The 144,179-nt window shown below is 41.4% G+C and overlaps 4 protein-coding genes and 1 non-coding gene across 8 annotated transcripts; 3 read left to right on the top strand and 2 right to left on the bottom strand.

Annotated features, from left to right (window-relative positions):
* Nucleotides 1–27,010: 27,010 nt before the first annotated feature.
* LOC118579523 (guanine nucleotide-binding protein G(s) subunit alpha isoforms XLas-like) lies at nt 27,011–38,409 on the bottom strand. The gene is made up of 4 exons (XM_036180830.1): nt 38,374–38,409; nt 37,849–37,905; nt 35,612–36,436; nt 27,011–27,152 (listed from the first exon to the last, which is right to left on the bottom strand). Exons 1-4 carry the CDS (start codon nt 38,407–38,409, stop codon nt 27,141–27,143), a joined length of 930 nt encoding a protein of 309 aa, XP_036036723.1. The 3' UTR covers nt 27,011–27,140.
* Kbtbd2 (kelch repeat and BTB domain containing 2) lies at nt 35,824–60,122 on the top strand. Of its 2 annotated transcripts, none has more exons than XM_036181023.1 (4): nt 35,824–36,133; nt 47,343–47,821; nt 55,754–55,919; nt 57,447–60,122. In XM_036181023.1, the coding sequence occupies exons 2-4, from the start codon at nt 47,652–47,654 to the stop codon at nt 58,980–58,982; spliced, it is 1,872 nt and encodes a 623-aa protein (XP_036036916.1). In that variant the 5' UTR covers nt 35,824–36,133; nt 47,343–47,651; the 3' UTR covers nt 58,983–60,122. The 2 variants fall into 2 exon arrangements, with proteins under 2 accessions (XP_036036916.1, XP_036036917.1); XM_036181024.1 differs by lacking the exon at nt 35,824–36,133 and adding an exon at nt 36,461–36,522.
* Nucleotides 60,123–85,290: 25,168 nt separating this feature from the next.
* On the bottom strand, nt 85,291–130,704 carry Avl9 (AVL9 cell migration associated). 2 transcript variants are annotated; one of them, XM_036182313.1, is made up of 16 exons: nt 130,348–130,703; nt 123,130–123,250; nt 121,869–121,954; nt 120,525–120,596; nt 116,488–116,577; nt 115,323–115,389; nt 114,154–114,194; nt 113,214–113,252; nt 108,622–108,691; nt 107,082–107,620; nt 98,049–98,183; nt 96,292–96,511; nt 93,655–93,772; nt 90,471–90,524; nt 89,950–90,038; nt 85,291–86,247 (listed from the first exon to the last, which is right to left on the bottom strand). In XM_036182313.1, exons 1-16 carry the CDS (start codon nt 130,621–130,623, stop codon nt 86,132–86,134), a joined length of 2,133 nt encoding a protein of 710 aa, XP_036038206.1. In that variant the 5' UTR covers nt 130,624–130,703; the 3' UTR covers nt 85,291–86,131. The 2 variants fall into 2 exon arrangements, with proteins under 2 accessions (XP_036038206.1, XP_036038207.1); XM_036182314.1 differs by lacking the exon at nt 120,525–120,596 and having other exon boundaries at nt 130,348–130,704.
* On the top strand, nt 109,480–109,582 carry LOC118580922. Its single transcript, XR_004944583.1, has one exon. It is a non-coding gene; the product is annotated as a U6 spliceosomal RNA (small nuclear RNA).
* A 6,959-nt stretch (nt 130,705–137,663) lies between the features above and the next one.
* On the top strand, nt 137,664–140,695 carry Lsm5 (LSM5 homolog, U6 small nuclear RNA and mRNA degradation associated). Of its 2 annotated transcripts, none has more exons than XM_036181815.1 (5): nt 137,664–137,746; nt 138,661–138,756; nt 139,035–139,062; nt 139,919–139,991; nt 140,398–140,695. In XM_036181815.1, the coding sequence occupies exons 1-5, from the start codon at nt 137,701–137,703 to the stop codon at nt 140,428–140,430; spliced, it is 276 nt and encodes a 91-aa protein (XP_036037708.1). In that variant the 5' UTR covers nt 137,664–137,700; the 3' UTR covers nt 140,431–140,695. The 2 variants fall into 2 exon arrangements, with proteins under 2 accessions (XP_036037708.1, XP_036037710.1); XM_036181817.1 differs by lacking the exon at nt 137,664–137,746 and adding an exon at nt 137,754–138,000 and having other exon boundaries at nt 140,398–140,608.
* The last annotated feature ends 3,484 nt before the right edge of the window (nt 140,696–144,179 follow it).

Raw genomic sequence — 144,179 nt, 5'->3', positions numbered from 1 at the left:
ATGAGACAGTTCACTTCTTGTTGCCTTTGGATCAAGATGTAAGGATGCTCAGCTCCAGCAACATGCCTGACTGCATGCTTGTCTTGCTTCCCATCATGATGATAATGGATTAAACCTCTGAACTGTAAGTGAGCCACCACAATTAAATGTTTTCCTTTATAAGAGCTGCCATGGTCATGGTGTCTCTTCACAGAAATAGAAACCCCGACTAAGACAACATCCCTCCCCACGACAAGCTCCCCCTTTCCCACTTTCCTGATTAGGTTATTTGCGCCCTGCTATTCCCCTCTCTATTCGCCTCCCCCCTCCCTCCAGCCCCAATCCTGGCAATGATCCCGTTTTACCTTCCTGGATTCTGATGTCAACTGCACACTGTGTACTCACCTCTTAAGATGTGGAGCAACCTTGCCTAATTTTGATCTTTGTCATTATTAGCGTGCAGTGAGCTGTTAACATGAAGAGAGGGTGACAGACGCTGCAGAAGAGCCACACTGGCGGCAAAGAGCAAGAGCAGCGGCGGCAGAGGCAAAGGCACGATATTGACAAGAAAGCAGCAGAACGGTTCCAGGAACGGGCGGGTCTGGTTATCTGAAAACGCGTCTCCATTCTAAGAGACTGCAATCTTTGCTGTACCCACAGGGACAAGTGAATAATACATCTAGAAGTCACTTAAGACTTAATACTGCCAGCCTTTGCTTTGGGTCCTCGATCTGTTTTCTCACTCTATCTTTAGGAGAACAATGTAACAACCAACCTTATTTGCCTTGGATTTTTGGTGTAATCAGCTTTTACAATCTATGTTAGGGCATAGCTGCAATCTGAAATTGTATGCTTTGCATGCCTCTGACCCACACAACGCGTGTGCATCATTTGCTGAAAGCAGCAAATCCAGAAGTTGAAAGCAATTTCCTAAAATCTAGTATAAAGTTTGAAAGCAACCATTTGTGGATATTGGTTGATAGACAATGGATGTTTGTTGTCTGGGTCAGTTGGGGTCTGTTGGAGCCAGCAACTTAATCCCTTGTAAGGCTCTGTTAAGGGTTTCTGTAAAGAATCCCATCCCTTCCTCACGTGCTGTGCAATAAATACAGAGTGAAGCCCTTTGTCAGGGGAAGAGATACACACAGAAGGATACACAGAGACACAGAAGACTTGGAGGAACGTGAAGTAGAGAATTCAAATCTGGACCCACTCCTAGTTAAAGGACTCTGAGGGGAAGTGCTTTATTTCTCTCCTTTATGCAAGGCTGGCTGACACATTCTTGGTAACTTTGAGTTAATCGCTAATGTATTATGGTCTGGGCAAGGGACCCAAAGTGTAGAAACCAGAGACAGTTACAGTACAAAGAAAAGGCAAGAGACACTGGAGAGCTGAAGGTGAACAAAAGCAGCAGGCTCTGGAGAGCTGGAGAAGAGAATCTACAGGCCCTAGTTGCTGGGTGAAGTCCAGGGAGCTGGCCGCCAAGCCTTATGGTTCAGGGGTTTCAGATAGCCCAAGCCTGAGAGCTATATATAATAGGTGTTACCCTAGGTCTGAGGGAAAGCTTCAACATTAAAAGGTACCATTCATTCCTATCTCCTGTTGCCAAGCAATGCTGTCCAGTACACTAAATACAGGATAGCTATGAATAGGGCTACTTGCCAGTGGTCAGCCTGAGCAACAAGCCTTCAACCTGAGTGCCTAGAGCCTGAAGTCTCTAGATTTTGAAGCATAGAATTACCCCTGACCCTTAAAGTTTGGAGCTGTAAGTCCCTGAGTCTGCCAGTCCAGCCCTTAGGTCTTCAGCACTCAAGGGCCCTTGGTTGCCATCTTTGGAAAAGCCATTGCCTACTCATAACTTTTATCTGGGTACAGCATAAAGACTCAGCAAACTCACCAGTAACACTTAAAAAGACATAAATAGAAATGTGTTCATGGATTGAAAAATACTGATATGGTTAAAATTTCAATACTGTGAGGGTTTTTTTTTTTTTGTTATGTTTTTTTGGGTTTTTTCCTATAAAAAGCATCTTGCAAGCCAGGCAGTGGTAGTGCATGCCTTTAATCCCAGAACTCAGGAGGCAGAGGCAAGCCAATCTCTATGAGTTCAAGGCCAGCCTGGTCTACAGAGTGAGTTCCAGGACAGCCATACAATAGACAAACAGGCTGAGAAGGAAATCAGAGATACATCACCCTTACAATAGCCACAAATGATATAAAATACCTTGGGGTTACTCTAACTAAGCATGTGAAGGACCTATATGACAAGAACTTTAAGTCCCTGAAAAAAGAAATTGAAGAAGATGTCAGAAAGTGGAAAGATCTCCCATGCTCATGGATAGGCAGGATTAACATAGTAAAAATGGCGATCTTACCAAAAGCAATCTACAGATTCAACGCAATTCCCATCAAATTACCAATACAATTCTTCACAGATCTGGAAAGAATAATACTCAACTTCATATGGAAAAACAAAAAACCCAGGATAGCCAAAAGAATCCTCCTGTACAATAAAACAACCTCTGGAGGCATCACAATCCCCGACCTCAAGCTCTACTATAGAGCTACTGTAATAAAAACAGCTTGGTACTGGCATAAAAACAGACATGTGGACCAATGGAATCAAATTGAAGACCCTGACATTAACCTGCACACCTATGAACATAAAATTTTGACAAAGAAGCCAAAAATGTACAATGGAAAAAAGAAAGCATCTTCAACAAATGATGCTGGCATAACTGGATGTCAAGGTGTAGAAGGCTGCAAATAGATCCATATCTGTCACCTTGCACAAAACTTAAATCCAAGTGGATCAAAGACCTCAACATAAATCCAGCTACTCTGAACCCGATAGTAGAGAAAGTAGGAAGTACTCTTGAATGCATTGACACTGGAGATCACTTTCTAAATATAATACCAGTAGCACAGACACTGAGAGAAACAATCAATCAATGGGACCTGCTGAAACTGAGAAGCTTTTGTAGAGCAAAGGACATGGTCAACAAGACAAAGCGACAGCCTACAGAATGGGAAAAGGTCTTCACCAACCCCACATCTGACAGAGGGCTGATATCCAGAATATATAAAGAACTCAAGAAATTAGACATCAAAATGCCCAACAGTCCAATTAAGAAATGGACTATAGAACTAAACAGAGAATTCTCCACAGAGGAAGTTCAAATGGCTGAAAGACATTTAAGAAATTGCTCAACATCCCTAATTATCTGGGAAATGCAAATCAAAATGACTCTGAGATACCACCTTACACCTGTCAGAATGGCTAAAATCAAAAACACTGAAGACAGCTTATGCTGGAGAGGATGTGGAGCAAGGGGAACTCTCCTCCACTGCTGGTGGGAATGCAAGCTTGTACAGCCACTTTGGAAATCAATATGGCACTTCCTTAGAAATTTGGGAATCCATCTCCCCCAAGACCCAGCTATAACACTCTTGGGCATATACCCAAGGAATGCTCAATCATACCACAAGGGCATTTGCTCAGCTATGTTCGTGTCAGCTTTGTTTGTAATAGCCAGAAACTGGAAACAACCTAGATGCCCTTCAACTGAAGAATGGATAAAGAAAATATGGTACATATACACAATGGAGTACTACTCATCAGAGAAAAACAATGACATCCTGAGGTTTGCAGCCAAATGGATGGATCTAGAAAAAATCATCCTGAGTGAGGTAACCCAGACTCAGAAGGACAAACATGGTATGTACTCACTCATAGGAGGATACTAGATGTAAAACAAAGATGGCTAGACTGCTACACAACTCCAGGGAGGCTACCTAGAAAACGGGACCCTAGGAAAGACCCAAGGATCACCCAATGACAGAGAAATGAATGAGATCTACATGAACAACCTGGACGACAGTGGGAGTAATGAAGGGCAAGATTTGAGGGAAAGAAAGCTTAGGGGAGCAGGAGATCCCTGCTGGATCAAGACAGAAAGGGAGAATGAGGAATAACAGACCATGATAAATGAAGACCACATGAGAACAGGAATAGGCAGAGTGCTGAAGAGGTCCCCAAAAATCCACAATGATATATCCTCTGTAGACTGCTGGCAATGGTCGAGAGAAAGCCTGATCTGACCTAGTCTGGTGATCAGATGGCTAAACACCCTAACTGTCGTGCTGGAACTCTCGTCCAATAACTAATGGAAGTGGATGCAGAGATCCTCAGCCAGTCCCCAGGTGGAGCTCCAGGTGTCCAACTGTCGAGAAAGAGGAAGGTCTGCAAGAGGGTGAATTGTTGAATCCAAGATTGCAAAAAGCACAGGGACAAATAGCCAAATGAATGGAAGCACATGAATTATGAACCAAAGGCCGTGGAGCCCCCAGCTGGATCAGGTCCTCTGGATAAGTGAGACAATTGAATAGCTTGATCTGCTTGGGAGGCACCCAGTCTGTGGGACCAGGACCTGTCCTTAGTGCGTGAGCTGGCTGTTTGGAACCTTGGGCTTACACAGGGACACTTTGCTCAGTCTGGAAGGAGGTGACTGGACCTGCCTGTACTGAATCCATCAGGTTTAAATGAATCCCTATGGGTGCCTTGATCCTGGAGGACATGGGAATGAAGGGGAGGGGCTGGGGGAGGGTGGGGCTGGGGGTGGGAGGGGGGAGGACAGGGGAACCCATGGCTGATGTATAAAATTTAAAACACATAATAATAAAGCAAAAAAAAAAAAAAAAAGCATCTTGCAAGCCAGGCATTGGTAGTGCATGCCAATCTCTATGAGTTCAAGGCCAGCCTGGTCTACAGAGTGAGTTCCAGGACAGCCATGACTGCACAGAGAAGTCCTGTCTTGAGAAAAAAAAAAAAAGCAGCTTGCATGCCAACAGCCAGTATTCCATAAATCTTCCCCACCTTTAATCTCTATCACTTGGTAAAACTTTCGTGTACACAAAGGCCCCACTACATTCCTGGAACTTGGTGGCCTGGAACACCTACCCTTTACCACTCTTCCTTTATTTTCTCTGCACCGATTCTTTTTAAAATTTATTACTCATGAAAGACTGTGAGGTCAGACCCCAGCTAATGGAGGAAGAAACACAATAACCACCTGCTTTAAGATAAAAATCAAGTGAGCTTCCTGCCCTAGCATGCTTGGTACCCAGTTTGGGTTTTAGTACACCCATTTTGCAAAAGAAATTGCTCTGATGTCCTAGTTTGCTTTCATTCCTATGACAAAACACTTGCCAAGTCCTGCTTTTGAATGAATGAGTCTATTTCAGCCTTCAGTTGAGGCCCATCCCTGGGGAAAGCTAGGGAAGGAACTCAAGGCAGGAACTCAAGAAGATTTTATAGAGAATGGTGCTTACCGCCGTACTTTGCATTGCTTGCTCAGCCTGTTTCTTATACAATTCAGGACCTGCCCAAGGGTGGTGAGCACAGCCCACAGTGGGCTGGGGCCTCCCACACCAATCATTAATCAAGAAAATGCCCTACAGATTTGCAAACAGGTAATCTGATGGAGGCATTTTCTCAGTTGAGGTCTCTCTTTCCAGATAATTCTAGCTGACATCAAGTTGACCAAAAAACCAACTGGAACAACAGATCCCTTGTCCAATTGACATACCAACACAAAATTATTAAACTATAACCTTGCCTTTCTTGTTTATCGCCAATATCTTATAATACCAATATTACAGTATAGAATATAAATAACTTTTTAAATCCCAGTCATTCAAACACTTTAAAATATACAATGTCTCTTTACAAGTCCAATGTCTCTCAACTGTTTCCTCCTATAAAATTAAAAATAATTTAAATACTTTATCACTCCAAGAGGAAAGAACTAGGGCACAGTCACAATCAAATTAAGGCAAAATCAAAATTCAACAGTGTAAAACGTTCAGTTCTTGACTTCTGGGACCCGTCATCATCCTCCAGGCTCCAAAGGTCCTGGGCAGCTCCACTTTCCTGCTCTGTCACCTGCAGAACGCACAGTGTGTTTCACAGTCTCAGGCCAGCTCTGTTCCACAGCTTCCGCTGCCCTTGGCAGTCATCCCATAGTCCTGGTACCTCCAATATTCTGGGGTCTCCACTGCAACTGAGGCTGCATCTTCACCAATGGCCTCTCCTGCTCCCCATGACACCCCTCATACCTTCCAAATCAGTACATCATGGGAGATACCCACAGATGACCAGCTTGGCTACCAGCGTGAGATGCAGCCTTGGCCAGCTCTAGACCACAGCTTCTGTATGCTGAGAGGAAATACCCTCAGAAGATTTCACATCAATGTGGTGATCTCTCTTTGATCACCACTAATCTCTCAGCTCTAACTAACCAGCATCAACTTCCCAGAAAAGCAAAGGTTTCAACTTCAGTTGCACTGGTCTCTTGTTAATCACAGTTGATTAACAGTCCCAACTGACCTTACCCACAGATCCTAATGCACAAATAATATACATATAACCCAAAGAGAGTCTTTGCTTCTGAAACTTCACAAGCCAGGCCTCCATTATCTGCATTATCTTCCAAGTTCCCATAACAGCTCAATAAGCTCTGAGCAGGCAAGGCTTTTCCAGTCTAAAGTTCCAAACACTTTCAGAGTCTTCACAAACAATGTAGGCATGGCTGTCGTAACATCACCCCCACAAACCTGGTCCCATTTTTTTGTTTTAGTTTCTTTACGTTGCTGAGATAAAACAACTTGTCCAAAAGCAGCTTTCAGGGAAGGGTTTATTTGGCTTGAAGGTTACAATTGATCATCAGTGGAAGCCAAGGAAAGAACTCCGGGCAGGAACCTGGATGCAGGAACTAGAGCAGAGGCCATGGAGGAGTGCTGCTCACTGGCTTGCTCCCCATAGCTTGCTCAGTCTGATTTGCTAATACTATTCAGGAACACCTGTCCAGGGGTACTACCCATTGGACTTAGCTCTCCCACATCAATCATAAATCAAGGAAATGCTGTTACAGACTTGCCTACCGACCAATAAGATGAAGGCATTTTCCCAGGTGAGGTTCCTTTTCCCAGTGACTCCAGTTTGTGTCACATTGACATAAATAAATAACAAAACAACCAGGGACGCTGCAGAGCTATTTTCACTTTGCATCTACCTTTGTTTCTAACAATTTGGAGGCTCATCCAGGATTTCAAGCCCAACTATGAGAGTGCCTCCATCACTCCTTGTGGTGGTCTGAATGAAAATGGCCCCCATAGGCCCACAGGGAACAGCATTATTAGGAGGTGTGGTCTTATTGGAGGGAGTACATTAATTGGGGTGGCCTTTGAGGTTTCAGAGGCTCAAGCCAGGTCCAGTGGTTCACTCTCTTCCTGCTGCCTGCCAATCTGCATGTGGAAGTCTCAGCTCCTCTCCAGCACTACATCTACCTGCATGCTGGCATGCTTCCAGCCATGATGATAGTGGACTAAATCTCTGAACCTATAAACCAATCCCAATTAAATGTTTTTCTTTATGAGAGTTGCGTGTGTCGTGGTGTCTCTTCACAGCAATAGAAACCCTATTGAAGATACCCTTTTGTGGAGACAGGTTCCATAGTCCCATTACATTGCTTCCATGGCCTTAGACAAATAACACTCTTTTGAATTTGCCAATTACAGGAAAGAATGTTTCTTTATAATTCAGGAGAGAATGGTGGCCGGGAAACTGTGCACAAAGCAAGGTAAGAAGCCTAGGTATTGGGACATTCGTGAGATATATCATCCCTAAGGGACTCTAAGTGACTATCAATTTACATGTAAGAAATCTCCTCCTTAGAGATTGGGCATTGAACACTAAGGATCAGAATGGGAACTAACAAGGCCAAACTGAGTTCCAAGGGAAAGACACAGATTCCCCCAGACAGGGATTCCTCTGGCTGGCCCAGAGACTGCCCAGCCCCATTCAATATACGCCCCTTCTTGATCAGACTAAGGGGAGATTGGACAATGCGAACTACCTTCTAAACCCAAGTCTAACTCCCTATACCCCCCTCTCTCTCTCCCTTCTTTGCTCCTCCCTCTCTCTTGCATGGTATTCTCCCTTCCTTTCTCTCTCCACCCAGTTCTCTCAAAGAACCTAGGAGACCTTGGATCGGGTTTAGAAATGGGAAGGAAACAGAAAACCACTTGGTGTGGTTAGGTCTGATTATTGAAACCACATAGTAACATCCTTATTTGTAGCTTCACCAAAATCAAGATTAGCATTATTTCTAACATTTAGAAATATAGCAAAGAAAACTGCAAATATCTCTAATAATTTTTAAAACATCTATTAAAAGATTTGAAAGTATATCTTACTTTATTTTTAACTAAATGTGTGTGGGGGCAGTACATTCATGAAAGCCGTGGTGTGTCAGTGAAGGTCAAAGAACAGCTTCATGGAATAGATTCTCTCCTTACACCTTTATATGATTCCAGAGATGGAACGCAGGTTGTCAGTCTGCATGGCAAGACCTTTCCTGTTGTTTGTTTTTCACTCTTTTGGGGGGCCCGCCACCCGGCTCCCAAGTAAACACACATGGAGGCTTATTACTACGTATGAATGCCTGGCCTTAACTTGGCTTCTTTCCTGCCAGCTTTCCTTAACTTGAATCATCCCATCTACCTGTCACCTCTGGGCTTTTCCTGTTCTCTTCCTTCTGTAAATCTTACTCTTACTCCATGGCTTGCTTTGTAGCTGAATGGCTGGCCCCCAAAAGAGTAGATCTTAAATTTACAACTAATGGGAATGTCTTTGGCTAAGTAAGAAGCCAAAGCTCTAGTCAATTTTCAGTTACTGTCTTTGTTTATTTGGCCACCAATCTAGAGGGTTGAAGACCATAGGCTAAAGGGAAATCTCGGACAATAGACAATTTTACAAATGGGTTTAAATATCTATCCACTAAAAAAGTTTCTTAGTTACTGTAAAATTTAGCAAAAATGCCATCAAGTAAGAATAATTCTTTCTAATGGAGTGTTTCTACTGCTAAGGCCGTATGTGTCTAGCGGGTGAAGATATTAGCCCAGAGTGAAAATATAAACTTAGCATTTGTACAAAATCTAACCAGAGTTTTGAATGGTTCATTCAGTAAAAGGATAAAACATAGAATCCTTGTTCTCTGATCATACAGTGTTGTCAAATGAAATTTTATTAATAGCATTCCATCCAAGGTGGACTTCCAGAGTTGGATATCGCCAGAGAGCAATTCATATGTATTCTACACTGAAGAACCCCATAAACTTTCACAAACCTATAACTAGCTGTGCTGGAAATACATGACTCGGAAGTCTTGGAACTTGGATGTACAAATTGCCTGAAAGCTGGTATTGAAGCTGATGTCTCATGGAGGCCATCTCAGACCATGTGATTTGTCTGGCCTCTTCTCATTAACGAAGGTACTCCATGTACAAAGGACAACATGAACTATGAAGCAGACTCCAAACACAATTGTCCTAAAGGGGGCTGCTTGCAACCTGGTTGTCACTCACTGTCTCAAATTTCAAGTCATGGGACTCAACTACTAGTAATTACACTCTATGTATTTTTGCTGCTGTTGTTCTTGTTACTTAATCACTACTTTTTCCGGGGCTTAAGAAATAAAAATTAAATTCCTCCAACACTTGCAAAAAATAAACTTCTTGTTCTCTAAACTGGTTTTCTTGGAAGTGTTGCTAATGTAACTACCTGGCAGAAGCAAAGATTGTCTGAGCAAAGGCACTCCCTTCAGCTCTCAGAGGATTGACAGACAGACCCTAAGGAATTGGACTTCCCCCAGGAGTGTCATGCTGGGAGAAAGAAAAGGTTGGTCCAGCCCAGGGAGGAACCTGAGATATCACACAGTTCTGAGAGCCCATCAACTCCTTTGTAAAAGAGACTAGAGCCCAGACAATGATGGGTCAGTGATGGGTGAGACCCCTTATTTATCTCCTATTTTATGTCTAAACCTAGACTTCATATCATACCTGAAGATGGGTGTGGGTGGGTCGCTGGACATCATTATTTGTTCTTCCCACTGCTTTAAGGAAATCTCATTGTAAACAGAGACTCTACATTAGAATTAGGGTGTTGACTTTTGAACTTGGGAATTTTAATACATTTAATTATAGACAACTTTGTCACACCTGTACCATCTTCCCTTACATTTTAACTTTTACCTTTTTACAACCTTTAAGATATTTTAAATATTAGTTTTTCATTTCATGTTTTAGCAGTTACAGGAAGGCATTTATTGGGACTGAGGAAACATATAAAGAACAGACATGGGGGAAATGCCTTCTGCAAATGGGGGGAGGCTCAGAAAGCTGAAAATGCAGTCTCATCTGGAGGCCTTGGGGGGGGGGGTCTTAAAGCCTCTGAAGAGTCTCCCTCCCCTACTTTAGGGCTGGTCAGAAAGATAGGATGGTAGATTGGTCTGCAACTATTGTATCACTCACGTGTCCTGATCTGGCTGGCCCTGAACTTGGTGAGCCAATCCATCAGCTGAGGGCCTCCTGGTGAGAGACAAAAGTTGCCAGGCTTTTGTCTCAAGTCAGGAGGTTGAGGAAGAAACTGGCTAGCTTGAAAATTTACCACCTTTATTACCTAGCCATGGCCCCTCTCCCTAGATATCTGCCCACCAGGGAGTCTATCTAACTCCTAGCCTCTCATTGGCTTCTCATTCCTCCCTCTCAGAGGTCACTCTAACTGCTATTAGGGGGTCTGAAGACAATGGCAAGCTACTATTAGATGCTTCGAGCAAGCAAAAAGTGGTTAATGGGGGTCAGCAGTCAGAGTGCCTCAGAGGGGCCCTCTAAGGAGCCATGATACAACTTAATGGGTGGTGATGATCCAGAGCATAAGACAGCCATTTGGTGATGTGAGTGTATCTTTGGAACTTGTCATACAAGGGTGGTAACATCTATAAACACAAAAAGTGAGACTGTTAGTGCTGTAATTACTATTGAGAGTGCAATTAGAAAAATAGTTGGAGCAGTTTTGCCCTTATTGGAGCAAGAGACAGGCAAGAAAAACATCCAAAGAATCCTGGGCAGGCTTTGTTGTGGCTATCAATGAGACTGATGATCTCTCTGCCACCATTGTCTGCTGTAAGATATACACCATGCAGGACACCATTTGTCTGATCCAAGAGTTCACAGAGCTGTGGTTTAAGTAGTTTAACAGTGTTTGTCTCGTGATGAAAGGGCCAAGAATATGGTAGTTGTGTAGTCTACACAACTATGGTTGTTTCAGCAGTCCCAACATGGTGTTAGAGATCTGGAGGATTCCTAGAAAGCTGCTGGTCGTGACTCTGTGTTGGAATTTCAAAATATGTTCTAAGAGCAGTGAAGGAATTCCTCAGCAACAGTATAGAAGAACTTGCCATGAAGTGAGCGTAGTAAGCAAGCAAAAAACAAAAGCTTCCTTCTTCCACATCCTTCTATGTGGGCTGCCACCAAAAGGTATGGCCCTGATTTAGGTGGGTCATCCCAGTGCAAATAATCCAATAAAGAAACTCCCTCACAGGGTTGGCCAGCTGCATTGGTTTAGTTGCTTCTGGATGTAGTTAAGTTGACAACCAAGATATCCCAATGTGTACGGGTGTCTTGCCGGCCTGTAAATCCATGCACCACGTGCATGCAGTGCTCTCAGAGGCCAGAAGAGGGAGTCAGATTCTGTGGCACTAGTGCTTCAGGGACTTGCTGGCCAACAAGGGGGTTTTCGGAATTGTATTTGGGTCCTCTGGAAGGGCAGCCAGCGCTTTTAACCACTGAGCCATCTCTCCAGCCCCTAACTTTAAGTATTTCCTCATATTTCATTTTCCATTTGGGAACGATTCTTTACCTTGACAGAGGTAATCTAAAATCCTTTCTCATTTAAAAGCATTTCTGGTGTTTGAGAGATGGTTCTTGCAGAGGGCCTGGGTTTGGTTCCTAGAACCTACAGAATGGCTCCTGACAGCCTGTAACTCCAGTTACAAGAGGTCTGTCCTAGTTAAGTGTCTGACGCTGGGATGAATCCATGACCAAGAAGGAACCTGGGAAGAAAGGGGATTTGTAAATTATTTATTATTGTCATTATTATTATTATTATTATTATTATTATCATCATCATTATTATTATTATTATTATTATTATTATTATTATTTAGCTTATTGGCCCCAAATTACAGTCAATTACTGAAGAAATCCACCTCGGGATTCTCAAAGCAAAGACTATGACAGAATGCTGCTTACTGTCTTGCTTAGCTCTCTTTTTTATACAACCCAAGCCCCTTGCCCAGAGTGGCCCACAGACGATCTGCCAGCATCAGTCAATAACCAAGAAAATGTGCAGCAGATACACCAACAGGCCAGTCCTGAGGAGCTGTTCCTCACCTGAGATTCTTTCTTCCCAGATGCCCCTAGTTTGTGTCAAGTTGATAAAAACTACCAACACAGGAACAGACACCCTCTGGCCTTTTCAAGAACCAGGCATGTATGAAGTGCACACAAACACACATGCAGAGAAAACACTCAGGCACATTAAGATCTCCTCACCTGAAGGGGGTGGTTCCTGTGGCCTGGACTGACCAACTCAGCTACCACCCAGGCACACGTCCAAGGCTTTGAGATGGCCCTTCTGGACATCTACCCCATCTATGTCCCACAGCAGCATATGAAGGAACTATGTAGTTGGAGATCTTCTCTCCAGGTGTAACCAAGCCCCCACGGTCCTACAACCCACGTATAAAATAATCACTCAGATGCTTATATTACTTATAAACTGTATGGCCATGGCAGGATTCTTGTTATCTACTTCTTCTAGGATATCTTCTTTAATATTGTAACTGTAATTCTTGCTTGAAAATTGTTTTGTTATATGTAATTTTACTATGTAAAAGTTAAAATCTTCCTTAAAAAAAAAAAGAAAGAAAGAAAAGGGGAAATGCTGTAGATATTGCTCTGTGTAAATAAAATACTGATTGGCCAGTAGCCAGGCAGAAAGTATAGGTGGGACAAGCAGAGAGGAGAATTCAGGGAACAAGAAGGGGAGGGGAGACACTGTGAGCCGCCGCCATGACAAGAAAGATGTAAGGTACTGGTAAGCCATGAGCCATGTGGCAAAGTATAGATTAATAGAAATGGGCTAAATATAAGAGTAAGAGCTAGACAATGGTAGGCCTGAGCTAATGGCCAAGCAGTCTAAACAATATAAGTGTCTGTGTGTTTATTTTATAAGTGGGTTGTTGGACTAACAGGACTTGGCGGGGACTGGAGAGAAGGTCTCCAGCTACAGAACTGGTCCTGCAGAACCATAGCTGCAGGATCTCCATGACTCAGGGCAACAGCAGGATGTTTGAGAGGAGTTTCAGTGAGGGTCCAGTGTTGGTGGTGTATCAGAAGCCAGAGGCCTTGAGCCAGACCAACAACATATTACACCATGAACATTTGCAAGTAAAGCTGTTTGGATAAAAGGATATACTGCATGATACAGAGCAGCTCCCAGTTCCCCTAAGAAGTAATGGAGAGGCCGGAAAGATGGAAGAGCAAAGTGGGGTTTTTGTGTTTGTTCTGTTTTGCTTTTGTTGTTGTTGTTTTGTTTTAATATTTTTATTTGTTTTTTATTTTTATTTTATTTGTATTTCTTTTTAAATTTCCTTTTGAGGGGATACTACAAGGATGAAGGGTGGATATGGAAGGACTGGGAAATGAGTGGGTTTGGGGTGCTTGATGTGAAATTCCCAAAGAATCAACAACAACAACAAAAAATTAAGTTAAAAAGAAAAACGAATAAAGACTGGAGTTTGGATCTCCAGAATCCAAAATGATGCCAGCTCATGTGGCAGCCTGTTCTGTCTCCCCAGGCCTGGTTCTTCTCCCCCGCTCCCTCCTAATAAAGCTCTCTGCTACCAGGTAGTGTGGCCATGGCTCGTGACCTTTTCTCACGGTAACCAGCACCGCTTACCATTTATTTCAATAACAATAATAATAACTACATGAAAACAGTTATCATGAACATACATGACACAATTACATTAGTTAAGAGTGTGCTTTTTAATTAAAAACAAAGTAGAAAACGTATATCTCTCTGAGATGTAAGAAAGAGCCAACCAGCAGAGTTGAAACTGAAAATCTTTTTACAAGTCTGAGATCTCTTCTCTGTGCAGGCTTTACCCCAAACCAGGCTGTAACAATATTGCCCTTTGTTCTGCTTGGAGATAAAGGGGCAAGGCCAGAGAACTACATAACAGTGGGACATGGGGCTGGCAAGGGTAGTCACAGTCCCCAGAAGCTGGGTTTAGTTCTGACGCAACCTCTCAATTTTCCAATTTCATTTCCTTTCACACTTAGATGTAGTTTCTAAAACATAATTTTTTGCTAAATTATTAGTTTCATCATTCCTTGAAACATTTTTGTAAGCAAGACTCATTGAATCTACTGAACTAGACCACTCCATCGCTAGAAAGAACAGTTTACTAGAAACACAAACTGCTGGGCTGCCCCAGAGAATGGAGAACATCACCTGGTGGGAAGGGCAAACCTGGCCAGTTTTACTGGAAGGTGGTGCCCAGGCCTGAACAGTCTGGGAATTAGCATGGGGACTTTGATCTGTTGCAGAATGTTTGGGCTAATCAGGAGCTAGATGCTGTTTGCCCAAGGTAGTTGACCTCTGGGAGTGAATAAGGGAAGTAATGTCTTTCCTGACAGCCACTCCTCCTGAGATTCCTGCAGAATGTGGAGCTTAAGTTTCTGTTTCCTGGATAGCAGTCCTTCTGTTTATCCCATCACCGTCCAGCTAGGGTTGGACCCAGGCTGTCATTCAGGATGCTGTCAGCAGCAGTGCCATTTTGGGAGCCTGCTTTGAACCTAACAATCTTAAATTTCAACTAAAGAAGGATGCCCATTCCCAGTCTTTTTTTATCAGGGTGACCCTGGACCAATTTTATACTTTATCCCTGAACCTCAATTGCCACATCTATAAGATGGACATGAGACCAGCATTCATTTCAAAATTAGGTTTAAATACATTACTACACAGACAAATGCTTTAGCATGGGCCCTGTACATGCTAAACCTCATCAACGGCTAGCAACTAGCACTGAAAATACTGTCATCCAAGGGACTAGATGGTTTAACATGGAAAATAAGAGGTTTTCACCATTCATACCAATTGGCTCCCAACACATAAGCAACCTCTACCCCCTTGTCCAAAACTCATCATGAGTGGTCCTCAATATCTGTAGGTGTTTGCTTCAAGCCAACTGGCCAGATAGAAAACTGATGAAGAAACAACATTAAAACAAGATGATGAAGTTTAGTCTTGCAACTTGATAACCTTGGGGGTCTGTCTTAGTCAGGGTTTCTATTGCTAGAATAAAACACTATGACCAAAAATCAAGTTGGAGCAGAACGGGTTTATTTGGTTTATACTTCTGTATTGTAGTTCATCACTGATGGACGCCAGAGACAGGAATTCAAACAGGGCAGGATCCTGGAGGCAGGAGCTGATGCAGAGGCCATGGATTAGTGCTGCCAACTGGGTTGCTTCTGGTGGCTTGCTCTCTTATAGAACCCAGGACCACCAGCCCAATGGTGGCACCACCCTCCATGGGCTGGGCTGTTCCCCATTATCACTAATTAAGAAAATGCCCTACAGGCTTGTGTACAGCTTTCTCTCTCTCTCTCTCTCTCTCTCTCTCTCTCTCTCTCTCTCTCTCCCTCCCTCCCTCCCTCTCTCTCTCTCTCTCTCTTTTTTGAGACAGGGTTTCTCTGTAGCTTTGGAGGCTGTCCTGGAACTCGCTTGGTAGACCAGGCTGGCCTCGAACTCACAGAGATCCACCTGCCTCTGCCTGCCGAGTGCTGGGAGCCCAGCTCAGCCCTATATTATGGGGCATTTTTTTCTGTTGAGGCTTCTTCCCCCGTGGCTCTAGCTTGTGTCAAGTTGACATAAAACTAGGCAGCAATGTAGAAGGCTCACTGGCTTCAGAGGAGAGTTCGAGGTGGCCCCACAGCTGTACTTCCAGTACATGGCTGGGTCATATTCCTGCTGCAGGCTCTGTTGTAATGTGTCTGATGACTTCTCGTCCTGGGCCATCTTGGGCCTTCCAGTCATGGGGGGGGGGGGGTGGAGCTTAGAATGATGGGGACAGATACTTAAAGCCACCCATAAGCTTTAAGACATTTAGCTTCTGTTCTTCATTTTTGAAACCAACAGTGTTCCACTGGCCAAACTGTGTTCCCATTCCACTTCTTGAGTTCTGAAGCCTCCATCTTGCCTGCCTTCCAAATGATCTCTTCTGCAAGGCCTCCCACCTCACCTGATCCATGCAGACCTCCCACCTCACCTCACCCATGTAGACCTCTCACCTCACCTCACCCATGCAGACCTCTCACCTCACCTCACCCATGCAGACCTCCCACCTCATCTCACCCCATGCAGGCTTTGTCCATGTTGTCTTCCCTTTCCGATACCACCTCCAGGTCTGTGTCTACTCTGACTGCTCCCAGGAGTCTTCCTTTACTTAGTTCTCTTTCCTCTTTTTCTTCCTTTTCACGGCCAGCCCTTCACCAAGTAGCTGTTCTGCCTTTTGAATCTCGCTTTCTTTTTTCCTAGGGGCCTTTAGGCTCTCTCCTATGGGGATGTACTCCATAGCTTCACTTTTTTTTTTTCTTTGTTGGTTTTGTTGTTTTGTTGTTGTTCTTTTCTTTTCTTTTATTTTATTTGAGACAGGGTCACTCTACATAGCTTTGGCTTTCCTGCAACTCATTATGTAGACCAGACTGGCCTCAAATTCCCAGAGGCCATCCCGTCTCAGCCTCCTTAGTGCTGGGATTAAAGGCATGCTCCACCACCCCACCCTACCCCAAGTCTTCACTTTTGACTTTAAAGAGTTCATCATTAGGTCACAGTGCTGCAGAATGGAAGTATTTATGTTGGTCGGCATGAGAGCCACAGTTTTCTTTGGAATAGTCACAAGTTGATCTACATGATACAGATACAAAGCCCGTTTTCCAGTGATGGTTGATATTGTCAACTTTGCAGGACTAGAATCACCTAGGAAAGGAGCCTCTGGAGCATGGATTATCTAGATTAGGTCAGTTGAGGTGGGAAGACTTGCCCACTGTGGGTTGTACCATTCCCTGGGCTGTATGAAAAGGAGAAAGTGAGCTCAGCATGAATATTCATCACTTCCTGCTTCTTGACTGTGGAGGCATGTTACCAGCTCTACTGTGATAGGCCCTGGGACTATGAGACAAAAGTTGCTTCTGCCAGGGAAATTTATCATAGCAACATTAAGGAAACTAAGACATATATATACCTCAGCATTCCCATTGCAATATGTCACATTTCCATTTCTATGACAAAACACCATGACCAAAACAGCTTATACAAGAAAGTATTTAATTGGATTTACAATTTCAGAAAGTTAAAGTTCAAGATGGCAGAGCAAAAGTTCTGTAGCAGGAACCATTGATAACATACATCCTGATCTGCTAATAAGAGGCAATGAGGGGGTTGGGGATTTAGCTCAGTAGTAGAGCGCTTGCCTAGCAAGCACAAGGCCCTGGGTTTGGTCCTCAGCTCAAAAAAAAAAAAAAAAAAGGAGGCAATGAGCACACTGGGAATGATGGAAGGCTTTTGAAGCCTCAAAGCCCATTCTCAGTGACATGCCTTGCATTAGTCAGGCTTCTCTAGAATAACAGAACTTACAGAATGAATCTATTTGTGTATATATGGGATTTATTAGAATGATTTACAGGCTGTGATCCAGCTAGTTCAACAATGACTGGCTGTGAACAAAAAGTCCCAGAATCCAGTAGTTGCTCAGTCCACAAGACTGGGATGTCTCAGCTGGCCTTCAGTATATGCTGGGATCTTGAAGAAGCAGACTCTAATGCCAGTGAAGGAATGGGCTTGCTAGCAATGGAAGAGCAAGCAGACAAAGAACAAAAGCTTCCTTTCTTTCTACTTCAAATTAAACAAAAACCCCTTACAGGTGTGCCCTCCATTTTTGGATTTTAGTTCATTCCATATGTGTTCAAGTTGACAGCCAACAATAGCCATCTCTAACAAGACCATGTAGCATGAATTGTTAGAAGGTCTTATCAATAAAAACAAACCCAGGAGCCAGAAATTGGGGTGAACGCTGAAAGATCAAAGAAACAGAACCAGCCACAGCTAATCTCACCTCACCAACTCCTCAGCTGATCCTGTATCCTCGAACTGGAAGCCTCTGAGTCCTCACTGGAATGAATCTCAGCTGCACTGTTGCTAAAAGCTTAAAAGCTTAACCACGCTATAGTTCTTGGTCCTCACGCCTTATATACCTTTCTGCTTCCTACCATCACTTCCTGGGATTAAAGGTGTGTGTCACCATACCTGGCTGTTACCAGTGTGGCTTTGAACTCACAGACATCCAGACAGATCTCTGCCTTTGGAATGCTATGATTAAAGGCTTGTGTGCCACCATTTTTTTTTGGGGGGGGGCCTCTATATCTAATGGCTGTTCTGTTCTGTTCTGTAACGCTAGATAAGTTTATTAGGGTGCACAATATATTGGGGAACGCAATGTCACCACAAGACCATACCTCTAATCCTTCCCAAACAGTTCCACCAACTGGGGACCAAGTATTCAAATGTATGAGCCTATTGGAGCCATTTCTATTCAAACCACCACATTGGAATGTGGTCTCCATGGGCTCCTGGCCGTATCATAATGCAAAATGCATTCAGTCCAACAAGTTCCCATAGTCTTTCAGTCTAAACATTGTTTAAAAGTCCAAAGTTCAAAATCTTATCTGAACTTCAAAGAAATCTCTTAATTATAACCCCCTGTAAAATAAAAAATCAAATCACATTCTTCCAACATACAATGGCACAGGATATACATTACCATTGTGATAAGCATAATAAAAATGCCTTTTAGTAGCTTATTTAGGAACCCCAATACACCCAAGGCTGGCACTCAGCCTGTGCCCCAGGTGTTGTGCTGTTGAGTGTATTTAAGCACTGTTGAGTCCTACCACACTTTTCCTCACCACGACCATCTTTGCTCAGAAATGGCAGCCTGAAGCAGCTCACTTTTCCTACCTCCTGAACATTTTTTCATCAAGGTGCCCTGGCTTCCTTCCACCCTTCCAAATAACAGCATGTTCTCCTCATCTTGACTGTGTGGAGGTAGGCAAAGTTATCATAGTTCTCTGAAGTCAGGGCCTCCGTTTCTTGAACCTGAAGCTGCTGACACATGGGAAGAATAGCTGGTTGAACCATGTAAAGAGAACAGAGGCACATGAATCTGGGTCAGACGAGGGGTCTGAAGAGGAGTAAGATTCACATAGCAGTTATCTCAGCTTCCATAATGCTGAAGGTAAAGTGGGGTGTGGTGGGGACCGTGGTGATTCTGTGGCTACTGGTTAGGAAAAATGGTGTGGCAGAAGGCCACAGAAACTATGAGGTGATGAAAGGAAAGGGGGCTGGGCGGTGGTGGCATAGGCCTTTAATCCCAGCACTCGGGAGGCAGAGCCAGGCGGATCTCTGTGAGTTCGAGGCCAGCCTGGGCTGCAGAGTGAGTTCCATGAAAGGCACAAAGCTGCACAGAGAAACCCTGTCTCAAAAAATAACAACAACAACAACAACAACAACAAAAATAAATAAATAAATAAAAAGGAAAGGGGGTCAAGATTATTGTTCCCTTGTATAGGGTAAAAGGACATAGGATGTCAGTTCATGGCAATCATGGGTGTGTGTGTGTGTGTACCAGTGTAAGTCATATATATGTCTTGCATCTGCCTTTTATTATAGAAAAAGTTATATAAGTTCTTAGCGCGATTCATGCAAGGAAACTGAAAACTTTTCTGTGCCACAAAATTAAGGATTTCAAAAAAAAAAAAGTTTTGGAAATGGAATGGCTCGTTTTCTGAATAATTAATTAGTTGCTGTCGAAATTTCTCAGTGGTGGATGGTGTTTTCAAGTATGAGTATATGCTAATTTAAAAGTTAAATTAATTAACTAAATTAATTAAGCTAATTAAAACTAAATTTAGATTTAATAATATCACTTGAGGGCTTATTTGACAACACAGTATTTTTTTTTTTTCTTTCTGGAATCAAAGAAAGACACATCACCCCAGGCTACCAGACTTGCATTCCAGCCAGCATCCTTTATAGTTGGTTGTAGCAATCTTATTTCAGTCCTAATTCAGCATGGGCATCAGGCAGCCTATGGCATTATTGATCTTGGTCTTAGTCCAGCACTGTGCTGCTTATGGATCAGGGTGGTACCCATGTGCATTGGTGGCCACAGGCGTGTCACTGGTCCTGGAATTGGTTCATCCATGGTGATTCTGCCCAGCTCTGATTACTGAGTGGGTGTAAGGCAGTCTATCCTTTCCCATTATTCCTCTGGATCATTCTGAATAGTACACCTGGTGTACCATCATGACAAACTTGGGCTCGGATCTCCCTCTAGTGTTGAAACAGTGTCAACCCATCAACTGCAAGCATCATAGATCAGGATGGAGACACCATCTCACACTGACATCTCACAGGAAGTAAGCAGCCTGTTTATAATTTCTGGAAAGATGAGTACAAAGCCAGATTGGAAAGATTCGAACAAACACCAAATCCCTCAATACTCAAATGACACAATAAACCAACAAGCATCCTGAAATTACCTAATGGCCAAAACAAAGAGCCAGAAAACGGCCAGATAGTAATTAGTATGGGACTGCCTACAACCTAGGCCCTAGGTGGAGAATTTCAAACACCTGTTTTAAGATAGCCTAATAAGCTTCAAGAAAACAGAGAAAACTAAGTCAGTAGCCTAACAGAGAAACTTAGATGTGAAAAATGCTTTGTCACAGTTTTCTTTATTTTTTTAGATTTATTTATTTTATTATTTTACATGTGAGTGTTTTGCCTGCATGTATGTCTGTGTACCATGTGCATACCTGGTGTCTGTGGAGGCCATAAAAGGGCATCAGATGCCAGAGACTTGAGTCAGTTACAGATGGCTGTCAGCTGACATGTGGGTGCTGGGAATCAAACCTGAGTCCTCTGTTAGAGCAACAAATGCTCTTAACCACCAAGTCAACTCTCCAGCCCCCCAAACTTTGTTTATTCTTGAGAATTTCATAAACGTTAACAATGAAATGTAAGATTTACACCCCCCCCCATTCTCCACTTCTCCCAATATTTTCAACACATTCCCCCTCTCAAGTTCATATTATGTAAATAGGAGGCAACTCCCTGTAGCATGGGAAACCTACCGGTGGCTGGATCCTCAAAGAAGAGTGATAAGCCCTCCCCAAGCAACCGTCAGTTGCCGATAGCTCTTCAGTCAGGATGGAGTCTGGCGATCCTCTGCTTCATCATTGCTAGAATTTTGGCCGGCTTGATCTTGTACAGGTCTTGTGTAGGTAACAACAGCTGCTCTGGTCACATTATCTTGATAGCCATGTCATACCCAGAACACAACCTATCACAACCCTCTTCCCCATCCTCTGGCTCTTACATTCTTTCTATCAGCTGTTGCAGAATATAATTTTAAAAGCGTGTTACTTTTGTTTATGCTCTGGAACATTTGTCTAATGATGCAAAGATGTGTTTGATTCAATAAAATTCACCTGCGGTCAGGAGGCTGCGTCAGCAACTAGCTGACAGGAAGTGGTAGGGCGGAGCCAGATGAGAAAGGGTTTTTTAAGGAGGGGTGAGGAGATGCAGAGGACTTTTTGGAGGATGAGAGCAGGGAGAGGAGGTGAGCTACTTGCTATTCAGCCTCTCTGAAGAGCAGAATTCCACCTCAACCTTTGAATCTTGAGTTGAGGGACAGAGGGTTTAGTTAAGTTCTCTTTATTGCTTTGACAGAGGCAGGGCCTGAGGAAACAGAATTCCCTCAGGCTGTGGGCCCTTCAGCCTAACGGCTGCTGGTAGTGGTGGAGATGCAATTGATGATTCAGACAGCTGTGGCTTAAAAGGCAGCAGCAATTGAAGGACAGCAGCCATCCTCTTCTACAATGTTCCCTGATGTGTGATCACATAGATGTCTCTTATTTAGGGCTGAGCATTCAGTCTTTTATTCTCAACACTTTGACCGGTAACAGGTCTTCCCATTGACTGGTGTCCAGTGAAAAAAGAAGCTTCTTTGACCCAGGTGACAGCAGCCCAAGTCTGAGAATACAAGCATAAATATGAAGAAGGCACCTTGACAGCATGACCATTTAGTGAAATACCAATGGCAGATTCTACTCTTGTGTGCTGGTCAGTGTTTGTCAACTTGGTAAAAAGTAGAGTCACCTGGGATGTATAAGAAAGGTATGTGACCAAGCCAGTGGGTTGAGGGGGGTGGGGTAAGCCAATAAGGCAGCATTAATCCATGGTCTGTGCTTCAGTTACAACCTCCAGAGTCTTAAGACCTTCAGCTCATGCCCTGATTACCCTCAGTGATGGATTATGATCTGGAAGTTATAAGATGAAATAAACCCTTTCCTAACCAAGTTGCTTTTGGCCATTTTGTTTATCACCATGATCGTGGAAAGACAGCAACAGAAAAGCAAACTGGATACCTAGGGCCTCTGACCTGCTTAGCCATGGGTTTGTGATCAATATTACAGTACCAGGCACAAAATTTCCTCCTGTGGAGCAGGCCTCTAATCCCGTCAGAAAGAGGTTGATTACCCAATTAATAGCCACGCCACTATTGTACCAGTAGGCACATCATGCCTGGCAGGTTGGTATTGCAACAGGCAGAGTCCAGTGTTAGACAAGACCAGTGACAGTTTTTCTCCACCAGTAGCTTGCATAGCACCTTCCAGGACCATGAAAGCTAGCCAGCAGAGGGGGACTTTCTGGTCATCGGTTTCTGTATATCCTGAAACCTAAGTGTGTATAGTCTTCAGCATGGGTTTGTACTATATAGTTATTGTCTTGGTTAGGGTTTTATTGCTGTGATGAGACACCATGACTGTGGTAACTCTTATAAAGGAAAGCATTTCATTAGAGCTTGCTTACAGCTCAGAGGTTCAGTCCATTATCATCACGGTGGGAAGCATGGTGGTGTGCAGACAGACATGGTACTGGAGCGGTAGCTGGAAGTTCTACATCTGGATCAGCAGAGAGCAGGAAAAGGGAGAGAGACTGGGCCTGGCTTGAGCATCTGAAACCTCAAAGCTCACCCGCAGTGCACACTCCCTCCAACAAGGCTACGCCTAGTAGTGCCGCTCCCTGGGAGGCCGTGGGGGCCAGTTTCATTCAACCCACACAGTTACAGTGGGTAGCCAAGGGAAATGGCAAGAGCATGTGTGGTTTGGAGGTCTCTCTGACCAATAACTTATAGGAAGATATTCCATTCCTAGCACTGAATTTTTGTTTAATAATACATATCTTCTGGGAGAGACACTATCAACCCATGGAGGGCATTTGACTTTGAATTCTTTTTTAAAGTTGTATTTTGAAATTGTCTTAGTCAATATTCTGTTGCTGTGAAGAGACACCATGACCAAGGCAACTCTTGTAAAGGAAAACATTTAATTATGGCTGCCTTACAGTTCAGAGGTTTAGTCCATTATTATCTGGGCAAGAAGCATGGTGATAGTACACAGACTGACATCCTACTGGAAAGGTAACGGAGTTCTACACCTGGATTGGCAGGCAGTGGGAAGAGAAAGGGACATTGGGTCCTGGCTTGAGCATTTGAATCCCCAAGACTCACTTCCAGTGAACACACTTCATCCAACAAATCCGTATCTACTACAAGGCCACACCTCCTACTCCCTGGCAAGTAGTAACGCTCTCCAATGACCAAGTTCAAATCTATGGTCTATGGGAGGTATTCTCATTCAAATCACCACAGGAATTTTACTAACTATGGGTTTCCTTAAGGCTTTCGTATGCATTTTTAACTTTGGTTGATCTACCCACTCTACCTCCTCCCTTCCATCCTCCTACCCCATTCCTGCTCATTCCTTTAACCCCACCCAGGATCCCCTCCTCTTCTTCATTTCACATGTAGTCATACACCCTTCCTTTGGGTTAGCCCCCCTTTCACCACCACCCCCCGGCTTCCCTTGCCTGCTTAAGCTCTTCCAACCCCAAGTGTTCCACCTCTACTTTTATTTTACCTGTAATATACAATATGTCCCTTACCATGTCCCCAAAAGCCCTTCTCTGGTTTCTTGGATTCAAGTTAAACTCATAAAACAAAAGATTTGAAGCAAGGCCCCATATGGTGGTTAGTTTTTGCCAACTTCATATAAACTGAGTCACCTGGAAAGAGGAAACTACAATTGAGGATTTAGCTCTGTGGGATTGCCCTGTGGGTGTGTCTGGGGGGAATTTTCTTGGTCAGTTATTGATGTGGAGCCTATTTGGGGGTGGGGATGGGGTCACTGGGAGGGTGGGCCTGGGATGTATTAGAAAGTAGGATGAGCAAGGCATGGAGGGCAAGTCAGTGAGCAGTGTTCCTCAGTGGCTCCCATCTCCTGTTTGAGCTTCTGCCATGATTTCTATCAATGACTGTAATTGACACACATAGAACAGTAAAACCCCTTCCTCCATAAGTTGCTCTTGGTCATGGTGTTTATCACAGTGATAGAAAACAAACTATGGCAACTATATATGAGAAAACATACAGTGTTTGTCTTCTTGGGCTTGTGTTACCTCACTCAGGAATTTTTCCAGTTCCATCCATTTACCTGAAATTTTCATGCCTTCATTTTTTTTCCACAGCTGAGTAATCTGTGGTAATATATACAACATTTCACAGAGTATTTTTAGTGCATTTCCATGTTGATTGCCATCTGTCACATGAGGTCACATGTACAATTTTTCTGATTGTGGTATCATATCTATAATCAAAAGGTTTTGGACTCTGGAGTATTTTGCTTTTGGGTTTTCACATTACAGATGTTTATTCTATACTATACTACACCTATCTTATACTGAGGAAATCGGCAGATATCTTACAAATTCTCCCAGCTCGCTCGCTCTCCCTCTCTCTCTCTCTCTCTCTCTCTCTCTCTCTCTCTCTCTCTCTCTCTCACACACACACACACACACACACACACACACTCCCTCCCCCCTCCCCTTTCTTTTTGGTAGGCCTGCCCACCTCCACCCTTCCCCTTCCCTAATAAAAACTCTTGCAGTGGGTTCCATTGTACCTCATGTTTTCTTATACCCAGTAAACAACATCACCAAATAAATAACAGTAGAGATTAAGGGACAAATTGCCAGGATGCTTCTAGCTCTGAGTCCCCCCTAAGTTGTTAGTCATCCCAGCTTCAGTAGAGAATCTGTTTCCATACTCACATGTGTTGCTGGCCTCCAGTTGTTACAGGCTGTTGACCAGATGTTTTTGTTTCTGGCCACGTGGACCTCTCCAAAGACTGTGTGGGTGTCCTCATGCCATGGTGGCTGGTTTCCTCAGAGGCTAGTGATGAGGGAGGTGTATAGCAAAATGATGAGAGGAAAGGGAAAGACAGACAAATATACAGAGAATTATTGGGGAAATTATTAAGGCAACTCCATGTAGTTAAAAAGGAGGTTTATTTTTTTGGGGGAAGGGGTAACTTATAGCTAGTAAAGGGGTTAGTTACAGGATCTGGGAGAGGTGAATTGCAGTCCAGCTGGATTCTCTGGAGAACTCTGCTCAGTTGACCATCCAGCATCCAGGATCACCAGGAACCAAGAGAGCCTGCACATCCGCATCTCGGGTCTTAAGGGCTCCCATCTTGGCCCCACCTCAGGAACAGGTTATAAGTAGGCATGATAGTTACTGGAAGCCTCACTCTGGGGGTAGTATTTCCAGGTCAAAGCTGAAACAGCTACCTACTACAGAGAATGCTCTCCAGAGGGAAACTACCAGTCTTGAACAAACGAAAGCACTAACATACCCTATGCTATTAGTAGCACATGCCAAACTGACCAAGAGGAGGAGTTTAGTGGTAGTTATTTTTAGTATCTTCCAAAGCAGCATTTATTCACCCATGGGTTCTTTTAATATTACAATTATTACACTTTATCTATTGTATGTAAGTATGTAAACATAAACAAACACACACATGTATATGTGGAAGGCAGAAGACAACTTACAGGAGTTCTCTCCTACTATGTAGGTTTTAGAGATGTAATTCAGGTCATCAGTTTGGCAGCAAGCCCCTTTAACTGCTGAGCCCTTTCACCAGCCTGCATGGATCAATTTTTAAGCTAGCTACCAGCCTCAGAGACTTGGAAGGAGGTTGTACAGGCCAGTCTTATGTCAACTTGAAACACAAGGAGAGAAACTTAATTGATAAAATGCCTCCGTATGATCTGCTGTAAGGTATTTTCTTAATTAGCTCTTCATGGGGGTGCCATTGTGGGTGGTGCCATCCTTGGGATGGTGGTCCTGGGTTCTATAAGAAAGCAGGATGAACAAGCCATGGGGAACAAGCCAGTAAACAGCACCCCTCCATGGCCTCTGCATCAGCTCCTGCCTTCAGATTCCTGCCCTGCTTGAGTTCCTGTCCTGACTTCCTTTATAATGAACAGCAATGTGGAAGTGTAAACCCAATAAACCCTTTCCTCCCCAACTTGCTTTATGGTGATGGTGTTTCATTGCAGCAATAGAAATCTCAACTAAAACAGTTATAATAAAGAAGTAGCATAGTCCCTAATCATCTCCTCTTATGACGTGGGAAACTGAGACAATAAACATGTTTGTCATTATTACACAGCTTATTAAATGTTGAATTTGGCCATGTGATAGTGATGCACACCTTTCCAGTACTCAGGAAGTAGAATCAGCTGGATCTCTTGAGGTTCAAGGTCAGCCTGGTCTAAAGAGCAAGTTCCAGGACAGCATTGCTGCACAGAGAAATCCTGTCTCAAAAAAAAAAAAAAAAAGCCCCCCCCTCCCAAAAAAAAGTGCTGAACTGGGCTTGACTTCTCCCGTAACAGTGGTTCTCAACCTTCCTAATGCTCTGACCCCAAACCATAAAATTATTTTCATTGCTACTTCATAACTGTAATTTTGCTTGTTATCTATTGTAAATATCTAACATGCAGGCTATCTTATATGCAACCCCTGTGAGAGGGTCATTGGACTGCAAAGGGGTCATGACCCACAGGTTGAGAACCACTCTCCAATGGCTTTGAGGTTCTGGGTGCTGGGATTGAACACATGCCTTGGTATATTCATCATGCATTCTGCCACGCAAGTACTCACATCTCCCAAGTCTTGCTTCATACTTCTTTTCTGTAGGTTGATCAATGAATCATGGGGATGTCAGACCATGGGCTTTGTGAGAAGTAAAACATTTAGCATAAAACATAAAGATTTACACAGTCTAACTTGGGCTTCAGCTGTGGTCAGACAATGAGCTGGGATTTTAGATAGCATTTGGCTCATTTAACTATCTGTACAGGCTATGCAGCCCACCATGACTCCATTCCTTTTCTTGTTTGTTGGTGTTAGGGGCTGATCTAAGGCCTCACTGTAAAAACCACACACTCTCCCGCTGCACTGCACCAGAAGTCTGCTATCCCTTCTAGGATCCTGGAACATATATCCTTTAAGATGGCTGACTTCAAGCTTCTGGTTCAGCTGGATTCTGGGGTCTTTACCAGAGTCCTTCACTGCTAAGTAAAAGTTTTCCCTTCTTTAAAAAAGTCTTTTATTATTTGTATGTATGATTGTTTTTCTGGCATGTGTGTCTGTATACCATATGTGTTCAGTGCACATGGAGGGAGGCCAGAAGATGGTGTCAGGTCCCCTGGGGCTGGAGTTATAGATGGTCATGATTTGCCACATAAGTCCTAGGAATCAAATCTGGGTCCTCTGGAAGAGCATCCCCAGCTCTCAACTGCTGAGCCATCTCTCCAGATCTTAAACTTTCCCTTACTCTCTGCAGTAGGCGTTTTCCATACCATTACTCTTTTGAACACTAAATTAAAGTTGTGTTTTCAGGAATTTAACTGTGGATTTTTGACTGAGCTAGGGTAGTATAGGAGAGTGTTCAAAATGTCTTTTTCCTTTCCTTTTCTTCCTCTTTCTTTCCTCTCATTCTTTTCCTTTCTTGTTTCCTTCCTTTCCCATCTTCTGGTGCTGGAGTTTGAGCCCAGGGGCTCATGAATGCTGGGCGATTGATGTACACTGAGCTACACCCCTAGGTGGAGGGTGTTTATATCACAGATAATTTAAGAATGACTCTTAGGGGAAAATGAAACCAGAATCTTGGCCAAAATAGCACATGGCCTCTCTCCTAGTGGCTAATAGAGTCCTTTGTCGCCACTGAGGTTTCATGAGCCAGGCCTCCTCTATCTGTATTTCTCTCCACATTTTGCCTTCCAAGTTCCCACCAGAATGCCACATTACACTCTGCTTCCAGCAGGGACTTTTCTAGCCCAAAGTACCAAAAATTTCCACATTCCTCCTGCAAACCAGTTCCAGAGGTCTAAGAACCATGTGATCAGGTTTATCATAGTAACAGCCCCACTCCTGGTACCAATGTCCAGTCTCAGTCAGTCTTCCTGTAAATGTGATTACTTACCCTGACAAAAGCAACACTTAAGGAAGAAAGGGCTTATTTTGGCTCAGAGTTCAAGGGTAAAGTCAATCATGGTAAGGAAATCCTAGAAGCAGAGCATGAGTAGCTGGTCACCTTGCATTCACAGCCAGGAAGCAGAGGATGATGCTGGTGTTCAGTTGGCTTTCTACTTTTTGTGCTTTTCAGGACCCAGGCCCAGGACATGGTGTCATCCACTTTTTTTTATAAAAGACCTATTTATTTTATTTTATGTGTATGGGTGTTTTGCCTACACGTGTTGTCTTAGTCAGTGTCCCATTTCTGTGAAGGACACCATGACCAAGGTGACTCTTGTAAAGGAACACATTTCACTGGGGCTGGCTTACAGTTCAGAGGTTTAGTCTATTGTCCTCATGGTGGGAAGCATGGTGATGTGCATGCAGACATGGTGCTGGAGAGGTAACTGAGAGTTCTACAACCAGACCAGCAGGAGGTGAGAGAGACACTAGGCCTGGCTTGAGCATCTACAACATCAAAGCCCACCCCCAGGGACACACTTCCTCCAACAAGGCCACACCTCTTAACAGTGCCACTCCCTGGTGACCAAGCATTCAACTCTGTGAGCCTGTGGGGGCCATTCCTACTCCAACCACCACATGTATGTATGTGTACTATAGGTGTGCCTAGTGCCTACAGAGGTCAGAAGAGGGTATGGGTTCGATTCTAGGAACTGGAGTTACAGGTAGCTGTGGGCCATAATGTGGGTTCTAGGAACAGAACCCAGATCCTCTGCAAGAGCAACAAGTGCTTTTAACACTGAGCCATCTCTCCAGCCTTTTGTGCCCCATTTCCAGGGTGGATCTTCCCACTTCAATTAAGCTGATCAAAATAATCCCTCACAGGCATGGCCAGAAGCTAAAACAATCTAAATAATCTCTCACAAGTATACACAAAAGTGTGTCTCCTAGGTGATTCTAGGTCCTATCAAGTTAAAGCCAAGCCATCACAGTCACTGAATTTGATTCCTCTTAGTGGCTCATGTACATGGAATCATGTAGTTTCTTTCATTCAGCACTGTCTTCTGCAGCAGGTCTGTTTCCTTTTAAAAACCCTGAATAAAGTTCCATTCCATTGTAGTAATATTCTGCTGTGTAAAGCTCCGTTCATTCCTTCACCTGTGGGTTGACATTTGTTTCCACTTTTTAGCAACTGTGACTAATGCTGCTATGGTTAATGGTGTGCAGAAATCTGCTCAGGTCCCTGCTTTCAGTTATTTTTGGTATACATCCAACAGTAGAACTGAGACAGATAACATGACCTAACTCTCTCCAATGGTTTTTGGCTCAGTGTTAAACACTATTAAATACTATAAAAGCATTGTTGATGTTTCAGGTTTTGTTTTAGTTTTGATGCAGAATCTTGCTATGTAGCCCAGGATGACTTTGAACTTTCATTGACTTTCCTACCTCAGCCTGGCACTGGGATTACAAACAAGTGCTGTCGTTCCCAGCTATTTATTATTACCATTGTTAATGGTAACAATAGGCCTTTATTGTAAGCACACCTTTTAATGTTTATTTCCCCATTAATTTAAATGTTCAAGGTGGAGGTGGGGCTGGGACAATCTGACTCTAATTGACAGCTGTTAGATCCTTCCCTGGCTCTCCTCTGGCCTGCATGGAGGACTGTCAGTCAAGCACTCTATCTTTGGGCTCCATAAGTATGGTTTGGCTACTTTGAATGTTTCATCGATAACTTAAGAAAAATAAGAGTTTGACCACAGTGGCTTATTGCCAAAACATCTGGTTGCAGAAGGCATTGCTCAAACACAGTATCTCAGACTGCTTGTGCTGGATTTCTGCCTTCGCAAACCTTGGTGAACTCTAGCAGCCATTTTTGCCCACAACAGAAGGGCTGCCTTCCCTTGGTGACTCAGCAGGTTTGTGATTGGTGCATACTGTCCTTCATTTGCATGAGGGGCTCCCATGCCAAGCTCCCTTTCTGACTATATAATGAGCAAGTTGTCCAGAACATTTTTTGAGTCAGCTAGGGGACTGCCCCATCCCCCAGCCCCAACCTCCCACCTCCCGCTTCTGCATGGCATTGCAAAGCTCCTGTTGGGGGCTAGAGAGGTGGCTTAGTGGTTTAAAGTGCATGCTACTCTTCCAGAGGACCCAAGTTTCATTACCAGCACCTGCATCAGGTGCCCACAATCAACTATAATTCCATCTTCAGGAGATTCTAGCTAACTGGCCTCCACAGGCACCTGCATCATGTGCATATATAGTTTAAAGAATAAAAATAAATTTTTTAAGAGCCTCTGTCAGAGTGCTCTGTGTGTCGTGTGTGTGTGTGTGTGTGTGTGTGTGTGTGTGTGTGTGTATGACAGGTGCAATGCAGAGGATAATCTGGGACACCAGGTATCTTCCTCTGTCACTGTCCCATTGCCTCAAGATAGGGTCTCTCACTGAGCCAGAGGCTCGCTGTGTTTTTGGCTAGGCTGGTTAACCAGCGAGCTCTTGGGATCCACCAGTTTCTGCCTCCCAGTGCTGGGGTTACAGGCACTTGAATCATGTTGCTGAGATAACATGGGAGTTTCCAGGATTGAAAGCAGGCCTGGGAAACAACAGGCACGGAGGAAAAAGGGGGTAAAAAAATGCAGAGTGCAAAGATTACAGACTCCAAAGCCATACAACCGAGACTCCAGGGCTACTGGGTGGGTCTAACTTTCTATTCATATAACCTGCAAAGAGTTACTTAACTTCTTGGTACTCAGGCATCTCAACTGTGGATAATAATACTAGCTCTTTGGCTGATTGTGATTATTTGTGTAAAATAAGGTCCCAGAACATGGGACTGACTGATAAACATGTAACTAACTAAGCAGAATCTGCAACTACTGACAGCCTGGCTGGCTTTCTCCTAACATCCGTATTATTCAGCTTCAATTTAAATCCTTTAGGATATTACCACCTTTTGTATCTGTTGTGCTATTCTTCAAGTTATCATAGAAAACTGATCATGGTCCTCCGATTCTCTGTTATCTTTAGAACAGAGACCAAATTTAAGAGATTAAACCCTTTTGATCTAGAGCTATCCTGTCTTTTTTTTCTCTCTCTAAAATTGTGTCATTCTCATAAAAGACACACTTTATCCACTCAAATGTCTATTAGCATCTAGACAGTACAATGCAAACTGTAAAGTCAACCCCCCACTGGTAGTTTCTGCCTTCAGGGAATTTGCATTGCAAAAACACGGTAGAAGCACTAGAAAGGGTAACAGATGCAAATGAAAACAAGGGAATACAGACCTGCCAGACTCACTTACACCTCTCAGTGAGCTGGACTGATGGCACACGCCTGACACTCCAGCACTTGGGAGCCTAGGCCAATTAGATTCAGAGTTTACAGCCAGCCTAGGTGTGTGAAACTACTCAGAGCAAGCCCCTGCCCCTCAAACAAAGCCACGTGTGTGTGCTGTGTTCTATTGGTTCTCCTTGTCCAGGCAGGCTTCAAGCTCTGGGGCAAGCTTGAAGCTCAAGCTAGCCTCCTGACTTACCTTCCAGAAGAGATGGGACAGCAGCATGCTCCACTCTGTTCGAAAATCTATTTTTCTTTTTGAGAACTATCACACTGTAGCCCAGGGGTGCCTAGACTTCAATAGAATCTTGAATCTGTGGCAGTTTTCTTGCCTCCCAAGGCCTGGGATTACAGGTGTGAGTTTCCACTACACATATCTTGGAAAGCTTTTCCTAACTGACTTCCTCTGCACCTTCAGAGCACCCTGTGCATACTGCTTCTGTATACCTGTCTCACTGATGGTTTATTTGGATCTTTTCCTTCCAGCACTTCCATTCCCCCATGAGACTTCCTTTTTTGATTCCCAGGGTATTACATATTTGTTGAATGCATGTTCATTTTTGGGAACTTGGAAAATGTAATTTTATGTGTATGGATGTTTTGGCATGCATGTATGTCGATGTACCACAGGCAAGCCTGGTGACCCTCAGAGGTCAGAAGAAAGTGTTGGATCTTCTAGAACTGGGATTACAGATAGTTATGAGCTGCCAATGTGGTGTGGGGTCGCTGTGAGTGTAATGGCATGCAGAGAAAAGAACCTTGAAGAAGTAAGAATGAAACCTCAGTTCAGCCCGCCTTAGTCAGCCAGGCTAGATCAAACTTCCAGAGAGTCTGATGCCAGATGGTTTATTATAAGCATATTTAAACACTAGCATTTGGGAAAATGTTTCTCAGTATAATACAATCCCCGGGGCACAAGGAGACATAATTACATCAAAACTTAACTCAAAGTACATATCATTTCTTCCAAGAAGATAGGTTTAGAGAGAAGCTACCTGTATTAGCTTAAGGGCCTAAGATCTGATGTGATCTCTGACTGAGACAGCATAGAGGTCAGCAGGCTATTTCACCTACAGATGGGTTCTGTTAACTGAGAGCTAATGATAAAGGTCTAGGGAGAGAGAGAGTATGGTTATGTGAATCCACAAAAGTCTGTTATAAGATATCAAGAAATTATTAAGACATAAAATGGGGACAATACACTCATGGATAAAGAACAGAGTAAAAAGCCATCGTTGTCCTCCATGCTGCTCAGGGGTGAAGGGAACCAACTGTGCAGCCTCCAACCACCCAAGAGAGAGTGAGTGCACCCCCTCCACAGTTTTAACTGGTCTCATACCCAGAAAGGGCCACGCACCTTGGGCCAGATAGTCCAAAGGTCATTCATGGAACAGAACACATTCCCACAACAGAGTATGGGATAATCATTCTGGGGGATTTGGGTGAGGTCTGGCTTTACAAAATAGCAAAGGTCACCAAGTCATTAATAACACCCACTCTTAGCTTTCTGAGTGTGTGGTGATACATTATGTACCCTAATAAAATTTGCCTGAAGATCAGAGGACAGAACAAGCCATCAGATTAAATATAGAAGCCAGGAAGTGGTGGAAAACACTTTTTTTGTTGTTTTTTTGTTTTTTGAGACAGGGTTTCTCTGTGTAGTGTTGCGCCTTTCCTGGAGCTCACTCTGTAGACCAGGCTGGCCTCGAACTCACAGAGATCTACCTGGCTCTGCCTCCTGAGTGCTAGGATTAAAGGAGTGCACCACCACCACCCAGCAGCAAACACCTTTAATCCTAGCACTTGGGAAGCAGATCCATCTGGATCTCTGTGAGTTCAAAGCCACCCTGGACTACATGAGATTTACTTAGTCTATGAGAGAAACAGAGCCAGACAGTGGTGACACACACCTTTAATGCCAGCACTTGAGATCTTACACCTTTAATCCCAGTATGTGGGAAGTCACATGCCTTCAATCCCAGCAACAGGAAGTAATATGGTGGACAAAGAAAGACATATAAGGTATGAGGAGACAGGAACTAACACCTTTTTGGCTGAGGAAGCTTAATTTGGCTAGAGGCTTTTTGGCTGAGGAGTCCTACAGGTAAAAGGTGGTTTGTTCCTTTGTCTCTCTGATCTTTCAGTATTAACCCCAATATCTGGTACAGGGTTTTTTATTAAAAGACCATTTTAACATTCATGTTACATAAGTGGAATGATATTTTATTTACTCCATTGAGGAGATAACCCTGTGTGGTTAACATTCTTGGTTTCCCTAGGGCTTATCTGTGAATACAAGGACCTTTGTGTCCCCAACAATATGGGTGCTGGAAACTGAACCCAGGTCCTCTGGAAGAGCAGTCAATGCTCTTAATGGTGGAGCCATCTCTCTAGCCCCATATTTTGGAGAACTTTTTCTCTTGACATGGCTACAGACTCATAAAAAGTAGCAAAAATATGAGCCCATGACAGCTCAGCAGGCAAAGGAGCCTGCTGTGCAAGCCCTTAACCTTGAGTGCCATCCCTGGAAGCCACATAAAGGAGAAAGGAGAGAGGGGACTCTGCCAAGGAATCCTCTGACCTCTACACAAGTGCTGAGGCATGAGCACCGACTGCTCTAGAAACACACACACACACACACACACACACACACACACAGCATCAAAAGTAGAAAATTCCTTGAACACTCCTATGACTTCCCTGTCTTAGATAACTATATTATCAAAACTATGAAGCTGGTGTTGGTATAAAGCAATTAACTAGACTACAAGCCCTATTTGGGCTACATCATCTTTTGTATAAATTAATTTTTTTGTCTTTTGTTTGTTCTGGTTTTTGAGGCATGGTCTCACTATGCACTCCTGGCTGGTTTATAAAGAGCAGTTTGTTACATAGACCAGGATGACCTTGAATTTACAGAGATCTGCCTGCCTGACCCTGAAATGCTGAGATCACAGGCCTGTGCCACTAGGCCCAGATTAAACTTCCTATCTTTGTAAAATTTATCATTATAATCCTGTGACCCATGAATGCTATATACAATCAAGATGCAAAGCCGTTCCATTACAACAAATAAGTTCCTTGCCCTAAGTGTTCATAATGACTTCAGTTAACTAGATTTTCTGTGTATCATTACAGGGAAGTAAAATGGAGTGGATAGATACATTGTATATGAGCTCTAGAATGCATTCTGAGCGCCCTGTGAATTCCTTCCACCAATTCAGCACTTTGAAATGGTCTCGTGTTGTTGATGTTAACTTTGAATTCACTATTTAGTCAAGGGCGGACTTGAACTCCTGATATCCTGTCTCCAGCCTCCTGCCAGCTCAGATTAGAGGCGTCTGCCATTTTGCCTAATGTTTTTAGTCTTGTAGCCATCCCTATTCTCCATACTGGACTTGTTCCAACTGTGGAAGTTAGTAAGTAGGCAATTCTGAACGTCTTTTTAAACAAATCTGTGACAAGCATCTTCAAACAAATCACAGCTTTCTGCTTGCTAACAAGTCATGGCAAATTACGAAACAGACGCAGACCACAAGTACTTGCTGCTCCAAGCTTCGTTTTGAAACTTGGGGGCATGGAGGGTGGCCGCTGCATTACAGTAAAAACTGACTGGAGGCGTCACTAGTGGAGACTGTTGTCTGCACCCATTCGCTCCCAAACTGCGGGTTATCTCCGTGTTGCCAATACGTCCCAGGCCTTAGCAAAATGAACGTGCTTTGAAAAGTCGAGGGCATTGGAGACTGGGATTAAGGAAACAGAGCCCATTCAGCAAACGGCCCACTATCTTCCTCCAACTTCAACTTCCCGGTGTGTTATACTGTTTGGTTCCGTTGGTCCCCTCTCCTGACCCAACCTGCAAGCGTCTGTACCTCCGGGAGACACCTCAAGGAGGAATAACTGCACCAGCCACAGAATTCCTGATGCCGCTGCATAGAGCTTCCGGAGATGCTTTTCCCAGGCCACGCCTGAGCCGGGGCAGCTGGCGGGGGCAAGGGAGGGGAACGGCGGTGTGGGGACAGGACGGGAAGGCGACCCCGCTCCGCGCACGCGCCCTGGCCGCCCAGCGGTCGCCCGGGAAGCCCCGGCTCAGACGCCAGCGTCACCTCGCGCCGCCTCCGCCCTTCCTGCTTTCCGTTTCCTTCCCGCGCCTGCGCGGCTCCAATTGTTTTGGCTTTCCGGTGGGGCAAAAGGAAAAGGGCGCGGTGAGCCAGATGAAGGCGGAGTCCGGCCGCGGGCACCTGGGAGCCGGCGGAGCGGCTGCAGGAGCGGGCCAGGGCGCGGACGCGGGCCGTAGGCCGTGACGGCCTAACCCAGGAGGCGCGCGGTAGCGGGGGCGGAAGCGAGCGGCCCGGGTCCCCGCAGCGCCACGCCCCCGCCGTGCGTGCGGCCGCGTGAGTGCAGCCCGGCGGAGTGGCGCGATGAGCTGGGCGGCGGGAGGCGAGGGTGGGCCCGGCCCGGCGCGAGGCAGGCAGGCGGGCGGGCGGGCGGGCTGGCGGCCTTTGTGGGCCGGGGCGGCGGCGGCGGCTTTCAAACCCGGGCGCTTCCGCCGAGCGCGCGGTGTTTCCGGCGCGGCCTGCGCGGGCGGCGGGGATCGGGGCGGCGTCCCGCCGAGGCAGAGCTGTTTTGCTGCGCGCGTGTCTCGTGTTCGTGAAGCGGCGGCAGACGAAGGGTGACCAAGCCCTTGCTTTGCTTTCCTTTTTTTTTTTTTTTTTTTTTTTTGGCACATCGGCAGTTACCAAGAGAGACCCGGGTTAGCAGGTCCTGTCGCCCTCGGCCTAAGGTGGGAAGGGGAAGCTGCCCTTTGAAACCTGTTCAAAGGGAATTCACTAAATAGTGAATTCAGAGCTGACATTGCTTTAGACGGAAATCGTACATTTGCACTCGACTCTCGGCTTCTCCCGATGACTCGGAAGACCGGAGAGCAGACTGTGCTCTGCTGTAGTGCAGTTGTTTTGAGTTACCGTGTGCTCCCCCTTTCCCCGGCCCCAAGCCCCTGGCCTAGTAGTAGCCTGATTTCCTTTTTTATAGCTGCTTATAGGAAAAGGATTACGCCTTCTCCGGGCTGCAGATCTCTAGAATTTCCTTGGTGGTCCCTCTGAGTTAAAACAAGACATTAAGATACTAACATTGAAGAGACTTGGCTTTGTGAACAGCTATACCAGCTCTGTAAAAACGGGGGCGGCGGCGGGAGGGGGGGGAGACCGTACTGGTCACGTGTTGTTTATACATGAATCTGTAAGTCTGGCTCACTGAGCAGACACCGAGGAACAACCCTATCCAGAGGAACTGAAATTGTATTTTCTTTCTGTGAGGCAACTGGTTAATACGTTTGTTTGTTTTGTTATTTTTACCCCTCGTTTCTTTTGAGTTGTGAATTCTTTCCCAAATTTGAGTAATACAGACCAAATCTTTTGCAGTTGAGAGAATGCCTTCGTTTAGCTGGTCTGTGAGTAAACCCTTTGTAATCTGAGGTCCTTTTGAAAAGTCAAGTCAGTTACTTGTTTTTCCCAATCTCCGCGGTGTGGAATGTTGCTGTTCTTTCCATCTGTCTGATAACGTTGTGCCTTTCCGCTTTGGCTTTGCTCTTTTGTTAGTCTAGCGCTTTTCAGATGCTTTCAGAGCAGGGCCAGAAATCTTCGAGAGAGTATATAACTCCTGGCAACTATGACGTTTGTGTTGATGGTGTTTTGTAGTCCGTGTGTTTCCACAGTGTTATTTCCTCCTCAGATAAGTGCTGTACTTCTCTCTCTTGTTTCCATAGGAGCAATACTGTAAAATCTGTTAACTTTTACAGAGACTGTAAGGAGATGAGAGAAGTAAAAGGCATCATAGTGACTTGTGGCTGCCATAATGAGCATTTCTTTGTATCTATGCCTTGAATATCGAATGTGTTTCCGACGTTTGTTAAATTCCTAGAAACCAGAGTTCTCTCGAGGTAGACTGTATTACAGTGTAACCCAGGCTTGCCTTGGAATCCTGCTTCAGCTCTTGAAACCCCAGGATGGCGGACTAGCACTACCATGCCATGTTGAATGCAGTCTTTAAAGCTAGAAGATAACCTGGTTTTCCACAGAGTTGCGTGCTGTTTGGAAAGTAGTTGACTCACCTTCCCAGCCACATTCCAAAAACAGTTGGGGCTGAGAGAATGACTGGCTTTGCTGTCCTGAAACGTAAATAAAAATCATAGAGTCGGTTACACACCAATCTTTCCCAGTTTTGCAGAGTTTGAATAAAACAAATACTTATGTAACTTGAGGTATTAGGGATAGCAGGTTGGTTTCAAGCAGTTTTAGGTGTGTGACGGGTGTTTCTGATCCATCTGTCAGCAAGTTGGAGTTCTTAGATTCTTTCATGGGAAGGAGAGATTGCCATGGGAGAGTTGAAGACAATGTATTCAGTGGGAACATCTTTCTTTACTCCACTTATATCAATGACAATAGTGACTTGTAGTGCCTTCCACTGCAGCAGGGGCTCCAAGAACTTTACCTTTGTGGTTTACTTGTTTGTTGATTTATTTATTTTGCAACATTGAGGATGATAAACAAGCACCCTGCTTTTTATTAGTGAGCTATAGCCTCAGCCCTTGGTTTGTTTTTTGTGGCAGGGTCTTCTTGGGTAGCCTAAGGGCTACCTGAGCTAGCATGACTCCCCAGCCTGTTGGGGGCATGCTCAACATCAAGTTTTTAGTTTTGTTCTGTAAGGAAACACATTTTAGTAGTCATAATCAGTGTTAAGGGGCTTGCCCTTTGCAGCCCTATGTAAGAGTGTTTGAGTATCTAAGATGATACTTACATAACAGGCTATTAGCATTGACAAGTTAATTTCAGCACTATTAATGTATGAAACAGTTCTTGGTTCTCATGTAGAAATTGTCTTCTGTTGTAGTTGGAGAAACTGACTTCAGAAAATGGAGTGTTAGTGGAAAAGTTTGGGTCAGTTTTGCCTCAGTCAAGCCTGCCTCCCCTTCTTGAGTCACTGGGTAAAATAGAGAGGTAGAGGGGTGACAATCCAAAATGGTATCCTGTGCTCCGTCGTTCTGTCTTAGGCTGTTGGTAACTACTGATCATAATAGAGTTTAGGAGCTTGTCTTGATGCTTGAATTTACGTAAGTGCATATCATTAGCCTGACTGAGCTGTGTGCTCTTCAGTTTGAGAAGGAAGGGACATTTGGGAACAGACTTCCAAGTTTTATTAGAGTATGGGAAAGTGCTAAAATTTATCAAATTTGATAAATTCTTTAAAAAAAAAAAACAAACCACACAAGCCTCTTCCTCCCACTTGTTTGTTGTTCTAACTCCAGAAACTCATTTGTGTAGTGTCTGTCATTTAAAGATCAAGTAGTGAGCTGGGCACCCTGGCACGCTCCTCCAGCTCTTGGGAGGCAGAGGCAGGCAGATCTCTGTGAGTTAGAGGCCAGCCTGGTCTACAGAGTGAGCTCCAGGACAGCCAGGGCTGCATAACAAAAATAAAACAAGGGGTTGGGGATTTAGCTCAGTGGTAGAGCGCTGTAGCAAGCGCAAGGCCCTGGGTTCGATCCTAGGCTCAAAAAATAAAAATAAAAATAAGACAAAATGATTAGATGTCTTTTCTAAACAATCTCAATTTTTGGTTGTTTTGGTAGCTTTAAAGGAAGCTGCTTCTGGGCCTATTTAGTCCTCCCAAAGGAGTGACCTCTTTGAAAGTGAGGCTTGTTCCATGACTGTGCCTTCCTGGCTCTGGCTTTAATTTGTCTGTACATCTTAAAAACTAATTTCACTAGACTATGATTTAGAGCTGAGCATGGTGGCTCATGTGTGTGCTATTGGCATTGGAGAAGCTGAAGCAGGAAGATCAGATCAAGACAAACCTGGGTTATATCGAGTACTCTGGACAGTCTGACCTAGAGTGAGACACTGTTTCAGAAATACCACACGTTTTATCAAAGATCAAAAGAGGGAGCAGCATTTGGTACACTGTGTTCCAATGCTGGGATTGAAGGCAGGACTTAATTGCACTTGCACCCCTTGTTTTACATTTGACAGGCAAATAATTGTATGCATTTCTGAGATACAATGTAAATTTGAGAGATTTGATTTTTAATTATGTGTGTAAGTCAGAATGTGGGTGCGTGCACATGTGTTGGTGTTCTAGTAGGTGAGTTGTCAGATACCAGAGGCTGTTGAGATTGATGTGGGTACTGGGAACTGCACTTAGGTCCTCATAAAAGTAACCTCTGAGCCATCTCTCCAACCCCAACCTAATGTTTAATGCATACATTTGGAATGGTTAAATCAAGTTATTTAATATGCTCATCATCACCTTACCTACCTAGGGGGAAGAGAGAGAAACATTTCAAATCTACCCTTAGCAGTTTTTATATTTTGCTGTTTGAGACATCAACTGTGGCCCAGTGTCTTGGCTTCTCTTCCTCTTTCCTGTCTCTGGTTGTGATGAAATGCCCCAACCAAAGCCATAGGAGGCTTTATTTTTTGGCTCAAAGTTCCAGATTATAGTCCATGGTGGCTGAGAAGCCACACACAGCAGCCGATTTTAAGTGAGCTGGCTACATTGCATCCACATTCAAGAGAGAGACATTGCTAGTGCTCAGCTTACGTCCTCTGTTGTGTCTCACTCACAATTAAGATGAGACTCCATGAGTCCCATGAATTAACGATCAAGGTAGTCCTTACTCAGCAGGCTTGCCCGGAGGCCCGCCTCTCGGAGAATTAGCAGTTTTGTACAATAGCATTATTACTGTGGAAAACCTCCCTGTGTAATAGACTGTTAAGACTTACTTCCTGTCTAAAATTTGTAATGTAACAGCTGTGAGGGCTGTAGACATGGCTCAGGGGTTAAGAGCGCTGGCTGCTCTTCCAGAGGTCCTGAGTTCAGTTCCCAGCAACCACATGGTGGCTCCCATCCATCTGTAGTGAGATATGATGCCCTCTTCTGGCATAAAGTTGTACATGCAACTAGAAGCTTTGTTCACACTCTTTCTCCATCGTTTCTTAGCTCAAGCTGGCATGGAAGTCTGTGAAGGCCAAGTGGCCTCAGATGTGCGGTCCTCCTCCTGCAGCAGCCTTTCAAGTTCAGGGGGACTGCAGGGAGTCACCAACCAAGCCTGTGCTTCCCTGCCTTTTTACACTTCATTTTTCATCCACAACTCAGTTAATTGTTGCTAGGTCTCACTTTCACATTGAATTCGTTGTTATTGTCACCACTTTGAGTGTGTCAGTAATACTTTCTTATGTAGATTAGCAGCAGATAACTTTCCTCCGGGATAGTTTGAATCTTGCAACCTGAAGACTTACACTACATACTTGGAGGATGGATGCTTCTGCAAGTGAGACAATCACTCTACCACTGCACTGTCTCCAAACCCTTGGACGATTCAGACAGCAAACATAAGTCCTCTGGTACTCACCAGAAACTATGTATGGCATGTAGAGTGACTTGACAATCTCTTACCATGGCTTCATCTAATGAGTGCTTGCATTTGGTAAATCACACACATGCACATGTATACATATCCTCCTGCCTTGGCTGAGTGCTGGGGTTACGGGAATGTGCTGGCTCTTTGTAGAATATACCTTTGTGTAAACTTGTCTTTTACACATCTGTATTTTTCAAGTGTATGTAATTATTGCTGTAGGTAATAAAACAGGAAGCAATTTGAAGTAGTTTTGAACCAGGTCATTATAAGTAATGGTTGTGTTCTTTTCCTTAGTTTTGTTTATAGACAGGGTTTCACTATATAGACTGGGCTGGCCTGGAATTCATTATATAGACCAGGCTGGCCTCAAACTCACAGATTTGCCTCTGGGGTGCTGAAATTAAAAATGTGCACTGCCACCTGGCTTTTGTGTTTCTGATTTTGAGACAGAATCTTTTTCTGTGTAGCCCAGGCTAGCCTTAAACTTAGGATCTTCCTGCCTCAGCCTCCCAAGAGCTGATTTTCAGGTGATCACCACCATATTCAGACAGTAGGGTTTTTTGTTTGGTTGATTGGGTTTTTTGTTATGTTTTTGGACATAGGGTCTTGAGCTCTTAGGCTCAGGCATTCTTCCTGCCTTGGCTGTTGGCTGGGATAACAGGTGCTTTTGTGTGCCTAGCTAAGTATTTTTGAATCGGTAACAGCCTTTCTTAACATGTATAAATCTGATGTCTTCCTTTCACTTTTGGACTTAATTTTGGAGCCTTAATGAAGGGTACTCATCTAAGAGAAAACTATTGCCAAAGTCTACTGAACCAGGAATAGCAAACAGTGTTGGAGTAGGTAAGAGGTGTTAGATGAAATCCAGGTATGGTGGCTCATGTCTGATATCCCAGCATTCGCTGAGGCCTGAGGTGTACTGTGAGTTTGAGGCTATTCTGGACTCAGTTCAAAACAACCACCAATACCAAAAAAATTTCAGTTTTGAAGAGAAGTGTAATAACAGATGCAGGTAAGGTAAGATGCAGTTAACTAGAGATTATATTTAGTTCAATTTCCAATAATTTAAGGCTGTCCTTACTCGTCTTTATGATCTAAAGAGAAGATACTGTAATAAAAACTGCAGGTATATATTTTTCAGTCTGTAGCTCTTCATCCTGGAACATTGGAAAAATACAGTAGCACTTGGATTCACAGCACTCAGGCAGCTGAGGCAAGGGTACTCTTAGGCCAGCCTGAGCCACATAGTGAGACCCAGCTCCCTACCCCATCCCACTGTTGGAGTGCTTGCCTAGTACACAGGACACTCTGGATTTACATAAACCAGTTTTGGCACACTTATGTAATCCCAGCAGTCTAGAGGTAGAAGCAGGAAAGAGGTCCAGCCTGAGAATATGTCATGAGACCCTTTCTCAAAAACAAAGTACACACACAACAAAAACACACACTAACAAGAACCACTGCTAACAACAAAAGGAGATTAAAACAATGGTATGGTCAGTTTTTGTTTGTTTGTTGTGAATAAGAGTTGTAATAAAAAACTATTGCATGCTGCCTTTGGGATGGAGATGTGAAGGAAGAATAATGTTTTGAAAGTCTGTTTTTTGGTTTTTTTTTTTTTTTAAATTAGGTACTGTATTTCATTTGTTAATAAAACCCAGAATATTTAAGTAGATACTGAATAAATTTTCCTTTTTCACTGAACTGCTTTTAGTGGTGGAAAAGTACTTGTTGGGTCTGCACATTTTGCTTGCTCTGCAGTATTTCTTAAGGCAAAGAGTAAATAAAGTACCCTATGTCTCTGTCAATAATTTGTAGTTTGTTCAGGGGATAGTGGCACAGGCCTGTAGCCCCACTAGTGGAGGTTGAGGCAAGAAAATTTCAACTTAGTGGCTGGCTTTGGCAATACATAGAGATCTCTCCAAAACAGAAACAAACAAACCCAACCAAAGAAAAACCTTAGCAAACCAATGCCCAAATTTGGAGCTTAAGCTGACCCTGTCTCATAATAAAACAACCTTGGGCTGGAGTGTCAGCAGCTTAGCTTAGTTTAGCAGTGGCAAGGCCTTAGGTTTGTCCCATCTCCCTTTAGAAAAGCTTGACAGTCAAAGGAAAGCTGTAGTTGAGGGAGAATGTTTCCAATACCAGCTTGTTTCCTATAGTTATTTGTTTCATTCTTTTGCCTGCCCCTGATGGCTTTCCCTGGTTTCTAAGAGACTTAAAAAGTCAGCTGTAGTTTCGGCTGTGACTTGTAGTTAGCAATACATGTACTTGGTGTTTGAGAACTCAGTGGTTGGCAACTTTCAGTACCTCAAGTATAATTACTGGCACGTGGTAAATACTCAAAAAACAATAGTTGAATTCATTTTATCTAGTATTAATTTATCTTCAAAGAAACTAAACCGTTTCTTCAACATTGTTCAGTAGAGGATGTCAGCTTCTCTTGATAAAAGGAATATATGATAGATTGTTATTGCTGTGCTGAGAATTGAGCCAGGGACTTGAATATGCCAGGTATGCACTCTATGATCATGCTGTATCACCAGTCCTTTAATTTTAGATAGGAGAGAGAATGATATACAAAACAAGTGTTGAAAAGAGAAAAAATGTAAGGTATACACCTTACATGTTACATGGTAGATAATGTAGGATAGTGTTTGAGACTTATTTCTGTGGTCAAATACTTGAGAGAACAGCTTAAAGGAAAAGAGGTTTGGTCCATCAGGGCTGGAGGATGTGGTGGCAGAGTAGTTCACATTATGGTGAGCAGGGCATAGTAAAGCAGCTCACATCACAGCAGTAACAGGAAAAGGCTAGGGCAAGATAAAGACCCCCAGGAACACCTCACTTACCACAGTTCAACCAACTTTTGGATTTTGGATTTATTCATCAGTGGATTAAACAGCCTCTAGTTCAGAGATGTCCTTGTCTTTAGGAACTACCCTCACAGGCATCTCTCTTCAGTTACTTAATATAAGTGGTTCTCACTCCGATCAAAGTGAAAGTCAAAATGGGCTATCATGTATAGGCTCAGAGTGTTTAGGGTGTCTTTCACTTTAAGAGCAAGGAATTTTGTTACAGAGAATATTGGTGTTGGTGAGCATCTCAGTTTGTTAATCATCCTGACCTTGTTTATGCAGCGCTATACAGCTCAGGTGTGGAAGTCACAGGACAACTATCCATGTTGCCATTAGTAAAGATAATCTGTTCAATTATGGGATGCTGCCCTAGATTTCTTGAGAGTTCTAATATAATATATCGTAATATGTATCACATTACCTCTATAAAATACATAACTTCAGATTCTAGAACATATCTCATCCTAAGAATTTTGAATAAGGGGTTGTGGGTGTGTGTTAAGATTGCAATTTTTTTCCAAACCATCTCTAACATGGAGCCTTGCATTATATTTGGTAGCAGCCAGTGATCTTAGGTATTAATAACGTCAGAGACTGTAGGATAGAACTTAGATTTATGATGTAACTTTCAGATCTAGAAGGAAGACAAAACCTTAAGTGACCCAGTCACTTTGCCTTTATACCTGTTTTAGTTACTTCCGTAGTTAACTTGCTGGACACCTTGTGTCTGTGTCCTTGGCAGTTCCAGGACTTATGTAGTTTGGCCAGAAGATACATTGTGAGCCCTTTGGCACCCTGAATGATTGACACTTTGAGGAAAAAGCAGTGGTTCCAATGATGATTATACATACAGATTTTATTTAAAATTATTTCTCTTTCTGATTTTGGAGTTTGTGGTTGTTGATTTCCCTCTTCATTTTCTGGTTTATAATTCCTTTGACACCACATGTTAGAAATACTGAGTTCTGAATATTTTTAAACTTTAACTCATTTGAATTTTTGCTTGTTTTTAAATTTTATTATTGCCTGTTTTACATGTATGAGTGTTTTGCCTACATGTATATTGTTCCGCGTATCTGCAGTGCTGAAAGAGGCCAGAAGAGGGCTCCAGTCCCCTGGAATTGGAGTTACAGAAGGTTGACCTGCGATGTGGGCTCTAAGAACTGAACCCTGGTCCTGAAAGAGCAGCCAGTGCTCTTAACCACTAAGCCATCACTCTAGCTCCAGTTTTTGGTCTTTTATTAAGTGAATGTTATGTAGTAGAAGAGAGATGTGGTTTTCCCCCATTGAGTGGCATTACTGTCTCTTGATGTAACAGAATGCATGGATAAAAGCAGTTTAAGGAAGGGTTTATTTTGGCTACAGTTTGTCAAGAGTTGACAGTTGTGGTTTTCCTTCTTCCTTGGGGACCATTGGCCATGGGTCCAGGAGGGAGCAGAAGTGGGGAGCAGGGATTGGAAGGCTGTGGATACGATGGAGATAGCTCTCCTGGAGATGACTTCAGTGAGACAACTCAACTTTATTTCAGACTTAGGTAAAATATAGGGTTGGGAAGATTGGGGACAAACCCTAATTTGCAGTTAGTGGCATGCTCCTATCATAGCTAATCATAGGATTAGTGGGAGCATGGCCCTATCAAAATGGCTAGATCATTAACCTAATTATCATGTGGGCATCAGGGGAAGACCGTTTGCAGGGAGATATGTCAATGGTCATTCTTGAGATAAGTCAGGTATCCAGGCCTGGAGACATCCTACAAAGGTGTCCTAGAGAGCAGGAAGTCTTGCTGGGGAGAGAGCCATGTTGCCGAGCTTAGAGAAAGCTGCCAGGCCATAGTAGACTGTAACCTCTGACCAGCAGGGCCTCCAATGGTTGTCATATCACCCCACAGTCAGGGAGCAGCAAGTACTGATTGCTGCTGCCCTAACCTAGAAACTCCTTCAGAAACATCCCCAGAGATTTGTTTTCATGGTGATTCTAAGTCTTGTAAGATGACAGTCAAGATTGGCCATCATTAGTGATTGCCTAGCTATTCCAATATTATTTGTTGAAATAATGGAGTCGTCTTTTTTTCTTGTTTGGTTGATTGATTTTGTTTTTCAAGATAGGGTTTCTCTGTGTAGCTCTGGCTGTTCTGGAATTTTCTTTGTAGACCAGGCTGGCCTCGAACTCAGAGAACTGCCTGCCTCTGCCTCCCAAAGTGCTTGAGCTTAAAGGCATGGGCCACCACCACTTGGCTAGCCAGTCGTCTTAATTTCAAATCCCATGTTGATTGTGTTTAATTTTTTATGTGTATTTGGGTTTATTGGTGGTTTATAATGTCTTTTTGTTTTGTTTTGTTTTTTCGAGACAAGGTTTCTCTGTAGCTTTAGAGCCTGTCCTGGACTAGCTCTGTAGACCAGGCTGGTCTCAAACTCACAGAGATCCACCTGCCTCTGCCTCCCGAGTACTGGGATTAAAGTTGTGCGGCGGCGGCGGCGGCACCACCACCACCACCACCACCACCACCACCACCACCACCACCTGGCTTATAATGCATCTTAATGCGATAAAGTCTTTAGGAGAAACTTGTCTTTCTTCATTCAAATATTCTGACAATTTAAGTCCACACATTAATTTGGAAAACATTGTAATTTGTACAGTATTGGTGTTTTTCTGTGCAGCAATATGTTATTTTCCTCAAACATTTCTGAGAAAGAACACTGCAAAGAGATGAATTACACATACATCTTGCAGATAGTTCAGAAAAGAAGATGTGGCCAAGTGGAGGAGTGCTTGCCTGGTATGTTGTTGTAAGGCCCTGGGCTCTGGCCCTAGCTCCTCAAAACAACCAGCACGTATATGATACCTACATGTACAGACACATATACGTTAGAATTTCTTAGAATTTAGAAATTAATCATTTTGAATCTAGTTACTGTGTAGTCTTTGTGAATGTATAAATATGACTGAAGAGTGGCAGCCACCAGAAAAGAGGACATATGTTTGAGTTTTGTTTCTCCCTTAAATTACAGTTATGTGTTGCTGGTAAATAACTAGATCTGGCTTTTGCAATTTAAATTCTTTACAGAACCTTAAAATCAGCTGTTTATTCATGTGCTTATTGTTGTCTCATGTTTATTTCTTGTATGGAAGGCAAAAAGTTTAAAGTACAACTGCTAGTTGTCTGCTGCCTAGTTATTTTAAGTGTTATAGACTTGAACAATTCATTTTCCTCCTAAAGTTGATTGAAACTTCATATAAATGTAGTATGTATTGAAGGCTGTTGATTTAAACATGGTATTCTAAAAGCTTGATCTGTATATTTTAACTGAACTTTTCTCTTTTTAGTTCTGCAGAAAACCTACTGAACATAAGATGTTGCAACAAAATCTACCTCCTGAATTTTTCCCTTTTATTCATGAGCTGCATAGTTGCAGATTTGAGCAGGATGTCTGGAGACTCTGTTGAAAAACTCTAGCGCAGGATGACCTAGCAAAGACTGTACGCCTGTAACAAAATACTCCACGATTGTCAGTTCTGGTTCTGAATGCTACAGATAACAGCAAGTGGACTCCTTTATTTCTGAAGTATTCATTTGACCTTCCATCAAGACGGACTTTTCTAATCTGTTCTGGGAGATATTAATGGAATACAGTCATGTCCACTCAAGAGGAAAGGCAGATCAATACCGAATATGCTGTGTCCTTATTGGAACAGTTAAAATTGTTTTACGAACAGCAGTTGTTTACTGACATAGTGTTAATTGTTGAGGGCACTGAATTCCCTTGTCATAAGATGGTTCTTGCAACATGTAGCTCCTATTTCAGGTAAGTACTTGATCTTGTTTAGTTTGTAATAACAGTGCTATTTACATTTCTTTATTGCACTGTATCAGTGCACGTGTGGGCAGGTATGCCAGAGCGTGTGGTGGATATCAGAGGGAAGCTTCCTTGCCAGATTTGGTTCTCTTCTTCCACCTTCATGTGGGTTTCTGAGAACAGAACTCAGGTCACCAGGCTTGCCCAGCAAGTACACTAGCCCACTGAGCCACTTCACTGGCATGATGGTTTATCAATAGGAGTTCTTTTAAATGTTAAAGTTTTGGTTTCTTTCTCTTTCTCTCTCTCTCTCTCTCTCTCTCTCTCTCTCTCTCTCTCTCTCTCTGTGTGTGTGTGTGTGTGTGTGTGTGTGTGTGTGTGTGTGTTTGATGTTTTTCTTAAGACAAAGTCTTACTGTGTAGCTTTGGCCATCCTTGAACTTACTATGTGGACCAGGTTGGCCTCACAGAGCTCTGCCTCCTGAGTGTTTTTTGCAGTATTTGTCAGAACATTTCCTTATGTGTAAGGGACAGATGAAGTTTTCACAAAAGTATTAAGCACATTGAAATTGACTAAAGTTTTACTTGGGGGAGGGGTGACATAAACTTCAAAATACTGTTGTTGTTGTTGTTGTTTTCCTTCCAAAAAAAAACCTGAATGAAATACTTTCTCTTATTTTTTTTTTTTTAACTGTGCTTTTAGAAAATCATGGTTGATAAACTGAAGAGTTATGCAACAGACTTAAATGATTTTTAGGGCATAATTGATGCTGTTTAAACAATACCAACAGTAGAAATAGGTTCCACCTTAAGGGAAAGAACTTGGTTACTGTTATGCTTTTCGTCAGCCTTCCAGAGTCCATGCAGTGTTGGTGCCCTGTGTCTCAGAACTTGGAAGTTTATTCAGTTATGCTCATTAGAAATAATAAAACTTTTTATTTTCCTTTTTAGAGAAGAAAGGCTTATTATAGCCTACAATTCTGGGTTACAGTCCATCATAGACAATTAATAAGACATTAAACTTTCAGGATGTTTATCTTTAAGGTTCTTAAGAATAGGAGCTAAAAGGTAAAGAAATTGCTTTTTGCTCTCATCTTTAAGGTGAGTTTTACTCAGTATATGAAAAGAGACAGGATGAGTAAGATAAATTAAATGTGGACAAAGTGTATTCCTGCTGCAGAAAATTGTTTCTGCTGCCTGTTTATGGCAGCTGATGGCAAGGCAGACTAAATTGACTTTGAAGATTGGTTTACATAAAAGTGAAGAGATGGCACATTCCTCACCATAGCATCACCACCCAGGGCCCAAATGCCAGTTGGCTGTGCAGTGCCAGCCACTTGGTTTCAGTTTATGTCGTGGATTTTCACGCTGTTTCAGACACTGATTTTCCTCTCTGTTACAAAGTCTGTTTGCAATAATCAGGTGCTTTTTACAAATGGAGGTTACTGAATTTTTGGTGGATCTCAAGTGCAGACTTATAAGCTATATATTAAAAAGCTTTGCACATAGCTGTAAGTGTGGTTCTGAGACTGGAACTCAGGTCATCAGGCTTGCCCAGCAAGCACCATAACCCACTGAGCCATCTTTTTTTTTTTTTTTTTAAAGATTTTATTATGAATACAGTGTTCTGCCTGCACACCAGAAGAGGGCGCCAGATCTCATTACAGATGGTTGTGAGCCATCATGTGGTTACTGGGAATTGAACTCATGACCTCTGGAAGAACAGCCAGTGCTCTTAACCGCTGAGCCATTTCTCCAGCCCCCCCCACTGAGCCATCTTGCTGGAATGATGTTCTATCAGTAGGAATTCCTCTTTTAAATGTTAAAGTTTTGGTTTTGTTTTCTTAAGACAGTCTTACTATGTAGCTTTGGCTGTTCTTGAACTCACTATGTGGACCGGCAAGATGACTCAGCAGGTAAAACCCTTGCTTACCAAGCCTGATGACCTGAGTTCAATCCCTGGGACCCACAAAGTGAAAGGACAGAACCAGCCCCTCCAGGTTCTGTGCTGAATCCCACACATGAATTGTTGTGTACACACACACACACAGTACGTATGATTAAAATTTACATAACATAAAACAACAGGTTATTTTTACAACCACAAATTAATGAAGAAAAATGAAGCCATAACACAGAAAATATTAGTAGAATTTCTCTTGCATAGTTTTCATTTATTCTTTTTGTAATAGTGCATTTAGAAAATCATGGTTGTTTATAAACCGAAGAGTTATGCAACAGATTCATAATAATAATTGAGAATAAGAGCAGTGGTCTTCATTTTTATTTTTCAGACCCACTGTCTTAGCTGGCAGTAGAAATTCAGGGTTTAGGTGAATGGAAGCCTGAGCCCATAAGCTCTCTCTTCTTATGACTGAATTGCAAATTGATGGGCCATTATTGGAATATGTAGCAATAGCAAGTTACTTTATGTTATGTAATTTTTTTTTAATGTGTGTGTTAGTGTTTTTGCCTGCATGTATGTCTATGTGAGGGTGTCAGATCCCCTGGAATTAGAGTTACAGACAGTTGTGAGCTGTCATGTGGGTGCTGGGAATTGAATCTGGGTCCTCTGGGAAAGCAGTCAGTGCTCTTAACCACTGAGCCATCTCTCCAGCCCCCAATGCTATGTAAATTTTAATCACATTTGTTTATTGTGTGTGTGTGCGTGTGCAACAGTTCAGAATACAGCCTGGAGAGGTTGGGTCTGTCCTTTCTCTTGGGGGTTCCAGTTATTGAACTTCAGACTTGGCAAGCAAGATTCTTTATGTGCTGAGTTATCTTGCTGGTATTTTTAATGCTGTATTTATCAAGTTATTTACCTGAGTTGAGATTTTTGAAGACAATCTTTCATTAATACTGTAATATTACAATTTTTTAAAGGCAACAATTTTGAAGGCTTCCACTGTTTATTAGTATCTAGTTCCTTTCATTTATTGGTTTATTTTGTATGTGCAGATTTTGCCTGCGTGTAAGTCCAAACCACATGTGTACTTAGTTCTCATTGAGGCTACAAAAGAGTTTTAAATCCCCTGGAACTGGAGTTGTAGGTGGTTGTGAACCTATATGTCAGGTCCAGGAAGAGCAGTCAGTCCTGTACAAGCCATCAGTCAAGGCACCTTTCATTTGTTTATTTATTTGTCTATTTATTTATTTAGTGTGTTGGTGTTTTGCCTGCTTATGTCTGTGCACTACATGCATGAGTTACAGGCAGTTAGGAGTTACCATATGGGTGCTTGGAATTCTGGGAATTGAACCTGGTTCCTCTGGAAGAACATTCAGTGTTCTCAACCATCAAGCCATCTCTCCAGCCCTCAGGCCGCCTTTTAAAAGTGTAAATGTTATGTATATGTTTGGCTGCATTTTGTGCCTGTGGAGGCCAGAAAGAGGGTGTCGGATTCCCTGGAACTTGAGTTACACATGGTTGTGAGCCACCATATGGGTGCTGGGAATAGAACCCAGGTCCTCCGGAAGAACAGCCAACCCAAGTGTTTTTAACTAATGAGCCGTCTCTCTACCATGCAGTTTCCTTCTTTAGCTTCCATGATTTTATGGGAAAACATTATTTTCCTAAAGCAACTACTTATATTTATTGAGTACATAGAATAGTCCAGTACATGTGTATAATTAAAGCTTTATATCAGTAAGATCTTGTGTTTGGACTAGATTTATAGCCACAAGAGGAAAACATACTAATTTTTTCCCTTATGTGTCTTTTTTTTTGTACTGAGTAGATTATGGTCTATCCCTTAATAATATATCTTTTTCAAGTATTCTTAGTTGGATCCTGCTTCAGCATTCAAGGTTGTTGCATACACAACTAATTCTGCTTTTTTTTTTTTAAATGTTTTTATGTGTGGTATGTGTTTATTGTTGTAGAGGAGTACACATGCCGCTGTATGTGTAGAGGTCAGGGCACAAACCTCAGTGTCAGACTTAGCCCCCCCCCCCCATTTTATTTGGGATGGTGTCTCCTTGCGTAGCACCACATAAGCCAGCCTTGCTGGGGATTCTCCATCTCATTGTAGAAAACTGAGGTTACAAATGCAACGGGGCCTGACTTTAAGTGGATTCTAGGAATTTGAACCAAGATCCTCAGTATTTGGGCAGCAAGCATTTTACCTGTTAGCCATCTCTCCATTCCCCAAATTCTGCCTTTAAAGTAGTTGTGGTTTTCCTCTGTAGTTTGTTACCCAAATATTAATTGTATCTTGGTAACACTAACTGATTATTTTATACTCAAAATGATGGAGTTACTACTTGAGAATTACTCAGCATTTCTATGGTACTTCATCTCGCTACATCATTATGTAATTCATTGTTTTTTCTTTAAAAAAAAAAAGCCAGTTTAAAACTTAAACAAGGGGCTAGTAATATGGCTTAATGGGTAAGGGTATGTAACACCAGGCCTAACCCCTGAGTTAGAGTCTCCAGAACCAGCATGGTAGAAGGAGAAAACTGGCTCCCACAAGTTGTCTTTTGACCTACACATACTGGCCATGGCACATACCCCCACACACAGTCCGTCAGTAAATGTAAACAATTAAAATGTCCATGGCAAGGTTGACTAGGCTTCTGCTATTTTTGGTGTTGAGGAAGCAGTTACTTTCCAGAAGTTGAGTGTCTGGTGACAGTATCACAGAACTGTCCTCACTGTCATGTCTGTGGTTCCTCGTTCCTTGCCTTGTGCCCCTTTCTAAATGACTGTCTTCGACTGGCATGAATGTAAAAACCACTTCGGTTGTACTTGTATTCAAGAGTTCTTGCAGTTCTTTTTCAGGTTTGAGGGTTTTGAGTCAGCGTGATCTCCACCCCCACCCCAACGGACGGACAGACAGACAGGCAGGTGAAGCTGGTAGCAATAGATGTTCTGGGTGTCTTTTCTAAGAACACTGCTGACTCAGTCATGTTTATTTGTGTTCATCCTCTAGCCTTAGATGGGACTTAGGAGCTACGCTGGCTGACATTTTGGGTGCCTGTGTTCCCTCCCTCCCTGGCTGGACTTTTGCATCTGTCCTTAATGCTCCTTTTGTGCTGTGTTAGGAAGGAGCACTAGTAACCTTAGTTCCTTTTGAGGATGGAGCAGGGAAATGCTATTTCAACTTATAGGCCACAGTCATCATGAAGGTAGGCCAAGATAAGGGGACCCGAGACAGAAACTGAGATTAAGCGCAGAGTATCACATAGGCAAGGGAAGGGTTTTCCCACTGAGATATACTGACCCTTTTTACAGATTTTGAGTTTAGGGTGGCTTTGAACTTGTAGTTCTCTGGCTTTAGCCTCAGCCTCCCAGGTAGCTGCCTCCATAGTTTGATAGCCACACTTCTGTGCTGAGTGGTGTTGCATGCATCTTGTGGTTCTTGTGTTTCTCAGGAATCTTTCGAGCACTCCCATCTCCTACAAACTGAGTTCTACTTCAGTGTTGTGTGTGTTTTCTAAACTGGGATTCTGAGGTATGGTTTTCTTGATGGGGGGTTGGGGAGGGGTGGTCTTCCGTATATAACGGGCCATTTTGTAGCTGAGTCATGGTTCCTGCATTAATGCCTAGTCTCCAGCTTTCCTCTATTGTTGCATTCTTTCCTGGAGCTGTTATTCCCTTTTGACTCAGCTGGTCTTCACATAATGCACAGTTTAACTTACCTTTTTGCAATGGTGAACTTTTCTTCTTGGCCTTACAATTTGTTAATGATTAATATTTTTTCCAGGTATTTTATTGAAAGTAAACGGGTAGCTTTGACTCTTACCTGCTTTCTGCAGTATCCTGTTCTGTGTTCAGAAAATAACTAGGCTTTATCAGCCTTTTGTCATGGTTTTGGTATTCTTTCCTGGCATATTCTAGCTAGATGCTTGCTCTGGTTTCATAGCCTCTTACCTAGTTTTCAACCATTAGCTCTTGAGCCCTGTCCATGTATAGAGTATTCATTTTAGGGAAGAATTCATCATGGTTAGTCTAAGCCCAAAACATTCAGTCTCCTTCACTGTCTACAAGATTACTCAGATGACTCTGATATAGCAGGGGAGACTGGAATTGAGCCTAAGGCCTCACGTATGTTGCATGTAGTGCTCTACTACTGAGCTCCCTCCCAGCCCTGCACATTTAAAGGCCTGTCACCTGCTGCTCATCTTTTCAGTTTGTGTTCTCTTATACTATGTGACCTTTATTCAGTTATGCCCCTGAGCAGCTGTGTCCCATACTGTTACCCAAACTGAATGCCTTCCTCATCTCTGAGGGACTCAAGCTAGTGACTGTTTTGGGACTCGCCCTTTTATGTCACAGCATACAGAGGCTTTTTTTTTTTTCTTATGTATGCAATAATATACTTACAATTAAGGATTCTAATACGTGAGCCAACAAGATGGCTCAGCATTTGCCAGAAAGCCTGACAACTTGAGTTATCTCTTGGGTTCTACAGGGTGGAGAGGCAGAACTGACTCCCAGAAGCTGTTCTCTGACCTCCACACATGTACTGTGGCCTGAGCCCTATCCTACACACTGTAGACATGCACAATAAAGAGAAGGAACAAAATTCTTTTTAAGTAGGCTTTTAAAAGTTGCGGTCTGAGGGCTGGAGAGATGGCTCAGAGGTTAAGAGCAGTGGCTGCTCTTCGAAAGATCCTGAGTTCAATTCCCAGCAACCACATGGTGGCTCACAACCATCTATAGTTAGATCTGGTGTCCTTTTCTGGCCTGCCTGCATACATGGTGGTATAACACTTGTATACACAATAAATATATCTTAAAAAAAAAAAAAAAAAAAAAAAAAGTTGCGGTCTGAGCCTGGTGTTTAATCCCAGCACTCAAGAGGCAGAGGCAGGCAGATCTCTCTGAGTTCAGCAGTCTAGTCTACATAGTGAGTTCCAGGACAGCCAGAGGTACAGTGAGACTCCGTCTCAGAAGAGCTGGGGTCTGTATTCCCACAATGTCAATAGTCTTTCCAACATAGTTTCCTGCATAATTTTTGTAACAGGGCTGCATGTTTTTTAGGAAATTCTTCAGTGTTTTGTAAGCTGTTTAAATGTGGAATTTATATAGCATAAAATCCACCCATTTTTAAGTCTGCAGTCAGCTCTCTGCAAGTTTTACTACATACTCAGCTGCAAATAGAAAATATTCTAAGAAAGAAAGCCTTACAGTCTAGTAGCTACTTATATGTATTTACATTGTTTGAGGTATGACTAGTAGCCTATGAAGGGCTAGATGAGGGTGTAGTTCAGTGTGTATAGTGTGTGCCTTCCATGCATGAAGTGTCCTGAATTTGATCTCCAGTGCTACGTGAACCAGGTGTGGTAGTGCATGTCTAAGCACTGGAGGGAGAGGCAGGAGAATCAGAAGTTTAAGGCCAGCCCAGATAGGCAGATTGATGGGTAGATAAACATATAAATAAATAATAAAAAGGAGAGTATGTGTTTTAGACAAATATGCCTTGTTTTAAAAGGGACTTGTATCTGTTTCTGTGTTCTGAGGGCATTTAGGAAACATTTTACTTGGGTTCATTTCCATAGTCTAATTTAAAACATTCCCGTTACCTTGTGTTTATTTTGACATAGTTACTTCACAGTCCCTCCTACAGCTCTAGTGAACTCCCAGTCAGCTGTCTCTCTCTGTATGTTTGGCAGTTTGGGGACATTTCATGTAAATGAACTCATGTCTTTTGTATCTGGCTTCTTCACCGAGCATAATGTTTTTGAGGTTCATTTATTTATCAGTACTTCTGTTTTATTGCTGAATATTATCCCATTGTGTGACTGTGAGGAATAAATTAATTTTGATGTCCCCCCTCAGGATGTCATAGTGGTTATTGTCTGCCTCGTCTTCAGCCCTGGGTTATATATGATTTCCTCATTGTCTTTGAAAGTCTTCTCTATAGGTAACTTCCCTGAATAAACATCCTATGTTGCCTAGCTTGTTTTTTTTTACTATCTTGTTTCGTTGTCTCCTTAGGGCCATGTTCATGAGTGGACTAAGTGAAAGCAAGCAGACACATGTACACCTGAGGAATGTGGATGCCGCCGCCTTGCAGATGATAATAACTTACGCATACACGGGAAACTTGGCCGTAAACGACAGCACTGTAGAGCAGCTCTATGAAACAGCTTGCTTCCTACAGGTAAAGCAGGCCTTTAACCTATTGTTGAAGTGGGGCTTATTTTGTCAGCAAACAGTATTTCATTAGTGGGTTGTTTGTTTGTTGTTTTTATGTGCATTGGTGTTTTGCTTGCATGTATATATGTCTGTGTGAGGTGCCAGATCCCCTGGAATTGGAGTTACAGTTGTGAACTGCCACATGGATGCTGGGAATTGAACCTGGGTCCTCTGGAAGAGCAGCCAGTGCTCATAACCAGTCATCTTTCCAGGCCCTCACTCATGATATCTTTATCTGTACAATTTTAATGCTGATTTTATATGGGTCAAATTTTCTGATTATAAAATGTAAAATGAAAAAAAAAAACAGGATTTTCTCAGTTGGTAAGTAGTTTTATGACAGGAATGTAATTAAGATAGGAAGAATGAGTGACAGTAACAGCCATATTGGTATAGAAACACTAAAAAAAAATTTTTTCCCATTTGTTCTGGGGTAACACTGTATTAAACACAAGGTCTTCTGTGTGTGGTTTCAGTTAGAGAACCTAGTAAATTAAAAATGAGTAACCTGGGTGTGATGGTCCACACCTGTAATCAGTACTGGGAAGGCTGTGGCAGGAAAATTGAAAATTCCAGGGTACCTAAGCTCTGCATAGACAGTGAGACCTGTCTTGAAAGAGAGACAGAGACTAATTTTCATACTGGTTTCAGAGCTTGCCTAATGCACTTCAGACTTTAGATTTCAAGTTAAGTATTGTTGAAGTTAAGAATGTTTACAGTAAAGCTTAATTTCATTAATGTCTGATGGAACTATCACAGACAAAGTTAGATTGTTATGGAGGATTTGATGTTAGTGGTTGTGGACTATATTGAGCTATTAAGTAGTTAAGTAAAATTGATGATTGATGCATTTTAGTATGATTAACTGTTCTATATTTCTTAGACTCCCTCTTCAGATTTTAATAGGAATATGGGTATTCCCATCATCTCTTTCCCTGCCATGGAATAACACCTTGTACTTGGGAAACTGGTGTTTTCAGCCAAGTGTAGTGGTCTCATGCGGTAATCTCAGCAGCTGGGAGGTGGAGAGAAGGGCTGCTTGTTTGAGGGCAAGGCTAGCTCCATGTAGCAAGCCCTTATCTCCAAAAACAAACAAAAGAAACAAAGTTTCTACCAAAGGAGAACTTTGAGATCCCGACAGGCATTTAGATCATTTAAATAGCTCCTTAAATCTGAGATTGCTGTATGTGTCATCATAGCAGCCTGAATAGGAGAGATAAATAGGCCATTGGGCAAAAGGAAATGGAAACTGTGTAGTCTAAAAGTCTAATATTATTATTGCAGGAAACTGCCTCTTACCCAAACACATAGGTCTGGAGGTAAAAGGTGACAGACAGTATGGGGAGTCTGCTGTGGGAGACCTGTATCTTACATAAAAGTAAACTGGAAGGGTGGGAGTAAAGCTCTCAGGTGGGAGTACTGGATTCAAAGTCTCAGCATTTTTTAAAACTATTTCCTATTTATCATCCCTTCCCCACCTCCCTTGTTTTAGGTAGAAGATGTGTTACAGCGTTGTCGAGAATATTTAATTAAAAAAATTAATGCAGAGAACTGTGTTCGGTTGCTGAGTTTTGCTGATCTCTTCAGTTGTGAAGAATTAAAGCAAAGTGCTAAAAGAATGGTGGAGCACAAGTTCACTGCTGTGTACCACCAGGAAGCATTCATGCAACTGTCCCATGATCTACTGATTGACATTCTCAGTAGTGACAATTTAAATGTAGAAAAGGAAGAAACAGTTCGAGAAGCTGCAATGCTGTGGCTGGAGTATAACACAGAGTCACGATCTCAGTATTTGTCTTCAGTTCTTAGCCAAATCAGAATTGATGCACTTTCAGAAGTCACACAGAGGGCGTGGTTCCAAGGTCTCCCACCCAACGATAAGTCTGTTGTGGTTCAAGGTCTTTATAAGTCCATGCCCAAGTTTTTCAAACCAAGGCTTGGGATGACAAAGGAAGAGATGATGATTTTCATTGAAGCATCATCAGAAAACCCTTGTAGTCTTTACTCTTCTGTCTGTTATAGCCCCCAGGCAGAAAAAGTTTACAAGTTATGTAGCCCGCCAGCCGATTTGCATAAGGTTGGGACAGTTGTAACCCCTGATAATGATATTTACATAGCAGGAGGCCAAGTGCCCCTGAAAAACACAAAATCAAATCACAGTAAGACAAGCAAACTGCAGACCGCCTTCAGAACTGTGAATTGCTTTTACTGGTTTGATGCACAACAGAATACCTGGTTTCCAAAGACGCCGATGCTCTTCGTCCGTGTGAAGCCATCTTTGGTTTGCTGTGAAGGCTACATCTATGCAATTGGAGGAGACAGTGTTGGAGGAGAACTAAATCGAAGGACTGTAGAGAGATATGACACTGAGAAAGATGAGTGGACAATGGTGAGCCCTCTACCTTGTGCTTGGCAGTGGAGTGCAGCTGTTGTGGTTCATGACTGCATTTATGTGATGACATTAAACCTCATGTACTGTTACTTTCCGAGATCTGACTCATGGGTAGAAATGGCCATGAGGCAGACTAGCAGATCTTTTGCTTCAGCTGCAGCTTTTGGCGATAAAATTTTCTATATTGGAGGGTTGCATATTGCTACCAATTCTGGCATAAGACTCCCCTCTGGCACTGTAGATGGGTCTTCAGTAACTGTGGAAATTTATGATGTGAATAAAAATGAATGGAAAATGGCAGCCAACATCCCCGCTAAAAGGTACTCTGATCCCTGTGTTAGAGCTGTTGTGATCTCAAATTCTCTTTGTGTGTTTATGCGAGAAACCCACTTAAATGAACGAGCTAAATACGTTACCTACCAGTATGATTTGGAACTTGATCGGTGGTCTCTGCGGCAGCACATATCTGAGCGTGTACTGTGGGACTTGGGGAGAGACTTTCGATGCACTGTGGGGAAACTTTATCCATCTTGTCTTGAAGAATCTCCATGGAAGCCACCAACTTACCTTTTTTCACCAGATGGAACGGAGGAGTTTGAGCTGGATGGAGAAATGGTTGCACTCCCCCCTGTATAGTGGGGGTGAGGGGGAGTGCACGTGCAGGACTTGAGACATCCTTTGTTAACCAGAGGATAGAAAAGGACTAAGTATGAGTACATAAAAATCTATCTTTGATACATTTTATTTTTATGGCATCAGTATAATATATATCAGTGTGTCATACAGAAAGAAATGCTTCTGTAATATGAAATAGGTTATTTGATAATTGAGAAACTTTTATGTGTATCATGTGAGCATAAGAGTCTGGATTACCTAACATTGTTAGCCCTGTGTATGTACAGTCCAGAACTTCACTTTTGAAAGTTATTTCCTGTTCCTAGTGTGGTATACCAAAATTGTGCTGAGATTATTTTAGTATACGTGTTGAATTCCCGTACTTATAAAGTCCTGGAATATAGTTTTTCTGGCATAATTCAGCTGCACTTAACACTAATGTTCATGTCAGTGTAGAGTGTCTGAACTCCCACACTGTTGTCGAGGAAACCCTCCTCCTCTATGTCTGTGGTGTTACACGGGGAAAGCTGTGACTGCAGGACCAGTCTCACGCTTCCACTAGGTGCATGTGTTCCCTTCCCGCTGACTGACACTTGTCTATCTAGAACACAGGTTGTCCAGTCAGCTGCTCGCTCACCAGGCGTGGACTTAAGTTGCTGGGCTTGCAAATGAATTGCTAGTCCCTCATTGTGCGGGTCTATGTGGAGCTTTAATCCGTAAATGTCTCCACTTTCTATATTACATTAATGTTGGCTCATGCATATAACCACCTGCTGCTGATGCAGTTCTCCATCTTAAAAAGATTTAGAGTGGATTAACCAGGTCATTCCATCTTAATTTAATAACGAGCATTACTGTAGAGTGATTGTGTGTAGGTATCTATTAGGTGTGTTTTTTAAAAACCTGATGTGTGTATGTTTGGGGTGTAGGGGTAGGAAGGTGGGCCGTGCAGGAATCGTCTGCACTGACTGTGCAGGAGAGCAGACACTAGCGCTGCTCTGGCATTAATCCCAGGAACCACTAGCAGCTGTGGGGCGCCACCAATGCAACATGAGCACAGGTGCCTCGTGACAAACATTGCTGGCATGTTCAACTGCATAATGCTCTGGCACTGTATTTTGAATGACATTAATTTATTAAATAAATTGTATATAATCAGTATCTGGCTTGGGTTTCCTTCTTGATGAGAATGCTCTGGCTGTGCTTCCTGTTCGCCGGGCCACTTGAAGACGGTTTCTTAAATCTGTTTGAGATGCACACAGACTGGTCCCCTTGCACTACTCTTGCACTTCTCAGTCCCCTTCTCCAGCGTCAAATAGAGAACTGTAGAAATGAACAGTCCGTAAGTTTAAAATTGATGCAAATTAAGCTGCATGTTTGTTTTGAATAGGATACATAACTTGGGTTGGGGATTTAGCTCAGTGGTAGAGTGCTTGCCCAGCAAGCACAAGGCCTGGGGTTCGATCCTCAGCATGAAGGTGTACCACATTTAAGTAATTTACACCATCATAATTGCTGATCTTCCGGTTTCTAATTTATGAAATAAGCTTTTATAATTAAGTGTATAATAAAACCATGTAAAAATGGTATATGTAGGATTCGGTACTATGCCCAGCTTGAGGTATAGGCGCCTTGGGATATGTCTGGAGATAAGAGATCTATTAGAATTGTCTGGGGGTGTTCTAAAAGCTTGAGATGAGCAGGGCAGTGTTACATCACACTTCTTGGGAAAGTGAAGTGCTCTACTTAAGTGCTGCTGGTTCAGGCCTTAAATAAGGATTTAATAAATGACTAGTCTTTGGTCATGTTTACAGACTTTAACTCAGTTGCTCATGGAAGGAAGCAGACTCCACAGTATACTTAAAGTGCTAGAGATTGAACCCAGGGGTCTGCATATGCTAGGCAAGCATCCAACCACTGAGATACCACACCCCATTTTAGGTAGGATTTCTTTTCTTTTTTTTTTTTTTTTTTGGAGCTGAGGATGGAACCCTGGGCCTTGGGCTTGCTAGGCAAGTGCTCTACCACTGAGCTAAATCCCCAACCCCTAGTTAGGGTTTCTATTGCTGTGTAAAATGCCATGACCGCGAGCGACTTGCACTTACAGTTTGTAAGTCTATCACGTAGGTAATTGAGAGTAGGAACTGAATGAAAGGGTGATGCTTACTGGCTGGCTCGTGGCTTATTTGGCCCACTTCCTTATACTACCCAAGATAACCAGCCCAGGGGTGGCACCACCCACAGTGAGCTGTCCTCCCACATGAACGATCCAGTCAAGAAAATACCCTACAGGCAATCTAGTGGAGGTATTTTCTCAGTTGTACTTCCCTTTTCCCAGATGACCCAGTTTGTGTCAATTTGACAAAAATCTAACCAGCACACCATCATCTCTTGGAGAATTTAACAGTTTTCTAACTGGGCATAGTGGTACATGCCTTTAATCCCAGCAGTGGCACCTGAACCTCAGAGTTAGAGGCTAACCTGTTCTATGTAGTGTGTTCCAGTACAACCAGAGTGGCATAGAGAGATCCTGTCTTAAAACAATTTTCTAAATTTTTGTTCAGTGAGCCATATAATTCATCTATTTGAAAACACAGTTGAGTAACTTTAAAAATATATACAGAGTTGTACAAGTATCACCATGGTCAATTGTAAAATGTTTTCATGCTCCTCATCCCACTCTCCTTTCCAAAGGGCCCCTCACTGGCCCTTCACCACACTGAATCAGATTGTCTTAAAAAACAAACAAACATTTGTTTACTCTGGATCTTTTTACCCGTAGAATAAAGTCAAGGTTTGTTTCCGTTTCCAAGGCTTGAAGCATTGCCTCCTCTTGATTTTTCTGGCCTAGCTTCTTCTCTAAAGTAAGTTGATGCTCACCACATCAAATGCTTTGCTTATTGAGCCTTAGCTTTCATGTGGTTACTCATGTTTTGTTTCTGTCTTAAAACCCAGTTAAATCTTAGATAATCAGATAACCAAATTAGTTTATGAATTATAGCTCAGTGGTGAAGTGCTCATCCCCTAAGCATGTATGAATCTTCAGCACTGGCGGTGGGGAGAGGGGCTAGTCTCTTACCTTCATTTAAATGTCAGATGCACCACAAATTTTCTAACATTTATCAAGCTGTTATAATTGTTTGAGTTGTCTTCACTACAATCAAAATGGATGTGTCTAACCTAGCTATTTTGTGTTTTGAAATTGCAAATTAGTATTGAGATGTATCTGACAGTATGAAAGAGGGTTCAGATTACCTTTAGAAGAGCTGGCGTTAATGGAAAAAATGTAGGGGCTGGAGAGAGAACACAGCAGTTCGCAGCACTGGCTACTCCTCCAGAGGATGTGAGTTTGAGTCCCAGCACCCACATGTTGATTCACAGCCTCTATAACTCCAGTTCCAGGGGATCCAGGGACACATGGTATACAAACATACACATACAGAAAAAAATATCCCACACATTTAAAAAAAAAAAAAAAAAGTTAAAAACCCCTAAGTTTCTCAACCTATAGAAAGGATATCCCACAGAAGGTTTATTCCAGAAGTGGAAGGTTGGTTTAACATCTGAAAATCACATAGAATCCGTATTAACAGTAAAAGGAAAGCCATACTAATAATCGGAAAAATAAGTTTACGAATCCAAGTCCATTTATGATAAAACTCAGCTTAATATGGATATGGTAGCACATGGCTGTAATCCCCAACAGGCAGAAGGCTCATGAGTATCAGGTAAGCCCTAGGTACAAGGTGAAACTGAAAAATCCAAAACAAAATGTCAGTAAAGTTACAAATAGGAAATCTCTATAAAGCAGTAATGGTGGGTGATTGAAAGCTTTGTTGCACTACCCAGCTTTAAGAAAAAAAAAAAAGTTTAAAACTATGCAGCTTGTCTACTCAGGCCTAGAGTTTATAACAGTTTCTCAACATGTGGGTCACAATCCCTTTGGGTGTCCAATGGTCCTTTCACAGGGGTCGCCTAAGAGCATCAATAAACAAAGGTATTTACAATTTGTAACAATAACAAAGTTAACAGTTACCAAGTAGCAATGAAAATAATTTTATGGTTGGGGGTCATCACAACATGAGGAACTTTATTAAAGGGTTGCAGCATAAGGAAGGCTGAGTTTAGAAAGTACTGTTTAAGAGAAAAAAATGTTTATAAAGTATGTGTATTTGTATCTGTGTGAGGGTTTGTGCACATGTGCAGATGCCTGAGACCAGAGGGTGTCAGATTCTCTAGAGGTGTTTTTACAGGAGTTGAGTGCTCAGTGCTGGACTTGGGACCTCTGCAAGACCAGCAAGTGCTCTTAACTGCTGAGCCATCTCTCTGGCCCTACAGATTCCTTTTGAGGTGATCATGGAAGAACAGGAAATAGCAGAAAAAAATGTAAACCTTCTAGATCATGAGGTAACATGACTTTGGTTTTTGTTGTTGTTTTTTACCTTCGTTAGAAAAAAGTCTCCCGACTTGTCAGCAAGAAGATGGAGGCGACTCCCTCTTTAGGGTGAGGGTGAGAGTTCCTTTGAGCTCTGACAGTCACGATATTGGTAGTTATAGAAAGTGTTCTCAAGGCATCCAACCCACCAAAGTAGATCAGCAGGCTTAAGGTCAGGCTAGGAGCCCTGTTTCAGGAAAGGATTTTGTCACCAGGGAGTATACTGTAGTCCGGAGCCATCTTGAGAAGGACCCTGTTGCCCAAATGTGGACTGCTTTCATGGTTAGAGCCCCCACAGACATTATGCTGGCTTTGTGGGCAGCTGCCTCTTGAGCCAAACGTGGCCCAGTAAAGTAACTGATTCAAAATTGCTGTATGTCCTATACTGTTGGGGACAAGTGTTACCATATCAAGGAGAATAGAGAGTATGTCCTAAACTATAAAGCTGTGAAGCTTGCCCTGAATCCAAGGGCATGACCAGCTGTGTGCAAAAGCCTTCACCCACAGTTTGCTGCTTTCTCCCAAATGTTACCTGCAAGTCATTACCGGGTATATGAGGCAATCAAACAAAGCTGAACTGTGGCCGTCACCCCAGCCTGCAAGTCCACCACCTCAAAATGCCTGGAAAGAAGCTGCCTGGAGAGCTAGTGTGCTGTTACAGGGCACTTCAGCTGAAGAAGTCCAACGGTAGAAAAGCCCTGGGGAGCAGGGAGAGGAGGGGCCTTAAAGCCTGGATGTGGTGGCACACGCCTTTAATCCCAGCATTTGGGAGGCAGAGGCAGGCAGATCTCTGAGTTTGAGGCCAGCCTGGTCTACAGAATGGGTTCCAGGGCCATAGAGAGAAACCCTGTCTTGAAAAATGAAGAGTGGGGGAGGGTGGGAAGCAGCCCTGGGCATGCACAGCTGAAGAAGTCCCAAGAGAAGTTCTAATGGATTCTAGACACAAGTCACTCCCCCTTTAGTAAGCAGGACAGATAAAAGCGGGTGGAGGGAATCACCAGGCTTTGTCCTGTGCCTGTATGCATATGGCTGGGGAGCCTGAGTTCTGGCTCCTTCAGAGCATACCCAGAGTAACAGCAAAGCAAGTAACAGCAGAGAGAAACGGCCCAATTTCCGCCACCTCCTGCATCTTGTTTGACCACCTCCTGCATCTTGTTTGACCACCTCCTGCATCTTGTTTGACCACCTCCTGCATCTTGTTGGACCACCTCCTGCATCTTGTTGGACCACCTCCTGCATCTTGTTTGACCATGCGTGGCTCACAGGCCTGACTGTGAGCACAATGGAGATGAAGTGGTTTCTGTCACCGCCTCTTCGCAGGAAGAGCCTAACCTCCACCATGGTCTGCTAAGAGGGCAAGTGCTTCAGGCCCTTCACCACTACTGATGCCACCAGTGCCACAGACATTCAAGTAGTGGCCAACAGCACCAGTGTCTGAGAAAGCTCCCATCCTGGCAGGGACCAGCACTACCACTGCAGGGAAGACCACACCATATGTACACATACTCGACTGTGTGCACTACAGCTGCATGGACTGCTAGTGTCCTTACTCTTGTGTAACCTGGAAAGAATCTTTCCATCTTTGACTTAAAATCCACTACTTACAAACCCACTAATCACAGACACCTCTGCCTCTCCCCCTAAACTACAAGATCTTTATTTCCAGGCATTGCATAATAAACTGATACACACTTCAAGCCACATCTAAGAAAACCACTTACCTAATAGGCCTTCCCAGGGAAGCCAGATGGCTCAGCAGGTGAAAGTGTTTGCTACTATGCATACCTGATGACCTTCGATCAGTCTTAGGAAGCCTTAGGAAGGAGAGAACTGACTCTTGAAAAGTTGTGCTCTGACATCCACATGTATGCTGAGAGAATAAATGGAAGGAGAAAAAGAGCAGAAGAAGGAGCAAGAACAAGCAGAGGAAGATGCTAGGGGCTAGCCACACAGTCACCCAGTCACCCAGCCAGCCATGGAGAGGGAAAAGAAGACATACAGGAGTAAGAAAAGAAAAAAGCCCAGAGGCAAAAGGTAGATGGGATAATTTAAGAAAAGCTGGCTAGAAATAAGCCAAGCTAAGGCCAGGCATTTATAAGTAATAATAAGACCTCAAGTGTATTTATTTGGGAGTTGTGTGGTAGGCCCCCAAAGAGCCAAAAGAGCAAGGAATTAAAAACAACCAAATAGAAAACAACACTGAAATTCTGTTTCTTACATCGATGGACTATGCATGGGATCATGTTTCCAACAGGACTATAATAAATAGGGCTAAAATAATGACTTCTGTGTAAGGAACACTGGAGCTATAGTGATGCTATAGTGTAACACAACACATTTATGATGCCGATGCAAACCTACCTCAGTGTCAATCATGAAAACACAGCACAGGCTGGGTGGTGGTGGTGCATGCCTTTAATCCCAGCACTTGGGAGGCAGAGGCAGGCAGATCTCTGTGAGTTCGAGGCTAGGCTGGTCTACAAAGCAAGTTCCAGGAAAGGCACCAAAACTACATAGAGAAACCCTGTCTCTAAAAAAAGAAAGAGAGAGAGAGAGAGAGAGAGAGAGAGAGAGAGAGAGAAAGAAAGAGAGAAAGAAAGAAAGAAAGAAAGAAAGAAAGAAAGAAAGAAAGAAAGAAAGAAAGAAAACACAACACAGAACCAGCTAAGTCCAGCACTCTGGAGGCTGAAGAAGGAGTGTAAGTTTAAGGTCACTCTGGGCTACAAAGTACCTCAACCAAACAACCAAACAACCAAAGCAAACAGCATAGCAATGTAGTTACACACTGAGAGTGTAGTAGGCTGTACCATGCAGACTTATGTAAATATTTCCTGATGTTGACACAGTAACAGAGTCATTTTTCAGAGTATATCCCCATCCCTAAGTAATCACAGATGCTTTTAACTGGCAAAACCTGAAAGTCTGCCATAGCGTTGGGTGTACAGCCACATAAGACAAACCTTTAAAAAGTAGCTAAAAAGCTAAAAAGGGAACTAGCAGAAAATGTGTGTATATGTTGGTTTTTATCCACTCACTGTGGCCACAGGACCGACAAGAGGAAAAGCTTGCTTTGGCTCAGGTTCACAAGAGTCTCGGTCCTTCACAGCAGGGGAGGCACAGCCCCTGGAGCCAGTTGTGGACACTCCCTGTGCCCAGAGTGTGTCACAGGAACTGGGGCCAGGCCATGACCTTCAGAGGCCCATCCCATAGGAACTTTCATCATCTAGGACCCACACCACCTGAAGTAGTATTCTGTTGTCTCCCAAAACAGCAATATCAGCTTGGAACAATTGTCCGGGGGCTCTCGGATTCAAACCACAACAGAATAACTCCACTGAAAGGAAATGTCCAGACTGGGAAGTCCACAGACCAGACATCACTGGTAGCTTGAAGAGGCTGCTGGGAGGGGTTGGGGTGACTGCTAGTGGGCACAGTTTCCTTTTGGAGTGGCAGAAGTAGACAATTGTGATCGATGTACATCTTTGTAGATATTCTAGAAACTATCTTAATTTTTTTTTTATTGTGTTTACTTACTTACGGGGTGGGTGTGAAGGGTCTCTCCTTTGTGGAAGTAGGTTATGTCCTTTCATGTGAGTCCCAGAGATCCAACCTAGATGGCTAAGCTTGAGTACCTTTCTGCCTAGTCATCTTACTGGCTCCTGCAAACTATTTTAAAAGGGTAAAAATTACATGACATAAATTTTATGGCATGTAAATTATATTATAGTAAAATATGGCATTATAAGACTAGCAGAAGTTTGCTGTTTTGTTGCTTCATAATATTCAGAAATTTTTATTTTGAAATGTAAAAACATTTTTAAAATACCTTCATTGTGAGGCTGGAGAGATAGCTCAGTGGTTAAGAGCACTGGCTGCTTTTCCAGAGGCCTTAAATTCAATTCTCAGAAACCATATGGTGGCTCACAACCATTTATAATGGGATTGATGCCCTCTTCTGGCAGGCTGGTGTACATGCAGCTAGAGCACTCATATACTTAAAAAAAATCTTTTAAAACTGTAACAGGAGATCCTGCACAGCATTGAAGCTGTAGCTGGGCCTTTGATTTGCCTTTTGTAAAGTGTTACCTTTCGTATTTGCTACCCCTTTTTTTGAAGTATGTAAATCTTATCTGAGTTCTTACTAAAGGGTTCAAAGCCTCTGCAAAACTTAGTTGAGAGGGGACTTAGAACACCAAGATGCAACCAGGCAGTGGTGGTGGTGCACACCTTTTATCCCAGTACTCAAGGGGCAGAGCCAGGTGGATCTCTGTGAGTTCAAGTTAGCCTGGTCTACAGAACAAGATCCAGGACAGGCACCAAAGCTACACAGAGAAACCCTGTCCCGGGGATAAAAAACAAACAAACAAACAACAACAACAACAAACTAAGATATCCTGTGACTGAACATTTCTTAGCCGTTTATCTCTTTGGGGAGCTTCAGATAAGAGGTTTTGGTATGCATAAATGGACTTGCTAAGGTGCAAATTGTACAAAAATTAAAAAGCCTTTTGTGAAGCTTCAGTCAGTCAGTTCACCAGAAGCTGACTCTCCTGTGGCTGCAAAAGCTAAAATTCATCCTAGAGTGACCTTGTTCCTTCCATGGACTGTGCCACACCCAACACTACAACAAAACAAAACCTTCATTATTTAGTTAGAATTTCTATTTCTGTGAAGAGATACCCTGACCATAGCAAGTCTTATAGAGGAAAACATTTAATTGGGGGCTGGCTTATAGTTTCAGAGGTTTAATCCATTATCTTCATGGAGGTGTGCAAGCTGACGTGGTGCTGGAGAGGAAGCTGAGAGATCTGCATCTTGATCCAGGCAACAGGAAGTGAACTGTGTACCTCAAAGCCTGCCCCACAGTGACACACTTCCTCCAACAAGACCACACCTACTCCAACAGGGCCACACCTCCTAATAGTGCCACTCCCTATGGGTCCAGCATTCAAACACCTGAGTCTATGCCAGCCAAACCTATTCAAACCATCACATTCATCTTTGGTGCTGGAGAGATAGCTGTATCAGAGGACCCTGGTACAAGTCTTATCTTGCAGCATCACTGTACCTTGGTGTAGTGGCAAACACCTAAAATCCCAGCACTTGGGATGTGGAAGCAGGAGAAAATTGGGGACCACCATGGACTACATGGATCCTTGTCTCAAAAAACAAACCAGGCTACCAGTGGCCATGTCAGAGGAACAGCAGGTAACAACTGACTTCAGGGGATCAGCCCACTGGTATACAAGGCACTGATGGGTGAATTTCAGATAGGCAAGAACCCAAAGGGGTCGGCTTCAGAATGTTTTGCTACTGCTGTGTCTTTACATTTTTGAGGGTGCCATTTTTCTTTGACATCTGGCATTGTGTGAATGAGTGTGGGCAGATCCCCACTGCCTTTAATGTGATGTGATTATCTCATGGAAATATCCCATTCTACTGGACATTTTTACCTTGGATTGTTATGAAGATGATTTCCTCCTAAGATATACTGTTTAACTGAAGCAATGATTTTAAACAATAAAAGTGTTAGTTTAAATAGAATTTTGATGATTGAGGGTTTTTTGTTTTTTTTTTGGGGGGGGGTTTGTTTGTTTGTTTGTTTTGTTTTGTTTTTTGAGACAGGGTTTCTCCGTAGCTTTGGAGCCTGTCCTGGACTAGCTCTGTAGACCAAGCTCGTCTCGAACTCACAGAGATCCACCTGCCTCTGCCTCCCGAGTGCTGGGATTACAGGTGTGTGCCACCACCACCCGGCTGGGTTTTTAATAAGTGTAGTAAAGGATTATGATAGAGGTTAGTTTAGTGGGAAAACTTATATAGGTAAAAGCAAGATATAGTATTGACTCCACCCCTGATAAAACAGGGGCAGCAGAGGATTTTAAAAAAAAATAGAACAAGGGAGCCGGGTGGTGGTGGCACACGCCTTTAATCTCAGCACTCGGGAGGCAGAGGCAGGTGGATCTCTGGGAGTTCAAGGCCAGCCTGGTCTTCAGGGTGAGATCCAGGAAAGGTGCAAAGCTATGCAGAGAAACCCTCTCTGGAAAAACAAAAACAAAACAAAACAAAAATAGAACAAGGAAATGTCACACAGCTAGTTTCTCTTGAGGAGTCATATAGACTGTGGCTTAGGTTAATGATTAAGAAGAGCAATTGAAGTCATCTAAATCTCATCTTCTATTATTCCTAAAAGCTTAATACCTTCTTATCCTTACATTGCCTAAAACACCTGTGTGTTCACTACTGTGTGTTATACATTCAGTGATTTACTGTACATACAAAGATCTTTCTGCTCATATAGAAACATGGTAGTTTCATTATAAAAGACAAACACTCTATTTTCTACCTTCATGCCTGTCTTAGGGTTTCTATTGCTGTGAAGAGACACCATGACCACAGCAACTCTTATAAAGGAAAATATTTAATTGAGGTGGCTCTCTTACAGTTTGGGAGGTTTAGTCCATTATCATCATGGTGGGGAACATGGTGGCATGCAGGCAGATGTGGTGCTAGAGAAGTAGCTGAGAGTCCTAGATCTTGTAGGCAACAGGAAAATGGTCTCTGACATTGGGAGTAGTCTGAGCATAGGAGACCAATGTAACATGAATCTTAAAAGATCTTATTAATAAAAAAACTCAGTGCCAGCTATTGGGGTGAATGCTGAAAGATCAGAGAAGCAGAACAAGCCACAGCTAACCTCACCTTGCCAATTCCTCAGCTGATATTGTTTCCTCAGACTGGAAGCCTCTGAGTCCTCATCCGAATGGATCTCAGCTGAACTGCTGCTAAAAGCCTATAAACTTAAAAAGACTAAAGTTCCTGGTCCTCATACCTTATATACCTTTCTGCTTCCTGTCATCACTTCCTGGGATTAAAGGTGTGTGTGTCACCACGCCTGGCTGTTTCCAGTGTGGCCTTGAACTCAAGGAGATCTGGATGGATTTCTGCCTCTGGAATGCTAATGTTAAAGGCATGTGCTAACACTGCCTGACCTCTATATTTAATACAGTGGCTGTTTCTGTACCATGACCTCCAGATATAAGTTTATTGGGTGCACAGTATATCAACCACAGACCTCAAAGACCACTTTCGCAGTGACTCACCTCCTCCAAGAAGCCACACCTACTCCATACTTCCCAAAAGTGCCATTCCCTTTGGGGGCCATTTCTTTCAAACTACCACAATGCCTCAGCATGTAAGTATCAAACTATCAGACTTCAGACTGTGTTGTTAGAATGTGGTTTATTTCATTGTTTTCATTTTTTTAAAATTCCATTTTAGTGTGTGTGTGTGTGTGTGTGTGTGTGTGTGTGTGTGTGTATGTGTATATGTGTGTGTGTGTGTGTGTGTGTGTGTGTGTATGTGTGTACTCACATTCTTATGCTATGACATGTGGGAGTTCTCTCCTTCCACCATGTGGGTTCTGAACTCAGGGCATCAGGATTGGCTTTCTTGCTGGTCCTGGTTTTTAATTTTTTAAAAAATAGGGTCTCATGAGACACCTGCTCCCATGTCCCAAGTTCTGGGGTTAGAGGTGTATGCCACTACACTTCTAAGTTTTACTTGGTGCTGGGGATCAATCCGAGGACATCACTAGGCAAGAACTCTGGCAACTGAGGTATATCCTCAGCCCAGAATGTTTGATTCTTAAAATTGCCGTTTGAGGGCCAGCATGGTGGCTCAGCAGGTAAAAACACTTGCTGCCAAGCCTGATCCTGAGAACTCACATGGCAGAAGGGGAAAACTGATCCCTGCAGCAGTTTGTCCTCTGAACTCCACACATATACTCTGGGAGACACACACACACACACACACACACACACACACACACACACACACACACACACACACACACACACACACACACACACACACACACACACACACACACACGCGCGCGCGCGCACACACACACACACACACACACACAAGTTTTGTTTTTTACTTTTAAGACCAAAGCAGAGAGAGCTGATGTAGCACAGATTCTAATTGGTCTTATTAATAAAAACCTGGTGTCAGATATCAGGGTAAAAGCTGAAAGATCAGAGAAGCAGAGCAGCTAGCCACTAGTTCTTAGAACAAAAGGGGACTGAGCTCCTGTCTCCTCCTGCCTTGTATTCCTCTCTGCCCAGCCATATCACTTCCTGTCTCTACCTCCCTAGTGCTGGGATTAAAGTTATAAGATCCCAAGTGCTAGGATCAAAGGTGTGTGCCACCATTGGCTGCCTCTGTTTCTCTTTTTGACTGGATCAATCTTGTGTAGCCTAAGGTGGCCATGAACTCATAAAGATCCATCTGCCTCTGCCTCCCGAGTGCTGAGATTAAAGGTGTGCACCACCACTGCCTGACTAGTGGCTTAGCTCTGCTCTCTGATCTTCAGGCAAGCTTTATTTGTTAGGTCACACACAAAATATCACCACAAGCTGACTCCCTAGAAGTTGAGCTCCACCTCCACATGTGCCACACACAGAAACGCAAATAGTTTCAAGAGTTGACAGTGCATCTCTTAAAAAAAAAAAAAAAAAAATTCTATTGGAGTCTCTGACTTCCAATTACAAACAAACAAAAAACAAAGCAAAACAAAAAGAATCATTAAATAAGGGGCTGAAGAGATGGGTCAGCAGTTAGGAGCATTTGCTATTCTTCCAGAGAACGTGAGTCTGGGTCTAACACCTACATCAGGTTGTGGTAAAGCACCTGTAACTCTAGCACAAGATTAGACACCTCCTAGACTCTGAGGGCATCTGCACTCACATGTGCACACACACAGTACACATAAATAAAAATAAAATACATATGTATTTTTTAAAAAAAATAAATTGTTTGAGGTTAGGCCAGAATTACCAACAATTACTAAAATGGTCCTAAACAGACTTTTGGCATTTTGCACTCTGCATCTGTGCTAGGTAGTGCTCTCATCAATCAACTCTGAAAAACAGTGAAGATGTTCTGTGTCTATAGTGTCAAGTATTCAGCTAAGATTTAATTCATTTAAAAGTAAGCATACTCTTCTCATGAGATGCAAGACTGTTTCACGTTTAATAAGTGGTACAATTAAATCATTAGTTATATACTGAGGTACAATTATATGCTTCATTGATTAGTTGTTGGTTTTTTTGTTGTGTTTGTTTGTTTTTTGTTTTTGTCAACTTGAAACAAACTAGGGTCATCTGGGAAGAGAAAATTTAAATAGAGAAAATGCCTCCATCAGATTGGCCTGTAGGCTAGTCTGTGGGGGCATTTTCTTGGTTAATGGTTGATGAAAACCCAGTTCACGGTGGTTGGTACCACTTGTGGGCAGATGGTCTTGGGTAGTATAAACTGACCAAGTCATAGGGAGCAAGCCAGTAAACAGCATTCCTCCTTGGCTTCCAAGTTCCTGCTTGAATTCCTGTCCTGATTGCCCCCTAAACTGGGCCATCTACTTAGCTGTAATGAACTCTTTTCTCCTGAAGGTTTTTTTTTTGTTGCTTTTTGTTTTAATGTTATAGTGTTTTATTATACTAGAAAACAAACTAAGATATATACCAGAGAACTGTAAAATAAGTTTATAATTTATTATGTGTTTATTTACATACCTATTTTATATGCCTTTGTGTATTGATAAACAGGCCTTTTAATGGGATATAACAAAGTATTTTATATGCTCAAAATTAATATGTACTTATATAATACACACAGTAAAAGTAGAAGACACAGAATTAGGAATTTTTTATTTTTTTATTTTTTGCCATTGAACAAAAGCTCTGTGGAATTAAACCTTGTACTTTTCCTTATTTATTAACTACTTTACGATGCCAGGTTAGCAGCATTGGCAAATTTGTACTGTTTTGTAGCCATCACTATCCATCTCTAGAACTCTGTGCTGTTGTGCACTAACTCTTCCCATCCTTCCCCTCAAGGCCCTGGTCACCATCATTCCACTGCCTGGCACCGTGGATTTGACAGCTCCAGGAGCCTTGTGTATAGTAGTTACTATGACTTGTTTGTTTTTGTCTTTTTCTTTTCGAGACAGGGTATATGTATCCTGGATTAAGCCTAGATGCTCAAGAGGATGGAATTAATTGAAGTAACAAAGTGTTTTCAATGTTAAATATAAAGGTGAGGGATTTATTACCAGTTTTAGAAAGACACTTAAACATGACGCTGACATCAACTTCACTTTGTTGAGGTCCCTCCTATGGATGGCAGGTCACAAAGGCAGGACATACTTGGGGTCACAGATGTTATCACAGTGGCCACATGTGGGCTCACACAGCAGAGGGGCAAGTAACTCAAACAATAATAGGTCCAGCCTATATTGTTTGCTACCAGGGTCCGTGGAAGAGTCTACCCACCAGCTGAGGATTCTAATCTGAGGGATATTCAGTGAATCTAAGCACACTGAGTTCTTTAGTCCATTTACTTTAGTCTTCTATGACGATTTTTATCTGTACAGTTTCTTTTCTGTTCTCTCACTTAGCTCCTCTCAGTCCCTCCTGCTCTCAGTCCCTTCTGCTGTTCTCATCATTCTCCCTAGTTCTTTCCATCTCTGTCCTCATCTTTATTCTTCTCCATCAATTCTCCCAGTGCTCTCCGAGAACCAGTCTATATACCCACACAGTAATTCTTTGGTAAAGCAATGCTAGGCTTGAAGTTTTCAGGGTCACAGAGAGAGGTGATAAGGATCCATACATAAAGCAATTAATTGTCAGCTTCCAATTACAACCCAAAAGGGGAGTGACTAAAGGGGAGTTCTCTGGTAGGTCAACTAAAGACTAAGATCAATTGGGGAATTTATGTGCTTGAACTATAATCTAGAAATGGCTAGGTAAAATGTTAGGGGTCAGTAAGTCACAAGAAAGTAAACTGTCTTTGGCACCACTTTTCCTGCTCGTCCTGGCTGCAGCTGCTTTCTGATAGGGAGGGGGACATATGTTAGGTGGCTAAGCAACCTCTGTCAGAGCGTTTAGTATTTGGTTAGTAAAAGCACTTTCACTCAGAGTAGTTGCTGAGGAGAAAATTGAGGAATAGCACCTGGCTGAGGAGGAATTAAACCCTAATTTGCACAAGAAAGAAGCTTGGCACCTATTGCCTGTCTGGCCTTATAGGAAATTTCCTTGGGTCAGTGGGAAGTAACTGCCTTAACTCAGTAACTAACAAATGGCTAAATCATCATCCCAGGATGGTGAGCAGTAAATCTCTTAAGTTAGGGTCTTGTGTAAATAACCCAGGGTGAAGGTAAGGGGTTGAGGATTTAATTGTTAGTGGTCCTTTTCTCTGTCTGTGAGATGAGCTAATGTTGATCTATATGCAGTTTGTCCTTGGAAAAAGGTATCTTTGCTGAAATACTTTTGTCTGGAGAATGGTCCTGGCCAGATAGATATATGTTAATGAAAAATAAACTCAGCTGGGGACAGTTGTCCAATTACCCCAAATGTATAGGGAAAGTTGCACCCAAGATTGAGATGCAATCGTGAGATTACATGTACACATAACATGGAGAAGCACGGTAAATGGGGAGAATCATGGCTGTTATTACACAAGAAGTTTACAACAAGAGACAGTCAGTTCATTCAAAAGGCAGTAATCCCATAATGCCTTGTGTGATGGTTTCCTCTAACAGAACCCTTAGTTCTGAGAGGTTGACCTTCTGAGCACTAGTTGTCACCTGATGTATATTGTCATGGATTTTCGCTACCAGCGGCTCTCAATAGGCAAGAGTCGGGGACAGTGTTCTCAGGGATCTAACATCCCCACCAGGCCCACCTCTGAAAAGTTTCACTTCTCACACTTGCTACGCTGGGGACAAGGTTTACATTCCCTAGGCCACACTCCAGTGATGCCCGTACCACAGCATCCTCACTGCTAAACATTAAGGGATGTTTATGCTCTTTTACATTGACATATTGTTCACAATGTCCCCTATTTGAAGAAAAAATGCACTTTAAAGGTTAGGTTGAAAACATACACATAAAGGTTGAAAATATACACATACATACTTGAAAATTCCAGTCTGTTGAACCTGTAGTTTTTGTTTTGTGAGACAATGTCTCATTATGTAGCCCAAGCTGGCCTCGAACTGTTCTCTTGACTCTGCTGTGCTGGGGTTATAGATGTGTACCACTAATGACATCTGGCTTTGGCCTTGTGGTTTTAATAACAAAAAATACTGATTGATGGGCCTGTCAGAAGTCTACCTGGGAATTTCCATCTCACAGGTCCATGGTGAAAGAGGATGATTTATCTAGGACAGAGGCTTCAGTTTCTAAATGAACGGAGGCTGTTGCACAAAGAACCAATTCAGGCCATAGCAGCTGAGAACAGTGTAACAGAACAGTGTAACTTGCCTCAGGGCTTTCTGGGGCAGGGCTGGCCCAGGCAGGTGACAAGCTACTGTCCCTCTTGTCCACTCTTCACTTTATTCCCCAGAGCAAGTACAAGTTCCTGCTTAAAACAGACTCATGGATTGGGTTGGATAGTGTTATGAATTATGCACACATGGGGAACCCCCAGCTGACCAGGTCAGGGCATCCCACTCATGAGGGAAAACTTGCTGGCATGCTGGGCAGATGCACGCCACATGGGCATGGCGGCAGTGGTGGCCAGTAATTCACAACCCAGATGCTGCATCCACATGGAGAGTTTATTATAATGGAGAGATGAAGAGAAAGATAGGGAAGAGGGAAAGGAGAGAGAGAGAGAGAGAGAGAGAGAGAGAGAGAGAGAGAGAGGTCAAGGGGTGGACACCTCATGGAGGAAAAGGTGGAAAAGAGAGGAAGGGATGAAGTTTTTCTTTAAAAAGAGGCTTTTACATCAGGACTCAGGACGGCACAAAGGGGTGGGATTTCAAGGGACAGATCAGAATATTAACAGATAGAAGAATCTAGATGTTAGCTTACAGATGAGCTTTTCATTCATGCAAAATACTCTGAGTATAAAGCACACAGAATAGGTTTCTCCGTTTGAGCATCTACGTATGTGGTAGGGCCATGTCTCTAGTAGCTGGACCAGATGTGCAGGTCCTCAAAATGGCGTCCTCCACATACCTACAATGGCTCACAGTGTCTTCTCATTAGTCATCTTACTATTTAGGCCAATGGTCCTCAACCTGTGGGTCGTGACCCACTGAGGGGGATTGATTTTTCACAGGGGTCACACATCAGATAGATATCCTGTATATCAGATACATTACAATTCATAACAGTAGCAAAATAACAGTTATTAAGTGGCAACAAAAATAATTTTATGGTTAGGGGTCACCACAACATGAGGAAATGTGTTAAAGGGTCGAGGTATTAGGAAGGTTGAGAACCACTGACCTAACTTTTGGTGAACTCTGAGGAGCAATGTTCTCACAGAGACTGGATTTTGACTGTCATGGAAGTTTTATTAGGCTTTTATTTGTTTGGGACACATGCGATTTGACTTGGTGGGTGGGGAGCTGAGTTGTGCCAGTGAGAAAGGCCAGGGGTAGCGGATGAGTTTAGAGAAGGTAGCCGAGAAACACTGAAAAAACACCGTAGTTCAGTGGAAGCAGAGGCTGTGGTGACCAGCTCCTGAAGCAGCTCCTGGAACAACCTGCCCTAGGAAGCCATACCTGTTCTCTTTCTAATCGCTTATGTTCAATAGGCTCATGGGGCTCTCTTTGTCCTGACCTGGCCTTATTTTCTGGTTTCATCTCCTTGCTTACACCCTGAACATTTGATTTCTCCAAGCCAAGATGCTTCTTAGTCTTTATTTGTGCTCTTTTCATAGCTCTGGGGTCCTTAGTGTCTTACAAGTTCATTTTTAACTCCCTCCATGCTAAAATGCTCAGCTTTTAGGTCTCAGGCTCACAGGGGAAGACACCTAATTGTTCCTGACAAATAGTTGCCACCCTCAGAAGGTGCTGGTTCAGTACCCTGGCTCACAACTCAGTATGCTCTACCCTCTGGTGACTGCACACCTCTGCCAGCAAGTTATATTCAGCTAGGGGTTGTGGGACCCAAGCAGTAGCTTGGCTGCACTGCTGTCATGACAGACTTAATAGAAACAGCTAAAAAGTAGGCCTGGGTTTCGGGTTACTGGTAGGTAGCACCCAGATGCAGGAAAAGCCATAAACTGACACCACCCAGGGAGGGCCAGTATCTAAGGGACATTCCAACTATTAGATAAGATAGGTGGCTGAGCCCAGCACACACCTATTCCCTTTTTGCCAAGACACTCCTAGACAAATGTCAGCCAATCAGGATCCTGAACCTTGGAAATTACCTCATCCCTAACCTCTACTATGATTAAAAACCCTACCTGCCCAGGTTCGGTGCTTTCGGCTCTCACTGCTGTGTTGGACAGATGGAGAATCCAAGCTTGAGCTTGAAATAAAGGATCTTTGCTTTTACACACAGATTCGGACTCCTTAGTGGTCTTTGGGGGATTCTGTGACTTGGGCATAACAGGAATAGTGTATGTTATCATGCAATATGCATGACACACAGCAAATACTCAAATACTTCAGAAAAGGTAGAACTTAATATGCAGCATGAGGAACTCAGGTTATGTTAACAGTGATTTTCAAGTGACCATAAACTGTAAACATCAGATTCCTGGGGGAAAATTGAGTATCTGGTGCAGTTAAAAGGTCCTCAAAGTTTGTAGCTGCTCAGGACAGTTTGGTAACACTGGACATTTGTGTGACTATTTGACTTTGAGGACATCAGCCAATCTGAGTACCAAAACAAGGTCCCTTTATCCATCTCTATGAAGTGGTGCTGAGTAATACTTTTCCAAGACCTGAAACAAAATGATAAGAATTTGGATAAGTTAAAAGAGAACTCTCAGCTAATACTTAATTACTACTGTAAATTCACTATTTTACTAAGGGTTTACTTTTACTCTGATCCTATGCTCCTCTCATGGTTTTGCATGAATGTACAGTGATGAGAAGCTAGCCTTAAATCTTGTTCTTAATGGGCCATACTAGTAGGAGGACGGGAGACAGTGGTACTGGGGGTGATTTGAACTGTGGGGTCAGCTCAAGAGGTTTGAGAGAAGAATATTAATGTGACCTGGAGATAATTCTTGTGATATTTTGGTGAAGAACATGGCTGCTTTCTACCCTTTTTTTTTTCTTCTTTCTTTTTTCTTTCTTTTTTTTTTTTTTTTTTTTTTTTTTTTTTGAGACAGGGTTTCTCTGTAGCTTTGGAGGCTGTCCTGGAACTTGCTTTGTAGACCAGGCTGGCCTCAAACTCACAGAGATCCACCTGCCTCTGCCTCCCGAGTGCTGCGATTACAGGCGTGCACCACCGCCTGGCTCTACCCTTGTCTTAAAGTATCTAACAGGATAAACAGAAGAGTCACAGATTAACAGCTTTGGCAGAGGACAGTTCCAAACAACTTATAATTGACTATGCTGTGTGGCTATTAGTGGCCAGTCTTATGCAGATCTATAATGAAAAAGAGCAAGCTGAGCAAGGAAAAATACAAAATGTACAATTGGAAGAGAAAAAGAGCACCAGGGAGTGTAAACAGACTGAAGAAAAGCCTGATGCCAAGTGGAATAAAGGGAGTGGTGACCTCAGAGCAAGACCCCACCCAGCTAAGCTTCTAACTTTTGAAAAGGAATTAAAGAAAAGTGAAAAGGAATTAAAAAGCATAGGGCCAGGTGTGTTGGTACACATCTTCAATCCCAGCACTCAGAAGGCAGGGCTGGCAGAGTTCAAGGCCAGCAACAGAAACCCTAACTAAAACAGATATCATCTTGGAAGAAGAGGCTATCAAGACAATGAACCTAATGGCAACTTAATCTTGGAATACTGTCATCTAGGGTGGTGAGAAATAACTTCCTATTCTTTATATTTACCATTTCGGGTATTTTGTTATAGCAACACAGCTAAGACAGAGCGCGTGCCCTCATGCATGCATATACCTGTGTGTGTGAGAGAGACAATGGGCATTTTTCTTTTGTGATTTTTTGAGACAGGGGTTCTCTGTGTAGCCCTGGCTGTCCTGGAACTCACTCTGTAGGCCAGGCTAGCCTTGAACTCAGAGATCTGCCTAGCTCTGCCTCCTGAGTGCTGGGATTAGAGGTGTGTGTCAACAGGCATTTTTCAGAAGGAGAAATAAATGAAATGGCTTCAAACTTCATCCACATTAAGAAAAATGCATATTTAAGACTAGAGATACCCATCAGACTGGCCAAAGTTTAAGTCTGGTAGTACTGATATTGGTAACAATAGGAAATAATGGGAATCCAAACACTCTGGGGTTGAGAGAATGAGATAGCACCAACTGAAGATGAAGACATGAGTCTTTCCAGGACCCTGGAATTCTTGTATTCATGCCCTAGAGAAGTATACAGGCAAAGAAAACATGCAGAACAGCCCCACTGTACATTGTAGGCCCCACATGGAAACAACTCCAAGCCTACAGCTGGATGGATAAGCAGTGGCAAAGCCATACCAGCAGGACAATATCAGTAAGAGATGACACTTTGATCCTTTGAAAAATCAAGATAAAAAGGGCTGGAAAGATGGCTAGTGGTTAACAGTACTTGCTGCTTTTCCAGAAGACCTGAGTTTTGTTCCCAGCACTTATATGGTGATTTACAACCATCTATAACTCCAGTTCCAGGGGATCCAATGCCTTCTTCTAGCTTCTGCATGCACCAGGTACGCATGTGGTACCCAGACATACATAGACATAGCACCCATACATATACAACAAAACAAAAACCCCTTGAGCCCTATAGCCCAGTGTGGTGATGCATGCCTGTTATCCCAGCACCCAGGAGGGTGAGGCAGAATTGCTCAATGTGTGGCATTGAGAGCAACATGCCAGTGAGAGCTTCCATAGCAAGACCCTGTTCTAAAAATCAATCATTTGAATCCTACTTTATGGTATGTTGGGATGTCAGTGGCTCCAACGGCAGCAGTTCACAGGATCAAGAGCCAAGAGTAGTCTTCTGATTTCTTGCCCAGGCTATTCTCTGTCTCCTGACTCCGTGATCATAAAAGCACAAATATGTGCTAGATGACAGTTTGGTGATGGAGAAACTAGGCAGGTCAGTTTTGTCAGTGTGCTTCTACAACCTATGTGGACTGCCTTAGATTGCCCTTCATAAAGACCTGACTCCTAGGTCATGTCTGTTCCAGATGCTATTAGATTCAATAACTATAACTCCTACTGTACCATCAGAGTGAAGACTAGGCAGCACTTACCTGGGTGGGGACAAGGACTCAGACTGAGCAGGTCACCAGGATAAAGGAGATGGCAGTGGTCATCTCAACATCTCAAGAACCCTCACAAGTCATATGAAAGTACACTTAGCCTTGCACCATCACTCACATGTCTCCAGGGAAGGGTCATTATCTGCTTATTCCATGAAATGTACCACAAAGGTCTTGCTTTGTACAACAGTTGTAATGGGACCAGGGTGCACAGATGTGCTTAGAACCCTTACTGTAATATTTTGAACCTTATGAGTTCAAGTGGAGAAATGAGCTGCCTTAGTGCAATGTCCTACTTCCCTGGCCTTGTCCATGAAGAGATTACATGACCAACCTCCTTAGTACTTGTGCAACATCATGCCTTCAGAGTTCCATAGATGCTATAGGGCTCTTCCTGCAGAGGTCCCAGCTAGAAAGCTGAGGTTCCACCACAAGCAATGTCAGGAAGAGGCTAAATGGGCAGCGAGTCCTTCAGTTCACCTATGTGCTGCTTTCTTGACAAATGAAGAATGCATTGTTGCCCAGTTGTGAAGGCCAGAAATCACACAGACAACAGGCAGATAAGTCTAGGAGATCAATAGCAAGTGTGCAAGAGAAACAGGATAATTTTATTATCAGGTTTTGCTTAAAATAAAGGTACAATAGAATCACTACAGTTCAGCATGATTAGACATGATTTATAGCTTGAATATCCTTTAAGAAACAAATGACAACAGAAATGAACCAGCACAAACTACAAAACTACTAGAAGAAAGGGAAGGCATTTCTCATAAAATATGTGCTATAGCTAAACTTCCTTAAAAACTACTTTCCAACCACTAAGTGCCTTCACCAAGTCACTGATCAATGCTTCCTAAATTTAGAAACTGATGATCAAGTGGACCAAAACACATAATGCTTAATCTTGTTTTTCTAGCTATAAAAGAACAGTATTTCAAGAAAATAAAATATTTTCTAAGCACAGTTTTCTGAAAACTTCAAAGACCTTTTCTGGCTCAGTACCTGACTTGAAATGTTCAAATGTTTATATTGCACACAAAACAAACTAGAGCAGCAAATTATGTGCATGAGAAGCTGATGAGAAATAAGATTGGAAATCCCCTTAAACTGTGTCCCATTTACATGATTTAAATATATAGTTTTCTATATCTTTAGTATAAGTAAAAAGGTTAATTTCTGAACAGCACAGAAATACAAATGTGTTTAGAGTTTTACAAAATATACCCAACCCCTTAGACATGCACAACCTTTTAATTTTGGAGTGTTATACCATACAAGGAAGCCAGTTTCTTCTTCATAATGTAAGCAGGAAGTCATTTTTATGAAGTTATTTTATATGAAAAAATAAAGATGAACATTCCTTTTCTTTGTCTCTCTCTCTGAAAAAAGTTTGTGAAATATTGGAAATTATGGAAAAGCAATTCCAAAGCAATGAAGTCAGAAGACTTGGAATGAGAAATTCCTAGCAACACATTATGCTGTAAGGAATGATGGTCATCTTCAAGTGATTCAGGCAGTATTCTGTCATAGTTAAAGGCTACCAAGAGATGGCATGGAAAGCCATGAATGCTGGGCCATTTTTCATGACAGAACCAGAGTGTGCAAATGTTGCCACTTCAAGAATCCCAAGTGATGCCCCAATACACTAACAGGCTGGTGTAAAGCCAGCAGCTTCTGTCCTAGCAGGCCTCTCTGTAGAGGCTGCAGCAGACATTTGCCTGTGGATACAGATCTGGATGCTGGCCTGCAGACTTTCAAACTTATCAACATGGGAGGGAGAGGGGCCACTGGCTGTTCACACCTACAAAACTTTCTCCTATGGAATATAGTGCTTCAATAAAACCTGCTTACCAGGAAAAGAATGTTACAGCTTCACTTAGAAATGTAAATAGCTGATTACAATTCTAACTTCTTGCTAAAGAATTTATACCTGCAGTAGGTTAAATACTGATGTCAAAATACTCTCATTCAGACTTTAAGTGCCCTGTTCTCCAGCCACATAATACCTCATTTTTGTTTCCTTAATTTGTTTTCTCCTTGTATTTCAAAGGAAAGCTATTCTACAAAATCGTAACTGCTTAGTACAGAACCCGGAAAGCAAAAGGGTTGAGGAAGTCTGTCCTGTGCTCAAGAAAGCCACTGCTGCTCAAGAAAGACCCTGCTATTTCTGAATTCAAAAGAGGAGAATTGCTTTCAGGCTTGGGAGCTAGTGAATCACAGATGGGGATGCACAATTCATATTGGTTATGAATCAAATATACATATAAAATTGCTCTTCACCTCTGTTACATGCAGTGTCAGAATTTCTACTCATCCAGTCCACAGACTCACAGCTTTACTTCTCTCCCTTATCAATGTCACTGTCATCATGCTAGGAATGTAATGGGCTTCCTCAAAACCACCTAGACAGCAGTGCAGCTGCCGCCAATGTCTGTATCTTGTGAACCTGAAAAATGTTGGTTGACTTTTGCTCCCTCAGGTCTAGTTATAACCACTCAGTTCTTAGACACTAAAACATCGTTGATCACTGGAGAAAGTGTGGGCTCCAACAGTCACACTTCTGCTGGCCAGAGTCAGAGGCCTGGTGTGGGTTCCAGGGCTACCGTGCCAGTGTTTGGAGACTACTCATCAGTTAGACTCTCTCACTGGTGCATAAAACAGTGTGCAGGCTCCCTGGTTAGGGCTGTATCTCCTGTTCTCCATGACACTGGCTGCAGCAGTGCCCCAGCCAACAACAAAATGGCCCATGGCCCTTGAAAAGTTAATGTTTCCCTGAACCTGAAGGAAGTAGGCATATGGTCTTTTGACAATTTTAAGATGTTTTACATTTCAAGAAAAGTTATTTTATGCTGAAAGCCAGTTAAGTGACCATTTTAAGATTTAAGTTTTAATTTACATTAAGAGAAGATTCAATTAAAATATATACTTAAGCCTGGCAGAGTGGTAAGCTCCTATAACTGCAGTTATTTGGGAGACAGAGGCAGGAGGATGGAATTTAGAGACCTGCGTAGGAAGACTGTGAGATCCTATGTAGGGGGACCCACACATGTACTCAAATGGGGAATGTGATACAAAAGCAGCATTAAATTTCATTTAACTTTTTCCCTCAAATATATTCCAAGGTGAGTATTGTGTTGCTTTTGTTTACATGACAGCAGGCATTTACCCAGTCATACAAACCTTGTGCAAACTAAAGAATGAATCATTATCTTAGTGGCTAACCAGGTTAAGGGCTCCTGGCAATGTCAACTACCACAGGTACACGGTCATGCTGCAGCCACATGAATGACATCTACAAATCCCAACAGTCTCAGCACAACACCAATTTAAAGTGCCTTTCAGTTTTGTGTGGCTTTACTTCTCTTTTCAAATATTCCCTGGCAGAAGCAAATTAACAGTATTCTCCCATTAATCAATTTATTGTTACTGGATTCTCTCAAGTTGTTATGCTCAATTGGGAGTAGTTTGTATTTTGTGGTTTTGTATTTTGTGTGAAATCCAAATTGCAAGTTTTAGAGATATCAGATTATGCCCTACGTTGTTTTCATAGTCTTTAGGGTATCTCATAAGGGATAAATGAAATAAAATCAGTGTCCTAAATTAGGCCCCTTATTTTTCCCAATGCTTGTTAAATAGTATGTAGATGTAATGGCTATTCCACAAGTCTTTTGTTACTAAAAAGGCAGACTGTTCCCTATAAGGAGTCCCTGAAAACACCCACTAAGGATCCCTTGAAAAGCAAATGACAGTTATAAACGACAAATACATGAACTCCAGCTGTGTACAAATCATGAGGTTGGCCAATTCACGCCTGTGGTAACATGAAACCAGCTGGACTTTACGAAACAAGTGACTCATGGCATGGCTCATTCTCTTGCTTCTTACATTCTATCATTTGAGGTGTGTGTGTGTATAAGCATGGGCATGACACACTGCCCACACAGAGGTCAGAGGACAATTTTCAAGAGTTGGTTCTTGCCTTCCACCTTGTTTTGAGGCAGGGTCTCTCTTGTTTCTGCCAATTCACTACACACTTCAGGCTAGCTGGCTTGTGAGCTTCCAGAAGATTCTCCTGACTCTGCCTCCCGTGTCACTGTAGAAACATTGGGATTATAGATGAGGCTTTTTATGTGGGTTCCAGGGATTTGAACTCAGGTTGTCAGGCTTGCACATTACTCACTAAATCCTTCCCTTGGCCCACTTTCTTGGTTTTCTAAATGTGAGCTAAGCTGTAGTTTATAAACCTTTATTGGGGGGTTGGGGATTTAGCTCAGTGGTAGAGCGCTTGCCTAGCAAGCGCAAGGCCCTGGGTTCGGTCCTCAGCTCCGGCAAAAAAAAAAAAAAACCAACAAAAAAACAAAAACAAAAAAACCCTTTATCGGTCACTTGGTTTTTCTCTGAAGGTGGTAGAACTGACTAAAGGAGGACTTTCAGTCAGGGAAGTAGGAAAGCCCAGTTTTGAAAGGCTCAACGCAGAGTAAGACTAAGAGAAGGCCTGCAGATCTGCCCAGAGCCAGTGGACAAGCATTCACAAGAAGAAACAAGGCACACATTTTCAGGTAACAAAGTGCTGATCATGACTGAAACATAGCCAGGCAGTGGTGGCACACGCCTTTAATCCTAGCACTTGTGAGGCAGACGCAGGTGGATCTCGGTGAGTTCAAGGCCAGCCTGGTCTACCAAGTGAGATCCAGGACAGCCAGGATAGTTACACAGAGAAACACTGTCTCAAAAACAAAAACAAAAAAAAAAACAACTGAACAAAACCCCTGCCACATAACTGGAGCTGATCATGTCAGCATGTAGGTCACTGAAACACTGTCCTGCAGACATGTGCCAACCCTTCAGTGCTGCTGAGCCACCACTGCTTTCCCTGCACGGTCACTGCTAGCAGGAGGGAAGCAGAGTAGTGGATCTTTGCTACCTCACATCAACTTTGTCAGAAAGAAATTCATGTGAAATGACATCTTATTCTCAGAGTTCCCCTCCCCTCGTGAAGAAATGAGCTGGTAAATGTACTGAGTGGGTAGAGGGCCCTCCTTGCCCCACCCCCACAAAAGTTCACCCTAGAACTCAGCAAACTAATAATAGGCTGGAATGCATAGTCCTTACACTTTACAAGTACATTTTAGGGCTAACTTCAGAGAAAGTAAAATAGTAATATAACTTAATTTTAGTCAATATAAATTACAATGACCATCTAAATATTTAAACAGCAAATAGAACAAAATATACGTATGTAAAAATTCTAAGTAAACAAATGTACAATCTCAGAACTTAAAATTCACTAGAAGGTTCACTGTGTACATTAATTAGGCTCAGAATGAAGTCAGAGTAGTCAATTTAACCCCAACCTGGAAAGCTATTCCTTCTATGGTTGTGATTTCATCTGCTCAGCATCCTGCAACATTCACTTAGACAGAGTGCAACCATCCATGTAAACAGTTCATCATCTTGGTCCCTGGGTCTGGACCTGTAGATAGAGGAGACCCTGGGGGCCGCAGATGGGGGAGCATTACACCTTGGAGAACAAAGCGGCTTCTGCGCAGGACTCAGGGCTTCCCGCTGGGTGGCTCAGGTAGACTCTGAGGGCTGGAGGTGGTGAAGGTGGAGAGCCATGAAGACATAGCTGTCTTCGCACTGGAGAAGGCTCCTCCCACTGACTGGCCTGTGTGAAAAGAAAACCACAGGAAAAATAGATGAACTTCATAAAAAGGTTGAATTTTTTTGCATGATGGGAATAGAACTTAGGGGATCCTCTAATACTGAACCATACCTCCAGCCTATACTTAATATTTTGTTAAGAGACAAAGTCCAATAAACATGAGTAAAGTTAACTCAATGAAACACAGTAAAATGATGTAGTTATTGAAATACCACTTAAATTTTTAGTTTAAAATAATCTCTTTCCATTGGAATGTCTTAAAGAAAACCAAGTAATTTCTTAATAGGAGCCACACTAGGCACTTTGTAGGGGTTAATAACACAATTTTATAGCCACAGCACTAGTAACTCTGACTGTGAATCAGAATTATCTGGAGAGCTTAAAAAGCCAAACATGGGGCTGAGAGAAGCCTCAGGAGTTAAGATCATTTACTGTTCTTCCAGAGGACCCACGTTCACTTCCTAACACCCATATCAGGGAACTCACAACTGCCTTTAATTCCAGCTCCCAGGGATCCAATGCTTCTGTCCCCTATGGGTGCATACACAAGACCTGTACACACTCATATACATGCAGAAAGACAGACACACACACACACACACACACACACACACACACACAGAGTTACATGTTCTCTGTACCTTAAATGTGGAGTAACCACTTACTTATACTGGAAGAATAGTAATATACTAGAAGAGAATCTAAACTACTCCATTAAACAAAGAAATACAGAGCCTTGTAGGCCTCACATCTTTGTTGTCATAAAGAATATTCTGTTCAAAGCTGTTGTGAATGTGAAATTAGTGGAGGCACTGCTATTAGAGAAGGGGTGTAGAAGAAACTTCTGTTGCAATTTAATTAGCAGCAGCAACACTGAAAACTAACTGCAGCTGCCCTCCTGATCTGCGGCTTCAGTTTCTGCTTTTGAGTTCCCTGCCATCTGAATCTTTGGACAATAATATTCAGGTGGATAAATGTCCAGTGGAGATTTTAGAGAGAAATCACTTGTAAATTTGAAATTTCAGTCTGCTCTAAGTGGTGATGGTCCATCACACTCTCCAGCTCTGTCCCTGTTCATATCTCCTTTTGTCTTATGTACACATGTGCAGCCTCCTGCCTACTAGTCACCTGGTAACCACCTTGGTGCACTGGTTGGTTTTTATCAACTCGACACAAACCTAGACATGTCTGGAAAGAGGAATTAATTAATTAATCAATTAATTAATTATTTTTTGTTTTTCAAGACAGGGTTTTCTGTGTAGGACTGGCTGTCCTGGAACCATCTCTGTAGACCAGGCTGGCCTCAAACTCATAGCAATCTACCTTCCTCTGTCTCTCAAGTGGTGGGATTAAAGATGTGTATCACCACTACCTGAAAGAGAGATTTTTTTTTTTTTGGAGCTGAGGATCAAACCCAAGGCCAGCAAGCGCTCTACCACTGCGCTAAATTCCCTATCCCGAAAGAGGGATTCTTAAATGAGAAAATGCTCCTAACGGATTGGCCTATAGGCAAATTTGAAGGGCATTTTCTTGATTAATGATTGGTGTAGGAGGGCCCAGCTCACTGTGGGTAGTACCACTCCTGGGAAGTGGTCCTGATGGTATAAGAAAGCAGGCTGAGCAAGGCATGGAGCAAGCTTCATGGCCCTTGCTTCAGTTCCTATCTTGGCTTCTCTCAATGAACTGTGTCCCAGGACATGTAAGTCAAACAAACCCCTTCCTCCCCAAGTTGCTTTTGGTCATGACTAGTATGTCAATAGAACCCTAACTAAGATACCTGGTATCACAGTGTATATGTTCCAGTAACCCTAAGGGCAAGAGCAGTGGAGCTGGCAATTTGAACGTCAAAGAGCTTTAAGGTGATTTCTTTATATGAAAAGAGAATGTACTTGAGTGACAGAATATATTCATATAACTTTTACTAAAATACACAGTTATAACTATCTCATCCTATTATTGCTGCTAATTTTTGACTTAGCTAATTTACATGCTAATGTTTTATCACAGGTTGTATGTGTAAAGGAAAAATATGGCATGTCCATAGTTTTGAATATTCTCTGAAATTACAATGAAGCTACATTTTTTTCATTAAAAATAAGTGTTGTGGAATATTATTTTAACTAGGCAAAGATGTGTCATATTTGTTTATGCTGTAGAATACTACTTTAGTTATGTGACAATGTGTTACATTTGTTTCTGCTGCCTTTGTCAACAAGGTAAAGATGTGTGACATTTGTTTAATTATGTTAAAATGTGTTGCTGTTTCACCTTGCCTGCCTAAGGCACCTGACTGGTCTAATAAAAGGCTGAATGGCCAATAGCTAGGCATGAGAGGGATAGGTGGGGCTGGTGGGCAGAGAGAATAAGTAGGAGGAGAGATCTAGGCTCAAGGGAGAAAAATGAGAGAAGAGATCAAGGGAGAAAGAGAGGGACACACCCAGGGCCAGAAGCCAGGCGGCCAGCCACAATAAGCAGTCAAAGTAGGACATACAGACAGACAGAAAGAAAGGGGCAGAGAGAGAGAGAGAGAGAGAGAGAGAGAGAGAGAGAGAGAGAGAGAGGCAAAACAGAGATGAAGAGAAACAGGTTAAGTTATAAGAGACAACAAGAAACAAACCTAAGATAAGGCCAAGCATTTAGAATAATAACAAGTCCCCATATTGGTTTGGGAGCTGGTTGGTGGCTTAAAAAAAGCCACTAAGAGGCATTCTCATACTGGGGCTTTTAAGTTGTGTTCAATAAAGGTTAGCTAACAATTATTTCTATTGTGTTAAACATAAACTATCCCTACAGGCTCATATGTTTGAATGCTTTGTCCCTGGCATGGTGGAGCTGTTTTAGGAGGTTATAAGACTTTGGACCTATTGGGTGGGCCTTTTAAATTGTATCTGTTTCCAGTTCCAGCTCCAGCTCTGTTTCCTGATCCACATGCTCACACTGTTATGAATTCCATCATGACTTTGCCAACCAGATGAATGTATGTACCCTTCAAAACCATAAGCCAAAGCAAACTTCTCCCTTGAGTTGCTTCTGTTTGGTATGGTCAAAGTAAAAAAAAACCAACAACCAAACAACAGAAACAAACACAAAGAAACAAAATTTACGTTATTTCTTCTGTAAATGTCTAATAGAATTTCAAAGAGAAGCTTGTTCTCTCAGCACCTGGGATGCTGAGTCAGGAGAATCCAGAGTTTGAGGCTAACCTAGCCTACAAAGTGAGACCCTGTTTTCAGAAGCAAAAGGAAGGAGGGAGCCGAGTAAGAGAAGAGAGAAAGAGAGGGAGAGGGGAGGAGGGAGAAAGGAAGGAGGAGGGAGAGAAAACTAGATGTGGATTAAATTAGAAACCTTGCACCATGTTTTAATTTTTCAACAGATCCAGAGTTATTTTGATTTTTAAATCTATTAGTTTATGTCTTTTGAAGACTCTGTCCATCTATGTTGTCAGGTCTGTTGACATGAAATTATTCCCAAGCTTCCGCTGTCCTCTCCATTCCTGGAGTCTACAGTCGTGTCCCCGCTTTAGTGTCCCTTTACCTGTCCACTTGGAAAACAGAAATTCCTTCCTTATTTCTAAGACTGAAAATTTAAAAAGCCCCTTTGTATTATATGATTCACAAATCTCTATAACTTGATTTTAATGAACAACACACTGAAGACAGAAAGGAGATACATATGATAGCAGCACCTACTGAGGGTGTGCCTTACCAACAGCTTTTCCTGTTTGTACCACATTCCGGCTGGTTGTGACCATGACACTGCCAATTTTTTTGCCACGTTCGCTGTTCTGAACAGAACTGAGAAAAGTAATACAATTTTAAAAATCTCAAACATTTGAGAACACCTCAAAACAAGCCACTCTATTATCATCCCAAATCAGTATTGGAAAATAAAAAGCAAAATTATTATTAGTAAATTTCAGAATGTTCTAAAAGAGCACAGAAAAGAGCTAAGAGGTGAGAATATGAAGATGTATGGTTAAATCTCGACAGACATAGTTTGCTGAGAGCATATCATCAAAATAAGAATGGTAAGTTTGTTATTTTTTCATACTATTGTGTATGGACAGAGTGTTTCATTTTGAAATACATGCTGTTGAACAACAGAATGTCATACTCATTGGGTTACTGTTTTAAACAATCCAAGCAGATAAACAAAATCCCAACTGGCAATGAAACACATGGCATATAACTCAAAATAATTTCCTCTTACTTTCTGTAAGTACTCACTGTGAGAATCTGAGTTTCATGTCTGACACGGAGTACTGGCCTTGAAAAGGATGGCTGTAAAACAAAGCTTAAGTTTAGATGATGAGTACATCATCAATAAAGCTGCAAAGAGCAGTCACAAGAACTGTTAGGAAGCATTTTGGAAGACACAAGTGGACACAGTGCTCTGAAACTGACAGTGGGGCCCCATGCATCATTCCTAATATGAGCTCTACAAGAAGTCACTCAATAGTTTTGAGCTCTATCTTCTTTTCTTGTGCAACAGATGAATGTAGTTAGAGGGGGACATGTGTGCTGGGGAATGGAGGTGCTAACACTACCCCAACATAGTGGTAACAACACCTCACTTCATCTGGGGTGGGGCTCAAGTATCAACCCAACTTAAAAACACACCAGGAATCAGGTGAGTAACTGACTTATTATTTTAAGGTGTGTTACTTTTGCTAATGTTGCATTTGTTTGACTCTGTGTTACTGTGCCTGTCTAAAACATCTGATGGTCTAATAAAGAACTGAACAGCCAATAGCGAGGCAGGAGAAAGGATAGGCGGGGCTGGTAGGCAGACAGTATATATAGAAGGGGAGATCTAGGAATGAGAAGAGATCTAGGAGCCAGAGGAGGAGGAGGACTCCAGGGGCTAGCCACTCAGCTACACAGCAAGCCACAGAGTAAGAGTAAGATTTATAGAAGTAAGAGAACAGGAAAAGTCCAGAGGCAAAAGGTAGATGGGGTAATTTAAGTTAAGGAAAGCTAGCTAGAAACTAAGCTAAGCTAAGGCTGAGCATTCATAATTAAGAATAACCCTCTGTGTGTGATTTATTTGGGAGCTGGATGGCAGCCCCCCCCCCCCCCCACAAAAAGACTAAAACCAACCAACAACAGACTTAGGCCAGTCATGACTGTACCTTGATCCTGGTCACCCTGTAAATATATGTCATTGGCCATGAAAAGATTGCTGCTCAATCAGCAAAATCTGTAGTTTATTATAAAATCAACTCAAAAGGCAGAACTTAAAATGGCATGGTAGTTTTGTATGAAAATACATTATTCTTACTTATTTCTGCCACAACTAAGGAAAAACAGTTTATTAAAACTAAAACCAAACGAATACTTGATTTAAGCAGTTAAGCCTGGAAAAGAGAGGTCAATAAACAACTCTTGTCTTATACCCAGGCCCCTCTGTCCAGTGCAATGAAGAAAGTAAAATTCACAGCTACTTACAAAATGCTATATAGTTTTTTCAAATGACAGCAAGGTGTTGTGGGTCAAAGTAAGCTTCAGAACAGGTCTTCCTTTTATAGATTACAGGACTAATCTAACAAATCACATAAACATGCTGTGGTTGTAGCTGGTATATCACTTGCCTAACATGTTCAAGCCCTGAGTTCAATACCAAACACGGCAAAATCACAAAAGCATCCCCAATCAGACTTTTTTCCTGTTCTCAGAAAGGCTTGATTTCAGGAGTGGGATGTGTCTAATGCTCCATAATTTAGAAGATTTCTCTTTAGGAGCTGAAAAAAGTGTCACAGATCTCAAAAAAAAAAAAAGGTAATTAGTCTGGAATGTTTCAAGTTATACTTCCTGATAATTAATGAAGAACATCATTTCTTAATTTTAATCTGGTGAAAAATGTTTAAAATCTACTTACTATCATGATTACTACCCTAACAGGCCTCTTTGTACTCCATCTTCTCCCCTTTTTGTTTTAAAAATATAAAAACATCTTTTTTTGTTGTTTTCTATATGTAGTTTTATCATAATATTTATTTTTTGAAATTAAAATACAATTACATTGTTTACTTTCTTTCTTTTCCTCCCTCAATCCTTCCAATGTAACCTGCCTTACTCTCTCAAATTCATGGCCTCTATATCTTTAATTGTTACAGATACATACATTCATACATATACATATGCACACATGCAGACACACACAAACTTACTCTGCATAATGTTAATTGTATGTATATGATTTCAGGGCTGACAACAATCTGGAGGCTCTTCCCTGGGGAGACTTCTGCTTTTTCTGTTCTCAGCATTCCTTAGCTCTCTGTAGTTCTTGGTCTGGGTTTGAAGACTCATGCTATTTCTCCCCTTTGTGTTAGCATGTCTACTGGTGTCATCCTTGTTTTCTTTTGTGTTTAAGAACACATAAACACATTTGCTATGTAGCCCAGCTTACAACTCTCCCACCTTAGCCTCTTCTGTGTGGGACTGCAAGCACGTGCTAGCAGGCATGACTATACTCCAGTCTGCTTTTCTCTCCCATAAGCTCAGTTTCTTTATACATTTTGTCTGGGTACCATTTTATAATCCATTAAAGCCCAGTCTAGCTAAGCCTCTGTACTAGCATTAAGATCTGCAGAGTTGGTTCAGGTTAAGAGCATCAGATGCAATGATTGAGATGGTTCACACACTGGGCAGCTGACAATTAGGGTGGCTCACCTTGTAAGTAGAGCCACCTCAACTGTCCCTGGCAAACCAGCTCACATTTCCATCTACACACCTCAGAACATAGACTGTAGCTAGCAAGGCAGATTACTTTGAACTCTCAGTTCTTTCATTTAATGGCACTAAAATATTGTCTGCTTTTCAAGTTTTTAATATATTCAGATGACAATATAGGTTTTGCTACAGCCAAAAAATTCACCAAAGTTAGGGTTAAACCTATTATTCATTTTGAGAGATAATATAAAGACGATAGGCGTGTCCATCAAAATGTTCTGAAACTACCTCCCTATTAAGATGCATCTAGAAGTTTAATCTGTACATTGGAAAGTGTGTGTGTGTGTGTGTGTGTGTGTGTGTGTGTGTGTGTGTGTGTGTGTTTATCCTTTCTAGCATCCATTAAGTCACATTTCCACTTTAGCTAACAACAATAAACTGTAGCCCCCAAAGAATACAAAGTTGATTTTGTCCATTTCTCACCAGGAAATAAAGTTCAAAATACAATGAAAAAAGCCAATGAAATGCTTGTGTCATTAAAAATAGTATTTCAGATAGGAGTGGTAAATCCAAGCACTGGAAAGGCAGAGGCAAGTGGCTCTAAGTTTGAGGCCAGCCTGGTCTACACAGTGAGTTCCAGGTTAGGCAGGGGCTACATAGTGAGACTGTCTCAATAACAGAAAGACTTTCTTTATAAAGCAACCATTTTCCATCCCATCAATCTAGAGGATGTGCTTACTTTGGGTTTATCTCTGAAAGTGCTGGGTGCTTATTGCTGTTCCACACCCTGTAGTTGTGAGTATTCTTCCATGCAGCAACAAAAGTTGTTCCATAGTCTGATAACATCTTTTCATTATCTGCCAAGAAAATGGTTGAAAGAAGTTGAGCTGGACCACAACCATCTGGGCATGAAGATTAATAACCATAACGGTTGAAAGCATAGTTTCAAGTTCCATGTTCACATTGTGGGGACAAAGCCTACAGGTATCAGCAAACTTGGGTGTAGTTCCAGAAATCCTGTTAAGAAGCTATGTAGCCTTTGGTAAGTCACTTAAATCACTCAGAACTTCATTTTCTTAACAGGAAAATAAGAGACTGAGCCAAACATTTCCCATGGCTCTCTACAACACCAAAATGTTTTCATGTTTTTTTTTTTTTTTTTTTTTTTTTTTTTTTTTTTTTTACTATTATAAGGATCACACTGCTTATTAAACAAAAACTACAGATTTGACATTGGGCAGACCTACTGGTATAAGCACATGGTGGGGCAGTTAGAATCTCCTCACAAATGTCTAAAGAGTTAAGAACAAGCAAGTAAACTGTTTCTTTACCCACGTTTTCTTTGTTTGGACCTTGACTATTTGGTGCTTCATTCTTGAGTATCCAAGCATTGTACTGTTAAAAATACTTAACACAGGATTTTCACATTAATGCTAAATAGCTCTTGTCTTTTTTGATACCATGGGGGTAGTGTCAATGCAGAGAATTTCTTCTGTGTGTAGGGACAGAAAAGGTCTGGAGAACTGATCCAAGTAGCTATTGCCTCACACTTATCACACAGGCAAGCTGGTTTGCTATTTTGTTTTTGAGACAAGGTCTTGCTATGTACTCAGGCTGGCTTCAAACTCTTATGACCCTTCTGATCTCAGCTCTCTTCTGTCCAGGCAGGTGGTATCTGAGGCATGTGCCACCATATTTTGGCTATGTTGTTTGCTCTGAAGGTGAAATCCAAATAGCTTTTGTTGCTAGGAAAGGACTAGGAGACACACGGTTCTATCTACAGCATAAAGTTATGTTTCTACACGATATTCCTACAGTTCATTCTCCTTTCCTGACCATGCTTGAGAATCAACTTGAAACAAACAGCCGAAGCCTCTCAACCAGTTGTACGAGCCATTTATGCCTCCCCCATCAACTCCCATTCTATCTTCTGTAAAATTAGAATGCCTGGGATTATTGTTAAGGTAAAAATTACTAGATATATAAAATGAGCTGGGTGGTAGTGGTGCATGCCTTTAATCACAGCACTTGGGAGGCAGAGGCAGATGGATCTCTGAGTTTTGAGGCTAGCCTGGTATACAGAGTGAGTTTCAGGACAGTCAGGGCTACATAGACAAACCTTAAAAAAAAAAAAAAAAAAAAAATTCTAGCTATAAAGTGTTCAGAATAGACCTTGCATTTTTTTTTAAGTTGATTATTTATGAGGCCAAAAACCTGGTGGCTATCTGGGCTTCTTTTTTTGATTAGTAAGTAAATCTGGGTTATAAGATTTAATTTTGATGCCTCTGCTGCTATAGTTGTAAAGGTGACAGACATTTAAAAATATCCAACTGATAAATAAGGACTTGATCATTAGTTTTTCTTTATAATGAAGATCAATTTCTGAAACTTGGATTTAAAATTACCCTGGCAGGTGGGAGTAACAGTAATGATTTAAAAACCCTGATGACAGGGATTTAGCTCAGTGGTAGAGCGCTTGCCTAGCAAGCGCAAGGCCCTGGGTTCGATCCTCATCTCCGCATACAAAAACAACAACAACAACAACAACAACAAAAACAACCAACCAAACAAAAAAACCCTGATGACACAACAATGCAAACAATCTTCATGACACGGTGGACATGCACATTCATAGAATATTACAAGAAAGTAAATTGTATGCTGCATATATCTCATTGTTATTTTAAAAAATTAATGTAATTTTTCAGTACCGACAACTGCAAAATAGCCTGAAATCTACTTTTGCTGTAAGTCTACAAATATTTGCCAGAGTTGCAAAATAAAAAGCTCATTGCAAAGCTCCACTTCTAGTTCATATTATTTTCTAAGTAGAATGAAGTAGTTTTTTTTTTTTTTTTCCAGAAATGTATGTTTACCTGACCCATTTTAAATGTTTCACAGGAAAAATAGTATTTTTTTTAGAATGGGATAAAACTTTGAAGGCTTAATCACTCAGAATATGATTTGCAGTAATTCCTTTAAAACTATTTCTTCAGATAATTTGAAAATCTGTAAGCACACTATAAACAACTGCCAAATACTGACATTTTCTGATACAAAATCATCAGCAGCCAAGTTGAAGTGAAAGCAATCAGTATGTCTTAACACATGTTGATGTTTCTATCATAAAGGAAAGTAGTGGTCAGAAAATACGCTCTAATAGACTCACTTTTGTAAAGACTACCATAAACATAAGACCAAAGTCCAAAGCATATGTAAAAACAAGGTTTGGTAGGAAAAAGTACTGAATGTCAGAGTTGTTATGTCTGTGCGTACCAAGTGATCCTCTACAGCTCCTTTCTCGTGCACCTCGAAACATCCGTACATATCAGAACAGGGAGATTTCCAGGAAGAAATGCGGCTGTACGCTTCTTACCTAACTGCAGTGTAGCGGCCAGCAGGGCATGGATGTAGACTGCAAACTGGGCCCGGATCCACTCGTCACCTCCCTCCCAGCCTGTGCCATCCAGGAAGACATCATCCCTGTTCTCAGTCACATGCCTTACTAGGTAATCTGCGAACCTTAGGTCTGCAGTGGTTGGGTTGAGCAGCTTCCTAAGTTCTGGATCGTGGATCTGGATCAGTGCTTCTTCCACCTACAAGAGTACCCAGGTACAAGTCAGAGCTGAACACTCACACAGATAATCACCCCACATCTTACAAAGTAAACACTGGGGACTGGAGTTTGAAATAAAATATACGAGTAACAGTATTCTCAAAGATGAGTCTAAGAAAGAGGCAGGTTTTTACACTGAAGTTTCTATTTATTTTCTCTATTTTTATAAAAAATGCCATTTTTATTTTTAGAAAATATCGGTAGAAGAGGAGAGCTGACTCAGTGTTAAGAGCACTTGCTGCTCTTGGAGAGGACCTGGGTTTGTTTTACTGCATCTACATGGTTGCTTATATCCACGGGTAATTCCAGTTCTGGGGGATCTGGCACCCTTTTCTGACCTCCCCGGTCACCAGGTATGTACACGGCTCACACATATATGTTATGGCTTTGAACTATAAGATAATTCATGCTTTTTAAAATCTTTGGTAGTGTAAATATGTGGGGAAATATAGATACATACACAATGAAATTTGCCCTTATATTAACACAGAAAACAAGCTTAGTTATAAGTCCTTTAAATTTTTCCATTTTGAGGGCATGAATACTTCAGAATATTTTAAATACTTCTTTTTTAAATTATATTAATTTATATTAATTATATTAATGTATTTGTACATTTTATGTACAAAAAACCTAATTTGCAAGGCTTCATTTTATCCGTTAGCTGCTGGTGATTAAGGATCCCAGGCACACTTAGCAACTGCTGTGCCAGCACACTCACCTCCTCCAAAGGTTAGTTTCAGAGTGAAATAATAAAGCATCTGTCAAAGCACTTCTCAACGTTAAAGCACTCTGTGGCGCTCTCCCCTGCACTCTCCAATACAATGTACATTCCTCCTCGCTTCAAATTTGGGATAAGAATGGAATCTTGAATCTTGGATATTTCATCTGTTATATTTCAACCATTTTCCCATGAAGTATGAACTTCCTCTCAGTAATTATAAAAACCTTAGTGCAGTTAAAAATCCCAACATTTTAAAATTGTGAAATTAAATGAATAATTTAAAAAAATTTAAATATAGCTGGGCAGTGGTGGCACACACCTTTAATCGCAGCATTTGAGGCAGAGCCAGGTGGATCTCTGTAAGTTCGAGGCCAGCCTGGTCTACAGAGCAAGTTCCAGGACAGGCTCAAAAACTACACAGAGAAACCCTGTCTTGAAAAACAAAAATAAACAAAAACAAAACTTTAAATATATTGATAAGGTATCAAATACCTACTCTGAAATTCCTTAACATCAGGAATCTATTAAGCAGGATATGTGTTTAAATTATTTTGAAAAAATCCACATTTTAATAAGGCATTGAGACCATGATAGGTCTGGATTACTCAAGCTGGAATCCTTGCTCAAGCATTTACCAGTTGTTTGATAATGGAAAACAAACCAAAAATATATAATTACAACCACTGGAATACAGCCACACCAGTGTCTTGATTAGTGCTGTTACGATAGCTTCATTTAGGAAAGGAGAAGTGAAGTGGGGCAGGCCAAGTCCACACACTAGACATGAACGTACTTCCACAATGGCATCACTGAGGTGCTTCTGTTGCCGAAAAAGGATGTTAGTAGCTCCAGCCACAAATCCCCGAACGGTGACGTCAGAGAGAAGGTGATGCTGCTGCAGTGCCATGTAAGGCAAACACAGATAGCCCTGTGGGTTACAAGAGCAGCAGAAAATAACAGAAGAGTAAACAAAACAGCCCCTTCTCCTTTTCAAGCTAAAAGCAGAAGGGCAAAGAGTAAAAGAAATGTCCAATCTTCCCTGCCTGTCTAGTTTACCTAAGATAATATTCACAGAGGAATGTCTTGCCTTGACTGCAGTAAGTCCAGTTACTGGTTTATTTGCTTCACAAATTGTCAAACCTCTCTGCAAGGCTGTCTTATCTGATCACTTTATTTTTAATTTAAATAAAGTCTGACTTTTTTTTTTTTTTTAATTTAGGGAATTAAAAGCATGCCATCCACTGAAAGGCATGTTATCTAATAGGAAGCAGTTAAGGATTTTATTTAAAACCTGCATCTGTACACAGGCACCAAGGTGCAATGAGAGTAGCAAAACACCCCGTTTCTTGTCCAATATGTCAAAATATTTGCTACAAACTAGTTAAAGCAGTGTTTGTGTTTAACTTCCATGTGAGATAGCACTGCCTTAACATTAGAGTTAAATCATTAATCCTCGGCAGTCAGTTAAGTCTGCAAACCAAGCAAGCAAAAGCAAGCCCGACCTGGCACAGTCCCCTGAGTTAAAGATGTGGTCAGTGGCAATGATTTGTGCATAAAGGCAGGGTAGGGCTGTTGAATTTTATTTGTAGCCTCGTGTTGTACATAAATCATCACACTTACTGAAAACTTATTCTGATTCAGAATCTCTTTTCCTTTCTGTGAATATTTTGACTGGATTACTTACAAAGAACCTTGTCTTGAAAACACACACACACCCTTCCACTCAGTAGTTTACCTACATTTATCCTGAACACCTCCCTGCTCATCTGTTGCTGTATTTTTAAGTTACTTAATACGGTACTGTTTATCGCAAATAGGATTCATAACTTTACGAAGTGATGTAAATTTCTAGCCATATAATGGAACATTCTAAAACCATAAAAAATGATGGAGTTTAACTCTCAGGAATGTAATGTAGAAGTGATCAAGAGTAGAAAAAAAAAATGGGCACATACAGCTATCATTTGTTTAAAAGGAGTGGGGGAAATCTGTGGGAAGGCCTTGCTGGTCAGAGGTTAGTCTCTCATGGCCTGGCAGCTTTTTTCCAAAGCTCAGTGATATGGGGATTCCCTTTCCCTCAAAGAGACTTCCTGTTCTCTACCTGTCTTTATCTGAAAGCTGTCTCTAAGCCTGCATGGCTGATTTATCTCTAGGGTGACCCTAGGCACAGTTTCCTGCTAGAAGTCTCCCCTGCTGCACATATGGTAACTAAGGCTTATACTAGGAGCTTGCTGTAGGACCCTGTTGCCACACATGAGGCCCTGTGATAGGTCCATACCACTTAATCCAAATCAGGGTTTGTCCCCAGGCTCTCCAATCCTATATATTTCTTATATTCAGGAATAAAGCTAAGCAGATTCACTCAAGTCATCTCCCGGAGGGCTGTCTCCATCATACCCACAGCTGTCCAAACCCTGTTCTCTGCTTCTGCTTCCTCCACCCTCGTGAACCAATGCAGCAACAATCTTGAGGAAGAAGCAGAACCACAAAATCTATGCATTTCCTTATGCCATAAAATACCACTAGAAGGAAACAAGACATTGGTAATGTTTGAAGCCATTACAGAAGTCAGATGGGTAGAAGGGATGGATTAGGAAACATTTCTTTTTTGGTTCTAGAGGTTGAATTCTGGACTGTGTGTATGTCAGGCATGCATTCTATATCCTCTGTCCATAGTAAGTTTTATTACAGGTGCTTTGGATCTTTTTACTATTGAACTATGTGGAAATGTTACAAATTGGTACAATGTTCCAAAGAGTTTAATGTGGTGTCATTATTTTTCTTTTCATGATGTTCAATTTAGCTAAACTCTTTGGGAGGTACTAAAATATGGTTGCAGAAGAATATAGGTCTTTTTTCCAAAAAGCAGATTAAACTCACTCCTGGCTTCCCACTTCTCTAGGACAACTTAACATCTGTATTTGAAACCACACCATATAGTGCTAAAACAAGACAAAAACAAACAAAAAACACAGAACAATGATCACACATGATTAACATATACGACTATACATATTACAACAAATAAAAATCCCAAGCAAACATCATGAGATATATGCATATCCATATTCTCAGAAATACTCATAATAGCCAAGAGGTAGAGGCAATCAAAGTATCTGCCAATGCATGAGTGGGAAAAAAAAGTAGGGTAGAGTAACATAAGGAAATAGTATTCATCTCCCCTTCAACTATCCAAACACTAAAAAAAAATATACTCTATACATTCAGTTACAAGTTGGGAAGTTAAGTGACTTTGTTTTTATACAGAGTTCTACTATATATCTTAGGCTGGTCTCCAATGCAGGATTCTCCTGCCTCAGCTACCAAAGTGCTGGGTTGCAGTCATATGCCACCATACATGGATAATTAAATTTCATTATTTAATTTTTTGTTTTAAATTAACAAATAGCAATTATAAGGAAGTAACTTCTAATCATAGTTTTTATGGTACCTCAACTGATTTTACTAAATGACTTGTAACTGGAGAGAAAAGCTGACACATAAAACTAAACAGAAAAGGATCCCAGTCCTTTCTAGAAAGTCAGCCCAACACTAACTGTGCCAGAATGTGCCCAATTCCAGTGCAAAATCAGGGGGAAAGAAAGGCCCTCAATATGGAATTCCACACCCTAAAATACTTCTGTCTCTTTTTCAGCTCCTCTCACCCCCAAGGGGTCCTTTGCTCATTGAGCTGCACAGCAGCACAGCACAAGTTCACGGAAGGATTTAAAAATTTTTCTCCCACTTTTAGTATCCACAATTCACTTCCTATGACTCCATGGGTATCCTGCTTGATAGCTGCTTCTAGACTCATCATTTCCTCAGCCTTTCTGTTACTTCTGTATATTTCTTAAATTAGCTCTCAGGAAAAGGTCAGACAAACATTTGGCAGTTACTTCTGTATATTTCTTAAATTAGCTCTCAGGAAAAGGTCAGACAAACATTTGGCATCTATTTATTACCTCTAGGGTTTACATAATAAACTTGGACTGTAAGGCTGACATAGCATCCTTCTTATCCAAGTTCAAACACTAAGAGCTGGGAACTGGCATAGCAGTTAAGAGCACAGGCTGCAGCCCAGTGGTTTCCAGCACTTGGGAGGCAGAGGAGGCGAATCTCTGAGTTCGAGGACAGCCTGGTCTACAAATGGAGTTTCAGGACTACACAGGAAAACCCTATCTCAAAAAACCACCACCACCACCAGCAGCCGCACAGGCTATTAGCAGGACCTACATGGTAACTCACAACCCTCTGTCACCCAAGCTCTAGGGTATCTGGCATCTTCCTCTGACCTGAGCAGGCACTGAATGTACCCATATACAAATAGGCAAAAATCTTATACATATAAGAGAAAAATAAATTTAAAAGTAAAAGAATTCCAGAAGGAAAACAGCTTAAAGACAATCTGGGTTTTGTTTGTTTGTTTGGTTTGGTTTTTCGAGACAGGGTTTCTCTGTGTAGCTTTGTGCCTTGCCTGGAATTCACTTTGTAGACCAGGCTGGCCTCGAACTCAGAGATCGGCCTGGCTCTGCCTCCCGAGTGCTGGGACTAAAGGCGTGCACCACCACCACTCGGCAACAATCTGGTTTTAAGAACATTTCATCTGGTGCTGGAGAGATGGCTCAGTGGTTAAGAGCACTGCCCGCTCTTCCAGAGGACCTGGGTTCAGTTCCCAGCACCCACATGGCAGCTCACAACTGTCTATAACTCCTGTTCCAGGGGATTCAACACCCTCATACAGACATACATGCAGGCAAGACACCAATGTATATAAAATACAAGTAAGTAAATTAAAAAAAAAAAAAAAGAACATTTCATCTTCCAAAGTTACTGACGAAGGATCAGTATTTGTAGTTAGAAGTATGATTTTTAGAAGTGTGGGTTTTATTCAACACACAATAAAAGATAAAACCAAGAAGAAAAAATGATTTACTTAGCATAGTAAAGCAGTGAGCCTATCAACATATTCAGTACTGGCATAAAGCACATAAATCTATCAGCTAAACATGGTTTACTGACAAGATTCATATCACTTTAATTGAGAAACTTGACGCTCAAAACCAAAATTTTCCTTTACTTCATTTGCCTCCTGATAAAAAGTGCTCTGAAAGATGCAGGAAATAAGGACAGTTAAAAAAAAAAAAATTCACAACCTGGGATTGAGAGCTGACTCACTGATGAACACCTGAGTTTGGTTCCCAGAACACTGATGGTAGGCCACAACTATCTATCACTCCACTTTCCAGGGATCTGCCACTCCTGGGACATCAGGACCATATGGCACACATACATTTATTTTCTTAGTTAGGGTTTCTATTGCTGTGATAATAGACCCTGACTAAAAGCAAGTTGGGGAGGAAAGGGTTTATTTCACCTTCCAACTGTCAGGCCACACTCCCATCACTGAGTGAAGTCAGGGCAGAAACCTGGAGGGATGTTACTACTGGCTTATTTCCCAGGGCTAGCCCAGCCTGCTCTCTTATACAACCTAGAACCATATGCCCTGGGGTGGAGCCACCCCTAATGAGCTGAACTCTCTCCCATTAATATTTAACCAAGAAAATGCCCTACAGACTTGCCCACAGGCCAATCTTACGGAGTTGTTTTCTCAGTTAAGATTTCCTCTTCCCACATATGTCTAGGTTTGTGTCAAGTTGACAAAAACTAACCAGGCCATTTGACAATTTGACACAAATACATCACCTACTAATCATAACCTTTTCTTTCTTGTTCATCCCCAAGATCTATTAATATCACAATATAAACAGAATATTTTTAAAAGTTCTTCAGTCTTTAAAATATTTCAGTAACTTTAAAAGTCCAGGTTTTCTTGAAAAGTTCAACATCTTTTAAAAGTTCAGTCTCTAAAATATCTAAAGGCTCATAACTGTGGGTTCCTGGAGGTGGGTGGGGGGATGCAAGATAAGTGCTTTCTTTTTCCAAGAGAAGAACGAAGGGACAGTCACAATCTAAACAAAGAAAAACCAAAGTCCCAGGGTGTAAAGCTCGGTGTCAGACACGGGACTCAATCTCCTGGGCTCCGAAGGGCTTGTGCAGCACTTCTCTGGCGCTGGCAGCCAAAGCACACACAGTATGTTTCAGAGGCTCCCGATTGCTCCACTTCACAGCTGTCTTTGATGCTCATCACATCACCGGAACCTCCAAAATGCTGGTACTTCTTCCGCAAATGGCCTGCACCTTCATCAACAGCCTCTCTCCTGCTCTCTTCGGGGACTGTCATATGATGCTAAGTCTCAACTTCTCTCCACATCCTCGGGGCTTCAGTCTTGGGGCTTCTTTACCTGAGGCTGCACATTCACTAGTGGTCTCTCCTGCCTTCTACTGTGCTAATCCCCAGCTACACTCCGTCTCCTTCATGGTTGAAAACCAGTACCATCTGGGAGACTCTTACACATTACCAGAGGAAACATCTCCCAGATTTTTGCCTTAATGATGTCAGTCTCTTTCGGTTTATTGTTTGTTTGCTTGAGAGAGGTTTTCTCTGTGTAACAGCCCTGGCTGTCCTGGAACTTGCTCTGTAGACCAGGCTGGCCTTGAATTCAGAATCCTACCTGCCTCTGCCTACCGAGGGCTGGGATTAAAGGCGTGTGTCACTATGCCCAGCTCGATGTTGGTCTTTTTCTAATCACAGCTGATCCTTTAGCTCTAGCTGACCACTATAAACTGTCCCAGCAAAGCAAAGATTTCACTTTAGTGGTTCTGACCTCTTGTTAATTGTAGTGGATTCTTCACCCCAGATAACCAGATCTACATTTCTTAACTCAAAATAACAAATGGTCCTGCTGGTCTTTAAGGGACTCTTCAAACTTTCCTCTGAAACTTCGTAAGCCAGGCCTCCATTGTTCATATTGCTCTCAATATTAATTTCTATGGTTCCCAAAACAGCTTATTAACATCTGAACACTCAATAGCTTTTCTAGCACAAAGCTCCAAAGTCCTTCTATTATCCTCCCCCAAACATGCTCAAGTCTGTCACAGCAAAATCCCATGAACCTCTACCAATTTCTGTATTAATTAGGGTTTCTACAGCAACTTGGAAAGGAAAGGTTCATTTCACCTTACAACTCTTCAATCACAAACCATCACTGAGGGAAATCAGGGCAAGAACCTGGAAGCAGGAACTGGAGCAGAAACCATGGTAGAATGCTGCTTACTGGATTGTTACTCCTGGCTTGTCCAGCCTACTTTCTTATACAACCCCAACCACTTGCCCAGGGATGGCATGCCTAGTGGGTTGGTCACATTAATCAATTATCAAGAAAATGCTCTTCAGATTTTCCCTACAGGACAACCTTACTTTTCAGTTAAGATTCCCTCATCTTAGATACATCTAAGTTTTTCTCAAGTTGACATAAACAAACAAACAAACAAACACAACAAAAAAACCCAACCAGTACATGCAGGCAAAACATACAAAATTAAAGTTATAATTTGTGGGCCATTTGTTATTTTAAGTTAAGAAACATAGATCTGGTCATCTGGGGTGAAGAATCCACTATAATTAACAAGAGGGCATTTAGCAGAAATGGCTCATCTGTTAAAAGTGTCTGCTGCTTAGCTTGATAAGCTCTGATTCCTGGGAACCACATAGTAAGAGATAGACATTTCTACAGTCTTCCTCTGATCTCTCTCTCTCATAAAATTTTTTATAAAAACAAAACATTTGTGACCACTTATTGAACTTAGTAATTTGTGAGGTATGAGTTTTCTCCCAAGATTCTGAGATTTCAGTTTTAATCAAGAAACCAATTAGGATAATTTCAGAATCCCAGAGAGGCCACAGAATAAGTAAAGATGGCATTCTCTGTTAACTCTTCAATACTGATTCAAAGCAACCACTTTTAGGAAGCTGAGTAACTCAGAATTTTCCAGGAAGTATACAGCATAGAAATACACACAACATCAAGTCAATAGTGGCCACTGTAGTGGTAGCTTTTCTGGGGCTGAGGTAAAACACCATGACTAAGGCATTATGTAAGGAAGAGGGCTTGTGGCTTAGGGTTCCAGATAGAGGAGTGTTCGTTATGGTGGGGAGGAGTGACATTACACAACAGGTCTGTGGTAGGAGCAGGAAGCTGAGAGCTTACACCTTTACTGGCAAGCAGGAAGCAGAGAGAATACACTGGAAATGGTGAGGCTTTTACCCCAAGTAGCACCACCAACTGGGGAGCAAGTGTTCTAATACCTGAGACTATGGGGAGCCTTTCTTGTTCAAACCACCACACTACAACTCCCTGTCCCTATGGGCTCACAGTCATATCATAATGCAAAAACGCATTTAGTCCAATTTAGTCAGCACAGATTTCCAATGTCTCAACATTATTTAAAAGTCTCTTATAAAATCTCAAGGGAATCTCTTAATTGTAACCTCTTGGAAAATCAAGACACAAATTTTATACTTTTGACATACATTGGCACAGAATATACATTACCATTCTAAAAAGGAGAAAGGGGGCATAGTTAATACTGGACCAAAGCAAGACTGAAACCCAGCAGGGAAAACTTCAAATCCTGTAGCTCTATGTCTGATGTATGGACTTTAATTTCAAAAGACTTAGCTGTCTCTGCCCCTCCAGCTTTGCAGCCTGTAACACACATCTCTCTGTTTAGGCTGGTTCCACTCCCCGTATGCAGCTCTCCCTGGCAAAATCCTATGCCTCTGGCTCTCTAACATCTTGGGGTCTCCACTCCAAATCACTTTCACAGCTTCATGCAGGCCACATGCTACATGCTGTCTAGCCTCAGAAGCTCTCTAAAGCCAGCGAGGATGAATCCACTTTTATATCCTCCATGCCTCTAAAGTCAGCACCTGTGGACATCATTGCCAAGTTTGGCTACCAGCTTCGGATGGACCCTGGCCCCTTAATTACATTAAGCAGCAGAGCTTTTTAAAAGCAGAAAAGACCTTAGGTGCAGAAGGACCCAACTGCTAATATTACAAGTATACAACATGATACCTGAATTGAATCATTTGTCATAAAATGATGAAATAGTTTTGGTATATAATTATATACTAAATCATAGCAAAATGAAATATATAAAATATATATCCTTAATAAGTATAAATATGTATATTAAAAGTAAGACATTTCAACAATTTTTTTTTGTCCTAAAATGGAAGCTTTTAGAATTAATTATTTCTTTTTCTAAGATAGTCTCTCTATGTTGTCTAAGTTGGCCTTAAACATTTAGGTTCAAGTGGTTTCCTGTCTAGTCTCCATCAGAGCTAGGGCTACAGGCTAGAAACACAGTATTTTAATACAAACTTTAAGTTTAGTCATGACTGTGTAGACTTCTTATTTATGGACTTCAGTTCATTCTTTTTTTTTTTTTTTTAAAGATTTTTATTTATTTATATCATCTAATTTTACTTATTTATTTCATCTATATCAGTGCTCCATCTGCATGTACTCCTTTATGCCAGAAGAGGGTATCAGTTCCCACTATAGAGGGTTGTGAGCCACCATGCGGTTGCTGGGAATTGAACTCAGGATCTCTCGAAGAGCAGACAGTGCTCTTAACCACTGAGCCATCTTTCCAGCCCTCATTCTTTGTTTTCAAAGAGAAGTCTGAGTAATCAAAAATAGACCTACTGCAGTGACTGCTGGCCTCATTACCCACACTGACTTCAGAACTCTTCCCCTCTGAGTTATTTCCCTATAGTTTTAAATATGATCACAGATCTAGCAGCACTATACATTCAGTATGTATTTTTTGGTTTTCAAGGATAATTTTTAGACCTAAAAATGGGTTCAAACAGTTAAAGTTACAATTAACATCCTCAATAAAGGATACTGTATTTTACCTTTGTAAAGATGGCCAGAGGCATGCCATATTGGTCCTCTTCCAAACCAGAAATGAGTCCTGGTATCAGGACCACTTGCCTGGTGTTAGCTTGAGGCTGTACAGTAATTGGAGGACTGTCTGAGGGCACACTGTCTTTCTGAAATAAGTTTGTTTGGTCTGACCCTATCTGTTCCCTTTCTTTCAAGGAGGAGTCCTCTAAAACACTGGGATCCAGAGTTTCCCAGTCACTTTCTGAAGACTCTGGAGACGGACGGGGTGGAGGTTTCAAACAGCGGACAGTATCACTGGGTTCCTGTTCTCTGCTGCTGTTGTCTTCTACCTGGAAGCAAGGCTTCTCCGTCTGGAGGACAGTGTCTCCTCCATGGCTTCCTGAAATGATTTTCGTGACAGTTCCCAAGCTGGTATTTGAAATGTCAGAAGTGGACTCAGAAATAAAATCATTTGCAGAGGGATTACTTTCCAGAAGCCCAACGTCTTCAGACATACTCTTTCGGGGTCTATACTGAGAACAGTCACTGAGGCCATGTTCAATCATGCCTAAAATATAAAATATTGAGAAACAGCTTAGATTATAATAATATAGAAGAAAATGAGAGGTATATATTGTTTTATAGAGTAGAAATCTATAATTTTTTTCATAAGCTATATTTGTACCTGTTTTAATAAAAATGTCTATTAAAAAAGGAAAGCTGGGTGTGGTAGCACTTGTTAGGCATAGGCAAGCAGATCTCTGAGTCTGAGGCCAGTTTGGTCTACAAAGTGGGTTCCAACACAATCAGGATTACATAGAGAAATTCTATTTTGTGGGGGAGAAAAAGTTAAGATGGGAGCTGGCAAGATTAAGGATGTTTGCCACCAAGTCTGAATACCTGGGTTCAATACCACAACACACACACAGTGGAAGAAGGGAACACACTCATAAGCTGTCCTTAGATCACCAGCATGCCATAGCTTATCAACAACCTCCTCCACACAATAAAGGCTAAAGAGTAAAATAAAGAAACAGGCTTATTGCAGGATATTTGATCACACTGTGTGAAGATGCGTTGCTGTTTTACTTCACCTGCCTAAGGCACCTTCTGATTGGTTTAATAAAGAGCTGAATGGCCAACAGCTAGGCAGGAAAGGATAGGTGGGACTTCCAGGCAGAGATAGGAACTCTGGGAAGAATCTGAGAATCAGGGGATTTGTCAGTGAGATGCAGAGAAAGTTGGACATACGGTACTGAGGAGAGGTAGTTGAGCGATGTGGCACATGTAGATTAATAAGACAGGTTAATTTAAGTTTTAAGAGCTAGTTGGGAACAAGCCCTAAGCTAAGGTCAAGCTTTCATAATTAATAATAAGTCTCTGTCTCATTACTCAGGAGATGGAAGTCCAAAGAAAGACCTGCTACATTGGCTAAAGGGGAAAAACCTATTGCCAAAAGAAAAATTAAACAGAAATGTTAACCCTACTAGTTTATTTTTGTATACTTTTATTACTAAAAGTCTAAACTCCAATAACATTAAACAAAAGTAGTTATGACTATCCTCTTACCTGGAAAAAGGGATAACACGGTCATTAGTGCTCCCACCAATCTGTTCACTGGAGAAATGTAAAAAAGAACCTGGAATGGGTTCAAATAAAATTAAATCAGAAAAATTCATGAGACTGTAATAATACCTAAAAGAAGGATTCTTTGTATATGAGTAATACTTAAAAAAACAAAACAAAACCCATGAGTCATGATTTAAAACAACAATAACAAATCAGCTTTCCCACCCACCACAATTCAGGTAAAATTTGAGGTCTGGTGATGATTAAAAGGATAAAGGTGCCTACCAAGCTCAATGACTTTAGTTCAATCTATGTGTCCTACACCGTAGAAATTGTCCACTGACATTTACACTTAAGTTGTGATGACAGTGCCCATGCAAACAATCGCGCGCGCATGTGCGCGCGCACGCACATACACACATACACACACACACACACACACACACACACACACACACACACAATGACTTAATTAGACTTTGGGTTTAGTTAATTTCATAATTTAAAAAATTTTTAAGTTCTTTATAATAAGGTTTTAATAAATAAAAAAATGTAACTATAAAAATACTGCCAGAGATGATCATGGTAGATGGTTGGGCAACAGAATATTTACAATAAATTAAGATTTACTGTCCCATAAATTATTGGCTAAGGTAGTTTGTCACCTTAACCAAATGATCAAATTTCATATTATCAGGAACAGGACTGTTGTGTCATATTCTTAGGTAATGTCATCACTGATTTATCAAATTGCTAAAAATGCTTAAAATGTTTAATCTGAAACTAACCACAAGAAAACAATCACACATTTAATTCTATAATATTTGCCTAGATTCTTTTAAAAAGTACCTATCAAACTCACTTCAGCAGCACAGATACTAAATTTGGAAGTATACAGAGAAGATAAGCATGTCCCCTGTACAAAGATGACATGCAAATTCATGAAGTACTCCATATTTTTAAAAAGTGCCAATAATGAGGACTAGAATTCAGGTTCCAATGTCCATGTAACAAGCTGAACAGTACCCTTTGCATGCTGTAATACCAGCTCTGAGGCAGGCTGAGCCTAGGGGATTGCTGAGGCTTGCTGGCTTCCTGTATAGATTAAGAAATACAACTCCCAGGTTAACAGAAACTGTAACCTAAAATGAATAGGTTGATTGATGAGGATACCCCTAATACCCTCTGTTAGCCTCAGCATGCAGGAAAACTGTACATACACCAACATAGACATATATAATATATACACAATCAGTTAAGAAGTGCCAGTCATGAAATTCAAGAGGAAATGGGGGGAAGAGGCAGGACTGGGGAGATGGCCCAGTGTTTAAGAAAATATATTTCTTTAGTAGAGGACCTGAGTTAGGTTCCCAGGACCCACATCACCCTGTTCACAAACACCTGTATTTCCAGTTCCAAGGGATCCAAAGTTCTTTTCTGGATTCTGAGTGTATCTGTACTCATACATATAGACACATGCCCACATATATACACAGTTAAAAATGAAATAGAGCTAAAAAAAAAAAAAAAAAAAAAGAAGCAAATAAACAAAAGAGTATGAGGTGATGGAACAATTTGATTTGGAGTTAGATATGCTACCATTGAGCCATGAGGTCTCCTAATAGAATACTTTGAGACTAGAGGGAGCTAGAAAGGTAATAAAGGATTCCTGACTAGTTCCTAGACTAAAAAAAAAAATAACTGCCTATACATTTTATCTGTAACAGTTAATATGGATCGCCTCGGTCATTTATTATCTTTCTATAAACATACTGAAAACTCTGTTCCTTACCATTCTTTAAAATTGCAATTTTTATAGACTATAAATTACTAAGAGACTGATGGGATAGGCCAGAGATACCAGAGAAATAAATGCAAAGGCTAAAGTGCAACAGAAACAACAACATTTAGAGCGTGAATGGTCAGGTAGTTACTATATAGTCCAGGCTGGTCTGGAACCTGCCACCATTTTGAGATTACAAGCGTGTGATACTGTCTGATGTGGTTTTTTTGTTTTTGTTTTTGTTTGTTTGTTTGGGGTTTTTTTTGGGGGGGGGGGTTCCCAATAGATCACTAGAATTTTTAAAAATTAAATTCTATTTTATGTGTGTTTTGCCTGCCTGTATGTCTATGAACAATGCATGTGCCTGTGCTTGGTGAAAGGCCAGATCCCCTGGTACTGGAGTTATAGATGGTGATGAGCCACCATGTAGGGGTACTGGGAATCAAACCCAGTGACTTTGGAAGAACAGCCAGTGCTCTTAACTTCTGAGTCATCTAACTCCAGCCCCTAGACCTGGGTTTTTAAACTTCATTTTGTGTTCATGTTTGTAGGTGTTCTTGCACATGTCTAAATGTGTGTGGAGGATGGAATGCAACAATGAGTATCTTTTCCAATTTTTCTCTATATTATTATGTTTTGAGACAAAGTCTCTCACTAAATCTGGAACTCACAACTGGCCAGATGAGCTAGCCATTAAGGCAGCAAAACTTTCCATCTCCACTTCTCCAGTGCAGGGATTATAGGAGCATGCTACTGGGCCAGTTTTCACATGGGTGCTGAACTCAGGTGCTTAAGCTGACTGAGCCATCTCCCCAACCACTAATATCCTATTTAGAATAAAAATCCACTCTCTAAAAGTCCTCACAATGACATTTCATAGTTCCAGTAACAAAAAATGTCTCTATTTCACAAAGTATATTATAATTACATTATTTATGGACAAATCTAATTAAAATTTTAAGGAATTAAAAAGAAGAAATCAGCTATCAAAGACATTATTATAGCTAGAAGTGGCGCTGTATTCTTATAATCCCAGGATTCAAAGTTTAGAGGTAGGAGGATTATGAAATTTCAGACAGCCTGGGCCATATTCAAATCTTGTTTTAAAAAAAAAAAAAAAAAAGGAAAGAAAAGAGAAAAGGACATAACATGTAGGGAAACTTAAAACAGTCTGTTCATTATATTCTCCAGCCATGTTTCAATGAATTTGTATCTGCTTATAAAACTAGGATCACAGGGGCTGGAGAAATAGCTCAGTGATTAAGAGCACTCCCTGCTTTTGCTGATAAACTAGGTTCAGTTTGCAGCACCCACATGGCAGCTTATAACCATCTATAACTCCAGAGGATCTATGCCTTCTTCTGGCCTCTGTAGGCACCAGGCACACGTGTACTGCACATACACACATACAGGCAAGACACTCATAAAATAAAAAAATAAACACAATGTAAAAACTGGATCACAGTCTTGTGGTTGGATAGCTTTTAAACTAATATGCCATGAAACATCTTGACAATAAAAAGTATTTGGGGATTTTTATTGTTTGGAGTTACACGCAACACACAATAGTTAGCTAATCATTTTAAGTGATTCTGTGATGGACTCTTTCAGGTAGTTTTACATCTAACTCAGATTAATTCTGAAAAATAAATCTCTAACAGGAGAATTATAAGGTCATGAGCCATAACAAGCATAGTGCATAACTAATCCCTTAACATCCTTTCTACCTTATTTCTACCTTATTTGCACTGAATGCAGTCAATATGGGATATAAAACTGGTTTATTACAGAGCTAGCTTCTGATTAGTCTAAACCAGAATTTCAGAAAACTTTTTCTATAAAGGGTTAGACACATTTGCTTTGTGGGCCATATGTTCTCTCACAACTACTCAACTCTGCTCCTACAGGGTGGAAACAGCTACAAACAATAAGCAAATATTAGGGATGCCTATTTTCCAACTTAAGAACAACTGTTGCTCTTGCAAAAGACCTGAGTTCAATTCTTAGCACTCCCATTAGGTACCCTGTAACTACAGCTACAGAGTATCTGATGCCATGTATGTGGCTTCCACAGGTACCTGTATACACATGCGTGCGCGCACACACATACATACACACACACACACACACACACACACACACACACACACAAATACACACATATAAATACAAATAAAATAAGTCTTAAAAACAACGAACTTCTATAAAATTGGTAAGCTAGAACTGGCTATGAGGCCTAGTTCACAGACCTGAGGTTTACAACAGTTACAGCAATCCCAAATTCAATCTCTTTATAGTACAGAGCGGTTTGGAACCCAAGTTTAAGCCAATTAGCATAGGCAGGCTTTTGGTAACAATTCTGAATCTAGTAGTGGGCATGCTGCCTGATGGGCCCAAACAAACTGAAGAAAAATATTCATATTGGGTGGTTTGAGAAGTGGTATTATGTCTGAGGAAGCAAACAGTCAAATTACTATTGGCAGTTTCTTGTATACGAGAGAGATCAGCTCTGAGTAAAATTAATTGGACTGTAGGACAAAGAGAACACTCAAGGTTGTGATACCCTGGAAGCACCAAGTCTGACTGGGCCAACACATTTCCTTTTCTATAAGTTAGTTTAAAATCAAACTGCCTCCAAAAAGAGAACGCAAACTTATATGCTTATGACAGTAAAGAAAAGAATTTTGTGTTTCATTTGATAGACAAAATGTCTTAATATTTAATCATTAATTCCCATGTTATTTAACATGTAAGCAATGTCAATAAAAGATAAAATATCTGTTCTTCCTTTTATCCTTCCATGTCTCACCTTTTTTTCAAGAAGAATTAGCTTAAACAGGATCAAGACCTGAAGGAGGAAAAAAGAAATGCTGTGTTAAAATAAGAACTCAATTGCTATTTTCTTTTCTCAAATATAATCATGTTATATAATATTAAATAATTATAGTACTTAAGATACATGAGAAATTAGGAACTTGAATTGAGAAATTAAATATTACCTATGTCCTCTAGAAATATGAGAATCATTTAACCTTTAATTGAAATAGTTTTTTTTAAATGAGTAGTGTTATCTTTGCTTGAAAAATTTCAAGCTTCTGAAAAGGCAGAGATTTGAGGCTGGGGAGTGACTCAGTTCATAACATGCATGCCTACCATGTATGACAGCCCTGCATTCAGATTCCCAGAACCATTTAAGCTATGCATGGTGGTGCACACTTGTGATCTCAGCACTCAGAGGCGGAAGCAGAAGTATCAGAAATTCATGGTCATCCTTAGCTACACAGTAAGTTCAGGCTAGTCTGGGATAAATAGCATTTACATGGATAGTCAACAAAGGTTTGGTAAATAAATGGCTAATGTGTGTATGTCTTAGACAACATATACTTTAACAATAAAGATTATAATGTCTGGCACCAAAAACCACAACAAAAGGAAAAAATAATTTATATAGAAAAATGTTCCACTTTTAGGGAACATTTTTTTTCCACCCACACTAAGTGAAACTGCAAAGACTGCAGAACAAAGGACTCAAAAGCAAACCCTATCCAGCAAGAGGTATTCCCAGACTTTTACCACACAAATACTCCTGACGCTTCCAGCTCTGTGTGGTTACGAAGCTGTCTTAGAAGAGCAAAACCACAATTATGCCATCAGCTGATTGTGATGCTGCCTTGAGTTCACAGGAAAAGGAACCCAAGAACAGCCTTTCCCATTTCAGTACATCGCAAGTTGAAGGATATCTATCACACCTTGTGTCGAAAATGAAGGACAAGATCTCGAGGAGACAGACCTACAATGTAAATAGGAGAGCTAAATGTGAAAGGAAGAGAATATCTAAAAAAGCAAATGAGAATATGTAAATATTCAAACATTTATGTAATATTTGGTGAAATACAGATATCCTCAGAAAGAGTGCTGTTTAACAGAATCTTCCCCAAGAATGAAAATGTTTAAAATATGCCCTGTCAGACACATTAGCCACTGAGCACTTCAAATGTGGCTTTTAAATTTTATTAACTGCAATATCTATACACTACTAGTGAATCCTATTTTAAACACTTGGTTTAACACTTCTATTCTACAAACATAAACCACAGAAGTTTAAAAATCATTAAGCTGAGGGTTGGGGATTTAGCTCAATGGTAGAGCGCTTGCCTGGCAAGCACAAGGCCCTGGGTTCGATCCTCAGCTCAAAAAAAAAATCATTAAGCTTACACCATAGCGGCAGCCAGTCATTTAAACATGATTTCTAGTCACTGTATTACATATACTATTATTTCTGAATCACACTGTTTTCCAATCATCCATCTCAAACAACACAGTAAAAGAGAAAACAATTTATAAATACATTCTCAGAACAGGACTATCGAGCTGACTTTCTGTTTAAGACTATACTAGTATTGGCTACTTTACATTGAAATAGAAATCAAGGAAACACACATCACCATAGCATTACAATTCTCTTTACCACAAAAGAATATTTATTGAGTATCTCAGGTAACAATGGATGCTTTGAGCTGTCAAAACAGTGTACATTTAACAAATCCACAAATTGAGGAATCTCAGTCAAGAGCTGGGCAGCACCCTACCCCCCATCCTACTGATAATTACGCTGATCAGCATTAAGAGAAAGAAGTTCAGTACTATTCAAAAAGCTGAAATTCCCACCTGTGCAATACCTGTAACTGTCAGCATAAGATAATGACCAATCTTGTATGAATGCTAGCTAAGAGGGTATTTAAGGAAGAAGTAAATTTAAGAACTTAGATACCATATAAAGACTGTGTAAATAATTATTTGTATAATATTCAATGAAATGCACACATGTTTAACAGTTCTGATCATGACTAGGTACATGCAACCCAGTTTGGCCACAGCCAACTTTGAGGACATAGCTTCTGACCTGCAAGTTACTTACCAAGATACACCTGTGATCCTTCCAATGAGGCCCCTCCTAAGGAACTGTTCATATGCTCATAGAGCTCCTGTGGAATGCAGACGAGTTCAGAACCTTTCACTGTCACTTTAGACACAAGCTCCTAGAAATACAGTGCTCAGAAAAGGCTTGTGTAGGTCATTCTGCCACCTACTAAACTAAGCAACCCCTGTCTCTGAAACCTACTAGTCTGGGGCACTCAACTCATTCCTTCTCTTGTAGACATGAACAACATCAGGAGAATACCGGAGCAAGAAGAACAAGAAGCTACTCAGGATACTCCTTCTTTTTTGATCCATTCCAGCGCTTTAACAGTGGTATAAATTACCTTCCCCCTGCCTCCTCTCTAAAATCTTAACTGTCCCAATTCTACCCAGGGCCCAGGACAGATCCAGAACTGTATACTACTGCCTATCTTGAGAAAAATATGCTATCCTTCTTCAATAAAATACCAGGAACTAGAAGCTAGATACTCAAATTTATAGACACAAAGCCACAGCAAAACACTACTCCTTGTAAGAGGCCTTGATACTAATTGTTGACAGTCACTCCCTCCTCAAGGACAGTTTGAGTTTAGTACTTGGGTAGATCTCACTAGAATATCATGGTTAATGCAAATATATTTTAAATAAAGATTTATTTTATTATACATATATTTTAAAGATGAATTAAAATTTTTTTTATTAATGTACATGTGTGTCCCTGAGGAAGCCAAAGAAGATATCAGATCCCTAGGTGGTTGTGAGCGACCATGTGGATGCTGGGAACCAAACCTAGTTCCTCTGCAAGAGCAGCAAGTGATCTTAAGCACTGAACCATCTCCTCAGGCCCAAACAAATGGACTTTAACACTATGTTTTTCTTTTCTTTTCTTTTTCTTTTTTTCTTTTTTGGTTTTTCGAGACAGGGTTTCTCTGTAGCTTTGCGCCTTTCCTGGATCTCACTCTGTAGACCAGGCTGGCCTCGAACTCACAGAGATCTGCCTGCCTCTGCCTCCCAAGTGCTGGGATTAAAGGCGTGCGCCACCGCCACCCGGCTTCCATGTTTTTCTGAAACTATCAATAACTGTCCTTCACAGTACTACTACAAGAGCTACTTGATTCATTAAGCTACCTTCCACCAAACATATTTGTAGGGAAATTAGTTACCTTTAGAATAGAAATTTGGGAAAAATCTTTCTCTTCAAAATATGCATGTGTAATGAGTTGCAATTTTGCTTGAAGTAAGCCATAAAGAGGCTAAAGAAAAAGAGAAACCATAATTAGGTTGATCATAGTAAACAAAAGGAACCAACAAATCCCTACAACCTTGTAATCTGAAGATATCAGGGAGGAAGAATAGTAATACCAATTGCAGGACCCACATACATAGCTGGAAGCTGTTGTATCACAGTCTCACTCTTTGGCAGCAGGTGAAAGCTATCTTGGCAAGGTGGTAAGTCAGGCTATGACTCTGAGCCTGGCTCTATTTTTCAGCTGCTTAATTAGGGGCCCTTAACCTTTCCATACCTCCTCACCAAGCTGACCCTGTATACAAAAAGGTGCAACTTCTACGGCTGTGTTAAGGATTAAATAATAGGTAAAGCACTTAACAGAGTCTCTGGCACATAACAAGAATGTCAACAGCTACTGCATTTCATTCTGTTGTGGTAATATCTAATCATCCTCAAGCAGCCTGAATTTTATACCAAGTTGATCACTTGGTTTGATTTAAGCTTACATCCTTTCTTTCCCGTTATCTGTAAAGGTAGAGCACCTAGTCTATGTCTTCTACAATAATACTATTTTGTACACTTGAATAAAGTTATTCCCAATTCTTATTTTTCCTACCCAAAATGGATCATATCTACCCTTTAACATGCTTTTTTTTTTTTTTTTTTTTTTGAGACAGGGTTTCTCTGTGCAGCTTTGCGCCTTTCCTGAAACTCACTCTATAGACCAGGCTGGCCTCGAACTCACAGAGATCCGCCTGGCTCTGCCTCCTGAGTGCTGGGATTAAAGGCGTGTGCCACCACCGCCCGGCAACCCTTTAACATTCTTGAGATACATTCTCTTTATATGTCCCTTCTAGAATACAAATAATACTGAACTAGTCCCCTGTTGCAGAGTATTTGTTTACACTGCGAAGATGTGTCTTTGCCAAGACGTCTTCTGATTGATATAAAGACCTGAATGGCCAATAAAATATCTAGGCAGGATAAGTTAGTAGGGACTTATTGGGACAGAGGTCTCTGGGAAGAAGAAAAGTGGAGTCGCTAGCCAGACTCAGAGGAAACAGGAGGTGCAAGATAGAAGAGAGGTTATATCACATGGCAGAACACAGATTAATATAAATGGATTAATTTGTTATAAGAGCTAGTTGGGGGGCTGGAGAGATGGCTCAGAGGTTAAGAGCACTGGCTGCTCTTGCAGAGGTCCTGAGTTCAATTCCAGCAACCACATGGTGGCTCACAACCATCTGTGATGAGATCTGGTGCCCTCTTCTGGCCTGCAGGCAAACACACAGGCAGAACACTGTATACATAATAAATAAATAAATCTTAAAAAAAAAAAATAGTGTTTTGCCAGGTAGTGGTGGTATACACTTTTAATCCCAGCACTCGGGAGGCAGAGGTAGGTGGATCTCTGTGAGTTCCAGGCCAGCCTGGTCTAGAGTGAGCAAGTTACAGGACAGCCAGGGCTGATGCACAGAGAAACCCTGTCTCAAAAAACCAAAAATGAAAAAGGAAAAGAAAAAAAAAAAAAAAAGAACTAGTTGAGACAAGCCTAAGTTAAAGGCCAAGTATTCACAATGAATAAGTCTCATTATTTGGGAGCTGGCTGGCAGGACAGAGAAAGACTTGTTACAGTTCCCATCCCTATACATGTATGAATATTATCATTAAGTACAATATCATTACATTTTCATATCCATTAGAATGCACTATGAACATGTGGACCTTTCTGATTAAGTAAGCTGTTCTCAATCCTTATGTCTCTTTTAGAGGCAGACAAAACTGGATTTTTACCCTATTTTTAAACTCAGCAGTCTCACATATATGAGAATTAGATATTGTTATTCTAAAAATATGTTTATCTGAAAAATGAGACGAACAAAGATATCTTAACATTGTTAGGAAAATAAGAAAGACAATGTTATATAAAATGTCTGGTAAGAATTAACACCTGACACAGACAGACAGGAGGTGGTCTCTGTTATTCAAACTGCCCTCTCAAGGTGACTATTCAGGAGTCTTTCAGCATGTATCTACTTACACATACAATATCCTATGTTTTGGTTAACTGGCCCTGTACACAAACTAACTGAGATATATTTTTCAGGCTATCCATCTAGAAACTGCATTATTATTATTGTATCATAGTTAATAGAGTTATTATGATATGGCATGGCATGCTGGTGCACACCTTTAATCACAGTATTCATGAGGCAGAGGCAGAGGCAGGTGGGTGGAACCCTGTGAGTTCAAGGCCAGCCAGGGCTACAATAGTGAGACCCTATTTGTTCCTGCAAGAAAAAAAATGTAAGTTATTATTAATTCATGGTTTCTTCTCTCATCTTTTCTTCTTCCTTAACCTCTTACTTTTCAGATAGTAATAAAACCCCAAATAAATCTTATCTTGCAAACGTCGATTTACATTATACAAAACTTCTGGCCTCAAACTCACAGAGATCACCTGCATCTGCCTCCAAGTGCTGGGATTAAAGGCTTGTGCACCACCACTGAGTTAAAACTTGTTTGTTTTGAGACATGGTCTCATTATGTAACTCTGGTTGCCTGAACTCACTATACAGACCAGGCAGGCCTTAAACTCTCAGAGATCTGCTTGCCTCTGTTTCAAGTACTGAAATTAAAAGTGTGTGCCACCATTCCCAGCTATACAAAGAGTATTTAAACTGCCTGTGGATAAAGAAATTAGATAAGTTCCCAAGAAATAATCAGACAAGCCTACATATATCTGGTAAATAGGCCAATGAAACATTTTCAATTTTGGTTTGGAGTGACTGTAAAATGGCTATGATAGTAATCATAAAATGTAGATAATTAATATGATATAAATCTAGACTATTCCCCACAACAGAGATTTTTTTTGGGGAGAGAACTAAATTTTACTGCATAATTAGGCATTTGATACAAAGGTATCATTATCTTATTATCAATAGACATCGAATACTGTAAATTATCAACTGAGGTCTATGAAAAGCAAAAATGTCACTGAATTTGTATTTCCTTCCTTCCTCTCTCTGACCTTCTCCCAACTCTTTCTTTCTGCTGATGGGGATCAAAACTAGGACTTGCATAAGAGATAAATGCCCCAGTCATTTATTTTCTTTTAAAAATTAAAAATAAGCTGAGTGCGATCATACACAAATGTAATTCTAGAAGTGGAGGCAGAAGGATCAGGAGTTCAAAGTCTTAGCTATATAAAGAGTTCCAGGCCAACTTAGGCCATATGAGATCCTGTCTTAAAAACAAAATGATATTAAAATAGGGGCAATGGCATTGGCCCAGTTGATACGGGTACTTGCAACCCGATGATACAACCCTGATGACCCCAGTTTGATCCCTGGAACCTACATAAAGGCAGGGGGAGAGAAGTGACTCCACAAAGTTGTCCTCTGACCTTCATATGTGCACTGTATGTGGCATGCACTCCTCCCCATGCACTAGCAGTACAATTCAGAAAATAAAATACATGTTTAAGTGTGTAATTGTTAACGTCAACTTGAAAACTATGCACCTAGAATAAACACAACTCTGAAATATTGTTATAGTACGTACAGTTTTATCATGTCATTGGCTTTTCTCAACCATTCTGAAATTTAAAGTATATATTAAGGTTAAATGTCTTCACTGCAATAGTCATGAACTTCTATATTACAAATAAAATGAGAGCAATTATGATATTTTTAGTTATTAAAATAGCATTTATCCAAAGTCTTGGGGACAAATAAAAATTGATAAATGAACTATAACAGCTGCTTTTTGGGTCAAATGTCTACATGTTCATCTTGGAATCTTCAGTAGACTACAAAGAAGAGCAAACTGCTGGAAGCAGAGGACACAGGAGCACATCAGTAGGCACTCGACTAATTTTATCAAGTCCTTATTCTCATACATTCCTTAGTTTAAAGAAAAAGTGCTGCCTTGAATGTTTATATGTAAGTAAGTTACCAGATCTCTTACCAGCTTGCTCAAAACACAGACACTTTTCTGAACAGTCTCTCTGGTGATGTCGGCTTGCCTTACTTTTAATGCCTATTATAAGCAAACAGTTATTTATTAGAAATACTTCACAGCTGCATTTATAAACAGTTTCAATATGAACATAATAATTAAACAGAAAAAAATCTTGCATTCAGTTAAATTAAAGAACTTCACAGTGAATCTCAGATATGCCAGTTGAACAAACCTGTTAGCCTTGCTCTGAGTTAGTAGCTAGGCACTGGGTAGGATAGTGAAGGGACAATCCCCACTGTCCTGGAATTTACAGGCTGAGGGAAACTGCTTTATGTACAAGTCACATACCAGACCAACCCTTCAATGAGAACCAACCCATAAAAACTAACTGGATTAAAAACAAGATTTGCTATCTCCTAAAACACCTGTCAGACACCCAAAAACTGAGTCATAAGGGTCACAATTAACCAACCAAGCAAACAAGAGCCTTCAAAAACTAATGTTGCTAGATCATGGCTGCAAAAGTGGACTTCTAAACTAGTCAGGAGAGAGAAAAAAGGCCACCATACCACAAATGTGTTGTTAGATACTGATGTTCAAATACTTCTGGATGTATTTCCTCTTTCCATTAGTAATGCTATTGAAAATGCTGTGATATTCTCTTTTTGTTCATTTCTATATATTTAACCACTTCCACTGAGTTTAATTTTTAATGTGATTTTGATGCCTTCATTTTCATTAGTTCTCATTATGTAAATTTAAATATGCTTATAAAAGCAATGCATGATGCTGGGCGGAGGTGGCGACGCCTTTGTTCCCAGCACTTGGGAGGTAGAGTCAGGCAATCTCTGTAAGTTTGAGGCCAGCCTGGTCTAAAAAAGTGAGTTCCAGGACAGCTAGTACTGTTACACAGAGAAACCCTGTCTCAAAAAACCCAAAGGGAGGAAAAAGCGTGACAAAAAAACATAAAAATCTCAAACAAACAAATCATAATAAATGCTGGTACCTATATGGAGAAGGAGAAACCCTCACTCACTGCTAGTAAGGGAGCAAATTGCTATGGCCATGGAAACCAGAATGGAGGTTACTCAAAAACCTAAAAATTAGGAGCTCAGCAGTTAGGAGTGCACATTGCTCTGGCAGAGGACCCCAGTTCTTTTCCAGAACCCACTTTGGCTGGCTCACATCACTTCAGCTCTATGGGACTGAACACCCTCTTCTGGCCTCTTCAGGTACTTGCACAGCTGTACTACATTAAAAATAAAGACTGTGATTCCCCAAATGACCAACATCTAAGCAGGGGGTTGGAGGAGCTTTCCCCTAATGCTGCTCCACCATCAATTATCATACCTTGGCTTCAATTTGTCGATAGCAAGAGATACCATATATTGTGGCTCCATTTCCATTTCTGGGTGGCAAGTGAAAAAACACAGTATCTAAAAGATACATAGAAAAATGTAAACAGTGATATTAATTACTCATTACTGAACAATCAAATATGAAGTTATAATGCAGTCATTAACACACAAATGATAACATATCCAGGAACTATGTGATACTTATTTCTAGCATCATACCGCCCCCCCAATCTTTACAGTACATGTCTGCCACAAAACCTAAGAGATAATAGGTCAAACTGTCTGTACAATTACAGAAAATATATGCAGGGACTGCTCCAGACTAAAGGAAAGTCAAGTCATAAAAACTGATGGCAACATGTGTATCTTAAGTATACTAGGGAGTATGTGTACTAAAGTATTTAGAAATCAAATGTCTATCATTATTCCAAATGACTTTAGAATAAAAAGTAGACAAAACTGAATATACGTATAAACATAAAGAAAACTTATAAAATATTCCCTATAATCTTAATTTAACTCTTGTACCAGATTAAAAGCATCCATAACAAAAAAAGTTAGGAAGAAACAAATTTCTGAGGTTACATAGCCATCCTGTAGTAAAACTTATTTTAAACTGCATAGTAATATTTGATTTATTTTGTGAGAGAAATATTAAATATTGCATAGGAAGACACGTAGTCAAATGTTGAATCTGTTTTAATCAAAGTAAACCAGTACTAGTGAGGTCTGGCAAAGCACTCTCATACGGTGGTAGAAGACTCTGAAAATGTCACCACTCTTCCCTGAGGACATAAACATTTTCATGCAAGCAAGCAACTTCTAAAGACAGGGTTGCAGCAATGGCCGCAGAGTCAAAGAAACAGTCTCAACTGTATTCAGGTGGACAGCAGAAGTCTGAAGCCAGAGATTTCCAGGCCATGTGTTGCTGGTGCACTTAACTCTTCCTGTCTGCCACTGAGTGGAGTCTGAAGCCTGACAGAATTGCAGGCACGAACCCATCAGCAGCTGTTCCGCTCTGGCTATACCTGAGTGCTCTGGACAGGAGAGGAGCCAAGAGTCACTGACCATGAAAATAGGTCCAGCACTCTCTGAAGCTTCTCTAGTGCATGCCTCACTTCCAAACAACACATACACATTTTATAAATAATCACAATAAGTCCAAAGGCTTTCGTTTTCCAAAGTATTCAAGACTGTTAGCAAAAAATTTCAAAAATTGCACTTAGTAATTGGTCTACTATTTAATGACATACCTTCCTGATAGTTATGTGCGCCATCTGGTAAGGCAAGGAAAGGCAAATATTTCCATTCTTCGGGTAAAGTGTGGCTGTCATGTCCATCTCCTGGAATCAGTGGTGGGTAAGAGAATTCAACCTAAATTGGAAAAGACGTTAGCCAAATGGTGATTAAAGGAAGAACCTTATCCTGACAAACAGTAATGCTCTTAAACCCTGAACAATGCCATTGGAGATTATCGGCAAACTCAAGCACAGAAGAGAAGAGAAGGGCCTGGTGGTGGTGGCGCATGCCTGTAATCCCAGCACTTGGGAGGCAGAGGCAGGTGGATCTCTGTGAGTTCGAGGCCAGCCTGGTCTACAGAGCTAGTCCAGGACAGGCTCCAAAAGCTACAGAGAAACCCTGTCTTGAAAAACCATAAATAAATAAATAAATAAATAAATAAATAAATAAATGAAGAGATTTAAAGTATCTAGTTGTAACTCTCATTTAAGTATCTAGTTGTAACTCTCATAAGCACGTTTAAATAGAGTCTAGCTACTATACATACTCAAGAATTCTGAAAGTGAAATTAAGGCTATGCTAGGATGACTTAGGTTCATAGTGTTTATAACACAGTTCTTTGGGAAAACGTGGTCCAGACTCAAACAGCCAACTTTGGGATCACAACTCATCCATACATTGTAGACTGCATGTCTTATGTTGGCAGTTTTAGAACTCTTATTTCCTGCTGGTAAAGTTGCTACTAATAGATACTTGTACTTGAAAATAGATGAATTTGCTAATTAATTTCCAAACAGTTAACCTCCTTTCTACATGGACACATACAATTTTAATAGCTACATGGTATTATTTATTTGTTTAGCAACTCTCTTGTTATTTTAGAAGTTTTTTAAACAGCTTTATAAACTAGTTATCATTTTTCAAATGTGGCATAATAAAAATACTACTAGTTTGTCCAACAAAGATCCTAAAATACTTGGAACTTCCTGAGTGATAAATTATTTATAATGAGTCCCAATACACATGAGCTTATGCTTAAGCTATCTTTAGGATAAGGGCTGTCACCAGAAAGACAGTACCTTGATTAGAAAGATAGAACTTTCAAGCCTATATTTTGTCCCTGGGAGAGAGCCTGGAGATTGAATTCAGTCATTAAATGGCCAATGTATTAACCAATCATGCTTATGTAGTGAAACCTTTAAATCCTTTAACAGTGGGGTTCAGAGAGCTCCTGAGTTGCTAAGTACGTGAAGATGCAGGGAGGGAATGGATACTCCCTGACTCTCCTTCACACCCTGCTTTATGTACTATTCTCTTCACCTGGCTATCCTTGAGTTTACAGTTGTGGGAACCTTTAAATTTAGGGCTAAGTTGGACAGAAATTCAAGTGGCCTGGGTCACTGTAACTGGCATTTTAATAATGTAATAATCTTATGGAACCAACCCTTTAAACTGTGGGATTTGGTGCTAACTCTGGGTAACTAATAGTAGGTCTGAAGAATAAGTAAGAATCTGAGATCAAACATGTACATTAAGCTTCCAGAGATTAAGAAACTTTCTCTGGGTCAAAATAATAGAATCTGAATTATGTCTCCAAAGATTAGAACATTATATACTATTCTCTCTCAAGAATCAATCCAGGCCAGTAAAATGGCTCAGCAGGTAACAGCACTTGCAGTCAGTCAATCCTGAAAACTTAATTTCTTTATTATTGTTACTCACGCACATGAGTGCAAATGTGCATATAAATATAACCTGCTGAGTCTATTTAGTGTTGCTGTTACGTACACGTTGTTTGGGGCTGAGCACTGGGAATGGGTAACCTATCGGGGACTTGTCCTTGAAGAAGACTGAGTCTCCCTCTCTGAGCATCCATTAACTGTAGGTAGCTCTTCATGGTAAAAGGAAAGTAAAACCTCCATGCACATACAAAATAGAATTAAAATGTAGTTTACAAAAAAGGCATGACTTTCTCTCTTCCTCTCCTCCATCTCCTTTCCCTGGCAGCAGCCAAAATTTATAGCTTGTTGATGTTGTTTGTTCACTTCACTTCTTTCTTCCTTTTCTTTTCTTTCTTTTTCTTTTTCTTTTTTTTTTTGGTCGAGCTGATGATTGAACCCAGGGCCTTGTGCTTGCTAGGCAAGCACTCTACCACAATCCCCAGCCCCTCTTTTGGTTTTTCCAAGACAGGGTTTCTCTGCAGGCCAGGCTGGCCTAGAACTCAGAGATTTGCCTGACCCTCCGAGTGCTGGGATTAAAGGTGTGCGCCACCACCATTCTGCTCTTTTTTTTTTTTTTTTTTCAAACTCTAAGAAATGGTCCTTAAACTTCCTTCAGTCAGTTTCTAAATTGTTATATTAAAAGACTAAAAACCCACAAGAGGAAACCCCAATTTCCTTGGTAAAGTTCCAACTGTTTTGCAATTCCGCTTTTTCTCCCCCCCCCCCCAATACAGAGTGGGGCTGGAGAGACAGCTCAGAGGTTAGAGTACTGCTCTTCCAAAGAGCTCAGGTTCGATTTCCAGCACCCACATCAAGCAGCTTACAAGTGCCTGTTACTCCAGCACCAGGAAATCTAACACCCTCTTCTGGCTTCCACAGGCACCTGCATGCATATAAACATATATACACTCAGGAACACACATATACACACAAAATAAATTAAAAAAATCTTGAAAGAAAAAGAAAACGAAATGTCATATGGCCCCACCCATCTTTGAGGAGCTACTGGCAGTTACAGTTGCTGGGGGATTTTCTTTAGTGGTATAGCCATTAAGCTGCCCAAGTTTCAGTGAATAACTTCTCCATCCATGCTTGTGCAGTAGGTCACACACACAAAAACAACAACCAAAACATGAAGGAAGACTTGTTGAGAAGAAAGGGTTCAGCAGGAGTGGAGGGCATGAAAAAGAATAATGGAGGATGAAAATGACCTAAAGACTTTATGTACTATGTGATGCTGTCAAAGAATAAAGAAAGAAAAGAAATACAGTTTAGTAAAATCATTCAAGAGTTAAAGTTGAGCTGGGCAGTGGTGGTTCATGCCTTTAAGACCAGCACTCGGGAGGCAGAGGCAGAAGGATCTCTGTGAGTTTGAGGCCAGCCTGGTCTACAGAGTGAGTTCAAGAACAGCCAAAGTTACACAGAGAAACCCTGTCTTGAAAAACCAAAAAAGAATTAAAGTTGCTAGCTATGTATACAGACCAGGAGCTCTATCAGACAAGAGATCAAAAGCAAAAATGTAGGGTGGTCAGATGGCCTAGTGGGTAAAGGTGCTTGCAGCCTGACAATGCAAGCATGAAGACCTGGATTGATTCAATCTCTGGAACCTAGGTAAATGCTGAAGGAGAGAACTGACACCACAAAGTTGTCTTCTGACTTCCACACACAGGTTATGCCCCCATTCCATGAACACACATATTGTACAACACACAATAACAAGGTGCTGCAAAATATTTGTGTACACTGTAAAGATGTGTCTCTGCCTAAGGCTCCTTCTGATTGGTTTAATAAAGAGCTTAATGGCCAATAGCTATGCAAGAGGTATAGGCCGGACTTCCAGGCAGCGAGAGAACTCTGGGAAGAAGAAAGGCGGAGTTGCCAGCCAGACTTGGAGGAAGCAAGGCATGGGCAGTTCAGAGATGAGGTCACACCATGTGGTAGAATGTAGATTAATATAAATGGGCTAATTTAAGTTATAAGAGCTAGTGGGACAAGCCCAAGCTAGGTCGAAGCTTTCATAATTAATAAGTCTCTATATCATTATTTTTAAGCTGGCAGCCCAAAGAAAAATCCAACTACAATAAAGTAATTTTAAGGTTTTAGGAATAACTGCTCTCTAAATGTTTAACAATTTAAAACTATGAACAAAATTAAAGAGCTTGCCTGATACATATTTGATTATTTAACAAAAGATTATGGCAATCTGATTTGAGGGCTGGCCCAGCCTAGTAAGTATAGCTCTCACTCCTCAGAGGAAAAAGAAAAAAAATTTTTTTTTTTTTTTTGCTTCTTTACAGAAATCCACAACTTGTCAGAATGCAGAGAACTGACCGTGAGGTACTCAACCCCAGTTGATATAAACAACACAGAGAACATGGTGGAAAAGGGGTAAAGAGAGTCTAAGAGTCAGAGGACAAGGACATCTGCTGTGAGACAGTGTCTTCTCCATATAACAGGGAAGCTCCACACGTGAAATCTCATAATGACAACAGTAGATCAGTAGATGGGGGAAATCTCACATGGCCCCACCCCTAGATGAAAAGCTATGGGCAATTAATGGAGCTGAGAGACAGAGACTCAGTCTTCTCCAGGGTCAAGTCCCTGATAGGTTATCTATTCAAAGTGGTCAACCCTAAACATACATACATACACACACACACACACACACACACACACACACACACACACACACCAGTAACATCAAATGGACTCAGCAGGTTAGATTTACATGTGTGTGTTAGAATATTATTTTTTAAGGTGTTTATGCTGCAGTTGTTTAACTCTGTGAAGCTGTGTTACTTTGTCTGTCTAAAATACCTGATGGTCTAAAAAAAGAACTGAATGGCCAATAGCAAGGCAGGAGAAAGGATAGGCAGGGCTGGCAGGCAGAGAGAATATACAGAAGGAGAACTCTAGGAGTAGAACTTCTAGGCAAGAAGTAGCCATAGGAGGAGGAGGACTCCAGGAGCCAGCCACCCAGCTACAGAGCAAGCCATGGAGTAAGAGTAAGATTTACAAAAGAGAACAGGAAAATCCCCAAGGCAAAGGTAGATGGGATAGTTTAAAGTTAAGGAAAGCTGGCTAGAAACAAGCCAAGCTAAGGCTGGGCATTTATAAGTAAGAACAAGCCTCTGTGTGTGACTTATTTGGGAGCTGGGTGGTGGGCCCCCGCCAAGAGCAAAAACAACCTAAAAGCAGGAACTCTCATGGATACAGGCTTGCATGGGTGTAACAATAACCAAGTTGAAACATGAATTTAAGAAGGAAGGACACAAGAGGAATTGGGAGAGGAACAGGAGGTGTAGAATTATGTAAATAAGTATTCATGTATGACATTAAAAATAGAGCAGGACATGCTGAGAAATAAGTATTTTTGTTTGTTTATTTTGTTTTGAGATAGAGTCTGACTATAATGTAGCCCTGGTTGTCAGAGACCTCACTCTGGAGACCAGGCTGGCCTTGAACTCACAGAGATCCACCCTGAACCCAGAACCTTGTGTTCACTAGGCAAGCACTCTACTACTGAGCTACATTCCCCCAGCCCAGGATTAGGTTCTTAGTGCTTTGTTTCCATAATTCCCCAGGTAGGTGTCATTTTATTTACAAAGGTGAATAATCAGGTTACTTTGAGTATCAATTGGGGGAAAAACTCAACTAGGATTTTTCTGTTTCATTGCAATTATAAATTATCTGGCAAAAGAAACAGAGAAGGGCAAATTAGGAAGCTATTTGGTTTTTTTGTTTGTTTGTTTTTGGTTTTTGGGTTTTTTTCGAGACAGGGTTTATCTGTAGCTTTGGAGGCTGTCCTGGAACTCACTTTGTAGAGCAGGCTGGCTTCGAACTCACAGAGATCCGCCTGCCTCAGCCTCCCAAGTGTTGGGATTACAGGCGTGCGCCACCACCGCCAGAGAGGAAGCTATTTGTATTTGCTGGTCTTGGAGTAGTGTTATACAGGTCTCCTGACTTCTGCACAGAACTCAGTTTACAAAAGCAGTCACTTTTACCCTGTGTGCTAAAACCAAAATCCCAAGGCAAAGATATGGCATAGCATTCAGGGTGCTAATGTACTTTTCCTTTTCTGTTCTCTAATCTTTATGCAGCACTACATAGTTTCCTTTACAGAAATATATATTACCAACAAAACCAGTAAGACAGGCAGAAAACATAATAAAATCTAGACTTCCAAATGACAGAAAGAATTAGGAGACTCTATCCTAACTCCTATCAATACTGATGTTTTCAGAGCTCCATTCAGTGTAGCTCTGAAGTGAGTTTCCACATCACTCTTTACCCAGAAAGACTACCCTGTCACACACGTGAACACACATGGCACAGGAAGCAAGGGTACGACTTCTAACTCCAAGGCTGTGTTTTAGTATGATCTCAGCAATTTTTTTCAGTAAGATTTTTCAAGTTTTGTCACTTTACTTATATCTTACAAAGCAACTAGTTCAAAAGCTATAGTCCTGAAGTACTAAATAATTTTAATATCATATGCAATAACACTACTTTCTTTTTAGTGTCATTCTATCTTTCTAATCTGCGGATAAAAGAATATAATATCTTAAAGCCAATAGTCTCTTTTTTTGAGACAGGGTCTAAGTATCCTGTCCAACTTAAAATAAGCCTCTTACCTCAGCCTCTCATTTGCTGGGACGGAGCCATGTGCCACCACACCTGACTTGAAGTTAACAGTCTACACACCTACACACACACACACACACACACACACACACACACACACACACCTCTCTTCACTCCCTTCACTACTGTTACCTTCTAACGAACTCAACTTTTGTCAGTAAGTCTTTTAATGCTACATGCTACGTTCTCTGTGATAGGAAAGAAACCAAATGCTTCGTTATCTATTAGTAGTTAATCGTTTTTTCAATACCTTTAGTATTCAGTCCACATCCACTAGCACATTATGACATCATTGCCTTCCAGTGTTTGTTCAGACTGAACAACCCGTTCTACTTTGCTCCGCTGCCTTCAACACAAAGCAAATACCGTGGGTTGCAGAGCCAGCTAAGAAGCGAATGCATGTCCATTTTGCACTCACTGCTTGGTAAATTACATTTTTATTTACTGCAACTGATTTGGAGTGTCAACCTAACCAAAAGAAAGGCTCTGGACAGGATCAGATCTTAAATGACACAAGAGAGGGGGGCGGGGCCGACCGCCAGCCCTAAACTACAGAGTCTAAGGCTTGCCAGAGATAAACAAAGGAAGCTGATTCTCCTGAGCGGCGCCTACAAGCGCGTCAGCCTACTTGGGCTTTCGGGTGGAAACCCAAGGCTCACCGCCTCCCGGCGTTCAAAAGCTGAGTTTTTCTACGAGACTTCCTTTACGGGTAGACACGCAGCAGGCGGGTCGGTGAAGACTGACAGATTAACAGGAGGAGCGGCAGTCATTCTTCCCCTAAGCCCGAACCCCCGCTGCCCGTCATGCAACTCTCGGGGGAACCCGGCGCAGAAGGCCGCGGGCGCCGAGGCGCGGGCCGGTCCTCACCTGGCAGCCCTTCTTGTGGTGAAAGCCGACCACCACGATGTGCAGGACGGGCCCGCAGGGGGCGCCGTCCCCCTTCACGCCCAGCCTTCTCCATGGGCGTCCGCCGCAGGCCCGCACCGCGACTCCAACCGCCGAGGCCCGGCCGCACGACCCAGAGCGGCGGCCTTCAGATGTCAGCCCGAGCGCCGCATGTGCACTGCACCACGGGCTCGGGGGCTGCCGACCAGCTCCCTCACCTCGGCGCTGCCCCACAGGGCCTCCACGGCTCTGCTTCATCCGCTTCCGCAGCTTCCGGGCTGTCACCTGACGCTACAGCCGCCTCCGGCGGCGTGGGGCGGGACCCGGACGCCCCAGTCCGGGCGGGGTCTGAGGCGGCATGGGCGGAGCCCGGGAGGGGGCGGAACCAGAGGGCAAGGAGGCGGGGCAGGGGCGTGGCAGTATGGCAGGAGGGGCGGGGCCTCCCGGACGAAGGTAGCGCTGGGCAGGGCAGATGCTGATCCTCACCGACTTTTTGTAGTAGTGGAGGAAAGCCTAGGGTGTTGAGTGTGGCTGCGGATTACACCTGCTCCTTTCTTCCTAAGTCCTTTGTCAAATCACTTCCTTCTAAAATCTATTTTCCTTCTTGAAATCTCCTTCCTCCTCTCCCCTCAGTTTTACTTCTTTATAAGCGTGTTTTCTCTTCACTCTTTAAATCTTTTTGTGGAATTTCTCAGCCTTGCGTTTTAAATGTTAACAAGGAGGCATATTTATGACGTTCGGTATCTGGTGTATTCAACGTCTAAATTAAGTTGCTTTGCTTACACAAATTTTCCTTTGGTTTCGTTCTAGAATTTTTTTCAATGAATTTCTATGTGCAGTCCCAGGCAGTGGCTGCATGCATGTAGCCAGAACTTGAAGGGCTGAGGTGGGAGGATTGCAAGTTTCAATGAAATTTGGGCTACATAGTGTTAGAAATGTGCTCACAAGGTAAAAGTTCACGACTCCAATTATAGAAACCCAACAGAACTTTATAACTTCAGATCCGGCCGGGCTTGGTGGCACACTCCTTTAATGCCAGCACTCCAGAGGCAGAGGCAGGCAGATTGCTGAGTTTGAGGCCAGCAGGGTCTCCAGAGAGAGTTCCAGGACAGTCAGGGTTACACAGAGAAACCCTGTCTCATAAAACAACAACAATAAGAACTAATAACAATAATTTCAGACCAGAAGAGTCACAGTCCAAAAATGATAGGAGCAAGGGTTTCTGATCAGGATGGCCTCAGTCCTGCTAAGGCCGGGTTGTGGTGGTGTGGCTGGTGGGGGCTTAGCTTTTCCTCCTTAGCGGAGATTCGATCTCACAGTCTCCTGATCACCTAATTTAGAAAGTGGCAGGAAAAGAAGAAAGGCAGAGTACAGAGTAGTCAGTGTTGAAACTGAGCACATCTGGCTAAAGGACCAGCGAGAGGAGAAGATGACATGGTTATTAAAACTGTTTGGAAGAAAAGACAAGTTTCTCCCAATGAAGAGTTTAAAGTCAGTTTAGGCAAACAGGGGGATCCTTCTCAGACCTGCAAAAATAAATACATAAATTATATGCAAGAGTTTGGAAGCAAAATGTAAGCCTTGAATCATAATATCTTTGGCAATAAAGATTTACATTTACCTGTGAAATGGTTATTCCAGTACCGTGATTAAATGTGTGTGTATGTGTGTGTGTGTGTGTGTGTGTGTGTGTGTGTGTGTGTACAATTTTCTGGGGTTTATTATAAGTAGCACAAAATAGATCTCTTATTCCAGGGGTTTCTAAATCCTTTGCTGAATGAACTACAATTTCAAAAAGTAAATTGCAGGACTGGAGAGGTGACTCAGAGGTTAAGAGCATTGACTATTCTTCCAGAGGTCCTGAGTTTAATTCCCAGCAAAACATGGTGGCTCACAAACATCGATGAAGAGACCTGATGCCCTCTTCTGGCTTGTCTGGCATACAAGCAGACAGAACACTGTATATGTAATAAATAAATCTTAAAAAAAAAAAAAAGTAAATTGCTTAAGTGCTACTAAAACTATTCAACATTTTCAATATGTTACTACCCATATCCTTTTTATATTACAACATTCTTGACAGTGCTCATAGTTTCGTAAAAATTATTATTTATACATTATTCCCAGGATACAGAGTACATTAACATTTCTTAACATGTTACCCTTTTATGTTAACTACTTGATTTTTACTATTTTCTTTCTTTTTAAAGAATTATTTATTTTTATATTATATATATTGGTGTTTTGCCTGCATGTATGTCTGTGTGAGTGTGTTAGATCTAGGAGTTACAGACAGTTGTGAGCTGCCATGTGGTGCTGGAAATTGAATCCCAGTAGGTCCTTTGGAAGAGTTGTCTGTGCTCTTAACTGCTGAACCATCTCTCTAGTCCCCGAATTTTACTATTATCTTGATGTAAACTGTGTTAATATTTTCCACAGCTGGCATAGCTAAAATTAAGTCTAATTTCACACTTTTGTTTGAAATGTGTGGCTAGATTTCTGTCTCCAGTAAACATCAATATTTAATACACTGTTCAGTAGACATAGTTATGCCTTTAGAAATATGTGTCACTTTGCATCCTAGAGCGGTCATGTGAGATTAAATCATCTATTTATAAATATTATGCTGAAACATTTGAAGAACATATCATTTAAGGCCAGTCATGCTGTATTTAGTTATTTTCTGACCAAATACTTGACAGGAAGTGACTTAAAGGAGAAAGGATTTATTTCAGCTCAGGGATAGAGAAGATACTATACACCAAAGAATCGAGACACAGAAGAGTTCATGGTCATCAAACTGGCTCATTTAACAGTTTAGAATGACACCTCCTTTATATTCAATTTTATATGTGTGTGTTTACATGTTTGTGTATATGTGCACATATGTGTGGAGGCAAGAGATCACACATTTTTCTTCAATTGCTTTTCCACTTTATTTTCTTTATTGACAGGGTCTTTCACCGAACCTGGAGTTCACCAATTTGGCTAAATTAGTGGACCAGCAATCCTTAGGACCTCTTCTGTCTCTGCCTCCCTGGCACTGGAACTACAGATGTGAGTCACTATTCCTAGATTTTCTTTTTCTTTTTTTTTTCTTTTTCCATCCCCAGATTTTCTTACATAGGTGCTAGGTAGTGAACTTGGGTCCTGCTGCTTGGGTGGTAGACCCTTGACCAACTAAGCCATTTTTCCAGATTCTGCATTAGTTTTTAAGTCAATTGCATTACTGTAGAATAAATTCATTAACAGGGTATTCTTCACAAGGACAAGTGCCTTAGTAAGAGAAACAATTTATTTATTTATTTATTTATTTATTTATTTATTTATTTTCAAAAGTATTAGGGAGGGGACTCCAAGTCTGGAAAGAAATAGTAGTTAGAGAAAACCCTGTATGTTTCTGTACTTCACTTTGACAAGAAATTTTGATTGTGTTTATATAATGATGTTTAACTTCAGAGGAAATTTCAGTGCTTTTCTGAACATATAACATCTTGAAAAGCTTTTTCTACATACATAGACTTTATGATGATTCTTGAATTTCATTTATACCTGCTCTGTAAGGAACCATGGTGCGGGGTGCACTCTGAGACCAGGAGTTCTGGCCTAACTTGCAACTCACTGGAATTGTAACTGGAATGAGCTGGCTGTTCCTTGCCTCAGGAAAGAACATGATGAAGTAGAGCTGTTCCCATCCAGTAGTCTCATTCATTCTACTGTGTGAATGCTATGAGCTCACTTTTCAGAGTCTACAAAGATTGTTTTTTCTCTTTTGTGGCATTAAAAATTGCTAATGTTGCTAAGCCCAATGGTGCAGGCCTTAAATTCCAGCTACTTGGGAGACTGCGGCAGGAGAGAAGAAAGTTTAAGGACTGCAGGGGTACAGCGTGAGTTCAAGACCAGCCTGAGTAGCTTAGAGAGAGCCTGTCTCAAAACAAAACAAGACACCAAAACAAAACAACCCTCCCCCACAAAACAAAAACCAAACAAACAAACAAACAAAACAGGACAAATAAAGCTCAGTGGGCTCACTGGTAGAGGGCTTTCCCAGTATCCATGAGGTCCCGGTTTCATCCCCAGCACTGCAAATAGAAAATTGTTCATTTTGTTCATGTCATGGGAGACTTAAAGCATGGACTGCATTATTCTTTTTCTGATGAAAATAAAACAGGAGTAAAGGTAGAGAAGAAGGAGGCTTCATAAGTGAGTTGGGCCTTACTCTGTACTTAGAACCTCACAAAGATTAAGGAGCGTGCCAATGGGCATAAACAAGATGGAGTAAATTCAAAGAACATTGATTAGACCAAATCTAAGAATGTGGTAGCTATAGTGCACCAAGTGAGATAAATGGGTGACTTCATATGGGTTGTGGTTATAAAATAAGCTTCCTTTTGCATTTATTTTGCATAGGTTGGAGTGGGAGGACAGCTTTTGGGAGCTGGTTCACTTCTTCTGCCTAGTGAGCTCCAGGAGTGGAACTCAGGTCATCCAGCTTGGCAAAATGCACCTTCACCCACTGAACCATTTCACCAGCTCCCAAATAAGAAAGTTGCAAGCAATTAATAATGCTACCTGTATGTAGTCCCTACCCTAAGCCAACTATCATGTTAGTATTTAGGAAACAAAGATCAATAAGTAACAATACATCAAATATAATACAGTTTTCTAGGCACTACATCTTGTCCTAACCAATTTTCATAGGTTATTTCATTTAATCATTAAAATAATCTTTTCAGTGGGTGAGAAAGATAGTTCCGTGGTTAAGAGCATTAACACCTCCTCCAGAAGGCCCGGGTTTGATTCCCAGCATCCACATGATGATTCACAACTGTCTGTAACTTAAGTCCCAGGAGTTCTGATGCCTTCTCTGATCTCCATGGACACCAGGCACACATGTGGTACCAACACTGGGGTGGTTTGAATAAGAATGGACTGCATGCAAACAAAACATTCATGAATATATATGTGTGTAAATACATAATTAAAAATAACACTGTATTTACCCTTACCACCACTGCTTCTAATAGAGACACTGATATTTAAAAAGCTAAAATAGTATACCTGTAAGTCAAATAATTATCAGAAATTGTGGTGGGGCTAATGAGATGCCTCAGTAGGTAAAGGTGCTTGCTGACAAGCTGGTTGTCCTGAGTTTGAGCCCCAGAACTCACATGCTAGAAGGAGAGAACATACTCTTTCAAATTGTCCTCTGTCTTTCTCTGTGTCTCTGTCTCTGTCTCTGTCTCTGTCTCTGTCTCTCTCTCTCTCACACACACACAGGCACATGTTCACTCACATGATGCACACAAATGTAATTTTAAAACATTTTTAAAAGCTTTTAAAAATTGTGAAGTTTGAATTTGGAAAAAAAGTCACTAAATTCAGAACCAGTGGACTTAATCATAGTACTGTCTCAACATTCTTAGTCTTGAGGAACTCAGTCTTTTAAGGGGAGGTGGCTTTGTTGAATAATTATATAAAAAAAATATACCCAAATACTCGGACAGCTATTAACACTGCTGCCAGGCAGGGATAGACTCCACCAAGACCATGAAAGTCAGAATAGGTGATCATCTCTGAGAAGGGTCTTGAAATGAGTAACATTTTTACCAGGACATGGAGGAATATCAGAAAGTTAAATAAGAAAAATTGGTTAAGACTGAGGATGTTAAGGAAATATACTTGAAAAGTCAAGTGTTTTATGCTAAATGTAACAGAAATGTGTATGGCTTAAAGGCAAAATCAGTAAGAGAAGCTTGGAAGTGACATAATGTCCCCTTTGCTTGGAATGCTACTCCTGCCTTTTCTGTCTTCTCTTTAATCACCATGCAAGACTAGACTCCTGTCAGCTCCTCTGTGAAGCTTTTCAAGCTGTTCTGTGTGACCAAGGGACAGTTATTTAATTTCTTTAAGCACAAGGAACTGAATCAGATTCTTGTCTCAAAGGATGACTGTAAAGAGTGTATTTGTAATTGCCCTGGCACGTAGTAGGTACACAAGATTTATGGAATGGGAGTTGGGGGAAAAGCCACTACTGGCTTGAAATTGAGAATGGAGTTGAGTTTTCCAGGATCCCTAGAGGTATTGCTTTAGATATTAAATTTCATAGTGCTATATACATGAAATTTATTATTTGTCCTTCTTTCCACTCACTTGGGTAGAAGACTTTTCTGTACATTGCTTAATATACCCAGCAAGCTGCTGGTAATGATGGGTTTTTGTTTGCTCAATGAAGGAATGAAGGGTGCTTACCAAACATTGTAAAAATAAATGTTGTTTATTATGATTGCTCATATTTAGACTGTTTACCTTTAAGTCTCCCATATACAAATGAGACAGACAAAGGTAAAGAATGTATCTGCTTTCTATTTTTCTTTTTTTTTTAAAGTAGGGCCCAAACCATGGACCTCATGAATGATAGGAAAGCACCCTACCGCTAAGGTAGGTGTAAACTCTCATTAATTTTTATTTCTTATTTTGTGTCAGGGTCTTACTAAATTGTCCATGCTGGCAACTGTGGCTTCCTTCTGTCTCCTAAGCGCTAGGATTGCTGGCCATTCCACACAGCAGCTTTTTATCTTTTTCCAAAATAGAAGTGTAATAGCACGTTTTCCAAATGTGATCACATTAACACACAGAGTGACTTCTAGCGGTTGCCTGTACATTAACAACTGATAGTAATTTTATTATTATTTTTTTTTATTTTCTCAGAGTTGAGGACCGAACCCAGGTTCTTGGGCTTGCTATGCAAGCACTTTACCACTGAATTAAATCCCCAACGATAGTAATTTTAAAAGCCTGTAATAAACTCGACTTCTAGAAAGGACAAGAAGAAATGTATAAAGTAGTTTAAAAACAACAAACAAAAAACTTGTGAATATCTGGTATAGATTCAAAAATATGATTTGTATGGGTTTTCAGTCCTCTAGGCTTAAAAGTACCCGATTCCTTCAGAAAATGAGTAGTTCTTGAGGATAACGCAGAATGAATTGATGGGAAATCTGAATTGATTTTATTGTTCTGAAGAAAGATCCCGGCTTCAGACGCAACCTTCTAGAGGAAAACTAGATCTCGTATGTTGTGGTCTTCCGGAGTAGAGAAGGCAAACTATCTCCCAAGTTTAGCAAAACTTGGGGGACACCACAGGTGCCTGTCGGGATGGTGGCACCCATCGAGGTCCGAACTATTCTATCGAATCTCTCGGTGATCCATTTGAACCCACCCGATCTCAAGATCGGCCTCTGATTAGTTTTGTCTGAGGCGGTTACGGAAAAGGGCGGAAGCGCGCTCTTTTAAAGTCTGCGCCGGTGGCCTTATGCCACTTCCGGCGTGGCCATGGCGGCTAATGCGACCACGAACCCGTCTCAGCTCCTGCCACTAGGTAATAAACCTTCCCCGAGGAGCGGGCGGTTGACTGCAGCTCTGCGCCAGCGGCCGAAGCTGGGTCGCTGTCCCTCCGGGCTCGGCCGGGACGTCCCGCCCTTGGCGTCGCTGGGAAGTCAGACCATTTTGCCTGTCGGTGGCCGGCGGAGGTCCCACTTGATGTAGAACGTCCTCGGCCTTCTTTGTGAGCCCGCCAGTTAAGATGTCGTGGGTAGCCGTCCCAAATCGCAGTTTGGCCCTTTCGGTCTCCAGGTTAGGTAGACCCTGTATTGTATCTGGTTGTGCGAGGAGGGCGCCACGGTCTACCGTGAATCTTAAAAGAGAAATCTGGAAACTAGCCCCGTTATTCATTCATTCACCCAGCAGTTCCCTCACTGTGCCAGGGTATTGTGGAATAATGAACTTAAATTACAGCCACTGATTTCAGATCGTGCAGAGCAGTGCTAAGTTGGCTACAGAGATGCTCTGTGCTCTAGGCACAGAGATAAAGGCATGGCGAGAGAAGTGATGTCGATAATAACGCCCACCCCACTCCCGGCAATGTTTTGGCGCTGGTGAAGTTAGTGAATGTGGCTGTGGTCGAAAGTTTTTGCAGTGTCCACTCCAGTATATGCTAGATGCTGTTCATCGGTAGAAACACTGACAAGGAAAAACTACCATGGTTTCCATCTTTTAGTGTGAGCATTTTCATATCCTAACCAAATAATCTAAATAAAACCACAGTCATATTGATTGAAAAAAAAAAAGTGAAAGCTAAGGCAAAAATTCGTGCTAATGGTTGAACAGATATTTGTATAAGATGAGAAGTTATTGAATAACTGCTTTTTGTTTTATGATATGACAATAATAAAGTTAGCTCTCAAATGTTTGTTGAACTAATAAGTGGGCAAAACAACCCTTTTCCTTCCACAGAGCTCGTGGACAAGTGTATAGGATCCAGAATTCACATTGTGATGAAGAGTGATAAAGAAATTGTTGGTACACTTCTAGGATTTGATGACTTTGTCAGTATCCTTTTAAAGAGTGGTAATGGTACAGGTTTTTGAAGATTTATTAATATAAGAACTATAGACAGATAATGTATTTCTGGTTATTACATTAAAAATAATTTTTTTTCCAGGAACTTGGTAGCATTTTAAGAGGTATGCTTGCGGAGCGAAGATAGAGTTCTTGCCAACAACAAACCTTTTGAATTTGCACCATTGTGTTGAACATATTTGGAACCAAACAAAAACATAAACCAGAATAAATTCAGCCTTGTTTATTTTCTTAACAACAAATTTCAGATATGGTGTTGGAAGATGTCACTGAGTTGTAAGTAGTATTAAAAATTAAAGAATTGGGGGAAGAGGGAAGGAAATCTCTTTTTGAGTTAAAGGCAGGTGCCTTAGTTACTTTTCTATTACTGTGAAGAGACACCGTGACCAAGGCAGTTTATAAAAGAAAGCATTTCACTGTGGGCTGGCTTATAGTTTCAGAGGGTTTAGAGTCCATGGTTTTCATGGTGGGGAGTGTGGCAGCAGCAGGCAGGTGTGGAGCTGGAGCGGTAGCTAAGTGCTTACATGTGAGACTACAACCATGAGACAGAGAGAGCTAACTGGGTATAACTTAGCCTTTTGAAACCTTAAAGCCCATCCCCAGTGACACACCTCCAACAAGGCCACACCTATCTATTCCCACACAGTTCTTCAACCCGAGGACCAAGCTTTTCAAACACATAAGCCTGTGGAGGCCATTCTCATTTAAACTACCATAGCAGGTTTAGAATGATTGATTAAAAAAAAAAAAAAGTATTACCTGTTGAAATTATTTTAATACTGAAACTTTATTTACTTGTATTGTGAGGTTGGGCCAGAGCATTATTATGTTAATGTTATTCCGAATTTCTAAGAAATTAGTATGAACAAGCTTCACAGTACACTATATTTACGCGACCATTAACCAGTGGGCAGAGTGTATTTCAGAAAATTATTGTAATTGTATGAGTTCCCATTCATTCATATGTTAGAATAACAGTTCTGGTGCTAGGGATTGAACCCAGGTCCTTGGTGTGCTCTGCCTCTAGGCTAGTCTCTTTACCCCAGGAATAATTTTTAGGGAGGGAGAGTGTTTCCAAAGTATTGCCCTTGAATGCTTGTTTATCCTGACTCCATTTTATCTATTTATTTAGTGAAATTACACCAGAAGGAAGGAGGATTACAAAATTAGATCAGATTTTACTAAATGGAAATAATATAACAATGGTAAGACAAAGCTGTTTTATTTGAATTCCATGTACTTTGATGGGGCAGGGATTCTGGGACTCACTAAACGGCTGCTTAGTTCAGTGTCGATGGCCTAGACATTCTGAGGGTGGGAAGGAGCCCTCGGTGATCAGTGCCCCAACCCAGCTATTGAAAAAGCATTGGTCCTTAAGATTAATTGACTTCTTAATCTTTATAATCTTTTAGTTTATCAGGAATCATAGTTGAAAGTCTTAAACATCAATTAATGATGCTGGGATTACTAACAGATATTGATGACTTGAAGAAAATGGGGATTGAAGGATGGGGGAGAGAGACACAAAGGTGGCTTTGGTCCATAAGGATCATGTGGGGATTTTTAGGTGGTATGATAGTGTTATTAATAAACTCTTTTTCTCTAATACAGCTGGTTCCTGGAGGAGAAGGGCCTGAAGTATGAATGGATTTCCTTATGCTAGAGTCTGGCTTTTTCTTAAACCTTTAATGTCTATATTCTATAAAATGAAGTTTCCGTTAAAAGGAAATACTTTGAATATATACACCATTTTTCTAAGCTAATCGTGGTTATTTTGAGAAAGGAAGAGGTTTGTTTTGTTTTTTAAAAGACTGAAAAAATAAAGATGTTTTTGGTTAATTGTGATTTTTTATTTATTGTGTTGAAATACCTAGTGGAACAAATATATTGATACTTGGTTTCATATTGATTTCTGTTTATTTTCTTCCTCATTTATTTGACTTGGGTGAGAGCATGTCATTTTATCCAGAAGCTTGAGGGTGGCGAGGAGAGGAAGAGGGCTAGGTGAGCCGATGTCTGCCAATGGCTGCTCTTCTGGCCTCTTTGCTAAAAGTGAACTTAATCCTTATTTTTAAATAAATATTTTATTTTTATTCTATGTGTATGAATATCTTCCCTTCATGTAGGTCTGCTTCATGTGCAGTGTCTTCAGAGGCCAAAAGAGAGTGTTGGACCCCCTGGTTCTAGAGTTTAATGGTGGGTTGATACCTGCCATGTGGGTCTGGGATTGAACCTGGGTTCTCTACAAGAGAAAAAAACAAGTGCTTCTAACTGCTGGACTGTCTCTCCAGCTCCTGAACTTAATTCTTAAACAGCATTTAGTCCAAAGCAAAATGAGCTTTGATTTTGAATATATCATTTAAAAAACCCTAATGATCCCTTAAGAAAATTGAGTTCAAACTCTGATACTTTGTAATGAAGCTTTTACTGATTCTTATTAAAAACAAAGTATGTGTGCTGTATGTATATTGTAGAAGTGCAGGTAAGCAAAAAGTAGCAATCACATTTTATATTTTCCTAGACTTGAAAAAAATTTTATTTTTTTAATGTGTGTGAGTGTTTTGGCTGCGTGTATGTCTGTGTACCACTTACCTGCTTTGTACCCGTGGAAGCCAGAAGATGGTGTTGGATCCCCTGGACCTGGTTACAAGGGATCATGAATCTTATGCTGGGAATGAACTGGGGTCATTTTCAGGCACAAGTATTCTTAACTGCTGAGCTATCTTTCCAGCCATCTTTTCCTGTACTTACTCCCCCCCCCAAAAAAAAAAAACAAAACAAAATAATTACTGTGGGTGTAAATATGTGGGTATCTGAGTGTCATACAGCACGTATGGAGGCCAGAGGACAACTTGCAGGAATCAGTTTTCTCCCTCTGTCTTAGGGGTCCTCGGTATTGAACTTAGGTCTTCAGGCTGGGTAGCAAGTGGCTTTGCCACCCAGCGATCTCACCCACCCCATCAAAGATTGTTTGAGTGTGTACATTTTAACAAAAACTTGCTTATCCTAAATGTTTAGGTTCCATGTAAGTACATTTAAAAAAAAAAAAAAAAAGACTAATGACTATTTTCTATGTGAAATATTTCAACAGTGATGTCTATGAAATTTTATTAAATTTTTTACAATAAATTATTTAGCCTATGCTTACTGGTACAGTAATTTTAACTACCTCTTTATATTTTTTGTTTCCTAGAGTAAATTCATAGAGTACACGTTTGTCGTATTGTCAACAGAAAGTTTGTATCCCACTACTTTTCCAGCTGTTCAATACCTTTTACACCCTTATCAACATTTAACTCCTCTATTCTTTTTCTTCCACTTTGATAAGCAAAACCTAGTTTAAAAACTTGAAAAAACTTACTTGAACTGACTTGTATCTTATGAATTATTTGAGGCCTTCCACCCCACACTTCGGAAATGGTCTTGCCATAACTTCTAGGCTGGTCTTGAACTTGCGTTCCTGCCTCAGTCCCCTTAGCACTAGGGTTACAGGCATGTTCCACCACATATTTGTATAAAGCTTTTACCTGTTTGTCTTTAAAATCAACGACAACAAGAACAACTTGCAGAACCTTGTGTGAGGTTATCTCTGTTAGTTACTATTCCCATTGCTGCAACAAAACACCCGGTGAAAGGCACTTAGGAAGGAAGGAAGGGCGGGCGGCCTTACAGTTCAGGGTGAGGAGGCAGCTGGGCACACTGCTGCTGCTGCTGCTAACTCCCTCTCTCCTTTTCAAGCTAGGAACTCAGCCCATGGAATGATCTTCCTACCTCAACTTAATCTATAAAAATCCCTTTATGGACATGCCCAGAGGTTTGTTTTTATGGTGATTCTAATTCCCGTCAGATTGAGAAGGAAGATGAACCATTAAATCACTCTGTCATGCAGTTTGCAAATAACATCCCTAGCCTATAGTTTGTTTTTAGTGGTATTTTTTATATAATGTATTTTTATGTAATTATATTGACTTATTTTCATCTGGCCCAAATTAATCAGAGAGTGCTTTGCTGTGGGGAACACACACACACACACACACACACACACACACACACACACACATTCTATTAGGGTCGTATGTTTTCAGTGCTTTAAATCTTGAACTTAACAGGAATTTTAGTACTTCAGCTTTTAAAAACAATTTTTAAATTTCTAGAACAAGTTACTTATTTGACTTACATGGTATAAATATTACTACATTGCTAAATGATACAACACTGCCCTTTTTCACCTTTTTATTTTCAATACTATAAAAGCATGGTCATTGCCAACTCCCCTTTTTTTTCCTCCTGATTGTCCTGCAGGGAGCACATGTTCTTAACTTCAGTATGTTGTAAGTTATTTAGGAGGGGCATAGTTGCTCGTGTGGCTGCATGAATGAGCCTCCTTGCCTACTAGGTCCCCTAGTCTTGTTTTTTTCTCAGCTGAGAGTCAAATCCATTGTCTTGGACATGCTTGGAAAGCACTCTTCATTGAGTTGTGTACTCAGCTCTCCTAATCTACTCTTCAACAGCAATAAAAATGCAGTACTTCCCCATTCACACCTCAATCCTCAATTTGTTTAGAGTAGGTACTACTCTTAATTTCGCAGTCAGGATTTCTAACCATGAAACAGGAGTAGAATACCCCCTTTATTCACTGTCTATCCAATTATAACAAGGTTCCAGACACTGCCACATAACCTGAGTAAATAATCACTCAGGATTATTGACTGAGAACCTTCTAAATAAGAAGGTACTATTTATTGGGCTCCCCAGAATCACCTAATGTTTATTTAGTCATGGACTAGGAGTAATGATTTTAGATAATTAAAATTTGGGGAGAAAAGGCTGCGACAGAGGTTCTAGCAGGGCAAGATTGGTGGTTTTAAGCTTGAAGGATGCTGACTTGTGCTAGCCATACATGATATCTCCCTTGGGCAGGTTGGTAGCCTCCCGCAAGCTGATGACACACTAAAGCTATACTTGAGCTCCTTGCCCAGCTTGCAGGCAGCTCACACCGAAGTCTGTCACCCCCAGGGACTGTTTACTGCTTTCCAGCCTTGAAGAGGAGCTCTGTGAATCCTGTAAGTTTCAGGAATTTCCTGAGCTTCTAGAGGCTTAGGCGCCTCCCCACATGAGGGCATGTTTTGATTCAGAGGAAATGGCTATGTAACAGAAGCAGGAGTGTGGCCAATGAAATGAGGAAAGATGAGTGAAAGAGGCAGAGTGCACAAATGCATTAGAATGAACTGGGACATGGGCCACTGCTGCGGGAATAAGTGAAGCAGAAAGAAGGCTGCTTCAGGCCAGCACATCTGAAGATAGGTTCTGATAGATTCCAGTTCTCAGTAGGCCTATAGGAGTTCAGGCTTCAGAATTTACACTGGAAAAACTTACATTTGCAAGGCCATATG

The sequence above is a fragment of the Onychomys torridus genome, chromosome 3 (genome assembly GCF_903995425.1).
Source record: "Onychomys torridus chromosome 3, mOncTor1.1, whole genome shotgun sequence".
In the NCBI taxonomy this organism is placed as follows: domain Eukaryota; kingdom Metazoa; phylum Chordata; class Mammalia; order Rodentia; family Cricetidae; genus Onychomys; species Onychomys torridus.
Note: the sequence above shows the minus strand (reverse complement) of the source record. Positions and strands in the feature narration are given on the sequence as shown.

Bases quoted from the DNA above. Each gene is read 5' to 3' on its own strand.
- LOC118579523 (XM_036180830.1), bottom strand. From the start codon at position 38,409: ATGCCCCCAACAGGCTGGGGAGTCATGCTAGCTCAG. The intron at 37,906-38,373 runs GTAGCCCTTAGG...TTTACGTTTCAG, and splicing joins GGGGAGTCATGCTAGCTCAG to GACAGCAAAGCCAGTCATTC. The intron at 36,437-37,848 runs GTGAGTCAACTA...AAAAAAAAAAAG, and splicing joins TTTGGAATGTGGCTGGGAAG to GAAAGCAAAGCAAGGGCTTG.
- Kbtbd2 (XM_036181023.1), top strand. From the start codon at position 47,652: ATGTCCACTCAAGAGGAAAGGCAGATCAATACCGAATATGCTGTGTCC. The intron at 47,822-55,753 runs GTAAGTACTTGA...TTGTCTCCTTAG, and splicing joins ACATGTAGCTCCTATTTCAG to GGCCATGTTCATGAGTGGAC. The intron at 55,920-57,446 runs GTAAAGCAGGCC...CCCTTGTTTTAG, and splicing joins AAACAGCTTGCTTCCTACAG to GTAGAAGATGTGTTACAGCG.
- Avl9 (XM_036182313.1), bottom strand. From the start codon at position 130,623: ATGAAGCAGAGCCGTGGAGGCCCTGTGGGGCAGCGCCGAGGTGAGGGA. The intron at 96,512-98,048 runs GTACGTTCATGT...GTACTCTTGTAG, and splicing joins TCAGTGATGCCATTGTGGAA to GTGGAAGAAGCACTGATCCA. The intron at 90,525-93,654 runs GTAAGCACATCC...TTTGTTTTACAG, and splicing joins CTTTCAGAGATAAACCCAAA to CCATCCTTTTCAAGGCCAGT.
- Lsm5 (XM_036181815.1), top strand. From the start codon at position 137,701: ATGGCGGCTAATGCGACCACGAACCCGTCTCAGCTCCTGCCACTAG. The intron at 138,757-139,034 runs GTATCCTTTTAA...AACAAATTTCAG, and splicing joins AGGATTTGATGACTTTGTCA to ATATGGTGTTGGAAGATGTC. The intron at 139,063-139,918 runs GTAAGTAGTATT...CTATTTATTTAG, and splicing joins TTGGAAGATGTCACTGAGTT to TGAAATTACACCAGAAGGAA.